Source organism: Macaca thibetana, chromosome 10 (assembly GCF_024542745.1).
Source record: "Macaca thibetana thibetana isolate TM-01 chromosome 10, ASM2454274v1, whole genome shotgun sequence".
NCBI classification, from domain to species: Eukaryota; Metazoa; Chordata; class Mammalia; order Primates; family Cercopithecidae; genus Macaca; species Macaca thibetana.
In genome coordinates this window covers 24,393,580-24,513,390 of record NC_065587.1, presented here as the reverse complement: position 1 = coordinate 24,513,390, position 119,811 = coordinate 24,393,580, and the positions used below count along the sequence as shown (strand labels likewise).

Sequence of the window (119,811 nt, the reverse complement as noted above, 5' to 3'; positions counted from 1 at the left end):
TGTCACTGGCAAGTTGGGTCCCTTTAAACCACCAGATGGCATCCTCAGCATGGGATTCTCAAGGAAGGCCTTGCGAATCCTACAGAAACGGAATCACACTTCTGTTTCCTCACAATGGTTATTTTCTTTGGACAAAGACATCTGATGAAATGGGTTCATTCCGGTAAAACAAAATATGATTTGGAGAATTAGCAGGCTGCCCTTCATTCTCAGCAGTAAAAGAAACCAGCATCATTGTTGCTCCTCTTTGCCCAGGCTGCGTGTTATGGATAAAAAATGGGGTGGCTTTGGACCCAGGGCTCATACGACGCTGCCCCCAACCAGTGAACCACGCAAAAGACTTTCAAACACTCTAACTTGTGCTGATGTTCTCCAGAAGGGACGGAGTGGGAAGTGTATGACCAGGCACATCACACAGAAAAACTTCTATAAAATCCTCGGTACCCATTTCTGTCCCCAAGAGTCTCACATTCCTGGGAACCTACTCAAATCTCTCTCCTTCCCCAAACTCAGGAATTCTCCCACACCCTACCCATCTGACTTTCTTCCACGTAGGGTTACCAAACGTACAAAATAAAAATACAAGATACCCAATTAAATTTGAAAGTTAAACAAACCTGTAGTATTAATAATAAAGTTCTGACTGTGGGACACCTGACCATGGTCCGGCCAATCAGAGGTTCCATGATTAGTGGAGAGATGGTCACATGAGCCAAGTTGGGCCAATGCGAAAGTGTAATATTTGGGACATATTTATACTTAAAAAAAAGAAAAGTGTTGTTTATCTGAAATTCAAATTTAACTGGGATCCTGAATTTTCTCTAGCAACCCTACCACCACACCCTTCTTATATAAAAATAATGCATAAGATGAACAAGTTCTCCAATGCTACATTGTACACTGAAAAATCTGTTCAGGGCCAGGTGCAGTGGCTCACACCAGTAATCCTAGCACTTTGGGAGGCCAAGGTCAGAGGATCGCTTGAGGTCAGGAGTTTGAGACCAGCCTGGGCAACATGGCAAGATCCCATCTTCACAAAAAGATTAAAAACTTAGCTGAGTGTGGTGGTACATGCTTGTAGTCCTAGCTACTAGAGAGGCTGAGGCAGCAGGATCCCTTGAGCCCAGGAGTTTGAAGTTACAGTAAGCTATTATCACACCACTGCATTCCAGCCTGGGTGACAAAGCGAGACTCTGTCTCAAAAAAAATTTTTTTTTAAATCTGTTAGAAGTTGAGATCTCATATTAAGTGTTCTTGCCAAAACCAATTTTTTAAAAAGAAAGAAAAATAAAATATGCTATTCATAGTGCATAATCAACGTAATCCCACCTGCAAGTACAGTATCATACAAAATGAACCATTTGATTTGCAAATTTTCTAACGTCATGAATCGCACAACTTTTGTGCCAGGTGAGACTGCTTGAGAGGACTTCCTTTACTAATAAAATCTCAGGCTGAATAAATTCATACATAGATACACACAAGAAAGGTCTCCCTTTTTGCTTCCCCATCCACCAACCTGCAGGACCCTCCTTGGTGTCCTTCCTTCTAAGAAGGCAGGAGTAGGGAGAAGTAGATTTCTGTAGAGTTTAATATTGAGAGACCGTTCACGAATACAATAATTTTTTTTCTTTTCATATTTTGTTTTATGGCATGTGAAATATATACATGCTTTAAAATGTCACATGTGGCCGGGCGTGGTGGCTCGTACCTGTAATCCCAACACTTTAAGAGGCTGAGGTGGGCAGATTGCTTAAGGGGCGTCAGGAGTTCAAGACTAGCCTGGCCAACATGGTGAAACCCCATCTCTACTAAAAATACAAAAATTAGCTGGGCATGGTGGTCCATGCCTTTAGTCCTAGCTACTCTACTCAGGAGGCTGAGGCAGGAGAATCACATGAACCTGGGAGGAGGAGGTTGCAGTGAGCCAAGATCACACCACTGCACTTCAGCGTCGGCAACAGAGTGAGACTCTGTTAAAAAAAAAAAAAAAAAAAGAAAGAAAGAAAAGAAAAGAAAGAAAAAGAAAAAAAAGTCACATGCGATTATAGGATTCAAGCAACACACAGGGCTAGTAAGCAAGCTAATAACCTTTCTCAACCCCTCTCATCCCACATCTTTGAAACATCGATGTTTCCAGTACTGTTTGGTGTAGTTCCTTCCACATCATTCTCTTTGCTCATAAAGATACATATGAAAGACTTTGTTTTCCTCAAAAGAAGTCATTATGCACTTTGCTCCCCCTGCTCCTGCCCTTGATATATCTATATCTTTATGTCTATCTCTCTCAACATAGATTCAGGAAGAAAGAACATATCTCGAATGGACATCTCTCCACGTCATTACACAGAGCTCTAAAGCTGAGTTATAGGCCACAGTGTGCTGTATCCTAATTTATTCCACGGATCCCACAGAAATGCTCAACACCTGGGGTCAGGATTTTTATACAGGGTTGTTTATCACAGCACAGTTTGTTCCATCGAAAGCTAAAAAGACTATGAAGGACAATCAGCAGGAGGATGAGCTTGTTTATCTCTGGAGCCTTTACTAGTGGCTCTAGAATTCATCTTTTCTCATCAGTCTGGACTTGACCTTCAATACTCCAGGAGCCCATCTGGAGGAAGATGACTTCCACCTGGCCCTCCTCTCCAATGACTATTTGAAGCCTCGCTCTGCTCTGCTTCCCCAGTTTCCCTCCTCATCGTCCTTCCTTCCTTTCTTTCAACTATTTTCTACTGGAGAATTTTCTGAGAGGTTATATAATCAAGAGGATTTCATCAAACGATGAAAGAGCAGCCATACACCATTGCCAAGCAATTGCATATCTCTCTAAAAAGACCCTGGTACATTTTGGCCTAGAGCTCAACATTTTCCAAAAGAAGGGTCCCTTTTTCGCTTCAGGGACTCCATATGTTGGTTATAATGGAAATCTAGGCCCTCTCCTCATGATAACAGGTCCTCAATTATTCCTTTGAGGAAAGAGACAGGGACTCTGGGGCTATGTGCTTAAGTAGAACTGATCCTCCCTCCTGACACCATGAGCACCTGACCGCAGCCTGGGCAATCAAAGATTCCATGATAGCTCAGAGAAAGTCACATGATCCAGACTGGCCAATGGGAAACTGACTCGCTCTTTTGGCAGGAGCTCCCAGGCCTCTAGGAGGTGTGCGTAGATCCACTGGGAGCCATTTTATTGCCACGCAGGGCAATCATGACTGCAAATGAAAACAAGAGAAAGTAAAAAGAGCCTAGAAAGAGAAAAAGACAGATCCCTGGTGATGTTGTTGGAGTTCCTAGATTCAGCTGAACTGCAAGTGAGACCTACCCACCTCTCACCTTTGCAATCATATGAACCAAACATTCTCTTTGGGATGAAGCCAATTTGAGTTGGGTTTCTGTCCCTTGAAATTAAAAGAGGTCTTGGTAATAGAAAACTATTTATATCTCAAGTAATGAAGAAAATACATCCTATCGGCCAGGCGCTGTGGCCCATGCCTGTAATCTTAGCACTTTGGAAAGCTAAGGCAGGAGGATCCCTTGAGTCTGGGAGTTTGAGACCAGCCTAGGCAACATAGGGAGACCCCATCTATATACATAATTTAAAAATTAGCCGAGTGTGGTGGTGTGCACCTGTGGTCCCAGCTACTTGGGAGGCTGAGGCAGGAGGAGCTCCTGAGCCCAGGAGGTCAAGGCTACAGTGAACCATGATCGTGCCACTGCACTTCAGCGTGGGCCACAGAGTAAGATCTTGTCTGAAAGAAAGAAAGAAAGAAAGAAAGAAAGAAAGAAAGAAAGAAAGAAAGAAAGAAAGAAAAAAAAAATACATCCTGTCTCCCCACTCCACCCCAACTTCACACATACAGAGAGCTATTAAGAATTCAGTCGTGGCCGGGCGCGGTGGCTCAAGCCTGTAATCCCAGCACTTTGGGAGGCCGAGACGGGCGGATCACAAGGTCAGGAGATCAAGACCATCCTGGCTGATACAGTGAAACCCCGTCTCTACTAAAAAATACAAAAAACTAGCCGGGCGACGAGGCGGGCGCCTGTAGTCCCAGCTACTTGGGAGGCTGAGGCAGGAGAATGGCCTAAACCCGGAGGCGGAGCTTGCCGTGAGCTGAGATCCAGCCACTGCACTCCAGCCTAGGCGACAGAGCCAGACTCCGTCTAAAAAAAACAAAACAAAAAAAATGAATTCAGTCATACTCACAAAACACCTATACTTCATCTGAAAAATTATCATATTGATGTAACATACAAGCAGTTTTCCTACCTCTAACAATGAGATCTGTAAGGATTCAAGACCCACAGGTAGGAATCAAATAGTCTATGTTGGTGGCTCATAAGGTATCTGGAACTGCCAGAGGGATATGCCTGGAAGCAGACCTCAGCTAAAGAGGGATGGGGTTGAGGGGTAAATACCCAGTTCCCCCTTTCCTTAGGAAGGACACCTTTGAGGCATGTTCTGCGCTGTCCCCAGAGTTCCCAGGGAGATCAGGGCCTCGGTTGTCCACGGCGCTCAGTAACATGCCTTTTATTGGCTTTCTTCCTTTCCGAGCCTCACTTCTTTGTGCCTTTTCTGGTGCATCCTGGTATCACCTCCAAATGAACCACTTCTAGAAGAATCCATGACTCAGGGTCTGCTTCCAGAGAACCAAACCAGGAAAGCTCTATCCAAACTCAGGAGACTCCCAACAAACCAGAGTCCACCCCCATCCTCAGACTAAAAATCCCTGTTCTAAAGGACTCCACACACCAAGCAAGCAGTGCTCACTGCAAAGCCACTTGATATGGTGAGTTAGTACCTTGTTAAAAAAAGAAACAAATTCTCAAGACTTGTAGCTCCTTATACCTGATATTCTAATTGCCATCAGTTTGTGAATTTTTGAACTCTTCTAATCCTCGTCTTCTCAGGACACAGGCAGGTTGTGCTTTTAGGGGCATGATTTATTGTTCCCTGCCAATTCTGCCCATCCTTCCACTGTGTTAAAAGCCCTATGTTTATGTGGAACAGCCTTCTTACTGTTTTAATTCAGCTCCCTGTGATCTCCCTGCCTACAAGAAGAATTCCTGAAGCAGATGCTCCTTCCCTACCTGCTGAGCCTCACTTTCTGTCTCCTGTCCCGTTTAGAAGAGCAATAGTGAGCCAGGAGCAGTGGCTCATGCCTGTAATCCCAGCACTTTGGGAGGCCGAGGCGGGTGGATCACCTGAGGTCAGGAGTTTGAGACCAGCCTGGCCAACACAGCAAAACCCCATCTCCACTAAAAATACAAAAAATTAGCCGAGCGTGGTGGCGGGCCCCTGTAATCCCAGCTACTTGGGAGGCTGAGGCGGGAGAATTGCTTGAGGCGGGAGAATTGCTTGAGCCTGGGAGACAGAGGTTGCAGTGAGCCAAGATCATGCCATTGCACTCCAGTGTAAGTGACAAAGAGAGACTCTGTGTCAAAAAACAAAAAGAAGAAGGAGGAGGAGGAGGAAGAGAAGGAAGAAGAGGAAGAGAAGAAGAGGAAGAAAAGGAAGAAGAAGAAGAGGAGGAGGAGGAGGAAGGGGGAGGGGGAGGGGGACAAGGAAGGAAGGAAGGAAGGAAGGAAGGAAGGAAGGAAGGAAGGAAGGAAGGAAGGAAGGAAGGAAGGAAGGGAGGGGAGCAATAGTGATGGGAATGGCCTAATGGCACAGTGAGAGATCTAGGCAGGCAGACCTGGCTCTATCACTTAGTATCCCTGGGACTTTAGCCAGAGGCATCAGTTTCCCAATCTGTAAAATGAATCTATAATAATGGTAACTACTCTGTATAGTTACTAGTGAGAACAAAATGAGATAATACAGGTAAAATGTTTAGCACGGTGCCTGGTACATGGAAAATGCTTGAGAAACGGAGGCCTTTGTTGCCACTCAAGTCTAGCAGTCTTAAATATTTTTTGAATCAATGAATGAAGTCAACAGAAGGCCAAGCTGTGGGCAGCGCCTTTGGCTAAATCCCAGAGGACCTGGGATCCTGCCTCTCTTAGCCACTGTCTCCTGATTCTCTGTCTCTTTGTCTTTCTGTCTCTTCTAGTTCCATACCTGCTTCTCTCTGTGTTTCTCTTCTCCTGTTCTCTCTTTTCTTATGTTCTATTTCTCTCTCTCTCTCTCTCTGTGTGTGTGTGTGTGTGTGCGTGTGTGTGTTTCTGTGTGGCTCTGTTTCTTTCTCTCTGTCTCTTTTTCTCACTTTCTGTTTCTCTCCTGGTCTCTGTCTGTATCCCACCCCCGCCACGTCACCCCCACACCAGCCTCCTCTTGCAGGGACCAAGTTGTCAGGCCACTCACGTCGTGGGCTGCCTTGAAACCTGCCACGCACATCCTCATAGCTAGATTTCTCCTGCATCCACCTCTGCTTAAAAAAAAAAAAAAAAATCTTTTGACCTTTGAGATTCAGATAAAAAGACCATAGAATGGCCTCAGGGAATAGCAGCGTCTGGAAAAAACAAACCTCATTCCTAAACTTTGTGATTATTTTTTCTTTTATTTCCGTCTCTGCTGCCTGAAGCAGAATAAACTTTGTGTTTTTGAAAGACACATAGCACAAGGGTATGGGAACCCCTGGAAGCCCTCCGTGGGAGTTGCCTCACAACCAATCCTCCAAGTGAAGTGCTGCCCACCACGAACACCAAAGTGCGTTGAGTTGATAACAATTTTGTTTTCTGGAATCTGTCAACATGTGCAGCGGATGTACCCAGCAGTTCTTCCTAATCCTGCTGAGCCATTAGCCACAGATTCCTCTTTTGTTACAATTTAGCTGTGAGCTTCAGAGAGTGACAAGAGTCAGGGGAAGGGAGAATAGGGTAAGGCTGTGAAAAGATCCTGAAGAGGTGTTAAGAGCTCAGCAGTTGAGCCAGACATCCCTGGGTTCAAGCCTGGCCAGAACACTTAAGGGCTGGCTAACCTTGGGCAGAGTGACAGCTAACAAGTGTTCAGTACTTGCAATGTGCTTGGCATTGTGATAAGCTCCGTAAAGATGATCTCATTTAATCTTCTCTGCAACCCTGTAAATGACAAACTGGCTGCGGCTCAGAGAGGCTGGCTAACTCATCCAATGTTACGCAGCTAAGTAAGTGGTCACTCTTTCAACAGTCCAATTCCTCGGCCCAATACCTGGAGACTTTGAGTGGGGGGAATGCTGGTTCCTGGTACTCCCCACCCCACCTCTGAGTGCCCTAACCACCATGGTCACTCCCAGTGGAACTGTCACCCATCATACAGCTGCCTCTGGAAGCTGTGTAACTGCCTTTTGTGCTGGCCCCTCACTGGAGTGGAGTCCATGCAGTCCTACAAATTCAAAGAACCAGAACACCCTGGTTGTCAAGGCAGATGGGTAAGTGAGTACAGGGCATTTTCAGCAAGCCTCGGTGGGGATCTGGGGGTCTGTTTCTTAAGCATCCAGAGCTCCAACCAGTAGCTTCCCAGTGCATGACTGTGGGGCACTGGAGAAGGGGCAGAAAGGTGTGGAGGGTTAACCAGGAAGCTGGGCACGGTGGCAGGTGCCTGTAGCCTGTAGTCCCAGCTATTGGGAGGCTGAAGTGGGAGAATCACTTGAAGCTAGGAATATGAGGCTGAATGTGTCATGATTGAGCCTGTGAATAGCCACTGCACTCTAGCCTGGGCAACACAGAGATCTCATCTCTTAAAAAAATAAAATAAAATAAATAGGGGGTGGAGGTAAACACTACTTAACTCTTCAGACAGACTCTTCTCCAGGGAAGGTGAGATGACCTCCAGTCCAGCAATCTAAGACAGTTTCTTTCCTTTCACATATGAACATTTCTGAAATTAGGATTTATCTTACAATTGATACTATTTTATAACTACTTGGCAGCACCGTCTTCAGCATATGTAAAAGAACAGTGAGTCCTACAAAGACGTACCTTCTATTCAATGATCTACGGTAGCTCAGAGGCTGGCTCTTATTGGCCCAACATGGATCACGTGCCTCTCCCTGGCCAATCAAGGCGTCTCTAGTTGTAATGCCTCAATCACGTGTACCTCTGGGGTTGGAAGTTGAGGTCAGCCTCATCTGAGCAGGTGGATCGACAAAGGATGAGTGATTTCTGTGAGGAAAATCAAAATGTCATTACCAGGAAAGAGCGCTGTGGATTCTAGGGAGGTAGAAGCAACCACTGCATCCTCTACCCAGAGTCCTTATGAGATTCCGTGAGAATATCGGTGTGAGACCATTGGCCCATAGAAAACGCTCAGTACTCTCACCTGCTAATATTATTAAAGATGCCAAGTTGACAAGTTTCACCTGAACCTATTCAAGCCTCTACACAAAACTTCTAGTTTGCAGGAAATGCGCAATTAGAAGTGGAGGGTATACACAGGAGGTGTTCCGTGTCCTTTTTTTTTTTTTTTTTTTTTTTAACTTTTCAATGTGTTTGGAACTTTTCAAAATAAAAACAAATAAGTAAGCAGATACTTAGGCTGGGTGTGACTGCTCATAACTATAATCCCAACAGTTTGAGAGGCCAAGGCAGGACAATTACTTGAGCCCAGGAGTTTGAGACAAGCCTGGGCAACATAGTGAGACCTTGTCCCTACCAAAAAAAAAAATAATAATAATTAATTAATGAAATTAGCAAGGTGTGGTGGTGCATGACTGTAATCCCAGCTACTTAGGAGGCTGAGGTGGAAGGATCACTTAAGCCCAGGAGTTTGAGGCTGCAGTGAGCTATGGTCATGTGCACTCCAGCCTAGGCGACAGAGCAAGACCCTGTCTATAAAAATAAAGAAAAAATATGCTTACCATCATTAATAATTAGAGAAATGCAAACAGAAACAGAGATTACCACTTCACACCCACTAGTATGCCATAATAAAATCAAAAACAGAAACAGAAGATGGCAAGTACTGGCAAAGATGGGGAGAAACTGCAATCTTTGTATAGCTGCTGTGGAAACAGTTGAGCGATTCTTCAAGAAGTTAATGGAATTGCCATGTGATGCTACAATTCCACTTTTAAGTATATTCTCAAAGGAATTTAAAAAACAGGTGCTCAAACAAATACTTGTACATGGATGTTCAAAGCAGGATTCTTCAGCCAAGAGGTGGAAACAACCCAAATGTCCATTAATGGATAAAAGAATAAATAAATTGTGGTCTATACAATGGAATATTATGCAGCCATAAAAAAGGATGAAATATTGATACATGCTGTAACACAGATGAACCTTGAAAACATTATCCTAAGTGAAAGAAGCCAGACACAAAAGATCATGTATCGTATGCTTCCATCAGTATGAAATATCCAGAACAGGCAAATCCATAGAGACAGGAAGCAGATTGGTGGTTGCCAGGGACTGGGGGCGGGGTGGGGGGGGCAGGGTAGGAAAGAAGGAGGAGTAACTGTTTAATGGGTATAGGGTATTCTTTTGAGGTAATGAAAATATTTTGGAATTAGAAGTGGGGTTGAACAACATTGCGCCTATACTAAATGTCATTGAACTGTTTACTTTGCAAAGGTTCATTTTATGTTATGTGAATTTCAACTCAATTAAAAAAAGTTGATGGGAAAATGAAATAACAATAAATACATAAGAAGCCCGCCCAGGAAATATTTGTAGGAAAGTAGGGAAATAAGACAGGCAAGAGTCAGTAAAAAAGTACATTGAGCAAGTTAGTCCTGTGGGCGACTGGAGTTCCATCCCTCTGGGGACCCCAGAGGGCCAATGGAGAATACACACTTTGGTCTTCCTGTTCCAAATGGTGAAGGAGTAGGAATATTTGTGTTCCAGCTCTCAGCAGTCATTGTATGAGGGCTGCTGTGAGAGGATGTTAATCCCAGATGCTTTCGGGCCTTTCCCCGGTGTCAACAAATGGAGAAAGCCCTCAAGGCAAGGGACACAGGTGCATATGAGTGGTCAAGACGAAGGGCGGATGTGGCATCTCCTGCAAGTTCTAAGATGAGAGCGTATGATGAGACAAATAAGAGTGCCTCTTCTGTGGTCAAATGGCTTGTAAAAGCACGAGAAAAAGAAATACAACAGTTTCTCCTTTTGCATTTGTGAGAGCAGCAAAGTGTTTTTGCCGAATCTTATTGAAAATTACACTTCTTTGCTTCTTTCCTTTCTTCCTTCTTTCCTTCCTTCCTCCCTCCTCCCTCCCTCATTCCCTCCCTCCCTCCCTTCCTCCCCCCCTTCCTTCCTTCCTTCCTTCCTTCCTTCCTTCCTTCCTTCTTTCTTTCCTTCCTTCCTCCTTTCTTTCCTTCCTTCCTCCCTCCCTCCCTTCCTTTGTTCCTTTTTCTTTCTTGAGACACAGTCTCACTCTGCTGCCCAGGCTGGAGTGCAGTGGCACAATCACAGCTCACTACAGCTTCGACCTCCTGGACTCAAAGGATCCTCCTGCCTCAGCCTCCCGAGTAGCTGGGACTACAAGCACACACCACCATGCCCAGTTTATTTATTTATTTATTTGTTTATTTATTTTTGAGATGGAGTCTCGCTTTGTCGCCAGGCTGGAGTGCAGTGTCACAATCTCGGCTCATTGCAGCCTCCACCTCCCAGGTTCAAGCGATTCTCCTGCCTCAGCCCCTAGAGTAGCTGGGACTATAGGTGTGCACCACCATGCCTGGCTAATTTTTTGTATTTTTTTACTAAAGATGGGGTTTCACCCGTGTTACCCAGGCTGATCTCAAACTCTTGAGCTTAGGCAATCCTCCCGCCTTGACCTCCCAAAATGCTAGGATTACAGGCATGAGCCACCGTGTCTGGACCCCTGTTGTTTTTTTTTTTTTTTTTTTTTTTTTTTTTTTTTTTTTTTTTTTTTTTTTTTTTGCAGAGACAAGGTTTTGCTATGCTGCCCAGGCTGGTCTCAAACTCCTGTATTCAAGCAATCCACTTGCCTCGGCCTCCCAAAGCACTGGGATTACAGGCATGAGCCCCCACACCCACCCTACATATATTTGTTCCCATAAAAACGTATTATTACCAGCTGATTAGGAAGCTGGAGTGGAAGGTCAGTACTGCTCCCCTGTTAATAGTGCTCCATGTAATTGGATTTTTGCAGGTGGGTCATGTCTCTATGGATCAGTCAGGAATGTCTCCCCAAATCCAGAAGAATCCCAGGGTTTGTGAAAAATGCATGCTCCTCTCTCCCCCACACATGCATATGTGAAAACCATGAATTCTTAAAGCAACTGCCCCAACCTGAAATTTACTAGTAAGAAAAGCTAGGGTTCCTGGGAATGAATCCCACAAGCAAGGAAATATCAGCCAATGGAAAAGTAGCCTCCCCTTGCCAGAGCCATCTCCCTAGCACTGTGATCACAAGATTCACACAGGCGTCAGTCACCGCATCTGCCCCACTGGTGGCTTAAAAGTGGGAGTGCTGAAGATGAATTGGAAGAATGAATTGGTGACGTAAAGAGGAACCAGTGTACAGGCTTGAAATGCTGGGGGGGAAGAATGACTTCATCTTCATCATTCTGCTTCTCTTCCTTTGGAAGGTCAAGTTGGGTGTGCCAGAGAAAGCCCCAGAACTGTGGGTATTTTGCCATTGACTTTAACCGATAGACTGACATGCACTCCCCATGGTAGCTCCTATGTGCTCAACCTGTCACCGCCTCTTCAAAACATTGTTGGTTTCCATGGAGACAAAAAAGCACTTGCTGGAAGAGCTGCTGGAAATTTCAAGTCAAGATGTCCAGAACTACCTTGCCATATATTTTCTAAGACCTGATGTGAAAGAGAAACAATAGCCCAACTTTGCAAAGAGGTCAAAGGAAAACAAACCATCACAAGAACGGCTTGACACTATTTCTAGATCCCAACATCCTGTCTGGATGTTTCTGTCCTTTTAAAACCAAGCTCTGGGCAGCTATCGGGTGAAGTAGACCTGCTGATCTGCAAGCTCCTGACTTCAGACATGATTTTATTATGGGCAAGAAACCAGTTCGCTCTTCTCAGAGTTTAAATTTTGACAGGTCAATGCAACAACATGACTGCGAATACGCTTACAGAATGAACCCAGCATCTCTCGCATGCCAATCTACCTCCCACTCTCAGGGCTAAAAAAGAGCTCCTCGACTTGTGTGATTATACAGTATATCTATTTTTTAAATCTATTCTGTAAGGCAGTAATGCAAAACGAAAGATAATAGCATCTTCTAACAGCTGTCAGATTAACATAAAACGAAATTTTAAAAGAGAGCTTCTAAAGAGGACACTCAATTTATTTTGAAAAAATAGATTCAAAAAAATAGAGAAACTAAAATTTTTGTTTCTCTGTTATGATATAAAAACTTCACTATTCTGACAAAGGTCCCATTCTGGCCTTTATTTTTCTGGTAAACTTCATTTGAGCCGTTAGAAAACTATGACCTTAACCTTTTGATTTTTATCCATGATTCCAGTAGTTAACGGAAAACATCTGACTTCTCCATTTCAGATGCTGGAATCACTATCCTTCCTCCAGTTACCCAAGGTAGAAAGCTGGGACTCAACCTGGATTCCTTCTTCTCCCTTAACCCCCACATCCATCAGTCGCCAAATTTTGTTTAACTCCTAAATGTTTCTCAAGTTCTCTTCCTCCTTTTCATTGCCATGATCATTGTCCCAGTTGAGATGCTTGCTAAGACTATTGCAGTGGCATCCTACCTAATCTCTCTGCTCCTGATCCTGCCCTCCTCAGATCCACCCTCCATGTAGTAGCCCTGTCTTCCAAAACTTGAGGCCGAATATTACAGTATGAAAGCTGGATATCATAAAAAGCCATAAAGTATAGCTAAGGAGCTCCAGGGGTGGACTTATCAGTCACAATTGATGCTCCCCCTCTTGGAAAGCCCAGACACCATTATTACAGCCAAAACCTCCACTGCCCCAGTGCTGACCTTCTTGCCTTCCCTGAGATAAGGCTGGGGTCAGGCACAATCTTCATTGCATTCACCATGGCAGGGGCCATAGCAGCTGGACACCCAAGTTCCTGACCACACCAGCCTCATGGAGACTTGACTTTGCTCATGATGTCTAGATTTAGATGAAGCACCATGCAACAGAGCCTGGGATCTGGCCTTCCCAGCAGCTCCCCAGAAATGCTAGTTTAAGTGTGGAGACTTAATGCTCCATGAAATAAACTTTAATTAATGAGAGTCAAGAGGAAACAAGGGAAAAATACATCTCTCTTCCTCTCTTTGATGAACTGTTCTGAGGCACGGTGTTTCTCTACAGCCTGCTCAGATATGTCCCATGTGACTGGGCAACTGGCTGTGACTCTTCGTGGAGCTGTGGCTTGCTCAGTACCCCACCTCTTTATGTTGGTTCCATCTCCATCTTTGGCTCATGCCTTGCCCTACAATCTTCACCTAACTTTTGCCCACCCCTTAAGACTTGGCCCAAATATCAACTTCCCCATCCTCTTACCATTTCCATCCCACAAAAAGGTCTAAGTCAGGTGCCCCTTCTCAGTACTCCACAGAAATCTGAATCCTTGCAACTATTAGCTTTATTGAATTATCTGCTCTTCCGTCCCTCTTCCCTATCAGGCTGTGAACTCCTCCGAGAGCAGGGACCATGATTTATTTATTTGTCTTCCCTAGTACCTAGCACTGTGCCTAAAATACTCAGTAAAGATTGGCTAAACCAAAGGGTTGATTTATAGGCACTTCATGAGGCTTCAAATAGTGAAAAAAGATCTTTACAGACACACAACACCAAAGGAAGGCATTCCTGGACATAGACACAGCCTGAGCAAATACCTGAAGCATGAAAATGTCAGTGTATAGGGGATATGCTTAGCCAGATAGGGGCTTTCTTGTGGAAGGTCTTGACAACCAGGCTGATGGGTTTGTATATCTTTTCCATGGATTAACTGATAGCCATTGAAACCAAGTTATTGATTTAGGAGGCTTAAACCATGAAGGATATGTAGGATGAATGGGGAAGAGGGTACAGATTGGGGAATTGTGCAGATTGGAATTACCATGGTAGCAAAGAGAATGGGAAAGAGATGCATGTGAGAAAGACAAGGGAGGCAGACTGCACGGGATGTAGCAAGGATTTATGAGTGAAAGGGATCAAAGTTGGCTTCTAATATTCAAAACAAGGGCTCTGGAGAATGGCAGGGTCAGTAACTGAAAAGGAAAAGATGGCAGGATTTCAGATTTAGGGCTGGAAGTAAGGACTGAAGAATCGTCAGAAGCATTTTAATAAAAGATGAGACTATTTACTGCAACATACATGCACAGATATGCATTATCATTATCACCACCACCACCACCGGCAATAGGTGCTAATCAAGTCAGTCCTAGCCTTCATTCTTCCACCACTGCTTTTATCATCAGTGACGGGCACAGGAGTAAAATAACATTTCCACAAATTCAGAGGGCAAGATCCATCTGTCCTGCCAACATATGCCTCTTTATTAATTTTTTTGACAGAGTTTTGCTCTGTCATCCAGGCTGGAATACAGCGGCATGATTATGGCTCACTGCAGCCTGAAACTCCCAGGCTTAATCGATCCTTGCACCTCAGTCTCTTAAGCAGCTGGGACTACAGGTGCACACCACCATGCCTGGCTAATTTTTCTATTTTTGGTACAGATGGGGTCTCCCTATGTTGCTCAGGCTGATCTTGAACTCCTGGGCTCAAGCAGTCCTCCCACCTCAGCTTCCCAAGGTGCTAGGACTATAGGCGTGAGCCACAATTTATGCTTTAAATGTAAGGTGAGTCAGCAACAGCAAAATTGTTAGCATCCCTTTTTGTTCATCCTGCAAAATCTCTCTGTGTTAACCTAGAAATCCATACTGTAAACATATTCTTAAGTCTACATGAATAATTTCCTTTAGAGCCAGAGAATGCTGAGGGGTTAGCAAAGAAAGCAAAAGAGTAGGGAAGAAAAAGTGAAAGTCACATAGCAATATAAAAATTCCTTTTTTGCCTGGCACAGTGACTCATGCCTGTAATTTCAGTACTTTGGGAGGCTGAAGTGGGAGGATAACTTCAGGCCAGGAGTTTGAAACCAGCCTGGGTGACACAGTGGGACCTCATCTCTACAAAAAATAAAACATTAGCCAGGCATTGTGGCATGTGCCTATAATCCCAGACACTTGGGAAGCTGAGGCGGAAGGATCACTTGAGCGCAGGTGAAGGCTGCAGGGAGCCATGATTGTGCCACTGCACTCCAGCCCGGGTGGAGACTCTGTCTCAAAAAAAGAGAAAAGGTAAATTCCTCTTTCCTTACTTCAAGTCATTGGTGTTATGGAAAGGGAGAAACTTGGAAGCTGTTATTTCCAACAAACTGTTATTATTAGTATTGCACTTGTCCTCATTTTGGTGTTTCAAGCTCCTACTCAGAGCCCTGCTGTGGCTGTTAATTGGTACAGGAGTTAAGAGCATTAAGCGAGCATCCTCTTGAACAGCTGGCACTAAGAGAAGATAGAACATAGAAGTTGCAATCTTCATTCTTTGAGGTTACTTGCTAAAATGAGCAATCCAAACACAAAGGATCATTTAGAAATAAGAGACTAGAGACTGTTAGATAATGGACACTAACGGGCTAAAAGTAAAAATAAATAAATAAATATTTTTATAATGTGAAAGCAAGTGGGGCATTTAGGAAGGAGTGTTTTGGGAGACTTGGAGCATCATTTTTGAATGGATTGTTTTGGAGAAATCTGTCTCTTCCTTTTCATCAAGTTATCCTGGGTGGCCTTCACCAAGGTGATCTATAAAGCTGTGAAGAGCTCTTAGATCGAGTGCCTGGAGGTTGCAAAGTGATTTGGAGATAAGTAGAGAGGAAAAGTCCATTCCAGAAGGGAGATATATTGTTGGGGGGAATCCATCCATTTCTATGAAGCAAGTATTTTTTTTGTTTTATTTTGTTTTGTTTGTTTGAGACAGAGTCTTGCTCTGTTGCCCAGGCTGGAGTGCAGTGGCGTGATCTTGGCTCACTGCAAGCTCTGCCTCCTGGGTTCATGCCATTATCCTGCTTCAGCCTCCCGAGTAGCTGGGACTACAGGTGCCCGTCACCATGCCCTGTTAATTTTTTGTATTTTTAGTAGAGACGGGGCTTCACTGTGTTAGCCAGGATGGTCTCGATCTCCTGACCTCGTGATCCGCCCACCTCGGCCTCCCAAAGTGCTGGGATTACAGGCATGAGCTACTGTGCCCGGTGAGGCAAGTATTTCTTAATGTGGTCCTCAAAACATCTGCATTCGAACTACCAGAGCAGCTGATAAATGCAGGCCTCCATGTTCCTGATTCAGATTCTGATTGAGTAGGTCAGGAGTTTCAACCCAACCACAGGTGAGTCTCAGGCAACTGAAGTTTGAGAAGCACTGCAAGTCCTTCTCCCAGGCGCTCTCATTCCCACCCACCTCTATAAGAGCTCTCCCGTCTGCAATCACTTACTTAAATACACTTACTGAAGGTTGGGCATGGTGGCTCCCGCCTGTAAGCCTAGCACTCTGGGAGGCCAAGGCAGGTGGATTGCTTGAGCCCAGGAGTTTAAGACCAGCCTGGGCAATGTGGTGAAACCCCAGCTCTACAAATATTAGCCCTGCTAATTTTTTTTATTAGCTGGGATGCCAAGTAGCCTTCCAGCTACTCAGGAGGCTGAGGTAAGAGGATCACTTGAGCCTAGGGAGGTAAAGGCTAGAGTAAGCAATCAGCGCACCACTGCACTCTAGCCTGGGTTACAGAGTGAAACCCTCTCTCAAAATAAATACATAAATAAACAAACAAATCTACTGTGTCTCAGCGCCAAGCTTTACTCTAGTCCCTGAAGATACAGGAGAGACCCAAAGAGACCACATCCCTGCCCTCATAGGGCTTATATGCTAGTGGATATGACAAACAGTAAACAAATAAGTGTATAATAAATATGCAATATGGCTGGGCGTGGTGACTCACACCTGTAATCCCAACAGTTTCGGAGGCCAAGGCGGGTGGATCACCTGAGGTCAGGAGTTTGAGACCAGCCTGGCCAATATGGCAAAACCCCATCGCTACTAAAAATACAAAAATAAGCCAGGCATGGTGGCGTGTGCCTATATCCCAGCTACTTGGGAGGCTGAGGCAGGAGAGTCACTTGAACCTAGGAGGCAGCAGTTGCCCTGAGCTGAGATCATGCCATTGCACTCCAGCCTGGATGACAGAGCAAGACTCTGTCTCAAGAAAAAATAAATAAATAATAAATATGCAATATGATAATAAGCACTGTGAGAAAGGCCTGATGGAGTACTGTTGCGCATGTCAAAGAATGCTTCTCTGATAAGGGGCATTTGAGCAGGAACCCAATTCTTCTAAGTCCCCTGAGACCACCAATGGTTTGCCCATTCACCAATCCTCCAAATGTATTCATTCACCAATATTAATTGAGGGCCTCTTGTGTGCCAGGCAAACCTGTCCAATATCCCCTGCATGGTCCCATTAGAGAGGCCTAAATTTCATTCCCTAGGATTCTCAGCAGTCCCACAGTTTTTCACAGCCCCTCTCCAGTCCCCTGAGTCCCTGGCATACCCTTACATTCCATGACCTCTGCCCACCCACCTCCTGCATTTCCAGCTCGTTGCTCTGAATCTACCACCTCCCAAATCAACATGCGCATCACACATCACACTCTTCATATGACACAACCTGGCAGAAGGTTTGGTGAGGGCACTGTGTTGCCTGGGTTAAGGGAGCTACAAGGAGTAATGGAAGCTGTGAATAACGATACAGTTCTTCATGTTCATGCTAACTCTTCTTGCAGTCAAGCAAGATCCTGGAGTCAGTAGCTTGAATAAAAATGGTTAAAATGGGTGTGCTCTGGTGGCTAAGGAGGCTGAGCACCGGAGGAAACTAAAATTGTTGGCTGCTCCCAAGTCAGACCATGTATAAGTGGTTTGCTTACATTATCTCATTTGATTGCTACGACGATACTGTGAGGTTGGTAATAAGCCGATTGTTACAGATGGACAACGGAGGCTCAGAGAGCTTCAGTAACCCGTGTCTAAGGCTGCATAGCCAGTGATGGGTAAAACAGGGATTCAAACCTACATTTGAGCCTAAAGCTCCTTGTTTTCTTCCACCAAGTGAAGTGAGAGTTTGTAAAGGCAAAAATTCCGAACAGTGCCTCTTGGGTTAACAGAAATCATGATGACTTTGCCAGCAAAAGACTCGGAGGAACATTGAGTACACAGCCTCTCAGTTCTAGGTAGGTCATGTGTGTCAGCCAGTAGGTTGAGTTTATAACAGTCACATCATGACCTGAACACCCTCCCACTCCACTGCTGACACAACTAGATAGAATCTGGCAGGGATGATACATAACTACCTTAGACAGGTGTAAGGGAGGAGAAAAATACAGACAAAAAGAGAACGAAAAGGAAGCTTGCAAGAAAAACAAACCAAAAAACTGAACTGACCCCTAATGCATCTGATTGAGGCTTCTGCAAAACTAGCAGATGCATTCAGATCAAACTAATTATTAAGAAATGCAAAGAATTGGATGCTGTCTTAGGCTGAAACAAAACAAACAAACAAAAAAGAAATGCAAAGAAAACTTAGCTCCATGGAGCTGTCCTAAATTCATTTATCATGCTTGAGCTTGTAACATTGATCCAGGTGACTCCCAGTTACGGCCTATTGGTGCTCACCTTTTCCCGCTAGGTATGTACCAGGTGATGAGGAGACGTACTGTCTGGGCTCTTCAGACAGGCTTCTTTCTCCCTGGAACCCAGAAAACTCGGACTACCTGCAGTGTGCAAAGGCAGCTGGCCAGGAAAGGATGCTGGCTTCAGGTCCTGGGGCCCCTCCCTGGAGGGAACAAATGCCTCTCGGATTGCAGCTGCAGAAAGCGAGAGGAGAATCGGGGAATGGGATGGTGTGCTGCAGAGGCAGTGGTTTGGACAGCGACTGGGTGACTCATGCCCCGGGCAGCTTTTTACAGGAGTTGCAAATTCCAGTAATAGCAGATGAGGAACATCTCTCGAGGGACACCCTACCAATCGAAGGTGCTTCTTGCACCATCTTGGCAGCCCTGAGTTGGCATCTGAATAGCTTCTCTATTCAGATCCTTTGCCAGATCCCAAAGGCTCTCCTTGCTTTGGCCCCTGGGCTTCCTGAAACCGGGAGGTTATTCTCCCCAGAAGTTGGAGGAATTGGATAATATTATCTACAGACACCACACCTGAATCTTATCCCTACTACTACAAATATGGATGCTATTTTCTTGTCCTGTGTCCTGGATGGTGAATAGAGTATCTCATGCCCTTCCAAAAGCCACTCTATGGCCACCTCCTCTCTGTCCTAGGTTCCTGGAGGCTAACTGTGTAGACCCCATCAATGAGTGCCTTCTCTCTGGCTTTCAGAGAGAGGTGTACCCTATAGGCAGTCCTGGCAGGAAATAAAAAGGTGGGAGGAGAGTGAGGTCATTTCTCCTGGCTTTCTCTTTGTGGAGTCATCACAAGCTGACTATGTGCTTTATGAGAATAATCCAGCCCTCTCTAAACAATATGGGTCTCTCCAGGTTCTGGTAGCCTTCCTTTGCCCATTCAGGCCCAAGGGGATAACATCTCCCCTGTTCCTAATCTTCCCCTGTTACTAGTCTGTTACTAGTCTGGGGTACCATATCCTCCTTGGAGTTTTCTTCAACCCTGCTCAATTCCTTTATTAAACTCTCTTCAGGCTGGGTGCGGTGGTTCACGCCTATAATCACAACACTTTGGGAGGACAGGCAGGAGGATCACTTGAGTCTAGGAGTTCAAGACCAGCCTGGGCAACATAGCAAGACTCCATTTCTACAAAAAAAATTTAAAAATTAGCCAGGTATGATAGCGCACACCTGTGGTCCCAGCTACTCAGGAGGCTGAGGCTGAAGAATCACTTGAGGCCAGGAGTTGAAGGCTGCAGTGGGCCATAATTGCACCACTGCATTCCAGCCTGGGTGGCAGAGCGAGACCTGATCTCTAAAAATAAATAAATAAGTGAATAAATAGCAAGCCCTCTTCAAAACACCCAATGTGGGAGCACACCATCTCCCCACTGCTGGACACCTGAGCGATACTAATAGTTTAGGTAGATGCAAACCTCACCTGCCTCTCCTCTCTCCTGCCATTGCTGTTACTGTAGCTACATGAAGTAACAAGATTCAAGCCTTGTTAAGGAGGGGTGAGCAGAATCTACGTCATGCCACTTAGAATAAAACCCAAGTTCCTTACCATGACTTAAAAGGTCTGAGTTGGCTCTCCAAATTCCTCTCCCTCCACGCTCCCTCTCATCTGTCCCAGCCACAACGGGCCTTTTGCCATGCTTGAAGCCAAGCTTATTCACACAGATAAGACTTTGTACTTGCAGTTTCTTCCTTCCCTCTGCCTGCTACTGGGTCCTGGGCGAGGGATTATTATAGGTTGTCAAGTTTAATCCTTTCTCCTGCAAACTGCAAACTCCCTGAGGCAGACTCTTTTTTTTTTTTTTTTTTTTTTTTTTGGCATCATGGTGTTCCAGGAGCTGCAAACTCAAGTGTCTTTGGAACATGACAGGTAACAGAAACAAGAGACGGGGCCAAGACTAATAAAAATCATTCTGCCCTCTTGGTCTGGCTTTTGTTTTTCCCCTTTTGACAGAGACGTGGAAGCAGAGAAATATTTCCTTACTATAAACATTCACACACACACACAAACACACACACACTCATACACGTACTCACATACACAGTGCAAAGAGGATGAGAATGGCAAGTGACAATTATCACTGAAGCTGGAGGGCAAGAGGGACTGGGTGAGTACTGCCGCAAACCACACACCAGCCAATTTGCTGTTTTGCAGAAATCTGACCCAGGGTGACCAGATATTGCTGTTTTCCAAGAGAAGCTGAAAATCTAGATTTTTATATGGTGTCTCCTAATTTTTGAATGTTGGCAATTTTTAAAACTCCGTGCAGGTCACACTAAGCATATCTTTGTGTTGGATTTAACGCAGAGGCTGCTGGTATACAATCACTGCCGTATGTTCAGTGGGCTTAGCATAGTATATGCTCAATAATTATGTGTTGAATAAATGAATAGCCTTCCAGTTGACTTCTCAGCATTTAGAAGTAGCTGACAGGTAGTTCACCTCCCCTCTGTTGGGAACATTTTTTAAAAGTAGATTCAGAACAGGAGGAAGCTTCTCCATTATAGCTGGAAGCTTTAAGGTATAGCTGCTCTTGGACTCAGACGCAACCCACCAGAAATTTCTTGAAGATTAGATTTCTGTATCACTCAGACTGGGGCTGGTGTATGAATCAGGAAGTAATGACATGGCCATGTCTGTTTTTTATAGCCAGCATCCGTTCTGATGGTTGGCACCATGGTGTACAGATTGTTAAGTAATCTTAATATCACCCCCAACTGGGTGCAGAAATGGAAACCTATTACTGGTCATAATCTGTTACCACCAAGAAAGGCTCATGGAGGTGGGAAATGACGTGTGTTGTCAAAACAAGATCTAGTTCACTTAGGTGTTGAATTCTATTCCAGGTTTTATAGAGGGTTGATTCTCTCAAATCTCTTATTGGAATCTGGCCACGCTTCTCCTTTCTGTTTTCCCATCTGGGAGACATACAGGCTCTCACACCTAGTTTCCATGCCTAGCCAAAGCTATTCCAAAGCTCCTAGAGAACATGGAATGACTGGAGGCATCCAGATAAAGGTCATGAGGTGGAACAAGTGCAGGGTGACCCAGTGGAAGGCAGTGGTGGAAACAGGTGATGGCTTTGGGAAGAGGTTCTAATTAATTCACTTTCCCCAGTGTATAAAAGCAAGCTTTTCCCCAGGCTTCACAAACAGCAGGCTCATGTCTAGCTCTACCTACTTGCTCCGTAAGCAGGAAGTTCATCGTCTGTTCAAATGCTAAATAGATGTTAGCAGCACTTTATTGGATCAGTTCAAGGTGATTTCAATTTGTTCTTGGAACACATTCATCATCTTCTAACACGTGTGTGTGGCTCTGCTTTCTGGACAGATAGAATTACTCATGTGTATGTGTCAACCAACCAAATTAAATCATCCAATGTGATAAACCCATTTGGAGGGCTATTCCCTTTAATTTATTCTAGGGAAATAATATTCTAGGCAAACTTATTCCCTAGAATTTGTGACTCAGGTTTAACTCCATATTTCCCGGAGCAAAACTTCCCAACTTTTATTTGGGGTAGCCTAGGGCAGTGGTTTACAAAGTTATTTTAGTCCTAGGATCTTTTATAATAGCTTCCAAATACAGAGGCCAATATATAAAGCTGGGAAAGGTCAAGCAGATCAGAGGGAAGAACTGGGAAACCTGGGCATTTTCTCTGCCCCTCTCTCGTTGCCCACGTCGGGGACTACCAGGAACCTCTCGAAACACACTTGAAGCAGCTGCACTTGCGAATCTCCAAGTAGCTCAAGCTGTATTGGAAACTCACAACTCAAACTTTCAAAAACAAAGGGTTACTTTTACTGTGTCAAATTGCCTTCTTATAATTTATAATCTCATATTTCAAACATTCCTAAAGAAAAGTAGAACAAATCTTTATGTACTCATCACTCAACTTTATCAGATCTTAACATTTTGCTTTGGTTATTTTTAAAGGAGTAAAATATTACAAATATTGTTAAAGCCCCTTCATGTGCTCCTCCCAAATCTCATTCTCCTTTCCTCCTTCCTTCCTCCTCAGAAATAACCACCACACTGAATTTGTATTGATCATCCCCATGAAAGATTTTTCCTATAAATATATATTAATATATACATTTTCCCCTAGTGGATTATACAGCCAGATGCAGTGGCTCATGCCTATAATCCCAACACTTTTGGAGGCAGAGGCAGGAGGATGGCTTGAGCCTAGGAGCTTAAAGCCAGTATGAGCAACACAGCAAAATCCCATCTCTACATAAGATCAAAAAATTAGCCAGGCATGGTAGCACGTGCCTATAGTTCCAGCTACTCAGGAGGCTGAGGTGAGCCCAGAAGGTTGAGGGTGCAATGAGCCAAGATCATGTCACTGCACTCCAGCCTAGGCAACAGAGCAAGACCCTATCACACACACACACAAAATATGATGTTACAAACATCAATCTGCAATTTGCTCTTCTAGCTCAACATTGTGTTTTGGAGATTTATCCATCTTGATGCATTTAACTCTGGCTCATACACTTTAACTACTACATCATATTGTGTTGTAGAAATTTTTTTTTTTTAAGACGGAGTTTCGCTCTTGTTGCCCATGCTGGGGTGCAATGACATGATCTCAGGTCACCGCAACCTCTGCCTCCGGTTCAAGCAGTTGTCCTGCCTCAGCCTCCTGAGTAGCTGGGATTACAGCCATGCGCCACCATGCCCGGCTAATTTTGTATTTTTAGTAGAGATGGGGTTTCTCCATGTTGGTCAGGCTGGTCTCGAACTCCTGACCTCAGACGATCTGCCCACCTCAGCTTCCCAAAGTGCTGGGATTACAGGCGTGAGCCACTGCACCCGGCCTGCTGTATGAATTTGTGTGTGCATTTTCCTTTTCACGAATGCTGCCTGAAATTTTTCACAAAATGTTGCAACGAACATTCTTGTGCATTTATCTACTCTGAAAACTTCTCTAGGACCCAGTGCAACACACACACACACACAAACACAAAGTAAAACAAAAGTTTCACAAAACAATTGTCTTACTACACTTTCAGAAACTTTCTCATAATGCATATCATAGTTTTTTTTATCAGGTTGTCATTTCCCTTCCATTCCTAGTTTGCTGAGAGTTGTTAATCATGAATGGGTGTTGAATTTTGTCAAATTCTTTTTTCACAAATAGGACTTTTTATTTCCCACTTATTATAAGTCCAAACTTTAAACAGATTCTTGGACTGGACTGGTGGTTCATATCCATCAGCTTGCTCATCTTTTAGCACCTATCTCGTCCCCAGTGGCTTTTCCAGAACTACTTCCTTCACCATGAAGCTCCATGAGTTTTCCCAATTCATATTTGGGCTTCTTCAGCATTTTTACTTTACTCTTTTTTTTTTTTTTTTTTTTTTTTTTTAGACAGAGTCTTGCTCTGTCACCAGGTTGCAGTTCAGTGGCACAATCTTGGCTGACTGCAACCTCTGCCTCCCGGGTTCAAGTAAGTCTCCTGCCTCAGCCTCCCGAGTAGCTGGGACTACAGGCATGTGCCACCATGCCTGGCTAATTTTTGTATTTTTAGTAGAGATGGTTTCACCATGTTGGCCAGGATGGTCTCGATCTCTTGACCCTCGTGATTCACCCGCCTCGGCCTCCCAAAGTGTTGAGATTACAGGCGTGAGCCACTGCGCCCAGCCAGCATTTTTACTTTTCTAATGAAAACATCATGGAGAGGATAAATGGATTGGCAAACCTTTTCTATGTCTTTTCTAATGCTGTCTGGAGTCAATTTATTGACCACTTCTTTCAGGTCATTTGTCTGCACCTCTCAGGCCATGATTTCTATGATCTTCCAGATTTAGTGGATCTGTTGATGCTAAGCATAAGAAATCTTCCATATTTGATTGTTGCATTTTTTAGTAAAACCAACACAGAACAGACAAAGCAAGTAACCATTGATAGTCTTGACATCAACATGAGCTTCAATCACTGTCTGCCATTTTTTCACCATGGAACATATTTTGTCACGGATAAGATCCATGCCATGGAAGTTAGTCAGGCAGCTTTTGCCCTGAACATCTTCTATAATCAGTTTGAATTTTCTAAATGCAACTTCACCGTTCTGCAAATCAGCAAAACTCACTTCAAACACGGGACCCTTGAGGCCATCGGATGCAATTTTGGTTCCTTGGGTCCTGGTGACTAGCGTCTTTCCTATATTTCTTATATTGAACATAGCAGGTGCTTTCTCACATTGTACAAATCTTCCTTAGAAAATAGATCAACCACTTTCTTCTTGGCTCCCTTTTTGCCACCTTTCATAAGGCACTTGTTCTTGCCAATCACCATGGTGCTGCTCAGAAAGCCAAAAGGGATCATAGGGGTTTTTGAAAGAAATTCTGTCAATAAGGTAAACTACAATAATTAATTTTCAAATGTTGAACCAACCTTGCATTCCTGAGATAAGCTCCACTTGGCCATAGGATGTTGCAATGAATGCCAAGCTGCAAATAAGAGGGCAGAGTTCTCCACAAGACTGCCCTCACTTCAGATACCAGCAGCAACTCTAGGGGTACCTAGGGCCATCCTCATTTCATACTAGCTGGTGACAAGTTTGAGCATCCCAGAAGACTTCCTCAGGTTTCATTCAGAAAAATGAGTCACAGAACTCAGGAAAGCAATATACTTACAATTACAGTTTTATTACAGCAAAGCATAAAAATTGGAACCAGCCAAAAGAAGACACACATAGAACAAAGTTTGAGAGGGCTTGAAACATAAAGGACACATTGATCTCTGGGCATCAAAGTGTGACAATACTCTAAAAGTATGGCCAACCAGGAAAGCTTACCCAAGCTTCAGTGTCCAGAATTTTTATTGTGGTTTCATTATGTAGATATGATTGACTGAATCACCAGCTATACCATTGAACTCAATCTGCAGTCCCCCTCCCTTCCCTGCAGATGATACCATTTAGCTCAAAGTCTCAACTCTCTAATCACATGATTGGTCTTTCTGGTGTGGCCAGCCCCCATCCTGAGTTATCTCATTAGCACAAACTATCAAGTAGGGCTTGAGGGGTCTACCACAAATGCACAAATAATAAAGACACACTTATTATTCAGGAAATTCTAAAGGTTTGGGGGTTTAGAACTGCGGATAAAGACAAGCTAAATTCTTCATTATACAGACATGTTATGTTTCCTAATGTTGCTTGACTTGATTAGTTATTATTTTGTTAATGATGCATGTGTCTATGCTTATGAAGAATATTAACCTGTAGCATGGTAGGTTTTGACAGATACCTTTTATCCAATTTTTTAAGTTTTCTTTCTTTTTCTTTCTTTCTTTCTTTTTTTATTGAGATGGAGTTTTGTTCTTGTTGCCCAGGCTGGAGTGCAATAGTGTGATCTGGGCTCACTGAAGCCTCTGCCACCCAGGTTCAAGCAATTCTCCTGCCTCAGCCTCCTGAGTAGCTGAGATTACAGGCACCCACCTCCATGCCCAATTAATTTTGTTGTTGTTGTTGTATTTTTAGTAGAAATGAGGTTTCACGATGTTGGCCAGGCTGGTCTCGAACTCCTGGCCTCAGGTGATCCACCCACCTCGGGCTCCCAAAGTGCTGGGATGACAGGTGTGAGCTACCGTGCCCAGCCTAAAGTTTTCTTATATCCCAGTTTTCTAGGAGTTTTAACATAAATGGATGTTCGACTTCTGTCAAATGCTTTTTCTGCATCTGTTGCAATCATGGTGTCATTCTTCTCCTTTACTTTGCTAATAGAATGAATTCTATTAAAATACTTTCTGGTGTTGAACATTCTACATTCTTGAAAAATAATATTTAATGTGAATAAAATTTTTCTTTTATTTAAAATTTTTTTTAAGACAAGCTCTTACTATGTTGCCCAGGGTGGTCTTGAAATTCTGGTCTCAAATAATCCTCCCACCTCATTCTCCCAAATAGCTGAGATTACAGGTGTGAGCCACCATGCCCGGCTTTAAAAACCATTTTAATATCACAAATAACATACTAATACTTATTTTTTAAAAGTTAAACTTACTCCTTAAAACTTAAAAGTTAAGCTATTTTCAAATATTTGCAAATGCAAATCGTATTCCTGAAAAGATGAATAAGAAATTTGTTATAATGGCTGTCTTAACTAAAGAAAACGAAGGGGTTGAGGGATAGGAGAGTGAAGCGGTCGTGGTAACTTTCTGCATATTGTTCCAGCAGTATTTAAACACCTTTGAAAATAATAAATTAAAACATCACAAAAAATGCTGAAGTTTCCCTTGCCTACTGCTCCCAATTCCTTGTTCCTTCTTGGTCCCCCCTGAAGTTACAACTCTTATGAATTTGGTATACTTCCTCTGAGGGATACTATTTGCATTTACAAACATGTAATTATTTTGCATTTTATACAGGAGAACATACCAGTGTGTTCTTCTAGTGCTTTCCCTGCTTTTATATAAATACATGTGTATACCCACATGTGTACATGTGCATACCCACATGTGTACATGTGCGTGTTATGTAGATAAAATTATACCACAATCCTAATTCTGCTTTTTTTTTTTTTTTTTTTTTGCCCTATTATTTGTCTAGGAGATTTATCCACATTGCTATATATACATCTAGCTCCTGCTTTTAATAGTTTCACAGTATTATGTAATATGAAAAAACAACTATTCTTTCATCCATCCCAGAATCCCTCTAGGTTAGCTATAGCATAGCAAAATTGTTGGTTTCAGTGTATACTCATTTGTTGTTGTTTTAAGGAATACTACCGAATTGCTCTCCAAAGTGACCATACCAGTTTCTTTAATGCACCAAGCAACCAAGCAAGCACATTTCCTTCCTTCCCTCCCTCCCTTCTTCCCTCCCTCCCTTCCTTCCCTCCCTCCCTCCCTTCCTTTCCTCCCTCCCTCCCTCCCTCTCTCTCTCTCTCTTTCTTTCTTCCTTCAGAGAGTTTTGCTCTGTCACCCAGGCTGGAATGCAGTAGTGCAATCTCAACTCACTGCAACCTCTGCCTCCTGGGTTCAAGCAATTCTCCTGCCTCAGCCTCCAGAGTAGCTGGGACTACAGGCGTGCACCACCACACCTGTAGTTAATTAATACAAAAATTAATACAAAAATTTTTGTACTTTTAGTAGAGACAGGGTTTCACCATGTTGATCAGGATGGTCTAGGACTTCTGACCTCAGGTGATCCACCGGCCTCGGCCTCCCAAAGTGCTGGGATTACAGGCGTTAGCCACCATGGCTGACCGCACGCATGTTTTCCACTGACTTGCTGCTACCTTAATTGAGCAAGGCATGTTTTCTCTCTGGGCTCCCATCTGTAGGAGGAGGGAGTTGGGTGGACCCCGTGAGTGTATGAGACGGTGTAATGATAGTCTCAGAGTGGGTAGGATGACTGCCCTAAAGAAGGCAGCGAGAGCAGGAGGATGCAGGTGCCAGCCAAGCTGAAGGCAGGCAATTCAGATGCCCTTGGTCCTCTTCTTAGCCCGTCCATGAGCACAGTGACAATTTATCTGCAGCTCTCACCCAATCCCCCTCTGAAAGGCATGGATACCCTTTTCTGCAGAATTCACCTACTAGGGTCTCCCAGGGGTTGACAGAGGCCCAGGTCATTTCCATTTATTGAGACTCCCAGCTAATTAAAAAGATGAAGAAATAGTAAGCGGGGATAACAAAACTGCGTGTATGGTAATGTTGCCAATGAACAAATAAATACTAACAAATGCAGAGCAGTGGTCTACAGATATCATATAATTGCACTGCTCAAGGACAATTATAGGATTAATAGACAATATTAATTCATAATACGGTACAGATAAGATGGTGCAGGAATGGAACACACATTTACATGTATAATATAAAAATATCTTCTTTTTTTTCCCCCAAATCTGCCAGGATAATGCTTTGACTGAATGTATGAGTGCCTTTGGAGAATTCTAAGTTTGAGCAACTTTCTGAATGTGAGATGAGTCAAATACCCCCCACCCCATTTTCTCCACCCCACCCAGGCTCAACCACTCTTAGGGTGACAGTGAAGACGGACATCCCATTTAATGTTTCTAAATTTGATGCCTGTGTTGATTATCCACACTTTGAGCAAATCTGTGCATATTATGGTTTCCCAATGTATGTGTTTCGGTTTATTTTAGTAGAATAAAAGAGAAAAAACATGCTTCCTCTTTTGGAGTTGAGAAAAGGGGAGAAATGACAGAGATGAAGTAGAGTCTAAGACATGGAAGACGTGCATTTTGGGACATGGGAGAGGTGTATTCTGGGACATGGAAGAAGTGGGTTCTTGGACATGACAAACTGGGTTCTGGAACAGGGAGGAGTAGATGCTAGGTTATCATAGTAGAGGCAGATTCTTAGGTCAGGGACCAGGTGGATTTTGGGACAGAGATGAGAGGTGGGTTCTGGGACATGGTGGAGATGGGTTCTGGGACAGGGAGGAGGTGGGTTCTGGGACAGGGTAGGACGTAGGTTCTGCAACATGGAGGAGGTGGGTCCTGGAACAGGGAGGAGGTGGGTCCTGGGACAGCATGGAGGTGGGTCTTGGGACAGGGAGCAGGTGGGTTCTGGGACAGGGAGAAGATGGGTTCTAGGACAGGGACGAGGTGGGTTCCGGGACAGGGTGGAGGTGGATTCCGGGACAGGGAGGAGGTGGGTTCTGGAACAGGGGGGAGGTGGGTTGTGGAACAGGGGGGAGGTGGGTTGTGGAACAGGGAGGAGGTGGGTTGTGGAACAGGGGGGAGGTGGGTTGTGGAACAGGGGGGAGGTGGGTTGTGGAACAGGGGGGAGGTGGGTTGTGGAACAGGGGGGAGGTGGGTTGTGGAACAGGGAGGAGGTGGGTTGTGGAACAGGGGGGAGGTGGGTTGTGGAACAGGGGGGAGGTGGGTTGTGGAACAGGGAGGAGGTGGGTTGTGGAACAGGGGGAGGTGGGTTGTGGAACAGGGGGGAGGTGGGTTGTGGAACAGGGGGTTGGTGGGTTGTGGAACGGGGGGAGGTGGGTTGTGGAACAGGGAGGAGGTGGGTTGTGGAACAGGGGGGAGGTGGGTTCTGAACAGGGAGGAGGTGGGTTGTGGGACAGGGAGGAGGTGGGTTGTGGGACAGGGAGGAGGTGGGTTGTGGAACAGGGAGGAGGTGGGTTGTGGAACAGGGGGGAGGTGGGTTGTGGAACAGGGGGGAGGTGGGTTGTGGAACGGGGGGAGGTGGGTTGTGGAACGGGAGGAGGTGGGTTGTGGGACAGGGAGGAGGTGGGTTCTGAACAGGGAGGAGGTGGGTTGTGGGACAGGGAGGAGGTGGGTTGTGGGACAGGGGGGAGGTGGGTTCTGAACAGGGGGGAGGTGGGTTCTGAACAGGGGGGAGGTGGGTTACGGGACAGGGGGGAGGTGGGTTGTGGGACAGGGGGGAGGTGGGTTCTGAACAGGGTGGAGGTGGGTTGTGGGACGGGGGGAGGTGGGTTCTGAACAGGGTGGAGGTGGGTTGTGGGACAGGGAGGGGTGGGTTCTGAACAGGGGGGAGGTGGGTTCTGAACAGGGTGGAGGTGGGTTGTGGGACGGGGGGAGGTGGGTTCTGAACAGGGTGGAGGTGGGTTGTGGGACAGGGAGGAGGTGGGTTCTGAACAGGGGGGAGGTGGGTTCTGAACAGGGTGGAGGTGGGTTCTGAACAGGGTGGAGGTGGGTTGTGGGACAGGGGGGAGGTGGGTTCTGAACAGGGGGGAGGTGGGTTCTGAACAGGGTGGAGGTGGGTTGTGGGACAGAGAGGAGGTGGGTTCTGGGACAGGGAGGAGGTGGGTTCTGGGACAGGGTGGAGGTGGGTCCTTGGATAGGGAGGAGGTGGGCTCTGGGACAGGTAGGATTTGGGTTCTGGAACAGGGTGGAGGTGGCTTCTGGAACAGGGAGGAGGTGGGTTCTGGGACAGGGTGGAGGTGGGTTCTGGGACAGGATGGAGATGGGTCCTGGTACAGGGAGGAGGTGGGTCCTGGGACAGGGTGGAGGTGGGTCCTGGTACAGGCAGGTGGTGGGTTCTGGAACAGGAAGTAGGTACGTTCTGGAACAGCGTGAAGGTGGCTTCTGGAACAGGGAGGAGGTGGGTTCTGAGACAGGCTGGAGGTGGGTTCTGGGACAGGGAGGAGGTGGGTTCTGGGTCAGGGACCAGGTGGGTTCTGGGATAAGGAGGAGAAATGAATTCTGGGACAGTCATGAGGTGGCTTCTGGGCCATGTTAGAGATAAATTCTGGGACACAGAAGAGGTGGGTCTGGGACAGAGACAGATGGATTGTGGGCGGGCCATCCCACTCTATGCTCCCAGAACCCACCCATGCAGTTTCCCTGGCGCCCCTAACACATCCCGTAGCCACTGTTAGCTTGTCTCCCCCAGGTCTTAGCTCAAACGTCACCTCCTCCAAGCAACCTCCTTGGGGCCTCCATTCGCAGCTCATCAGTCCCCTAGTCAGACAACCATCCTGCCTGTGCTTCCCCTCCTAAACCCTACCCGGGGGTGAGGGTTCCCTCCCGCTAGACGGTGGCTCACTGAGAGCAGGACCCGCTAGACGGTGGCTCACTGAGGGCAGGACGGGCCTGAGCGCTCACCGCGCACGCTCAGCGCAGCAGGCAGGGAAGGGGACCCAGGCTGGCCCATCATTACTGTACTGAGCGAATGAGTTTTCCATGAGACTAAGAATCTGGTTTGACTTGCGGTTTCATTCCAAGTGCCTGAGGGCCTCAGAAGTCCATGTTGAGTCCATCAATAAAGGAAAGAAGGCGTTAGGGCGAGAGGAAGTGAGGTCGCGGGGAAGTGAAAGAGAATGAAAAGGAGGAAATGGAGACGAGGGCGACTCAGAGAGGAACAGAAAGACAGAGGGAGGGAGAACAGAGAAAGAGCGAAAAACGAAAGAGCGGAGGAAGCGACGCGAGCCTTTCTTAATGAATGACTGCACACTTGTCGCCGCCTGCGCGCACCCTCGGGCTGGGCGGGCGCTGCGTCTCGGGGCGCAGTGCCAGGACCCTCCGGAGCGGCGGCGGGCCCGGCCTCGGGTCGTCTCCCGCAGGGCGAGCGCAGGTGCCGGGTGCAGGGGGGTCCCCCGCCCCGCCCCGCTGGCCCCGCCCCTCCGGCGCCCCCTCCCCCGCCGGCCAGCGCGCGAGGCATTGTGGGAGTTGTGGTCTTCGCGGCCCCGCGGAGCGCAGCGCGGCGTCTGCACCGGCGGGGGCACCGGCGCGGGCACCGGCGCGGCTTGGGCTCCGGCTGGTGCTCCGGCTCGGACTCCAGCGGCGTGGGCTGGGAAGCGGCCGGGCGGCGGCACCGGGCAGGGGGCGTCCGCAGGTCCGCGCCCTCGGGCGGCGGCGTCTCCTGGGTCCCGACAGCCGCCCGCGCGCCCGGGCGCAGGTAAGCTTCGTCTGCTGGGGCTGCTGGGGCGGGAGGGCGGCGCGGCCGGGCCGACCCCGGGACGGGGGTTGGAGGCGGGAGCCGGGCAGCTGCAGGCCCGCGGCCCTCCCTTCCCGGCGCCGCCGCCGCCGCCGCCCCCGCCGAGGATGCTCCGGGACCCGGGCGCCCGCATCCTGGCCCGGCCGAGGCCAGCGCTCTTACGTGCTGAGTGCAGCCGCCTCGGAGCCGAGCATCACCCTCCCTAGACCTCCTGCTTCTCCTCCTCCCTGCCCCATCGTGGTCTCTTCCTCCATTTGCCTTCTTCCCTGTGACCCCTCTTTCCTCACCTCCTGTCCCCCTCCCCCAGACCTCAGCATCACCCGCTTCCCATATTTCACGTGGTGACCCTCCTCCCCTGTCCCACGAATTATCAGGCGCCATAAACCTCCTTCCACAATCTTGAGCTGATCGCCCACTTTTCCTGGCAACACTCACCTTTCCATCGTCCCATCCCCCTCCTCTCCTGAACTCCTGGTGGTCACCATCTGTGTTAACCCATCTTCATCCCTCCCCTCTTTCCCACTCTCCAGGGCAGGTGGGTGCTGAGAAGCTGTCCAAGAAAGGGAAGATCCCCAGGTCTGCACCGGGAAGGGCTGGCCCCAGGGCATATCTCTGGCCCCTGAGTGGAGAGGGTGACATGCATCACACACCTTGCCCAGGGCTGTGCTGCTCACTGGGGGGCTTCCAGGGTGACTTGGCCTCATCCTGAGGGTGAGCAGACACTCTTTGGCATTGGGTAGCCTCTGGGAATGGACATCTGAAGTAGGTTGACCAGGTCAGGTCTGAGACCGGCTCTCCCAGGTGTTCATGGTGTCAGAAGTTGTCTTGGATTGGACTTGCTCTCCAACTGGCCATGGATTTGAAGTCAATTCCCCAGAGCCAACTGAGCTGGAAGGTCTGGGGTTGCATATTATTAAAGTGCAGAGCTGCGGTGAGATGTCCCCATCCCTGATGAGGACAGAAATAACACAGATGACAGTGAACAAATGCGTGAAGGAAGCTGGAAGCTACTGTGGTCACTGGGCAAGGAGCTGTCAGGGGAGTCTCTCCCCTCCCCACTGGGGAGATGGGGAGTTGTCACTGGGTAGCTGTGAGGATCAAACGTTTGAAGGAGTGCTTAATAAACTGCCAGTCACTCTACACATGTGTTTCTTTTATTGTCACAGTTCAGCTTTGAGCTTGTAAATCCACCTCTGGGTGCAGGGGCCTATAGGCATATTTTGACTAAAAGTGACTGACAGTTATGCAAAGTCCTCACTTGAGCTCTCAGTGCTATTTATGATCTCGGGAGGAGGGTCTGAAGCTGGGGTTCAGAATCTTTTACATTCTTTTGCTTACAGCTCGGCCTTGGGGAGGGCTCATGGCTGGGTCTGTACAGAAGGAGGCTTTCCTGAGAAGAGAGTAAGGGCTGGGGTGTCCAGTGGAGAGGTTTCTCCGTCATCCACCGTTTTCTGTGTCTGCATTTTGCTTGACTTAAGTGATTAGCAGGGCTGATGGGAACTCACACTTTACAGTTGCTTGTTAAATTGTCACCATCTCACTCTTAGAACATTTAAGATAAAAATCTCTCTTCCTGACAAACCCGGTTGAAAAGTTCCAGTTAGGGGTTTAGCTCAGTGGTGGGGGAAATCCTTTTAGTGAAAGTGCTTGGCGTCACATAGATGATCGTTTCACACTGAATTTCAGGAACTCCGGGGTTCTGTTTGGGAGGTGGCTTGCAAACAAAACATCTTTCATCTGGATTTTCTTTCGTTTTCCTAAAGAGGTAACAGCTGCCAGTTTATGGTCTAACAAGGAGAGAAACAGGGGGCTGAAGGGATTTCTTAACCTCTAGTGAGTCATAGCCTTTTCCTTGTCTCCTCAATCTGAGAAGAAATTGAGAACGTGTGGGAAAGAAAAAACAACAACAATTTAGCTTCTAACCTCCCCACTCTTGTATTTTTCCTAGAAACATAAAAAATTTCCATGAATATTCAGCATGTGTGTTTTTGACTTACTAAACATTATAGTCAAGTGATTATTCAACCGAAACTGGGAAGAAGCAAGTAGGCAGTTAATGAGCACCTAAGGCTTCCCTTTCATTTTTAGCTTAGCAAGTCTGGGGACAAAAAATCCACTTGACACATGGGGCAACAAGAGGATTTATCTTTAACTGTTGGAATTCTGAGTCTTGCGATAACTTTCTCCCATGCCCCACCTTTGGAATGCCGGCTACTCATTATGGGATGCCACCCATCCTAGCCGTCGCCTGCATATATTGGGTGCTCATTATGACTTGATCGTTGTCCATCCGCCATCATTCATCTTCATCCAGTGAGATGAACAGGAACCCCATTTCGCGGATAAAGAAACTGAGGCGGCCGGGCATGGTGGCTCATGCCTGTAATCCCAGCACTTTGGGAGGCCAAGGTGGATGGATCACCTGAGGTCAGGATTTCAAGACCAGCCTGACCAACATGGAGAAACCCCATCTCTACTAAAAATACAAAATTAGCTAGGTGTGGTGGTGCATGCCTGTAATCCCAGCTACTCGGGAGGCTGAGGCAGGAGAATCGCTTGAACCTGGGAGGCAGAGGTTGCAGTGAGCCGAGATTGTGCCATTGCACTCCAGCCTGGGCAATAAAAGTGAAACTCCGTCAAAAAAAAAAAGAAAGAAAGAAAAACTGAGGCTTAGGAGAAGTGATCTGCCCAAGGTTGGGATGAATCCTCAGCTGGGCCCATCTCTAATTTGGCTCCTCTCTGTTACGACGCTGCAAGAATTTTCAGGCCAAATTTAGTCCCCTGGGAAAAGGGAGGGGACAACTTTTCCATTTTTTAAGCTGCCTTCCCATATTTCTGAGAGAGAAGTGAGAGCGTAGAGTACAAAAGGAATATTCTACGTTGTGCTCCTTGAGTATCAGACTTGTAGAAGCAGAGACCTGGCTGTTCTCATTGTATCAGAAGAAGCAGGATGAACAAAAGGTTTTGGAGAATGCTGGGAAACACGGCTGGGGTTTTAGAGACTTAGGCAGCATGACATTCAGCCCCTCTTAGGTTATTAGGACCATGAGGGTTCCGGGCCCTGACCCTAACCCCCAGCTGGGTAAGTAGCAAAGCATTTCTGGCTGTTTTGGAGATGCTGTCGGCTGTGGGAAACTGAGGCAGAGACCTGGAAGGGCTTTTATTTTCATTCTACCTCCCTCGTTTTCCTTTCATGACCCTGTGGGTGAGGCCAGTAGGTAGTCTCCAAGTGGGTAGACAAAAAACGCCCTTTGTCTGCCGCAGGCATGACCTCAGAGTGCCCACTTCCTCTTCCAACTTGGTATTAGCCCAACCTCTGTCAGAAGGGCAGCAGAATGAAATAAGGATGATGAAATGCTTGCAAAGAGAAAGCGAAATGGAGAATATGCAGTTTTTAAGTCCCTTTGCCATTTTTAAGATGCTTTTGAATCCAGGATTCTTTGGAATTAAAGGTACAGCAATTACAGGAGTATACGCATTGATTAAATACCTATGATGAAATAGTGCAGCAAAATGGAGAGACATGGGCCTTGAAGTCGGATGGTGTTTGAGTCCCCGCCCTGGCTGTGTAACTCTTATGAGTTACGTTGCTTCTCTGGGCCTCAGTTTTCTCATCTGTAAAATGGGGATAATAGCACCCTCCTATGGAGAGCACAAAGCAGATGGGACCGCTGTAATTATAAGCAGTACTTGACGCAGATGAAATGCTACTGGCCTTTTGGGAAATGGGAGTGGCCGTAGAATGGGGAGGCAATACACACGATTGCAAAGTGTGACCCGCACTAACTGGGATCCTACAGAATGATCTAACACTTTACATTTCATTTGAGGACTTTTCCAGGTGTAAAATTTATGCTGATTTTTTTTTTTCCATCCCAGGTTTGGTTTTCCTAAACAAAGACTTTCACAGGGACCGACAGCACTTGATAATGTGACAAAAACCAGCCTCTTCCACCCCACTGCACTGACTTTTGCCAGAAGTGGAGCAGTGGGCGCGGCCGACCTTGTCGTTCATCAATGCTGCCCCTGGCAGGATCTGAGGATTGGTGGCAGCCATGCCTCCCCCTGCCCCAGTCGCTCCTTCCCCCCCACTCTAACCTGCATGGTGTGGGCGCCCTTGGGAGCCCCGAGGACTGATTGTCTGACCTTGCTTCACATCCCCAGTAAGGACTGCCCCAAGATGTCGCTCGAGTGGCTGGTGGCCTGGAGCTGGTCGCTGGATGGCCTGAGGGACTGCATCGCCACCGGCATCCAGTCCGTGCGGGACTGCGACACCACTGCTGTCATCACTGTGGCCTGCCTCCTGGTCCTGTTCGTGTGGTACTGTTATCACGTGGGCAGGGAGCAGCCCCGGCCCTACGTCTCCGTCAACTCCCTCATGCAGGCCGCCGATGCCAACGGGCTGCAGAATGGCTACGTGTACTGCCAGTCCCCCGAGTGCATGCGCTGCACCCACAACGAGGGCCTCAACCAGAAGCTGTACCACAACCTGCAGGAGTACGCCAAGCGCTACTCCTGGTCCGGCATGGGCCGCATCCACAAGGGCATCCGCGAGCAGGGCCGGTACCTCAACAGCCGGCCCTCCATCCAGAAGCCCGAGGTCTTCTTCCTACCCGACCTGCCCACCACGCCCTATTTCTCCCGGGATGCACAGAAACATGACGTGGAAGTGCTGGAACGGAACTTCCAGACCATCCTGTGCGAGTTTGAGACCCTCTACAAAGCTTTCTCAAACTGCAGCCTCCCGCAAGGATGGAAAATGAACAGCACCCCCAGCGGGGAGTGGTTCACCTTTTACTTGGTCAATCAGGGGGTTTGTGTTCCCAGGAACTGTAGGAAGTGTCCACGGACGTACCGCTTGCTGGGAAGCCTTCGGACCTGTATTGGGAACAATGTTTTTGGGAACGCGTGCATCTCTGTCCTGAGCCCTGGGACTGTGATAACGGAGCACTATGGACCCACCAACATCCGCATCCGATGCCATTTAGGTATGTTGCAGGGACGGGGGTCTCCCGGCATGCACATTTGCAAGCTCAGCCTCTCTCACTCATGGCAATCAAAACATCGCGAAAGCTCAAATGGTCAGAATTGTGCCTTTTCGCATTGTTCATTTTGAGCAAAAACTGATGAATTGCATGTAAACAATTTTGACAGCAGAGATTGAGTCAAAAAGAAATCTTGTGATTGGTGCAAACCTAATTTCTGACAGCAGCTCTGTGCAAAGAACTTTCTGCAGTGACAGAAATGTTCTCCACCTTCATTGTCCAAAATGGTAGCCACTAGACACATGTGACTAACTGAGTGCTTGAAATGTGGCTCCTGTAACTGAGGAACTAAATTTTAATTTAAATAGCAGTGACACATATGGCTAGTGGCTACCGTATGGGGACAATGTCGTTCTAGAGCCAAAGACTTGTTAAAATGATTACCGAGGTTCATAATGCTGTCCAGGAGGCTGTGAAAGATACTTAAGCCCCTTTGCAGTCATCAAGGATGAAATGGTCCTTAGTGCTAAGCTTCTTTTACTCTGATTCTGAGAAAATTGGTCGTGTGTGTACTGTGTGTGTGACTGTGGTTTTGCAAACAAAGTCTGGAGTTAGATGGCCTTTGCATCTTGGCCCCACCACGAGCTGTGCTATTTTAGGCAAGTCACTTCACCTCTCTGAGCCTCAATTTCATCATTTGGGAAGTGGAGGTAAAAAGATCTGAGGATGAAATCAGATAACGTGTATTGTAAAGTATGTATGTATGCACACAGAGCCTAAAATAGAGCAAGTATTCAATAAAAGTAGGCTTAAAACAACTTGGTCATGGAGATATTAGTTCCACAGAATGCCTTATTCCTGGTGAGTGGCAATAAAAAGCTGGTCTGTGGGATGGTGGCATCATGGTTAGCATCCCAGACTAGAGTGTGCAGAGAGCCTCAGCAGCGTCCAGCTTTAGAAAGTTCGCAACGCTGCCTCAGCTTCAGAAGGGAGGAAGGAAGAGCAGCGGAGGAACCTGGTGCATGGGTTGGAGCAGGAGTTTCATAACCATATTCTGCAGAGGAGCCTCAGGGTTGCCTGGGAAGGAGCCGGAGCTGGAGGCCCCGAGCCCTCTTCACCCTTACCAGCTCTGCTTCTCCTGCTGTCTGTGTGGAGATTCTGAGTAAGATGTGGTTTGGATGGAGGATGTCACTGCGTTAAAAAAAAAAAAAAAGAAGGAAAGAAAGAAAAGAAAGAAATATAACTAGATTTGAGCAATTGACATGGTAGGAATTTCAAGAGTAAAGGGTGGACTGGGTGGAGGCTCTGGGGGAGTGGGCCTGAATTCCCGGTCAGCGGTCAGCCATGAGACTTCGAGCAGGACACTGAGTCTCTCTCTGCCTCAGTTCTTCCTCTGTAAAATGGGGAGATGTTACTTACTTCACAGGATTGTTGAGAGGATTCAATGAGTGGCATCTTACATGGCCCCTTGGCAGGGTGCCTGGCACATGACAGCATTTGATGAATGGGAGCTAGTAGCTGTTATCAAGGACTGTGTTGGACCGTGTGAAAAATGATCCCTAAGACATGGACCCTACCCCCAGGAAACAGTGGGAAAGGAACAGGCTCTGGAAGCAAACAGATCTGGACTCAGGTCCTGGCCTCGCCCCGTTTGCTGAGTGACCTTGGGCAGGACTCTGAACTTCCTTCAGCCTTCATTTTCTTCTAAAACAGAGATCACGATTCCCACTTGCGGGCTGTTTTGAGGAGTGGGAAGTAATATGCGTAAAATGTGTGGCAGGTAGAGGGCAGTGGACAGTAAACTAATCTAAGTGATGGGATGATAATCCAGGTGATGGTCACTAGCAAAACTGCCGTGCGAGGGGTGTCCTGGGGAGGTGGGTCTGATGCTGGAGGATCCCCACACAGGAATCAGGTGCCACCAGGGTGGAGCGAGGGAGTGGAGTCGTCCCCTGGGGCTAGGGGAAGCCGGGTCTAGGCTTGCTGGGGAGGCCAGTAGTGTGGGCTGAGGTTGGACAGGTCAGGTGGGAGCAAACTTCAGAGGCCCTTGATGCCAGGCTAGAGAATGGAGGCCGTGGGCAATGGGGAGTGATGCTCTTCTTTTGAAAGGTTTGCCTTTATGTACTGTTTTAAAACTTCAGAATGACATCAGGGAAGGGCATTTGGGGACTGATGTGGTAGAATTTCAAACAGGTGTGAGTAGGAAGCGATGGTAGCAAGGAAAATCTGGGGTCTGCTTCCTGTAGATTAATGTTTGTTGTTTATCTGTACAGTATGCATGCATGAGAGTGTGTGTGTGTGTGTGTGTGTGTGTGTGTGTGTGTGTAAAACATGATGCCCACACTGGCTCACACTGTGGCCTGTGGCCGGTCATTTCCTTCTCAGCCCAGCTAGGTACTTGCCAGAAAAAGTAGGCCCTCCATGTTCCCGTAGATGGCAGGAAACCTTCTTAGAAGACGTCCCACTGTGGTGTGGCTTGTTCTCCATGGCCAAGGCGAGCTCCCTGGTTGGGTTTTCTCAGCGTTTCCTTCTTTACACTGTCTTGCCCACATTAATATCCACCCAGGAGGGAAACAAAGGTGTGTCGGATTTACATGACCGTGTGTGTTGACAGAGAGGGAGTCCAGAGAATGAGGTCAGAAGCAGGATAAGCCTGGTGCGTACCTGGTGGCCACACCTCTGCTGGTTACCTGGCTGAAGGTGGAGGCACCTGCGGTTCCAGAACTGTGCTCTTGAAACACCAGTGCTTTCTCCTCTTCTGCCTTCTGCCTGAGCTGTGACTGATGGAATTGTCCCTGCGAAACACTGAAGCCCCAGCCACTGCTCCTCACTAACACAGCCCATTTGTTCGAGACATATTTGCTGAGCTCTGCTGTGAGCTACTTCTAGAGGTGGCATCACCCGGTCCTGACTTCATATGGGACCACAGGACAGCTTCAGGCCCACCCCCCACTCAGCATCATACACAATGCTGGGCTATTCCAACTGCACTGCCACCAACTTCCAGAAAACCGCCTCTGAAACTCCTCTGAAACTCACCAGGCAGATGTTACCAGGGAGGCAGACACTTCATGAAAATGCATGAGTATGTTCAGCAAATTCTAGCTAAAGAAGCACAATTAGACTCTTGTGTTTCTTTTCTGCATGTCATCAGATTTCTAGGTGGTCTAGCTGGCTGGTAACAGTAGATCAACTCCTGTTCCCCTTGCCCACCCTGAGTGCCCGGTTGCCGGCCGCCTGAAGAGTGGGGGCCGCCGGTGGACAGAGCCCTTTCTCTAACCTCCTTCCTGCCTCCTGCAGGGCTCGCTAGGGACAGAGCAGCAAACACGGAGCATAGAAGAGCATATGGTACTATCTGAGGCCATGTGTGGGGCCTGTCACTGTCCCCAAGAGCCACTGGAATGATCTGTTTAGGGAAGAATTGAGCTCTTCTGCCAACTAAGCTGGTTTGTGGGCAACAGGCAGGAATGGGGGCAGGAGCAGAATGAAGGGGAGGCGGAGAACAAGAAGCAGGGGGGTGTCGAGCCAGCAGGCCAGGCCATTTTTCTATTGCACCATGGCGTGTGGTGATGAATCATTTCATGGCCCAGAGAAAGGGGAGCTTCCTTCTGAAACCCCGGGGTGGCTGTCCCTGCAGAGAATTGCCCATTCCTAAAGGCCTTCGCCACCTGAACCAGTCAGTAGGGGCACACACAAAAGGAAAACGTAGCCTGTGAGGCCCTCCATCTGGGCGTCTTTACAGCCCTAACTCCTCCAGCTGCTGTTAACCGTAGCGGGAAATCATGGCTTCTGTCAGGATGAGCAGTCTCAGCTGATTTAATGAAAGGTGCATTGAGAGTTGAAACATATTAGGGTCCTCTTAGAGGGACAGAACTAATAGGATATATACACACACATACACATACACATAATATATATAATATATACACATATCACATATATACAGATATACACATATATATGTATATGTATATATGTATATATTATGTGTGTGTATATATGTATCCTATTAGTTCTGTCCCTTTAAGAGGACCCTAATATGTTTCAACTCTCAATAGTGTATATATGTGTGTGTATATATGTATATTATATATGTGTATATATGGGATATATATAAATATATATTATGTATATTATATATATATATGTAAAGGGGAGTTTATTAAGTTTTTTTGTTTTTTTTTTTTTTTTTTGAGACGGAGTCTCGCTCTGTCGCCCAGGCTGGAGTGCAGTGGCCGGATCTCAGCTCACTGCAAGCTCCGCCTCCCGGGTTCGGGCCATTCTCCTGTCTCAGCCTCCTGAGTAGCTGGGACTACAGGCGCCCGCCACCTCGCCCGGCTAGTTTTTTGTATTTTTTAGTAGAGACGGGGTTTCACCGTGTTAGCCAGGATGGTCTCGATCTCCTGACCTAGTGATCCGCCCGTCTCGGCCTCCCAAAGTGCTGGGATTACAGGCTTGAGCCACCGCGCCCGGCCTATTAAGTATTAACTCACACGATCACAAAGTTCCACAATAGGCTGTTTGCAAGCTGAGGAGCAAGGAGAGCCAGTCCGAGTCCCAAAACTGAAGAACTTGCAGTCTGATGTTTGAGGACAGGAAGCTTCGAGCACTGGAGAAAGATATAGGCTGGGAGGCTAGGCCAGTCTCACTTTTTTATGTTTTTCTGCCTGCTTTATGTTTGCTGGAAGCTGATTAGATGGTGCCTACCAGATTAAGGGTGGATCTGCCTTCCCCAGCCCACTGACTCAGTTGTTAATCTCTTTTGGCAACACCCACATAGACGCACCCAGGATTAATACTTTGTATCCTTCAATCCGATCAAGTTGCCACTCAGTATTAACCATCACACATATTAACTACAAGAAAATCAGTCCAGGCACAGTGGCTAAAGCCTGTAATCCCAGCACTTTGGGAGGCCGAGTCAGGTGGATCTCTTGAGGCCAGAAGTTCGAGACCAGCCTGGCCAGTATGGTGAAACCCCATCTCTACTAAAAATACAAAAATTAGCGGGGCACGGTAGTGCACACTTGTAATCCCAGCTACTCGGGAGGCTGAGGCAGGAGAATCGCTTGAACCTGAGAGGCAGAGGCTGCAGTGAGCTGAGATCATGCCACTGCACTCCAGCCTGGGTGACAGAGCGAGACTCCATCTCAAAAAAGAGTAATAATAAAGAAAAATCCACAATCACTTTAATTCTTCTGTTAATAGTATAACAACTAGCATTTATATCATCATGTCCAGTTTTATAACAGCCTGTTCTTTGGAGCCAGACTGACTCAGCAACACTAAATGATAACTTTTTAGCAGGTCATTTAACTTCTCAGTTACCCCATCTGGAAAGTGGGTGAAGCGATGCCTGTAAAGTGTGTATTTAGCACAAAGCTGAGTAGGAAGACACAGTAGGTCTTCAGTTATTGGTAACAAGGATAAAATCCCATAGCAGCCCTGGAAGGTTCAGTATGCTAATGTCCCCTCTTTACAGATGAAGAGGGTATGGCTCAGAGAGGCTGAGTGACTTGCCCAAAGTCACACAGCACATAAGGGTCGCAATCATTCATCTGTCCCCAAGTCCTCTGTCCTTCTCTCTCCGCCATGTGGCCTCTTTATTTGAATTATTACTCTGAACGTACTTCCTGGAACCATTATTTCTGGTTCAAAGAATACATTAAAATACTCTGGCTGCTGGAAGGAAAGCTATTTCATTTTTGTGCTAAAGGACATTCAGTCAGGGGAATGCCAACTTGCCCAGGGTCATTGTGGTCACAGTGAGTCACTGAAGACAGACGAGACCACCACCCATCCCAGCTCCTCTTCCAGGACTCTGCTTCCCCCTGGGTAGGCCTTCCTCAGAGCTGTCGGGCTGACCGGACCCATTCTGAAATCACCAGACAGCCACGATGGCCCCTTCTTTTCTGGACATCAAGGTAGCGATGGGGGCCAAGTGCTTCTGCAGACCCTTGTGTTGGAAAGTGTGACTGAGGGTCACACATGGCAGTGTTCCAACCAGACCCCACTGGCCTTGGAAGCATACAGCTTCTTTTTAATTTTTTTTTTATTTTTGAGACAGAGTCTCACTCTGTTGCCCAGGCTGGAGTGCAGTGGTGCGATTCGCCCAGGCTGAGGGCGGTGGCGCAATCTCAGCTCACTGCAACCTTTGCCTCCTGGGTGCAAGCAATTCTCATGCCTCAGTCTCCCAAGTAGCTGGGATTACAGGCGTCTGCCACCACACCCGGCTCATTTTGGATTATTAGTAGAGAGACGGTTTCACCATGTTTGAGACCAGACTGGTCTCGAACTCCTGGCCTCAGGTGATCTGCCTGCCCCTCAGTCTCCCAAAGTGCTGGGATTACAGGTGTGAGCCACCATGCCTGGCCGAACATATGACTTCTTACAAATGTTCCAGTCTGTTTCCTCTTGAACCTCAGCCATTACCTTAGAAGTGTCCTCCAGTTTCCCAGAATGAGGGCAGACAAAGAGCACGCCATCCTCCAGCCTCAAAATGGATTAAAAGGCTAGAACCCAAAGAGGAGAACACTGTGTGAGCCTTTGATTCTTTAATCATAACTGAGATAGTCCTAGAGGTGAGACTACAGTAAACACAGTTACTGGGTAAGGCAGGGTTCTAAATGCAACCTCCCTCGATTTCTGGGGGTCCCCTGGTTGGGCTTCAAAGTGTAGTACAAATGTCAGTCTGTGACTTTCATCAAAGGAAGCCATGACCCAGAATAGATGAAGCCAACGAAGGAATGAATTTTTGCCAAGAGCGCAGTGAGGATCTAGATGGTGGCTTATAAACAACAGAAATGTAGAACTCACAGTTCTGAGGCTGGAAGCCCAAGATCAAGGTGCCAGCAGATTTGGTGTCTGGTGAGGGCCTGCTTCTGGTTCAGAAATGACACCTTCTCACCGTGACTTCACCTGGTGCAAGGAGATGGCCAGGAGCAGTGGCTCTTGCCTGTAATCCCAACACTTTGGTGGGAGGATAGCTTGAGGCCAGGTGTTCAAGACCAGCCTGGACAACATAACAAACCCCATCTTTACAAAAAAAAAATTTAAATTAATTGGGCATGATGGTGCACACCTATAGTCTCAGCTACTCAAAAGGGTGAGGCTGGAGGATCTCTAGAGCCTAGGAGGTGGAGGCTGCAGTGAACTATGGTGGAACCATTGCATTTTAGCCTGGGCAACAGAACAAGACCTTGTATCTAAAAAAAAAAAAAAAAAAAAAAAAAGATGTCAGGCCGGGTGCTGTGGCTCATGCCTGTAATTCCAGCACTTTGAGAGACCGAGGCAGGTGAATCACTTGAAGTCAGGAGTTCGAGGCCAGCCTGGCCAACATGGTGAAACCCCATTTCTATTTAAAATACAAAAACTTGGCAGGGCGCAGTGGCTTATGCCTGTAATCCCAGCACTTTGGGAGGGCGAGGCGGGTGGATCACAAGGTCAGGAGTTCAAGACCAGCCTGACCAAGATGGTGAAACCCCGACTCTACTAAAACTACAAAAATTAGCCTGGCACAGTGGCAGGTGCCTGTAATCCCAGCTACTCGGGAGGCTGAGGCAGGAGAATCGCTTGAACCCGGGCGGCAGAGGTTCCAGTGAGCCAGGATCACACCACTGCACTCCAGACAGTTTGAGACTCTGTCTCAAACAAAACAAAACAAAACAAACAAAAAAAATTAGCCGGGTGAGGTGGCGGGTGCCTGTAAGCTAATCCAGTGCCTCCCAGCTACTCCGGAGGCTGAGGCAGGAGAATCGCTTGAACCCGGGAGACGGAGGTTGCAGTGAGCCGAGATCACACCACTGCACTCCAGCCTGGGCAACAGAGACTCCATCTCAAAAAAAAAAAAAAAAAAAAAAAAGATGTGAAAGGAGGTAAAGAAGCTCCCTGGGGCCTGTTTTATAAGGGTGCTACTCCCATTTATTACGCCCCCGCCTTCGTGATCTGATCACTTTCCAAAGGCCCCACCTCCTAACACCATCACCTCGGGGGTCAGGTTTCAACATAGGAATTTTGCGGGACACAAGCCTTCAGACCATAGCACGGGCTCCAGAGGGGCTGAGGCAGGTCAGGTGCTTTAGAAGTCAAAAACTCTCACTAAGGCAAATCACCCCCTGCCTCCTGGCCTTCCCTGAATCTTGCCTGCCTTCACTTTCCTTTCTCTGGTTTTCCTACAAGGTCTGAAAACTCCAAATGGCTGTGAGCTGGTGGTGGGGGGAGAGCCCCAGTGCTGGGCAGAAGGGCGCTGCCTTCTGTTTGATGACTCTTTCCTGCATGCTGCGTTCCACGAAGGTGAGTGGCTGCCTTTCCCGCTTCCTTATTATTTTGTTTTTCAATGAATAGACTTTATTTTTTAAAGAAGTTTTATGTTTCCAGAAAAATCAGGCAGAAAGTACCAAGGAGGCCCCTTCGTATCACCCCGTAACACATACACACACACAGTATTGACGCATTGTTATTACCTAAAGTTCATCGTTGACATTAAGGTTCACTCTTGGTGTTGTCCATTCATTCTGTGGGTTTTGACAAATGGATGATGACACGGACCTGCCCTGACAGTATCATACACAAGAGTTTCATTGTCCTAAAAATTCCCACATAAAGATCCCTCCAGCTCCCCATTTCCTTTTGTCCACCTTGCTCAGAAGCCCACGAAGCCAGGTTTATGTTCTCAGTGAGAGAGGAGGTGATCCGATCCGAGCCGAGGGACAGGATGGGTCCCTGCCCCAAAGCTGAGCACGTAGGGTCCAGCCCTGCCTGGACCCTGGGTCCTGGCTCCAGGGTGGTTTGAACCTCTCCTCTCACCCCTCCTTCCCCCCAGGTTCAGCAGAGGATGGCCCTCGGGTGGTTTTCATGGTGGATTTGTGGCATCCAAACGTCGCAGCGGCCGAACGGCAGGCCCTTGATTTCATCTTTGCTCCAGGACGATGAGAGCATTACCCGTGCTGGAGTCGGCAAGAGGGGCCGAGGTGGGGTCTGGGCAGACTGTGGTCCAGTCCAGTCCCTACCGGTGTGATGATTCCATGCTCAGAAACCTGCCTCAGCGGAGAGCTCTTCTTTGGGATTTTATATCATGTCGGGTCCCTCTTTCCTTTGGTTATTGTAAATGGAAATTTTCAGCTTGTATTTCCTTAGATTTTTTTTTTTTTCCTTCCAATCATTTGCTTCAGAGATTCCTTTTCTGGCCTAACAGCGCATTCCTTTGATTCTGTGACCAGAGACTTAGAGCCCTTGTAAGTCTGTCTTCTGTTCCTACTTGTTTTTTTTCAGTGCTCCGAAATAAGAGTAACTAAATGGTTATTTGTCTGAATGTAATAATGTAAAACTTCTTGTGGTCATCTTAAAAAAAACAAAAAGACAAAAAAACTAAACTAAAAACTGCAAACCAGAGAGCTGGAGAACTTGGCCTCTGATGCTGGCACACAGGGGGCCCTTCAGCCACCCGAGGGCAGAGGGACAGTCTGCAGCTCCCGTACCTGACTGGCTTCATGGCTGGGTGGAGAGGCTGCCAGACACGGTCAGGATGGGCGCACAGCGTCCAGCCCAGGGATACTGTCACCATCGCTCACCTCACCCTAAACCTTGTCAGGTCCCTGATGGCAAAAGCATTGGGCCGGCAGGACTGGAGGCTACTCTTTAAACACGGCTTTCCTGCAAAGCTGAAGCTGGTGTCCCCCAGTGCCAAGCTTCGGCTCACACAGATCAGCCACGGAACGTGTGATCCACTTACCTCACTGCCTACAGAAGCCCTACTGCCAAACTGGGCCTGGAAAATTCCCAGTTTTAGCTGTTTTGAGTCCACGATGATGAACGTTAAGGCCACCAGGTTGGCTGATAGGAGCTGTAGGGGGATAAGACCTCATTCACCCAGTGACATTCGGGGAAAGCCTTTCTCTGGCAAAACTGGAATAATAGATCTGACCAAAGTTTCTGTTTTGCTTTGGAGTTCTGTTGCCTATGGTTTTTTGTTTTGTTTTTGTCTGTACATAAATGTTCAAACACTAGACTCAGAGAGAGTGGAAGAGTTGGCCCTGTGTCTTTGTCACAACACAAAGGTGTGCACTGCATGATGACGGCCCAAGCCAGTGTGTGCTAGTGAGGAGACAGGGAAGACCTACACGCCCAGAGGACCCGTGGCCATCGTGCTGGTTTTCTGGTCTCCTGTGAAGAACATGTGGATCTCTTCCTGAAGGAAAAGGTCCCAGGAGACCAGTTTGAAGCACTCAGTCTAGAAATAGCCTGTGTTAGCTGATGTGTGAAAGCATAGCCAGCCAGCCACACTAGAGATGCCTTTTCTGAATAATATATTATGGGCAGTGTCAGATTTATAAAGCCGAGGAGTGATTTGGAATATACAGCTGGTCGCAGGTGCAGGTCCAGTGTTTAGACCCAAATGGAAAACAACAGCTTCTAAGAGGTACAACCATCCAAAGAAAACACAATTGAAATGCACCAGGCAGGTACTAGGAAGTGTGCAAAGAGCACATGTCTACATTTGAGTAAAATGTCTACACAGATATTTGTCAGGGACGAGAATGCAGGAAAAGGCAGACATTTCAAACACACCTGAAGTTTTTTTACTCATTAAGTATCTTGTTAAAGAATCACTGAGGTGCATGATTTATACACATCCTGACTACTCTGCTCTGCGTTTACAAAACCAACAGCCCGCGCAGGTACCTAGCTACCTGCATTCATGTGATGTGGTTGAGGAACAGAAGATAAATAAAGGATCTTGCTGAAAACCAGAGTGAAGTGATGAGGTCATCTGTTGTAAAGAAAGACAGGCCAGGCTCGGTGGCTCACGCCTGTAATCCTAGCACTTTGGGAAGCTGAGCGGGGAGGATCGCTTGAGCCGAGGAGTTTGAGACCAGCCTGAGTAACATAGTGAGGCATTGTCTCTACCAAACAAAGAAGCTAGCTGAGTGTGGTGGTGCACACCTGTAGTCCAAGCTACTTGAGAGGCTGAGGTGGGAGGATCACTTGAACCTGGGAGGCGGGGGCTGCAGTGAGCCTAGATCGCGCCAGTGCACTCCAGCCAACATGACAGAACAAGACACTGTCCAAAAAAAAAAAAAAAAGCAAAACAAAAAACAAAGACTTGCCAGGCAGAAGAGGGCAAGTGACTTTGAGGCTTTTGTGTTTTGAGTCATGTCACAGAGACAGGTGGGTCAATAGAACTGATTGTGGATAGTGAATGAAGCAAAATGTCCCAAAGTAATGGGACTAGCGGGGTGGGGACAACAAGAGCACATCTAGGGTATGTTAATGAGCAATAGATGTCAAACTGGGCAAAGAACGAGGACTCTGGCTTCCGAGAAGCTGAGGATCTAGGACTCCGTGCCAGGAGTTTGTACCCTCGGGATCTTGAGCAAGTCCCTCAGCCTCTTGCAGCCTCAGTTTCTCCTCTGTGGCTATGTGCAGTACCTGGCATATAAAGGGCACCCAACAACACTGTTTCCCTTTCTGCCACAGCGGAGTAGAGAAACAGGTGAAGAGGAAGGTTGCCAGGCGGAAGAGATGGGAAAATACATCGGGACAGCAGTGGGTGTGGCCAGAGAAGCCAGTGGCTACTTTCAATTGCCTGTGTCTAATCACAGGGGAAGAAACATGGCCCTCAGTAGCTACGTTTTTCATGTTTTTCCCTTTAGAAGAGAGGGAGACAGGGGGTCTCCCAGCCAGGAGCCCTAGAAGCAGCCAGGCTGTCGCGTGTTTTCGCCTGCAAGCGGGGTTCCAGCCAGCAGTCCTGGCCAGGCTGCCACAGCGAGCGGAAGGGAAGAGCACCACTCACCTGGGATTGCGATGTTTCTCACCCTCCCCAAGTGTGCATTGCCAACTAGGCAATTGCTAAACTAATTTACATCTTGTAGCTCTGGAGGCTCAAGGTGAGAAAGGGTAGCCAGCTGGTTGCAAACGGGAAATCCTGACTTCCACTGGAGACAGCCTGGATTGGCCTCAAGCTCCCTCTGTTCCCGTGTACTCGAGGCCAGACCAATTACTATTTGTACAAGGTCACACCCCGGGTCTTCTGATCCCAAACCATTTCTCCCAGGCACTTGCTCATCAGCCCCTAGAGTCACCCAGATAGTCTGGGTTCTGTCCTTGGTGACAGCCACTGAACTTCTAACATTGAGTGCTCTGTAGCATGCTGTAGGGTAGAGGAGTGATCCTGGTGTGCTGGTCCTTGACTGTGGCTGCACGATGCAGTCACCTGGGAACTTGTGGGAAACCCCAAAGTCCACACCCCACTCCCAAAGCATCTTTTTTCATTGTTCTGAGAGTGGGGTCCAGGCATGGGTCTTTGTTTTAAACTCACTTCTGGTTATGATTATAATGTGTAGTTCGGGCTGAGGGTCGCTGCTGTGAGTAGTAAGAAGGGTAAGGCCTTTGAAACCACGCAGCCTGGAGGTTAAAGTCTGAGCTATGCCCCTGTGTAACACCGGGCAGGCCACCTAACCTTGGTCTCTAGAGGACAGCCACTGTTTTTTGTTGACTGTTTTTGTGCTTTTGAGATAGAGTCTCACTCTGTTGCCCAGGCTGGAGTGCAGTGGCACAATCTCGGCTCACTGCAACCTCCACCTTCTGGTGATTCTCCTGCCTCAGCCTTGCGACTAGCTGGACTTACAGGCGCCTGCTTCCATGCCTGGCTAGTTTTTGTATTTTTAATAGAGACAGAGTTTTACCATGTTGGCCAGGCTGATCTCGAACTCGTGACCTCAAGTGATCAGCCCACCTCTGCCCCCCAAAGTGCTGGGATTGCCGGCATGAGCCACCATGCCTGGCCGGCAGCCACTCCTTTTAACCCTGTCCTGCCAACAGTATAAGCCTCTTGCAAGACCATAACATCCCCAGGCTTAGTCCTTGGGTCTCCAGAGCTGGGCCCATGATCCAGATCCGACCAATCAGTCTTCCAAACTCTCCGCTACTGAGAGATTGGGTCAGGGCTGGGCACGTGATCCAAGTTCTTTTTCTGGGACCACTGCGAAAGAAAGGCCACTTTTTATTGGGTGGGTGGGGTGAAGGGAAAGAAGCCAAGAGAGAAACCCACAGAGGCAAGTGGGGCCTGCGCTGTGGAGATCACGTGAGTCCTCAACACAGCTCTGCTGGAAACCAGCTCTACCTCTGGACTTTTCTGTTACATGAGCCAATAAACATGCTTTTTATTCGTAAGCCAAGTTTGAGTTGTGGTTTCTATCCCTTGCCACCAAAAGTCCTAATCCACTCTGTGAGTGTCAAGTGAGGTTTTGGTCAGATGCTATTATGTCGTGGTCTGGGTGGATGGGAGAGGTACTCCATATACATTGTCAGGATATAAATATGAGTAGCAGAGGCTAAGCACAAGATGAGGTGTTTTTTTTGTTTTTTTTTTGTTTTTTTTTTTTTTTTTTGAGACGGAGTCTCGCTCTGTCACCCAGGCTGGAGTGCAGTGGCGCAATCTTGGTTCACTGCAAGCTCCGCCTCCTGGGTTCACGCCATTCTCCTGCCTCAGCCTCCCTGAGTAGCTGGGACTACAGGCGCCCGCCGCCACGCCTGGCTAATTTTTTGTATTTTTAGTAGAGATGGGGTTTCACCGTGTTAGCCAGGATGGTCTCGATCTCCTGACCTTGTGATCTGCCTGCCTTGGCCTCCCAAAGTGTTGGGATTACAGGCGTGAGCCACCGCGCCCAGCAAAATGAGGTTTTTAAGGACCATCATGCCTGCTGCCAGCAACCTTCCATAACATTTAACTCCCCAGCCGAGTCTTGCTAACCAGATGTAAACACAGGGAACAGGACAGAATCAGGCCACATTTTTAGAACTGCTGACAGATGGCAGGGAAAATACTCAAGCAGATTGCAGCTTTAGGAGGCAGGAGGCAGCACACACAGGGATTGGTTTACTCTCCGCCTCTTTCCCAGGCACACACATTGCTTCTCACTTCTGGGTACCTGCCCTTCCCCATCTCTCCCCGCTTCCCACACATTAGCCACCCCCAAGTTCAAGGTGAGGGCACCTGCTTCTTTGAGCATGGAGAGTATTGTGCACCCTGTGAGGTTCCTTCCCCTATCTTATCCTTGTCAACTGCACATTTAATACATGAGAAAACAGGCTCAGAGCAGGCAGTTGACATGAACAAGGTCACGCGGCCAGCTGGAGGGTGAGCGGGAATTGGAAGCTGAGTATCCAGGCCCACAGCACAGCGCATCTTCTGTAGTCTGGACACACATCCAGGCCTCACTTCCTCAGCATGCAGAAGGACCACACCCCTCCGGCCCCCAGGTCCTTCTCCCTGTCCTAGGAGGCCACGTGCCTTCTCAGAACACTCAACAGGGCCCTCCATTTGCTGAGGGCCCATGATAGGCCAAGTCCTTACATACATTTCCTTTTCCTGTTTTAAAGAAGAGGACACTGAGGCTCAGAGACAGAAAAGCAACTTGCCCTGATGTCCAGCAATAAGTTGCAGAGCTGCAATTTGAACCCACCTGTCTGACACCAAAGCCCATGTGCTCCTGCCACAGCCATAGGAGCCGGCCCAGCCTGGGTGGGGAGGAAGGATGAACAAGGTGCCTTTTAGCAGCACACTTGGCAGAGGACTTGTCTCCCTCTCCTCCCCATGGGTTCGGTGGCCAGGGCCCCAAGGCCTTTCCTTGGGGTGCTTGGCCCAGCCAATAGCGAGGCAGGGCAGGGGAGAAGGGTTCCAACTCTCAGCTTGGACCTCAGCATATACAGGCAATCATAAAACACCTCCCAGCTCTTGACAGGATTCCAAAGCACTCTCTGGGTTTTATTCTCAGGGGAAGTACAGCTAATTTCAGGTTTGGACATTTAAATCCTGGATCAACAGAAAAGGTGTCCTATTTTCACCTTGAAGCCCTTAGAATCTTCACTGTAAGCTTCCCAAACTCAACAAATATGTTGAAGAAAGAAAGATCTAGAGTAGGTTTTATTTCTAAGCTAGGATGCCGAGCGTAGGTCTGACACCTGCCCTCCCCCGTCTCCTCACAGAGAGCTGGGTGGCAGCAGAATCAAGAAGCAAAGCAGGGGACAAGTGCTTTCCCACACCCACTGCCCTTTTCCCAGGAGCAGCGGTGGGTTCAGGGGTTGGGACAGGCGTGTGTGTGTCGGGAACACAGGCTGAGTATTAGTGTGGGTTTCCTGCCACTCCCTCCGCCAGCTCCTTCAGGGCAGGAATCTATCTCCTTGGCTGCCTTCTCCACTGGAGCTGTCCCTCCCTGCCCCAAACCTAATCTGTGCCCATGTGTGTCTGCCCATTATCTGGCCTCCTCTCTGCTTCAGCCATTCCCCTTCCCACCTGGACGACCACAGCCTCCTGGTGGTCTCCACTCTTGCCCAGTTTATCCCCTACTCAGGAGCTAGTGACCTTCCTCACAAGAATCAGCTCAAGTCAGTCCCCTGCATTTTTCTTCCTTTTCTTTGAGGGGGGTCAGAGCCTCACTGTCGCCCAGGTTGGAGTGCAATGAATCTCAGCTCAGCTCACTGCAACCTCCACCTCCTAGGTTCAAGCGATTCTCCTGCTTCAGCCTCCCGAGTAGCTGGGATTACAGGCATGCGCCACCACACCTGGCTAATTTTTGTATTTTTAATAGAGAGGGGATTTCGTCGTGTTGGCCAGCCTGGCCTTGAACTCCTGAGTTCAAGTGATCCACCCGCTCTGGCCTCCCAAAATGCTGGAATTATACAGGCGTGACACCGCGCCCGTCCCACTCCCCTGCTTAAAGGCTCCCCTGTGCCCCGCACCACGGCAACCTCGTGTGGGGCCCCAGCTCTTCTCATGCCCTACCCGTGCTCTGTGGCTTGGCGCTACTGAGAGGGAGGGAACTGGGCATCACAAGGAGAAGGCGAGTTTGCAGGAGGATGGATTTGTTTCCTGTGGCTGCTGTAACAAATGACCACACACCCGGAGGCTTACAACACAAACCCATGCTCTCACGGTTCTGGAGGCCAAAGTCCGAAATCAGTTTCACGGGACTGAATTCAGCATGTTGACAGTCACAGGCCCTCTGCACACTCTACGGCGGAATCCACTTCTTGCCTTTTCTGGCACCGGGTGGCTGCTGGCATTCCTTGACTGGCGGCCGCATCACTCCAGCCTTTGCCATCTTCACACGGCCTTCTTCTCTGTGTGAGTAACCTCCCCTTGCCCCTCTCCTAAAAGCACACTTGTGAGGGTATTTAGAGGCCACGGGGTAAGCCAGGATCATCTCTTCGTCTCAAGATCCTTCACTCAACCACACCTGCAAACATCTGATCCAACAAGGCAACATTCACAGGTTCTGGGGATTGGGACCTGATCTTCGGGGGCCACCATTCAGCTCACGGCACACACAGGGAAGTGGCCTGTGGCAGGCAGGCCCACACCAGAGAAAGCCCTGCTGCTGCTACTCACCCACTCAGAGCAGGGCGGGGTGTTAAGAGCGCAGTAACTGGGCAGCATGGGAAGTACATCTTAGCCACATTGGAAAGGACCACCAAGGGGGTTAAATATGCAAGGCAGACACCATGGAAGGCGACTCCAACAAAGCCCCTGGGCTCCACTTGCTACCACCCTCTATCTGTGGAAGTGACAAGGGCCCAGAAGTCTAGCTGCTTCCCTCCAGGGGAGGAGACAGTTTGATTAGCTCAAACGTCCCCTCTGGGGGTCCTTTCCCAGGAGGAATCTGACTGCCACTTGATATGGTTTGGCTGTGTCCCCACCCAAATTTCATCTTGTAGTTCTCATAATCCCCACATGTCATGGGAGGGACTTGGTGGGAGGTAACTGAAGCACGGGGGTGGTTACTTCCATGCTGTTCTTGTGATAGTGAGTTCTCACGAGATCTGACGGTTTTGTAAGGAGCTTTTCCCCTACTTCACTTTGCACTTCTCCTTGCTGCCACCATGCGAAGAAGGATGTGTTTGGTTCCCCTTCTGCCGTGATCGTAAGTTTCCCAAGGTCTCTCCAGCCCTGCGGAACTGTGAGTCAGTTACACCTCTTTCCTTTATAAATGACCCAGTCTCGGGTATGTCTTTATTAGCAGTGTGAGAACGGACTAATACACCACTATTAATCACTCATGGGACCTTTATCCTTCCAGTTCACAGGTGGCAGATGGATGGCACAGACGGAGCCAAAACAGAGGCTTTTCTGCCCTGAAGAGCCACTAGAATCTGTGGTCCTGGATGACTGACAGTGGCACTCGGTGTCAAGTAGGAGTCCAGGGTGGGCAGGCTGTCCTGCAAACACTGCCTTCCCCTGGGAAACGTGGCCATAGGAGGTTGTGGTGCCCACTCCAGCAAGAACATGCTGCTTGGCCATCCGTCGCTGGGCCTGCACTCTGGGAGCACTAATTTTGAGGGGATGGGCCTGGGGCTGTGGGATAAACGGTGTCCTAAGCGACCCCCTGAAACCTCTGAAATATGAGAACAGGAAAACAGCGGGCTAAGTGTTTCTTTTCTGCAGCCTCTGGGCCACAGTTACCAAGCTTTAGAGATGACAGCTGCAGCTGCCAGTGCCCTGGGGCTCTGAGCAGAACCTCCACTGCAGAAACTAAGCAAGATCAGAGGAGGAAAGAAAGGGGCTCACCTGCAAAGTCAAGTTTCAGGACTTTACTTTTTCTGAGTTAATCCAGGTGGATGAGACTTTTCCATATACAGGAATAGGCTTTGTATGGTTCCATTTTGGGTCAGTGGAAGAATTTTCACAACACAAATGGCATTATAAAGTTGTCTTCTCTGGCCGGGTACTGGGGACCACTGGTCAAAGATAAGGCAAGACATTGCGGGGGCTTCCTGGAGCTGCAGCAACCACAGCAGAGAACCTGCAATGAATTTTTTTCTGGGAGAACATAGTAGAGGAGTAAGACAACATTTATCCTAGCTTCAGATAGGATCCTCTTCCATCTAGGCAGATGGGATCCAAGAGACAGGAGGGATCCTGGAGAGAGGTGACAGAAGAGGGTGACACAGGCTTGGTGTATTGGATCAGCTGCAGCTGCTGCTCCCTGGAGCGGCAGGCAGCAGCCTGGTACCCCTGCAAACAGACGGTCCTTACCCAGCCACACTGAACTCAGGGAAGGGAAAGAGGGATGTGCCCACGTTACACACACACACACACACACAATCTTAACCCTTACCTTTGCCACAAAAAATGCTGCCACTTAATTACGCAGAACTCAATAGTGTTTTTTGGCTATTTTATTTTTAGTCCTTGGAAGCTTGTTTCAAGAAAAAGACACCATATCATAAACATCAGATATCAGTTCACTGACATGAAATTATTAACCATACAACTTTCAAATGGAATCTCAAGTACTTCCAGTAAACATTCAGTTAAGATTTTGACAAGTATTTTCATCCTGCAATCTGTCTCATACTATCAAAAAAAAGTCTGACTATAATGTAATAGAACTGAGGTTTTAAGTACCACACAAGTCCAGGAACACACAAATGAATGTCATTCCCTTTCACGCAGCCACCACTGAAAAGCACAGTTGCTTTTACCCTCAGACATCTTGTAAACTCCTATTTAGGGACACTCGCTCAAGAGGAACCAGCCGCGCAGGCCACTTGTAGTCAAAGGCAGCGCGGGTTGGTCCTGCTGTCGCTGAATTCTCAGGGCTCAGCCCCCAGAGCTTTTATAAAGGGATCTCAAAAGCCCAAACTCCCTTCCGTATTATTAAGGCTTGCCCCCATTGTGGGTCCAAAGAAGACACCCTCTACTAGATTTGAGTAGAGTTCCAACAGAATTCAACCAGGCGGTCTCCGTGTGCTGTTGCTTCCCTGCAGGAATGATCTGGACCTCCCAGCAGGACCGCACTGGAGAAACCTACCTGTGACGTGGGCGTGGAGTCTGCCTGCTCACAGATCCGGCTCCTCACTGTGCAGTCACACCGCCTACCACCCACCTGGTGTCGGGGTTGAACACACACTCTGGGCTAGTGGACGATCAGGTTCTAGAAAAAATGCCAACCCGGAATCTTGTGGCACCAGTTCAAGCTGGGATGGAACAGGAGCAGGAGATATGAAATACCTCAGGCTCAGTGTGGCAGAGAGGGAGCCAAGCCCATCCCGGCCCCAAGGCCACCGATGAAATACAGTTCTTTATCAAGTGCTCTAGGTCTCCTGACCTAAAGAACTAACCCCTGCCCGCAAACACATCCCTATCTGCAAAAGGAGTAACAAAAACTCAAATATCATTACGTTCCTAAAAAACGGAATGTTTTCAAGAAAAATAAAATAGAGGGGCCTTTTCGATTATAAAAGGCAGAACTTCCTTTGCTGGTTTTCTCCTTCCCAGTCACCTCCTGGGCGCAGCTCAGAGCAAGTTCACCCCATGCTTCAGCAACTTCTGCTTGGCTTTGCCAGAGAGGTTGAAGGCGCCATCCTGAGGGTTTGGGAAGCCAGAGCTCCGTGCTGCAGGTGCCAGCTGCTGGAAATACGTCTCCTGGATGGGGTTGCAACAGGCGTACACGGCCGTGGAGGCGTTTCTGTTGGAAGAAGAAAGAAGACTATGGTCCGATGCTGCTGGTGCTGATAGACCACACAGAGACCTCGGTGAGGTTCTTGTCACGGAGGACCCAGGACGCCCAATGTGGCATGTGCAGCTGTCATGGAACGGGATTCTATTTATTCAGCGGAGTTTCAGGCTTCAGTGCCAATACCATCTTTCCTTCCTTTCAGCTCACTAGATGCTGGAAGAGTCCGTGGTGGGACCATCCACGGTGGCAGCAGCCACAGAGACGGGAGTCATAAGTGCTGCATAAAGCAACTGTGGAGTGCCGGCTTGTTGATACACTGAGCTATGCAATGTGCTCTGCATACAGTCTCTGCTTTGCCCCTCACATAAGCTCTGCAGCGGTGGTTTAGTCCCATTTCACAGACAAGGACCCTGAGGCTCAAAGTGAGTAGCTGGGGCTGCCCTGCCTCTATGACAAGGCAATGGCAGTGTCTGAGAAAGGAGTCTAGTCTGCTCTCCACACTGGGGGCAGCTGGATAGACTGAGGGGGAGTGAAGGACAGGAGTGGGATGTGACATGAAGTGACAGGAAGCCTGTGGACACAGAGGGAGGGATGAGGGCACCACACAGAGGCAGAGCCACCTGGGAGGAGCCAACTTCAGGCCAAGGTAAACCCCCTGGTTTCTGGATCCTGCCTCTCCAACTATCCTATGAGCCTCAGTTTCCCCCAAATCTAGTGAAAAAGGGTGGAGTCAGGGACTACTAAGGCTCCCCTCACTCAATTCTCTCCTTCCTTGTAAGAAGGGAGAAAAATCCCACCCTATTCCAAGCTTCAGTGTCTCTAGTGGGTGCACCCACTGGCCCAGCAGGAAAATCTCTTCTCATAGCCCTGTGGGAGGGCTCCGAGGCCAGGTGGTAATGAGCATGGATATGGAGTCACACACTCAGGTGCTGATCCCAGCCCTGTTACTTCCTAGGGTGTGTCCTGGGCTACTAGTCAACATTTCTGAGTCCCAGCTTTTTCATCTGTACAGTGGATTTGTAACAGTATGTGCCCTCAGGGAAGTTGTGTGTGTATGTTTTTTTTTTTTTTTAAGAATGAGATTAAGTGAGTGCTTAACACATGGTGAGTGGTTAAGAAATGGTAGCTGTTGTTTCTATTACTATTATTAAAATAATCTCTCAACAAATGCCTTGGGCTACATATCTCAACACTAAACCCCTCTCAGCTCCAAGAAAGGTGACATACTGCAGAGCCACAAGGTGGTTGGTGTAGCAGATGCTGACATTTTGTTTCCACCTCCCACAAAACAGACACACACCCCCCAACACAGCCAGTTCCCAAACCAGTGACTGTAGATGCAAGTCACCTCTGGGTGACCAGCCTGGGGCAGCTGTGAATTAAAGCCAGAGAAGACACATTTCTGACAGAAAGATCTATTGAGATATTGGCTGGAAACAGTGTGAGGCAGCAGAACACCTGCCACTCAAGTGTGGCGGGTGACAGGGCATCGGAACCATCCTAATCACCCACCCGGCTCCCTGTCAGTCCACCGTGACCCATGCCCCTCGCACTGGACCACACTGCCGTGACACTGAAACCTGTGTGGAAAGGTCATACCTGTGCTTGAACAGTTGGAGAACATGCTTCAAATCCTGGCCCTGCCACTTAAGAAGAATACAACCCTGAGCAAGCTGCTTATCCTATTTGTGCTTCAATTTTCTCATCTGTAAAATGAGAATTTAAAAAATGCCCTTGAAGCTGGGCGCAGTGGCTCACACCTGTAATCCCAGCACTTTGGAAGGGCGAGGTGGGCGGATCATGAGGTCAAAAGATCAAGACTATCCTGGCCAACATGGTGAAACCCTATCCCTACTAAAAATACAAAAATTAGCTGGGCATGGTGACGGGCGCCTGTAGTCCCAGCTACTTAGGAGGCTGAGGCAGGAGACTCGTCTCAAACCGGGAGGCAGAGGTTGCAATGAGCCGAGATTGAGCCACTGCACTCCAGCCTGGCGACAGAGTGAGACTGTCTCAAAATAAATAAATAAAAAATAATGCCCTTGACCATATGGTTCCAAGGGCTACGTGGACTAATATACACATTGCCAGCACTGCCCTTGACCTGCTACCTTGCTTTATTTTCTGTTACCAGTTGTCAACCAAATTCTCAGGTCCCAGCCTCCCAGGGATTTTATAAAGTGATCTCTAAAGCCCAAACTCCCTTTCCAGTTTCATAAGAGAAGCATGTAGAAAGAAAAAAACAAATTCGGTTGGTTAAATACTGTAAATTACAATAATCATCAATAGATCTATATTTCTCCTGGCATGGAGATGTTCAAGCTATGCCATAATGTGAAAAAAGACAACTGTAAAATTGTACATTAGTAGGATCCTATTTTCTAGAAAACTTAAAATAATTAAAAATACAATTAATCTATATGTACAAAAAATAAAAACCAAAAACCAATAAAACCTCGAGCAATACATGCCAAACTGTAAAATGTGGTTATTTCTTGGTGTGTGATGGGGTGAGGGGAGAGGAAAATGTTTTACGTGATAGATTTCCAAGCATTCTGCATGACTGTATCATCAGCATGTATTACTTTTTTTTTTTTTTTTTGAGATGCAGTCTCACTCTGTCACCCAGGCTGGAGTGCAATGGTATTATCTTGGCTCACTGTAACCTCTGCCCCCTGGGTTCAAGTGATTCTCCCGCCTCAGCTTCCTGAGTAGCTGGGATTACAGGCACCCACCACCCTGCCCAGCTAATTTTTTGTATTTTTAGTAGAGACAGGGTTTCACCAGATTGACCAGGTTGGTCTTGAACCCTGACCTCAAGTGATCCGCCTGCCTCCCAAAGTGCTGAGATTACAGGTGTGAGCCACTGTGCCCAGCCATATGACTTTTTAATTAGAAAGACGACAATATTTCAACATTGTTTCTGGCAAGGAGATGGAGCCGCCATCCCTAGTAATGGATGTAGCTCCATGATGGCGAGGACCTCAGGTTCCTTCACTGCTGGACCCCAAGCGTCTAAAGTAGGAAGGGAAGCAGAAAGTCCATGGCACGTGACCGCACAACAGTGGATAATGGCGGCAATAGGAACAAAGGAAGGCTTTAAGGAGAGTAACTAGAAAGTTCTTCATCTACTTAGGAATAAGGCGCTGCCTGGGCCCCACAGGTGGTTCCCGTGAGCAGGACCGTGGAGAGTAGTAGGGGATCGACTCAGGGAGGCTCACCTGACGGTCATTTCATAAAGCGCGGGCAGCTGGGCAAACTCACTATGCATCAGGCTGACGGCCTGGAGGAAGCGGCGATCCTGCGGGGTGGTCACCTGCGGCAGGTTTGCTTCCAGAAGAGGACACAGAGTTGTGAAGAGCAGACAGTTACCCTCCGCCCTCCCACCCCCTGAAGCCTGGTACTGAACACGGGGACTGAGCACGGCTCAAGGCTATGAGTGTGGCTGCCCGGGGCAGAGACAAAGGCCTGGGGCGCTGGGCTTCTGCTGCTGCCGCCATGCTATGCAGCACCTGGTTTCTGCGTGTGGATCTCAACATTCTGAGACAAACCTATCACAGTTATGTGAACATGAACTTCTCTCAAAACACTGGGAAACACCAGAAACAGACACATGAGCAGACAAGCGTCTGCCCAGTGAACGCCACACTCAGTGGGAGTGGGCTCCCGGTGAGAGAGAGCCCTGAATGCAGGTCCGACAACTCTGTGCACAGCCGTGTCATCACGATGCTGGGGCTCGAGTTCTCACCTCCACCCGTCTCTAGAATCTGGCATCCCCATCGCCCTGGGCCCCTTGCCTGGTTCTTACCCATCAGCAAGCTCTGAATGCGGTCGTAATGTGTGAAGTTGTAGGTGCTGCTCGTGGAGGCTGTCTCACCCCTGGGCAGCGTCTCTTTTAGGTGGACTTCCAGCCCATTCAGTGACGCCAGGCTGCTGTGGTACTGCAAATGGGGAGAGGGTCATGGGCTTGTAGGGCTGACCTCAGCAAGCCTTCTGAGGGCTAGTTAACCACAGACTTAGTTAAAAAATAATCCTCCAGCCAGGTATGGTGGCTCACACCTGTAATCCCAGTGCTTTGCGAGACCAAAGCGGGAGGATCACTTGAGCCAGGAGTTCAAGGCTGCAGTGAGCCGAGACCGTACCACTGCACTCCAGCCTGGGTGACAGAGTGAGACTCTGTCTCAAAAAACAAAACAAACAAAAAAAATAAATCATTCATGGAGTATCTTACTGCTTACTTGATCCAGCAAAATGGACTCTCACCAACATTTTTCTTTCACCCTTATGTTCTAATGTTTTTTTAATTAATGATTATATTGTAGGAGACAGAAAAGAGATGAGTAAAAAATAAACTAATAAGAAAAATTACTCATCTTTTCACCATCCAGTAATAGCTACTGTTCCCACTGTGGTGTATCTTATTTTAACCATGGCTTTCCTCCCCAGGCTGCATGATTTCACATTACAAATAGCCTGGGACCATCCAGTGTTTCTCACTGGCCCCAGGTAGAGAAGTCCCTCACCGGATGTAACAAGGTAACTTCTCTCTGCAACATCTAGCACTGATAGCCTAGTCCTGGCTTTCTTAGAAGGACTAAGTGTCAGTCAAACAGCTTTCTGCACTTGATGGTTCAGAGGAGGTACACAGTTGAGGATGACTGTCAAGGAGGTGGGTTCAAGTACCTGTATTTTTACAAACCTCCAAGGAGATGAAGTTTAAGTACAATTGAAAACACTGGACTATATTGTTTTGTGTAACTCTTTTTCTGTAAAGTAAAAACGAGATCAAATCATAAATAATGACTGATAGTTTTTTAACCTAACAACAAAGCACGAACTGCTTTTCTCATCTTTAAATATTCTATCCTATAATTCTTCAATGGCTGTGCGGCGTTCTTCAAGCTCCACTGAGGGCTTGACTTAGTACGCCAGGCCCATCGTAATGGGCTTGGTCTGAAACGGGGTTTCCTGGGCCTGCTTCAGCCACAAGAAAGAAAGCGACTGTCCCCCAGCATTTGCAGTTCCCAGGTAAAAAACATCCCAAGTTCAGCCTCTTTTTAGTCAAATGACCAGGAGCAAGTTACCAAATTTTCTGTGCCTCATTTTTCTATTCATCTGCAAAATGGGAACAGTACAGGACTGCCAAGTGACTTAAATGAAATGACACATCCAAAAGTCCTTCATAAACTCTAAAGTGCTATCCTGAGGCAGGGCCTTTTTACAGAGTCCAGGAAATGAAAATAATCATACAAAAGAAATGGTATCTCTTTAGAGATCACAGATAATTTGTGGACTATTTCTCAACAGCTATGTAAGAAAAAAAGTGCACATAAAAAGTATAGAGATGCAAACAGAATGCTTCTGAAGAAAATGTCATGAAGCTTACATGTTATTTTGGGGTGTTAAATCAGTTTTCCTGTACGAATGTCTCAGAAATGATATTTCAAGTCCATAGGTGTGACATATAAAGTTATTTTCTACTATGCGCTCAGTTTTGTATCCTCAGTGCTTAGTAGACTGCCTGCCTCCTAGTAGGTGCTCAGTAAATGAATCCACTAAATGAATGACTAAATGAACACATATAATGCCAAGCACTGCCAACTTATGAGCTATTTGGTTTAAATCAAGGGTGCAGAGTTATGTAAAAAGATAGGTACTCAGGAAAGACAAGCATAGTATCTCATGTTCAGATCACTGAGACAGCCTGACCAACACTGAGTTTAACACAGAGCCTCTTATTTGAACAGATGTGTGTGTGTGTGCATGCACCGACACGCGCATGGGCACGCACAAGCATTCACCATGAAGTCAAACCACAGCCTCACTGAAAGTTTTTGGACCTCGAGAACCTGCTAACAGTCATCCCTTCCATGCTGAGCTGGTGTCCAGAGGAAGAAACAACAGGAACAGAGAGTGAGCCGTGCCGAAAACTGTTTCCCCACAGGCACTGAGCTCTGCTTCCAGAATCTTCTGCCTAACTTGCACTCAAGATAGGATCACTTAACAAGAAACACACAGTTAATCACAAGATGCTATGTCAGATGACATGTGAATAATTTTTTACTGATAGCCAAGTGCCTTCACATAATACCAGGGGTCGGCAAACTCCCCCCTATAAACTAAATCCAATCTGTTGCCTGTTTTTGTACAGCCTGAGACTTAATGGTTTTTATATTTTTTACATGGTTGGAGAAAAAAGTCAAAAGAATAATATTGTAACATGCACAAATTATATGAGGTTCCAATGCCATGTCCATAAATAATTACCAGAATACAGCCATACCATTTATATACTGTCTATGGCTGTTTTTGTACTACAACAGCAGAGCTGAAAAGCTGTGCAAAGCTGAAAATATTTGCTTTCTGGTCCTTTACATAAAACGTTTGCCAGCCCCCGATATATACTGCTACATAATGTGATCCTCACAACGGCCCTAGGCGAAGCAGAGCTGAGGCTAATTCCTGGGTCCTCTAACTTCTACTGCACACGAAAGCAAGTGGCACAAATGTCAGCGTGTGACACAGCGTGCAGGAGTAATATGTGGCACACACGTTCCCTTAGAGGTACCGGTTTCCTACTTGGGGGAAGGTGTTTTCTCATAAAATGTTTTATGGCAACACTCTCACACTAACTTCAAGCCTCATCTACTGTACATAGAAGCTCAATGTCCTACTGTAGTAATAAATAATTAATCTGATCACTGTTTGAAGGTCAATGAGATTATCTTGGGTTTTGAGTAATGAACTATCATCGGCTCTATGCTGCCCCCTGGTGTGAGCCTATTTCGCTCCCTCTGAGGGAATTCCAGCCCCAATGCCAACTCTCCTGGCTGCTCCACCCACAGCTCCTTCCACCATCCCAAGCCCTATTGCCCCTCACCCCACCCCTACTTCCTGTGGAAGTTGATCCAGCCAAAGACAAGACAGCCAAATGACACGAGGGCAGCTAGGGAGTATGTAACATCATTAAGGAGCCCTTGCAAAAGGGGTGTGCTCAACATAACTGGGGGTATTTGGTTTTTCTAGACAGTAGCAGAGGGGCTACAGGGAAATCAGGTAAAGTATTTTCAAGGCTCGTCTGGAAAGGCAATCAAACACCTCTCTTGATTATAAAACAGAAATCCTCTGGGTCTGATTAACAAACCCACTCTCAAACCAGTGGGCTGATCAAAGTTAGTCACTCCATACTAGAAAAGATTAGCTTTTCAGGGCTGGGCGCAATCATGCCTATAATCCCAGCACTTTGGGAGGCTGAGGCGGGCAAATTACCTGAGGTCAGGAGTTTGAGACCAGCCTGACCAACCTGGAGAAACCCCGTCTCTACTAAAAATACTAAATTAGCTGGGCCTGGTGGCACATGCCTGTAATCCCAGCTACTCAGGAGGCTGAGGTAGAAGAATCACTTGAACCCGGGAGGTGGAGGTTGCAGTGAGCTGAGATCATGCCACTGCACTCCAGCCTGGGCAACAAGAGCGAAACTCTATCTCAAAAAAAAAAAAGAAAAGAAAAGATTAGCTTTTCTTCTTCCATAAAACTGCAGTCTATTTCCTGGGGCCTAGCCAGCACCAAACCCTGCTTTCCACGGAAGCCCATGGAGGCTGATGTCATAACAGCATGGATAGACTTTGACAAACCAGGAGATAATGCCACAGAGCACGAGCCACAGAAGGCAGGACACTGACCCTCTTTCTTCAGCTTCCCAGCTATCACAGCAAGGGCAGAGCAGTGGGGGGACAGAGAGGCTGGGGCAGGGAACCAGAAACCAGCAAGAACTCTGGACCTGCCACTTGCATGAGGTCTTTACATCTCAATGAGGCTGTTTTCTTACTGGCAAAGGGGAGTTACAATGCCTACCTCCCAGAACTGTTCTAAGGCTTGGCTAAAATAAGAGATGCAAAGTATTTCGCATATAGTTGGTGCAGAATACATCTCCTCAAAGAGCAGCCTGTGCTATTTTTTCCTTTCTGTGGGGAAGGTAAAAAGAAAGGTATTATATCCACTTTATTGCATTCAAACACTGGGCCCTTCAAAATGACATTTCTAAGGCTCAACACTGTGCAGAATAGAGCATGAAAACCAAGGCATCGGCAGGGAGATGAGGCGTGTAACACTGCAGCCAGAACTCCCTGCACTGTTATAAGAAGGAGGTGGATAGTCACTCACAGCTATGGTGAATGGGGATACAGGAAGCAAATGAGCTGTAACTCAGTGATCCAGTGTCTGTGGAAAGGGGATAGAGAAGCCTGACAGCTCCAGAGAGCACTCTCTTGCTAGGAGTTCTGTGCAAGGAAGCTGCTGTGCAGTCTTATCTCTTCTTCTGTGTTCCAAGGTGACTAGCTTATTTATGGAGGGTCACAAGCCCTGCATGCTACTAAGATGAGCTTAGAATAATATACGTTTTAAGAATAAAAACAAGGAAAGCCCCAAGACACCATTTGCCCTCCAGCAATTTCAACCTGCTGTTCTTGTTGCTACCACTTTCCTTGCCTACTAAAGCAAGGCTGTTACTATAGCAACCGAATCTCCAGCGTGGGCCCCGGGGAAGGTCAGTTTACCACTCTAAGCCTCTAAGCGAGGAAGGGGCTGGAATAGTTTAAGAGCCCTCCAGAGCCAGTTAGGATTTCAGATGTCCCAGCCTTCTAGGAGGGAGTTTCAGATCAGGTACGATGCTGGGGCTATGGAGGGAAACACAGGGTTTCCAGGGAACTTCCAACCCAGGCTGTGACATACTGCAGAGGAGTTTCCAGCAGACATGGAACCTAGAGCTGTCCATGCTAGGAAATGAAGCCATGAGTAGGGGTGGCACACCAGTGACTGTGCATGTGTGCGTGCAGCCTCTGCCTGCATTATCTCACTGCATCTGGAACAGGAGGATCTACCACCACCCCTGTATGACTGAGGAGTTAGCCGAGGCTCAGGGGGACAAAGGTCTGTGGGCGAGTTCACACAGCTAGAGGACAAGAGCCAGGATTCCATCTCAGGCCTTCCCTTCCTCCAAGGCCTGCACTCTGCAAAACTAGAAGCAGTGCAAGAAGAGAACCAATACCTGTTGGATGCCAATATGCCACCAGTGCTATGTGCTTGACTCACTCTTACCCCCAACAAAAACCCACAGAGGCAGGTGCTACCTCCATTTTCTAAACAAGAACGTTTTGCCCAGGGTCACACAACTGAGGGCTGAGCCTTTATCCCTTCCCTGGGTGTTGGCACAGTGCTGTGAGGGAAGCACAGGAGATCAGCAGAGGCCGCAGAGGGGCAGGGGAAAGTCTGAGGACACTCACCACTTCCTCTACGGCTGCGCTGTCTCCCAGCAGCGGCTCCTCGGCCAGCAGGGACAGCACCAGCCCTTTGACGCAGTGAGTGTAGAGGTTCATCCTCACGAGCTCCACGCAGGACTCTGCTGGTGTCAGCCTGGAGTTGATTCCATCTGCAGAGGGGCCAGCACCCTGACGGTTTGCTGAGCCTGAACTGCATTCCAGACCGGGGGCTGCGTGGCTTTCACAGAACCCATCAACATCTTGATCCAGGCCTTGTTCTCCTGTGGAAAGCTTGTTTCCTCTCTGCCCCGGATCTAAGCGAGGCAGTGACAAGCGCCTGCGGGTCCTTCTGGGGAGAGCGTCTGCTCTGGGAATGGGGACTTGGCTGCTATAGCCAGGACGGTCTTCGAGCTGCTCTTGGGCTCCAGGCTGGGTGAGCATCTCAGGAGCGGAGGGAGAGTGCAGGCTGCTGATGGCTATGTCCTCAGGAGGCGTGGGATTCAGGCTGCTGGAGGCGCTGAGAGATGCCTTGCAGTTAGGAGCCCTGCCATCTGGGACAGGCACATGTAGGAAGGCAAAATGACCTGAGGACGTGTCTACTTCCTGAGCCTCTAGAATGTGTATTTCAGACAAGTCAAGTTCCTCTTGGAGAAAGACTAGTTCCTTCCCCAGGGAGCAGCTAAGGCCAAGAACCTCGTCCCTAGCAGTGCTGTGCAGTCCTGTGGGCCTGATGCTCTCCAGATCATGGCCAGACAAGCATCCGTTCTCCTTCCTGCCATCTGGACAAGCTTCGTCAGGGGATGCGGGCTCTTGGGTGGTCGAGGCCATGGATTCCACATGGCCGGTGGCGTTTTCTTTCAGGGCAGATGTACTCCCACCCTTTGGATGGTGCTGGGCTGAACCATCCTGGAATCCTGCTGGAGATGCTGGAGACCTGGCAAATGAGAGATGTGAGGAAGGGGCACGTCGACAGACTGAAGAGCAAGTGCCCTTCCATAGTGAGGACTAAAGCACAGGCATCAAGGACAAGGTAGTGCCTGAGGCCACAGAGCCTAAGAGGCCACTGGAGTTAAATCACAGGAGTAAAAATACAGAAACATCTGGTCCTCCGGGCTTCACGCAGTGACACCAGGCTCACCTACTGAAAATGGCAGAGCCCACTGAATAAGACTGACCCACATTTGGAAGGTCTCCTATGCATCAGGCCCTATACTAGGTGCTGTACATATACTATTTTCTTTTTTTTTTTTTTTTTTTTTTTTTTTTTTTGAGACGGAGTCTGGCTCTGTCGCCCAGGCTGGAGTGCAGTGGCCAGATCTCAGCTCACTGTAAGCTCCGCCTCCTGGGTTCATGCCATTCTCCTGCCCCAGCCTCCGGAGTAGCTGGGACTACAGGCACCCGCCACCACGCCCGGCTAGTTTTTTGTATTTTTTAGTAGAGACGGGGTTTCACCGTGTTAGCCAGGATGGTCTCGATCTCCTGACCTAGTGATCTGCCCGTCTCGGCCTCCCAAAGGGCTGGGATTACAGGCTTGAGCCACCGCGCCCAGCCGTGTACATATACTATTTTCAACTGTCACGATGAACTCACGAAAGGGATACTATTGTGTCTACCTTTCAGATGAAAAAACTGAGGCTCAGGCAGGGAATGGACTTGCCCAAGGTCCCATAGCTGGTAAGTAAGAGATCTGGGATGTGAAAGCCACTATCATCTCACTATGCCACTCTGTTTCTTAACGAACTCAAGATCCAGATGCTCCCTTACAAGACAGGGCGTGGGGGAGATGGAATTAAGGAAGCGTGGGATGTATCAGAGGTTTGTTTTTTAACAAATCATGCAATGGGGTCCCTCAGGTGTGGTGTAAGGATAACCCTCTGTGCACTCTCTTACCTTGTCATCTGTTCCACCGGGAACTCATGGAGACTAACGGCTTCCTCTTTGGTCACAAAAACAGGGATAATCTGGACATTCGGGGGCAATGATGCTCCTGGAATTGCAAAGCAACGTGAACAGGGCTTTCCCCCGAGGCGAGAGGGCAGAGGGGCAATGATTGCACTGGCGTGATGCATCTAACGCACACACCAGCTCCGAGATGCCTCCGACCCACGCACCGGCTCCGAGATGCCTCCGACCCACGCACCGGCTCCGAGATGCCTCCGACCCACGCACCGGCTCCGAGATGCCTCCGACCCACGCACCGGCTCCGAGATGCATCCGACCCACGCACCGCCTCGAGATGCACCCGACCCACACACTGGCTCTGAGATGCATCCAACCCACACACCAGTTCTGAAAGGGGTGCTGTGAAGGCATTCCACAGCCCAGGACACAGGTTGCCAAACTGTAGCTCAAATTCCTGGGCCCAATAAGTAAAGAGTCCCTGCAGGCAACATGACTCCCAGCTTTGGAGAAGGAAGATGTTCAGGAGAGAAAGGTTGAAAAGCACTTTTAAAGAAGATATAAGCTAAGAAAGGGATCTGCTCCAACTTAGGCTTCAGAATAAATTGAAGTAACTCTCCTGAGGATGCCTCCACATCCTGCAAAAGGTCTTTCTGTCAGTCGCTGTTTATCTTTACCCTCTCCCAACCACAATCCCCTGGCACTTGACCGAGCAGTCTCACAATATGAAGTTAAGGAGGGTCTGAAAGCAGGAATTTGACAGGCATGCCTAAAATCATAGCTTTACTGTTAGGGTTCTGGTTCTGGCGGGTAACTCGATTCTTGAAGCTCTGTTACGTCCATTTTCCTAATCTTATGAGCAGAGGAAACAAACATGCGGATGGCTCGGCCCATCACATAACTTGTAAGGGACAGGTAGTATAAAAGACCGCTGTTCTCAAGAGGCAACCATGTGCCTCACTACTTACCATGTTCCTGCGGGGCATCCCCTCCCATACGGAGTCTCTGAAAACAAACACACACAGAAGTTGGCGCTGGGCACCACATTCTCCTCTTGACCTAACCATCAGGAATTTGCTGTGCCATCTGTTCATAAAACTTAGCCAGGCCCAGAAAGCTTGTCCCAACCACATGCTAAGAGCCAAGCAGATGGAACAGAAGCTCCCCCAAGCTGCTGGCTCCCACTATGGCTGGGATGAAGCAAGAACCTAGGCCCGCACAGGCTTCAAGGCAGCAGCTCCACCCAAACTCACGTCACACTCTATGTTCTGATTTTCTCAGACTCTCCCTTCTGGGAATAAAATTGAAGATTCGTGTTCTCTTTCACACCTCTGGGGAACTCATTCTAGAATACAGTCACATCTGCCACAGCCCCAATGTAGAATTCACATAAATTCCATTATAATAAAAACGTCAAAGTACTGTGACTCTCACTATAAAGATGTGACCTAAACAAAATGCTATACCAGATCTCTCGTTTGTTCTGGTTCACAATCGAGGCCTGAAACCTGATGATTTTTCTCAAAAATGAAAACATCTCTCATCTCAATCTGAGGGTTCCAAAAGAACCCACCAAAACCAAACCAAACCAAACAAGAACTGCTCTGCTAGCCAAAATGACTTTCAATCTTAGAATTATATGGTGTTCTTTTTCTCGTGATTTTTTAAAAAATCATGCTTTAGATTACTAAGCCTAACCTCAGTTTACTCTAGACAAAGCGTTGAAACAAAAAAAAAATCACATACCCCCAAGCTAGTACGATTAATATTGGGTATTTTTTCCTTAAGCCTATGCATTTTTTATACTTTTGAGACCACAATATATAAAATACCATATTTCTGCTTAAAACAGTAACATGCAATTCCTGCCATTAAAACATCTTTGGCCATTTTAAGCAGCTGATTAAAATTTTATGAAGGTTTAAGTGATATGAGTAAATTAATCATTTACCTACCTTACACCAGTAATTAGTAAACTTTCTGTGTAAAAGACAACACAGTAAATATTTTTGGCTTTGCAGGGCATATGGGCTCTGTCCCACCTACTCAGCGCTGCTATTATAGCTCAAAAGCAGCCAAAATAAAACTTCAACTGTAGGCAGGTGGCCCACAGGCCATAGTTTGCCAACTCCTACCTTAAGCATTCAAGTTTTGTCTGATTTTTCACTTTCATAAAGCTTGTTGTGATCAAGTTTTTAGTATAAATGTTTTTCAGCAATTACATTATTTCCTTGATATATTCCTAGAAGTCAAATTATTAGGAAAAAATAAAAGGCATCCTTAACGTTCTCATTATCAAAGTGTTTCCCAGAAAGGCTGCTCAAATTGACACCTACAGCAACAGTGGATAAGGAGGCTGACTAGAGCCCCACCAGCATTTCACAGGCCTGCTCATCTAATAAGTGTAAAAAGAGAGCCTCACGATACACTGGAAACCACAGCTTCATACACAAAAGAAAAAAAGGACTGGAAGGAAATATGCCAGACGCTGGCAGTGGTTATCCCCGTACAGTTCAATGATGGGCAATTTTATTCTCAATGAGCATGCATGACTTTTTTTTTCAATATAAAAACAATTAAATAAATATAAAATGGAAGTATTTTAGAAGAGTTTGTTTTCCTTATTTTTTTTATTTTTATTTTTTGAGAGAGTCTCACTCTTGCTACCCAGGCTGGAGTGCAGTGGTAAGATCTTGGCTTACCTCAACCTCCGCCTGCCGGGTTCAAGCCATTCTCCTGCCTCAGCCTCCCGAGTAGCTGGGATTACAGGTGTGCACCACCACACCCAGCTAATTTTTGTATTTTAAATAGAGATGAGGTTTTATCATGTTGGCCAGGCTGGTCTTGAACTCCTGACCTCAAGTGATCTTCCCGCCTCAGCCACCCAAAGTGCTGGGATTATAGGCGTGAGCCACTGTGCCCGGCCCCCTAACTCTTTCTAAAGACACACCCTTTACAGTCTGTCTCTGAAAAGTCTTAACATCTCCCTGACATAAAGAGATATCAAATTCTTATGGAAAGTTGAATTCTCACAGATTTACTTGGTTTGAAGGAAAAAAAACTACCCAAGCCTAGCTTGTGGAAGAAAACATTTTCTTTCAGCCTCGCCAATGGCTTCATTATTGAGGAGGACTCGGGGTCCTGACAAGCCCGAGAGAAACAACTGCTCTGCGGCCTCTGCTCCTGATCCCTCCAGCCTCAGGCTCAGTGACCGGTGCTCTGGGGGATGCCATCCAGTCAGGTGGGTGGACTTTACAATACCTGCTCCTGAGGTGCTGTTCGGTGAAGCAGAACCTTGGCAGTGAGGGAGGGCGGGAGCTGAGTGCTGACAATCCTAGGAGGTCACACACAGAACAAGAACACCATGAGAAGAAATACACCAAAACACTGAATTTTAAAGGTGCCTAACAGCCTGTGTTGACGAGGATCTTGGGGACTTGGCTGGTGGGAGTTTCAACTGGTAAAACCCTTACAGAGGGCACTCTGGTAGTTCCTGCCAACATTTAAAATATCCAAACACTTTGACTCAGCTTGTACCAAGATGTATGTGTAAGAATATTCATTACACGGAGAATGGCAAAAACAATTAAAAAATGAGTAAACCACCAGAATGTTCATCAACAAGAGAGTAAAGCACAACACAGCCAGAATCCCAAAAAGTGTGCAGCCCGCATAAGAATGAGGTGGACCCATATGAACTGGTAAATAAATCTTCACTATATGCATTGAGAAACCATGTGATCCTATTTAAGGAGATAGCAAAAATAAACAAAATCAACATATGCAGACATGTACTGGTAGGCACAAACACACACAAAGAGCAAGATGCCCACCAAACTGCCAATGATGACGACAGGTTAAGAGTGAGGGAGAGGCTGGGCACAGTGGCTTACTCCTGTAATCACAGCACTTTGGGAGCCTGAGGTCAGAGAATAACTTAAGCTTAGGAGTTTGAGACCTCCACGAGCAACATAGTGAGACCCCATCTCTACAAAAAAAAAAAAAGTAAAAAAAATTAACCAGGTGTGGTAGCATGTGCTTGTTGCCCCAGGCTGAGGTGGGAGGATCACTTGAGTCCAAGAAGTCGAGGCTGCAGTTAGCTGTGTTTATGCCACTGCACTACAGCCTGGGTAGCAGAGCAAAACTGTGTTTCAAAAACAAACAAACAAACAAAAAAACAGTGAGGAAGAAAAAGGGGGGGGTTTAAATTGTGCTCTGTGTGTTCCTCTATTGATTGATTTGTTTACAGTGAAAATGTATTCATGTATTAGCTATATAATTTAAATACAGGCTGGGTGCAGTGGCTCATGCCTATAATCCAAGCACTTTGGGAAGCTGAGGATCGCTTGAAGCCAGGCGTTTGAGACCAGCCTGGGCAACACAGCAAGACCTCATCCCTACAAAAAAGAGAAGACAAATATATATATTTAAGAAACGCAAAATGAGAAAAGGGGAAAAAATACTCTCTTTGGTGGGTATGTCGCTGACGAACTTGGAAGTCCCACAGCTGATTCCGAACCATCATGATAAGAACCAGAGCAAGGAAGAAGAGTGCAAAGTGCACCAGGGTCTATGCTCGGTTCTTCCGCATCTGTCATCTTATTTCATTCTTCACAAGGGATGTCTATTTCCCAGAAGAGAAAATTGAGGCTAAGCAACTTGCCCAAGGCCACATGGCTGGCAAAAGAAGGCAGGACCTAGGGACCAGCCTTGCTGGCCCAAGGGCCCCTGCAAGAGCCCGAGTGCTTCTCCAGTTACACAGCAGTCGCCTGCTCCTCAGGAAGCTCTGGGCACAGCACAATGGCCCTGCCTGCTCTGGGCTGTGAGAACAAACCCTCCATGAGGAGAGAGGCCTTAGATGACCTAGAGTGGCTCTTGGGCACTCAGACTCATGAAGAGGCCCTCCAACTACATGAAGAAGTGCAGTGAATTCTCAGAGGCCAACCAAGACACAGGCCCAGCCAAGAGGCTGGAAGGCAGCTGCATAAGGGCCTGTAAGGCTGCTTTGCAGAGCTGAGCCGAGGTAAGCACACCAGGGCCTCTGGGCAGCGGGAGGAGGGCCACAGCAGGAGGAGGGCCACACCAAGCCCCTTCCATGCCTCTTGACTTACAGTGCTGGCTGCTGGCAAAGCTGGGGACTCTGCATCAGCATTTTGCAGACTGACAACTATTCCAGCATGTCCTATACTGAGAATTATAGGGATTCCTTGTATATTCTCAACTCTTTTCTGAACACAACTATTTCCAATTTCTCAGCTTTGCTCAAAGACCAGTACACACCTGTCTTTCTAAACTACCCGATATTAGACAAAACCAGCCCATTTGGAACTGGCCAGAGACTGAGCTCCCCACCATGATCTAGAGGTGGCTGATGGTCAGTTGTGCAGCAGGGGAATGGGGCTGGAGGAGAGGGGTCTGGAGTTACTCACAGTCCTTTATAGAGGATACAGCCAGCGAGAATGTGAGGCGAGCGCTGGCAGGTCTGCAGAATGCGGGCTGCCTTCAGCAACAACAGGGGCTCCACCTGTGCAGGGCAAGAGGCATCATGCCCACCCATCAGCATGCTCACAATCAGGAAGGGAGAAAAGGGGAAAGGGTTGTACAGAACAGCTGGACAGGGTGTAGCTCAAAGCCTGGAAAAGGAGAATGCGTCACACAGTAAAACCTGTGCCATGGCTTGGGACTATTCTACCTCTCTATACCCAGAACTGCTGACACCACTAAATGCCAAATTCTTACAACAAGGAGGCCTGTCCAGAAGCTAGAAGGTGCAGCAAATATGGCATATGTACTATATGCATTCAGAAACCATGTCATCCTATTTAAGGAGATAGCAAAAATAAACAAAATCAATATATGCATATATGTACCGGTGGGCACAAACACACAGAAAGAGCAAGATGCCCACCAAACTGCCAAAGGGGTCAGAGTAGATGGCCTGGGAGACCCTGACTATCTACACTGACAATGCTAAGACCTGATGGCAGCAGCAGAAGAGGGTGTATCCTATAAATACACGTCATGGTACCAGGCGAAACCCATCTACCCTATCCTCCACCTTCCTTCTGAAGCACAATCCCCATGGCGATACAGGTGGCCTGATGTCTGACTAGGTTCCATGACTCTATTCCATCACAAAAAATGAAAACATCATGCTCTTTCACTCGGGGAAATACGCCTCAGTTCCACATTCCTTGTATGGAGTCAGTGGCCTAGAAGTCCCCAAAAATATAAGAAAAGCATCTGGACCTGGTCAGGAAGAGCCAGCAATAGCCAGCAGCCTCCTCAGACTTCCACCTGCCAGCTAGAACCAGCAAGTATCCACCAGCTGTTAGAATTGGTGTTAATGGAGCCTCCGGAGCTGCTGACACATTAAGAAATTTATTCTTCCTAGCCTCAAGACTGTGCTCCGTCCCAGCCAGCCATTCTATAAAGTTTTGGGGCCAGCTGCAGGAAGTTTTCCAGACTGGAGCAGGGAAAACCCTTCCCCATGTCTGGTGGAGTCATGCTCTGTGAAGGCTGAATCACAGCACTACACCCCTGCTACAGGGACACTATTTACTATTGCAGTGAGACACAGGAAAGGGTTGTGAGTCAGGGCCCAGGTAGCTGCCTCCTAATGGGGCAGCACAGGTGGTCAGGCCAGCCACACAAGCAGCCTCGGGTTCACTGAGTGTTAACTGCAAACGGAGTGGCTCAGAGATACAAAAATAGTTCCCAACCACTATCTCTCAAAGACAGCAACCATGTGTTTGAAATGTTCATGCTGGGCATTTTTGATGCTGAGAATAACTAGATCATATGATAAGAATATCAAGAGAGAAGAGAGAAGGCCTTCAGATTACTGAGTTCAACACTTCTGAGGCATGAACAAAACAGTAATTCCCTTTACTGAGCATTTACTTGGTGTCATTTGAGGTACGGTTTCACTTGACCATCAAAACAGTTCTAGAAGGCAGGTATGCTGACACCATTCTCTGGAAAAGGGAAATGAGGCTGAGAAGTGACATGCCTTGTCATGGCCCTGCCTGAGAAGTGACATTCTACTCACTTTTCCAGATACAGTTCACTTTGGGAATATTAAAAAGTATCCAGAAGTCCTAATCTTACATATAAAATGAATAAGGAGGATGAAAATGTTACTTTAGTTTGGTCCAAGTTCCAGAGGGAATTGAAAATCTTATGCAGATCACTGGTGTTTTTCAGAATTTGTTCAATGAAGCTGTCCCACTCCGTGCTCAGTTCTTCCTGAGAACAGTTCTAAAACAGAAAGAGCCTCAGGTCAATATCTGAGATTTTGAGGGACAGACTCTTTGGCCAGAGTCCCAGCTACCTCAAAAATTGTTCCTCACACAGGAAACTGACCAGAAGGGAGGACCTGTTTTAAACCTACCCAATCACGGATCCACCTGCCAGGTGGGGGTGGCAAGCAGGGCCTGTGCTTTCTAAACATCCCAGAGACGAGAAGGGGATAAACATTTGGAATAAATGTGACCTATGCCACTAGGCCCAAAGGCATATGAGGGGGCTCCGAGAGCCCCTGACCTTGTCCCCAGACACAATGTGTTTATAGGAAGTATAACAGACCCCAGAGTAAGTGCTGCATTCTGGCAATATCGGTTTTTATAAAGAGGCCCAATATAAGACTCCTCAACCCCATACTCGTACCTCATAAGCTAGCGAAACAGGTCCATTGTAAAAATTAAAGAATCCAATTAGCTGATCCAGAAACCTCTTGCAGCTGACATCAGGGAGCTCCACAGCACAGCCCAGCACCTGTAAAGAGAGAAACCAGAAGACAACCATTTTCCTTCTCTTTGAGTCCAAGCCCAGAATCCTGGCATCCAGGGCTCTCAATTACCTGACTTCACTGGCCCATTGAAATTGATCTTCTATTATGCCTGAGTCCACATCCTCCATTCTGGCCAAGTTAATCTCCACAGACAAATAAGTTCTGTACCTCAATTCTTGTTGCGCAATCTCAAATGTCCTCTTCCTTATTGTTCATTTCCCCAGAACTTACTCATAACCTTCAGTGCCCACCACAGATTTCAGTATCTCCATGAAGTCTGTTCTATTAACTCGAGCCAATAACGCTGACCTTTCTTCTGACCCTTGCATTGTTAGGACTGTTATTTGGACAGTGGATGTTTAATCTGGATTCCATTACAAACAATGGACAGGACTCAAACTCCTTCTTGAATGGCCATCATGTCTCTCCAGCTGGATGGAGTGCTTTAAGAGCAAGAACTGGCTGCAATCTTCCCAGCTCTAGATCTCCAAAATGCTGAGTGTAGTGGTTAGTTCTACAGGAGATAAATACTTGGCCGGGTGCGGTGGCTCATGCCTGTAATCCCAGTACTTTGGGAGGTTGAGGCAGGTGGATCACAAGGTCAAGAGATCTAGACTGTCCTGGCCAACATGGTGAAACCCCGTCTCTACTAAAAATACTGGGCGTGGTGGTGTGCGCCTGTAGTCCCAGCTACTCGGGAGGCTGAGGCAGAAGAATCGCTTGAACCTGGGAGGCGGAGGTTGCAGTGAGCTGAGATGGCACCACTGCACAGCCTGGCAACAGAGCAAGACTCCGTCTCAAAAAAAAAAAAAAAAAAAGTGCTTGCTGAGTTAGAAAGTAATCTGGTCATACGTTTAAAGAGTCTGAAAAAAAGTTCCTATTACTTGATGTAATAATTCTACCTCTAGGAATCTGTCCTAAGGGAATCATCAGATATTTAAACTAATAAACCCTGACAGAAAACAAATAAACAAAAATTTCCTCTGAATTTAAGCTACAGTAGCACAAGGATCTTTGCTTTGTTCCCAGATGTAATCCAAGACCTTACAACAGTCTGGCATGTAAGAAGTGTTCAATTCTTACAATTGATAAACAGACTGAATGCAATTCCAATCATAATCCCACCAGCTTTTCTTCAGAAACCGACAAACTGATTGTACAATGAAAACACAAAGAACCTGAAATATCCAAAGCTATCTTGAGAAAATAAGAAGGTTGGAGGACTTATACTATCTGGTTTCGAGACTTACTATAAAGCTATAGAAGTCAAGACAGTGTGGTACTCACACATAACCTTCAAACAGATCTGTGGAAAAGCCAAAGAGAGTCCAGAAATAGACCCACACTTAAATGGTCATCTGATCTCTGGTAAAGGAACCAAAGGGAAATCCAACAGGGAAAGGAAAATGTTTTCAACAATGATGCTGGAAGAACTGGTTATCCAGGTGGGAAAAAAAAAAAAAAAGATCCTTGACCTCTACTCACACCATTCACAAATATTAACCCAAAGTGGATTACAGATCTAAATTTAAAAGCTAAAACTATAAAATTCTTACAAAAATAAAAAAGGGAGACTATCTCCTCCAATGGAGTAGGCAGTGGTTTTTTCAGGCAGGACACAGAAAGCAATAACCATAAAAAGATAAAATTGGTAAGTTAGACTTCATTAAAATGCAAAATTTCTGCTCATCAAAAGACATCAAGAAAATTAACAGGCATGCCACAAACTGGGAGAAATTATTTTAAAAAGATGTATCCGACAAAGAACTGGTATCTAGGATATAAAAAGAACTACAATTAAAAAAATAAAACCTAATTTAAAAAATGGGCAGGGCTTTGGACACTTCACAAATTCAAGTGGTCATTAAGCACATGAAAAGGCCTCAGTATCATTAGTCATTAGGGAAGTGAAGATTAAAACCACAATAACATACCACTGCACATCCAGCGGAATGGCTAAGATGAACAGACTGTCAATCTCAATGCTGACGAGGATGTGGAGTAACTGGAATTCTCATACACTGTTGGTAGGAATGTAAAATGGTACAACCACTAAAGGAAAAGGTCTAACAGTTTCCTATAAAATCCAACATACACCTACTCTATGACCCAGCAATTCCAGGACTGGATATTCACCCAGGAGAGATGAAAACATGTGTTCACCAAAATACTTGTATAGGAATGCTCCTAGAAGCCTTATCCTTAATGTCCCCAACAGGACACAGTTCAGATGTCCATCAAAAGAAGACCAGATTGTGATTTATTCAGACAACAGAATACTGTTTAATAAAATGGAATGAACACTGACAGATGCAACAACATGAACGAATTTCACAAATGTTAAGCAGCAAGACAGATGCCTGTAAAGCATGTAACCACAAACAAACATTAATTTTTTTTTTTTTTGAAATGGAGTTTCACTCTTGTTGCCCAGGCTGGAGTGCAGTGGTGCAATCATGGCTCACTGCAACCTCTGCCTCCCAGGTTCAAGCGAGTCTCCTGCCTCAGCCTCCCGAGTAGCTGGGATTACAGGCATGCGCCACCATGCCTGGCTAATTTTGTATTTTTAGTAGAGACAGGGTTTCTCCACGTTGGTCAGGTTGGTCTTGAACTCCTGACCTCAGGTGATCCGCCCGCCTCAGCCTCCCAAAGTGCTGGGATTACAGGCATGAGCCATAGCGCTCGGCCCCAAACACTATATTTTAGTTGATGATATGCATGATAGAGTATCTGTGTGGAGAGTACACTAATGTGTGCAACTTACTTAGAAAATTGTAACAAAATAATTTGGGGCTGGGTTACAGTGTCTTGCGCCTGTAATTCCAGCACTTTGGGAGGCCAAGGTGGGAGGATTCCTTGAGCTCAGGAGTTCAAGACCAGCCTGGGCAACATGGTGAAACCCTGCCTCCAGAAAAAATTTAAAAAATTAGCTGGGCGGCCGGGAGCAGTGGCTCAAGCCTGTAATCCCAGCACTTTGGGAGGCCGAAATGGACGGATCACGAGGTCAGGAGATCGAGACCATCCTGGCTAACACGGTGAAACCCCGTCTCTACTAAAAAATACAAAAAACTAGCCGGGCGAGGTGGCGGGCGCTACTCGGGAGGCTGAGGCAGGAGAATGGCGTAAACCCGGGAGGCGGAGCTTGCAGTGAGTTGAGATCCGGCCACTGCACTCCAGCCTGGGTGACAGGGCGAGACTCTGTCTCAAAAAATAATAATAATAAAAAAATAAAAAATAAAAAATAAAAAAATTAGCTGGGCATGGTGGTGCATGCCTGTGGTCCTAGCAACTCAGGAGGCTGAGGTGGGAGGATCATTTGAGTCTGGGAGGCGGAGGCTGCAGTAAAACAAGGTTGCACCTCAGCACTCCAGCCTGGACAACAGATTGAGACCCTGTCTCAACAATATAAAATAAAAATAATTTGAATTAATGGGAGGGTTAAGGAATGAATAGATAGGTAATAAAACAACTATACTAAAATGCTAATTGTAGAATTAAGGAGGTATATGAGTATTCACTGTAAAATTCAACTGTTCAGTATGTTAAAAAATTTTCATAACAAAATGTTGGAAATAATACCTACAAAGTTGAATACAGCATCCCACACTTAAGCATCCCTTTACCTGAGGAAGCCTTAAAATAAATGTAGCCATGAGAAACAGCACTTTAGATTATATGCTACTATTAGAATGTAAAGGAATGATTTTTATTTATTTATTTTTTTTAAGACAGGGTCTCACTCTGTTGCCTAGGCTAGAGTGCATGGCAATCATGGCTCACTGCAGCCTGAAACTCCTAAGCTCAAGCAATCCTCTCCACAGCCTCCTGAGTAGCTAAGACCACAGGCATGAGCCATCACACCTTGTTAATTTTTAAATTTTTTTGGTAAAGTGCGGTCTTACTATGTTGCTCAGGCTGATACTGAACTCCTGGACTCAAGCAATACTCTCTTTTATTTTTTTAAATGGGTTCTCTGAAACCTAACACATATCTATCAGTGTTTTTTCTGGGTCACTTACCCAGTAAGTGTAGAGAGTATGGAGAAGAAAAGATGACGATAAAAACTCAATTTACAACACAGAGTAAAAAGAATTTCCACAAGTTGGCCTAAGTCTTTGAAAGGAAAGGAGAAACCAGCCATGTGCATTGCAGGATATGTTAGAAATGTTTTGGAGAGCACTCAACAATAATGGGCAGATGCAGAGAGTACCACAGGAAGTGAGGGTGATTACTAAACACGGTACACGGATGCGGTGGTTGGGGGGATAATTCTAAATTCAAGACTCAGAAACAGCATAACTTCCTAAACTTATCATTGCAACACTTCTGCACTGATTCTGTCTATTCAACTTACCCAAAGGTAATCTCCATCAACTTTTATGGCAAACTTCAGTTTTCTCAGACGAACAAGAGTAGGAGGAGAGTCAGAAATGTCAGAAACACAGCGGACGACTCCAGCAATCTGTCCACAAAGCAACTCCTGTTGGTCAAGCAGGGTCTGTGGGAAAGGAGCACATTCCAGATAGGAAGCTGAAATTCTTGAACTCTTGCATCATTTCTTACAGCATACTGAAGTCTGCAAGCCAAATCCAGTCTGTTGCCTGTTTTCCCATGGCCTGTAAGCTAAGAATGGTTCTTAAACTTTTTAAAGGTTACAACAAAGAAGAATATGTGATTGAGACCTTACGTGCCTTGCAAAGCCTAAAATATTTACTGTCTGGCCCTTTACAAAGTTTGCCAACCCCTGCCTGAGATGACTGAACCCTAAGAGAACACCCAGCAGGAACACATGAGATGACTGCACAGAACTGCATCTCTGTTGCTAGGATTATAGGCATATGCTTAGCAGAAGCATGAGCCTTTCACTCCTCCTCAAATCCCCTACACAGAGTGGCCAGAGTGACCCAGATTAACCCCAACTATCTATGTCAGAGCACGGTCACAGGAGGGAAAATACAGAATCTCCTAATCAACCTTAGTCTTAACCAAAGCACAGGACAGCCAGACAGTATGGGATGCACAGGAAATGTACACAGCACCCATGAAGAATTCTTACCTAGAAAACTGAGCTTGAACCTAACCAAGGCTCTAGATCTTACTACTAATGTAAAGGAAATACAGTGGATAGGAGACATTAAATGACACCACCATGAGAAACAGAGCAGCCAAATCTAGAGTGTGGGACATTCTAACACTCTACTACACGTATGACCTGGTTTCTTCAATAATTCAATGGCATGGAGGAGGGGAGAAAAGATGAGTGGCTGGGTGAGGACTGTTATTAAAAGGACTTAAAATACAAAATAACCAAATAGAATATGTGGATGCTGTTTGGATCCTTATTAGGAAAAAGAGAAAGAGATGGAAGGATGGAAGGATACGTGGATGGAAGGAAGGAAGAGCAGAGTAAGTAACATCCAAGACAATATATTAGGCAAAATCTGAATATAGTCTGGGTATCAGGTAATATGAAGGAATTACTGTTGCTAATTACTGTAACTTTTGTTAGGTATGGTAATGTTTAAAATAATGTCCTTTTTAGTTAGAGATGTTGCTTGATACTGGTGAGATGATGCAACACCTAGAATTTGCTCCAGGAAAAAAAAAAAAAGAGAGAGAAGAGGAGGTTAAGATAGGTCATATAAAATGGGCAAAGTATTGCCAAGCGCGGTGGCTCAAGCCTTTAATCCCAGCACTTTGGGAGGCTGAAGCGGGTGGATCACGAGGTCAGGAGACTGAGACCATCCTGGTTAACATGGTGAAATCCTGTCTCTACTAAAAATTCAAAAATTAGCCGGGCGTGGTGGCAGGCGCCTATAGTCCCAGCTACTCAGAAGGCTGAGGCAGGAGAATGCTGTGAACCCGGGATGTGGAGCATGCAGTGAGCTGAGATCGTGCCACTGCACTCCAGCCTGGGCAACAGAGTGAGACTCGTCTTAAAAAAAAAAAAAGGCAAAGTATTGATAATTGTTGAAGTTACTAATGGCACATGAGGGTTCATGATACTTGCCTCTCTGTTTTTGTATGTTTGAATACAAACTTTTTTTTTTTTTTGAGATGGAGTTTCACTCTTGTTGCCCAGGCTGGAGTACAATGGTGCGGTCTCTGCTCACTCCAACCTCTGCCTCCCGGATTCAAGTGATTCTCGTGCCTCAGCCTCCCAAGTGGTTGGGATTACAGGAGCACACCACCACACCCGGCTAATTTTTGGATTTTTAGTAGAGACAGGGTTTCACCATGCTGGCCAGGCTGGTCTCGAACTCCTGACCTCAGGTGATCCACCCACCTCAGCCTCCCAAAGAGCTGGGATTGCAGATATATGCCACCGTGCCCAGCTGAATACTAACTTTTAAAAACTGAGCTGATCCAAAAATTGGGGGTAGAGGGAGGCAGACAAAAATCATGATGGAAATAGAAAGCTAAAGACAATGAAAGTGCTGAGCTGCCTGGAAATTTTAAGACCAGAACAACAAGAAATAGTACAACTAAGAATAAGACAGTAGAAATGTCATTGTCTGGATTAGCCAAACTGTCCTAATGTAAACCCTATACTTTTGAAAAGTTATCACTTGGAGGCACTGGGATCCCCACTGAACAATAAAATGCTGTGTGGCTTACCTGGGAAGGATAAAAATAACAAATGCCAGCTCTTGTTGGATCGCCTTCTTCCTTTACCTTGGAACCATCATAAAGAAAAAAATAATTCCACCTGGCAAGAGAACAGAATGGAGCCATGTTTCCTTTCATCCAGTGATCACGACATTTAAAACATAGCTTCCTATTTCCCAGCCTGAGGAGGGCTCATTACTGTGTTTGAAAGCCTTCAGGTGGCCCCAGAGAAGAAAGAACCCCAGTAGCTACAAATTAGATAAAAACGTTCTGTAAGCGCAGGAAATTCAAACTAAAAATATGCCTCTATCCAGCCGTTAGACCATCTGCCAGAGAAGACATAAGCAGCTAGAAAAAAAATGAGGCGCCCACAATGACTGCTCTTATTTGAAACACTGAACCTTAACTATACAACCACATGGTCTGATACACTGTCTTTTAAGGCTCTGATAACAAAATAAGTTAGGGATGTATTAGATGCACTCCTCGTAAGTGCTGAGCATAAAGATTTCCAGAAACAGCCCTTCTACCAGGAATTCATGCATTCACTTAAACACCGACTGAGGGCCCACAGTGAGTTTGGTGGTTGCTGAGCAAATACGCAGTTTCAATGCAGGATAGTGAGTCCATAAGTCCGTAACAGGGAGAAAACGGGGCCTGTGAATTTACAGAGAAACTGTGAACTCCTCTCTACCATGCCAAACCTCACCAAGTATCACTCAAGCACACTTCCTCATTAACCGTCTCCTGATTCCCTCGGCCCAGAGATAATCTCTTTCTTCTGAATTTCCATGACCCTCTGTTCTTCCTCAAAGACTCTTACAGACTACACTGCAGTATATTACTTAATGTTATTATCTGATTACCTCTTTAAGACCATAAAACAAACACCTCAAAGGCTGGGCCTCAATTTTGTTTTGTTTTTACAGGGTCTCACTTTGTAGCCCCGTAAGCTGGAGTGCAGTGGTGCGATTGTGGTTCAGTGCTCGACCTCCCAGACTCAAGCCATCCTACCGCCTCAGCCTCCCAAGTAGCTGGGACTACAGGAGTGTGCCACTATGCTCAGCTACTTTTAAAAAAAATTTTTGTAGAAATGACTCTCACTATATTGCCCAGGCTGGTCTCAAATTCCTGGACTCAAACAATCCTGCCTTGGCCTCTCAGAGTGCTGGAATTACACGTGTGAGCCACCGCGCCTGGCTGGACCTGTTTTATTTCTAAGTTTCTGAGAACACATTTATGAGACTGTAACATAAAGAAGCAATGGGACCAATCTGTCATCTGCTCTCTTCTCCCCTGGATCTATGCCCTCTCTGAGGCCTCCCTCCATGGCTCCCACCTTGCCTTCCTGATGAAAAAGCACCAACTTGGCTGGGCACAGTGGCTCACACCTATAATCCCAGCACTTTGAGAGGCCTAGGCAGGAGGATTGCTTGAGCTCAGGAGTTCGAGATTAGCCTGGACAACACGGTGAAACCCCATCTCCACAAAAAATAGACAAAATTAGCCAGGCATGGTGGGGTGAGCCTGTGGTCCCAGTTATTTGGTACGCTGAGGTAGGAGGATCACTTGAGCCTGGGGTTTGAGGCTACAGTGACCTGAGATCACGCCACTGCACTCTGGCCTGGACGACAGAGCAAGACTCTGTCTCAAAAATAAATAAATAAATAAAGCACCAAGTTGGTCTCTGGCACTGTCCACTTTCCCAATACCTAGGGCTGGATGTACAATTGGCTGCAGAGTAAGCTCAGATCAAAAGGCCTCAAAAAAGTTTCAAAGCCAACTCAGAAACTCCATGTGCACCCCATCCTCCCCTGTCCCCACGTTCTCTGGGTGAAAGCATCCCTGCTTGTGTGGGCACACAAAAGAAAACTTGAGTGTCATCTTGAACTGCACCATCTTTTTGACTTCCACATAAATAATCAGTCACTAAATCCTACTAATTCTAGTTAAACCTGCTTTTCACCTTCATCTCCTCCACAACTGATGTTTGCTAAACTTAATTATGGGAAAGGATTAACGCATTTAGGGTTGAGAAGGGAACTGGGTTTCAGACAGACATTGAGTAATACCCTTCAATACCCAATCTGGCCAAACCTTTCCACACGGTGTAATTCTCAACTGCAACCATACCTCATCTCTGCAAATTAAAGCCTACAATACCCACATTATCATCAAAGCTGGCTGCACGATCAGGCTGTGGCTTATCTTTTCTACAATCTCCCAGCAATGCCAGACTCATTCAAACACTGGGAGAGGCTTGCAAGGTTAGAACACGTTAGCTTCGGAGAGAAATGGCTCATGTGCTTGATTCAGCTGCTCTGAGGAAAGTGGTATTTTGTTATGTTAACCCCAAAAATCTATCTAACAGCCCAGCGAAAGCTATGCCATGGCAGGCCCTGCTACTCACCACGAGGCTGACTTTGTCTCTGTGGAGGTGGAGGCGGCCATCTACTTTGCAGTCATCCTCATCCTCTTCATTTAGGTTTTCTTTTCCAGTATCAGTTCTTTCTCCCCAGCTGTTACCGTTCCTTTATCTCCCAATCCAGCGAATCTGGATGTGGCAGGTTTCAGTGTTTTCAGTCACCACTGCCACTTGGTTAGTTTTCACTCAGCATGGAAAGTACCACTTCCCTTCCTCGCAGGTTCTTCAGTTTCTTGTATATATCTATGCCTCTTATAACTCAGGGAGAAACTATAACAAAGAGAGTCCTAGCAGAAAAGTCAAATTCATTCATTTGTGTTTCCTGAGTTTCACTGAGTGTCACTGTGGCTGAGTGTCCTGAGTGTCACTGTGGCTGTCTACAGAACCATCACTTCAAGCTCCTCTCTAGGAAAGCCAAACGTGGGAGATGCATGCTAGAGCTGGGGTTCTAAAGAAATTTCTAGCTTGTTCAGCTCAAACCCATCGTGAAGATTCTATTAAAAGTTTTGAAGTTTCCAGTTCAAACATCAGTGCCTTGGCTCTGAAATAAACACAAGGAATAGATATTTCAGAAACTCGTGAGAGAGCATGTGACCTAGCAGGATTTAACGAACGGTATATAGCAAAAGAGCTTTCTGTAAGGGTGACAATGATACTTCAAAATCAAAGAGGCAGGGCTGCAGAGACTTCAGAGTAAGGGCTTTAGTCTCTTGAACAGTTAAGGGAAACACACCACAAGCTTCACAGAAGATAAAATCAAACGATAGGGTGAAAATGCTCCAGGTGTGGACAGCTATACAAATAAACCAGTTGCTGTGCTAATAATGGAACCCAAATTAAGGAACTATCATCTTGACAGTCCAAAAGTAAACTGAACATGCAGAATTCCAGAGCGGGGCAAGTTTCTAAAAAATGAAGAGAACTTTATCAAATGGCTTTCAAACTTCCACGAGAGAAAGACAGCTCAGTGTATCATGGAATTTCAGAGTCGGAAGGAACCCTGGCATCATTTACTCTACTCTCCTGCACTCTTTTCCAAAAATTACCTTGGCTGTCTCTGCTTTACATCCTCCCGAAATACGTGGTTCTCTACGTTACATTTCTCCTTCCAACAAACTGAAATCAGTGTTCTATATTTTACACCTGCCTCCCACTCGCTACCCTGGATAACACTCCGCAGGAAAACACAAAACAAGGTCTAATTCTTCCATGTGACAACCTCTTGGTCACTTCAAAACTACTGTCTCATTCCTACTGTCACTTTATCTAAGCTTAATGCCCTAGCAACATGGTCTCAAATGCTTGCTCACCATTCTGCAATCTATGGGTACACAAATACAGTCTGTTAAAGTCTTGAATATTTGACGGCCTGTAAAATCTCTCTCTCTTCTCATCTCTAGATATTTTGGATTGGGCCTCCATAGGACTATACTCTTTGTACTCTATGGAGCATATTTGGGTGCCTGTGGAAGGGGTATCTCTGTTCCTGGAACCAAGACAGCAGCCTAAAACTCCCCATCCCTTCTTTCCAGAGGACTGGGCCCTCCACTACCGAGGTCCTCTCTTATCTCTGAAAGGTCCAGAAGAGACCACTAATGGCCCTGGCGTAGGGACAGACGTCGGAATGTAAGCATAAAAGGCTCTGGTAGCCTGGGAAGTGATAGTAACAACCTGGGGGAGGGGCTGGTGATAGTGCTGTGGGAAGGGGCCTCAGTGGAGCAGCAGGGCTGGAAAACGGACGCTAATGGCTGGAGAAGGGCCAGGAAGCTGCTGGCCACAGCACCCGGGGCGCAGGCAGCGATGGGTAACAGCACGGGGGCTGTGCGGCGTCTGGCCCCACCTCCAGGGGACTGGGAAATGGTGGGCGAAGGCCTAAAGATCAGGCGGGGTCGGGTCACGCTCTAGACTGGGGGCCCGCCCCTCTGTATCCCCGCGCCTCCGAGTGCCGCCCACCCACCGGAGTAGCCAGGCATCCCAGTGCTCGGGGTTCGGGACTCTGGAACAGAAATGTGGGCGGCAGCTGGACACCTGCGACTCCGGCCCCGTACCTGCGCGCGCGGCAGAGAGGCCTTAGGTCATGCGCCGCCCCGCCTACCGCCTCCTCCTGCTCCTGGCGAGCCGGCGCGCGGTGATGACGTGCCGAGTGAGCCGCGCGCCGCTGACGTCAGGGACCAATGGCTGCGGCCACAGCTACCGCGCTGGAATCCTGGCAGGCCGCGGCTCCGCGGAAGAGGCGCTCGGCGGCTCGACGGCCGCGGCGGAGGGAGGCGGCGCCCCGGAGTCCCAAGGCGGAGTTCGAGTCTGACAGCGGAGTCGTGCTTCGTCGCATCTGGGAGGCTGAGTGAGTGCGGGGTGGGCCCTGATGGAATCTTTGCGCCCGTGGACAATTCTGAGCCACAGTCTCCCCATCTGTAGAATGGCGATATAAGCCACACCCTTTAAGGAGTTATTGTGAAGATTTAACGTAGGTAACGAGCTCATTAAAGATCTGGATTATAGTAAGCGCTCAGTTAAAGGTTGCCTTCCCTGTTATTACGGTTACAGTTGCGTGAACTTAGACAATTTGTAATCTCTGTGCCTCAGTTTTCTCATCTGTGAGATGGGGATGAAAATAGTACATACGTAGGTTTGTTTTGAGGGTTCAATGAATTAGTAAACGGAAACCATTTTCTGGTACGTGATAAGCACTGTGCCAATGTTTGCTATTAATATTATGCCGATGTTGGTATTATTGGTGGTGGCAACATAAGGGAAGCAACACGAACACGTGATTGCTATCATCAGGCAACTGCTATGTGCCTGACACTAGCTTAATCATTCTGCACACTTCATGTTAAACATTGCAGGCACGCTAGGACCCTGGTAGCTCAGTGATTCTCAGAGAGACAAAGAAAATGTGTGGAACCAGATTTCAAACCCAGGTCTTTGTGACAAAAACCAGTGCTTCCAGCTCTCCATTATGCTGGTTGCTTATCCCAGCTCAGATTCTCACATACCTTGCTCCATACCTTAGAAAGTACACAGAGAGTGCCTAATGCAGAGGAAGCACTCCACAAATGTTACCTATTAATGTTATTTGGTATTATTACCTTTATTTGCAGTTCTTTTTAGGCTCAATACATAACAGCTTTAGTTAGCACTTAAGATCAGCATCTGAAGGGCCATCACAAGGGCAGATATTAGATTAATTTTGTGTGCTCCTCTCCACTAGAATTAGGGTCAAGAGGCAGCAATGTCCCAGAGTTTACCTCCGAAGAGAAAGTTGTTGACCATTTGGCTCAGCCTGAATAAAAAGCACCTGCGATTCTTTTTAAGCTCTCAGAGGGTGCCAGTAAGAGTGAATGTGGCTGGGGGCTTGGAGAACTCAAGGCATTTTTCATATCCCTTGACATCGTCACGATTTCCTCAACTGCTTCAGTATTCCCCAGGAGCTCCCTGCTTCTCCCAACACCTAGGTGTGGTGCAATCACCATCGCTCTGAGATTGGGCCAGCATTTTACGCGTTTATCTATGTATGCATTTACCAGTTCATAAAACATTCCTGCGTACGTCAGAACCCTCTCCTTTACCCTCTGTGAGAAACGTGCAGCGGCCTCAGGGCCGACTTCCAATTCTCTGTACCCCTTTCTGAACCCATAATCACTGTCTCTGGCTGTGGCTTGTCAGTTCAAATCCAGTTCATTTTAATTCACTGTTGACTTTGTTTTGCTCTGGGTCTGTAAAACCAGTTGACTTGAATAAAGAAAGCTCAGACACTTGATTTTGTCTCTTTACTTTCCCCTTAGAACTATTTATAATAACAAATACCATTTGTTGAGCACCTGCTGTGTGTCAGACACTGTGCTAAGAATGTTAACCCATTTTATGCTTCTAAACTCCTCTGTGGCGGGAATGATTTTTATCCCCATTTTAGAGATGAGGAAACTAAAGCTCAGAAAGGCTAATTCTGAGCATTTAACAACCATTTATGGAGCTGCAATTCTATACTAGGCTCTGTTGTAGAGCGAGAATAAACCCAGACCTCTCTCTGGGAATCAGGGACCTCCTCCAGCATCCTCTCTCCTGCAGTCTCTGAGCCCCAGCAGTATGTGCTCTGGCTCTGGACATATTCAACATATATTCCCCTCTTATCACTTGGTAAGGGTGGGCCCTGCATTGCAGGGCACCTCATTCTCTATGCATTCAGGTCATGATCAGGAAAGTTACTGTTGGGGCAGCCCTGAAATGGATGGGACATGACTGTGCCATTTTTTTTTTCTCAACAGGAAGGACCTGTTTATCTCTGATTTCTGGAGTTCAGCACTAGGTGGGTATGACCTGGCCAAGGGTAGGGATTATGGGGCAGAAAAGAGGATCTGTCCTCATTTGAGGACATTTTGCTTCACAGAGGGATAACTTGCTGGGTTCTAAATCCCCCCACCCTGCCGCTTCTATCTGTGTGTCTTTTGGCACTTAATTCTGACCCTCAGTTTCTTTATCTGTGAAATGGGGATAATGTGTATATCCTGTAGTTTTGGGAATTGAAGCTGTTTAGTTAAATGCTTGCCTGCTGTATACAAGGCAATAAATATTGTCATTATTATTGCTGAAATTTATATTTATCCTGTTCCTTTTCCGTGATATTACAATGTAGCCTTTTCCTCATGCAGTGATAATCTCTTCCTAAACATAGTGTGTGGGTGGCCACATAATATTTATGCATGGAGTGGACATACCATAGATAACATTTTTATTGTGGGACATTGAGTTTTCTTCCTTTGGTTTTCAGTTATTATTTTAGGACAGGGTCTTACTCTTCACCCAGACTGGACTACAATGGTGCAATCATAGTTCACTGCAGCCTCTAACTCCTGAGCTCAAGTGATCCTCCCACCTATAGCTTCCCAAAGCACTGGGATTATAGGCATGAGCCACCACAACCAGCCTTTTTAAGTTATTATACATAATTTTGCAATGAGCGATTTTATGCATACAGCTTTTACCAAACTTAGGGTGATCTTCTTAGGATATATTCCCAGAAGTGGAATTAAATGAAAGATGGTGACCAACTTGATATCTATTGTCAGGTTATCCAAAAAGTTTTCACCAATTCTTTTATCAAAACTGACCTGAAGAGCCTGTTTTTCCTGGCCTGGGGTCCTTGCTTGCTTTCTTTTTTTTTTTTTTCTTTGAGACAGTGTATCACTGTGTCACCAGGCTGGTAGTGCAGGAGTGTGATCTCAGCTCATGCACTTCTCCACCTCCTGGGTTTCAGACAATCCTACTGCCTCAGCCTCTGCGTAACTGGGACTACAGGTGTACGCACTTACCACCTGGCTTATTTAAAGATATCTTTGCTGCTTGCTTGCTTTCTTTTTTTTTTTTTTTTTGAGACAGAGTCTCACTGTGTCACCCAGGCTGGAGAGCAGGAGTGTGATCTCAGCTCACTGCAATCTCCACCTCCTGGGTTCAGACAATCCTACTGCCTCAGCCTCCTGAGTAACTGGGACTACAGGTGTACGCCACTACCCCTGGCTAATTTTTATATTTTTGTAGAGATGGGGTTTCACCATATTGGCCAGACTGGTCTTGAACTCCTGATCTCAAGTGATCTGCCCACCTCGGCTTCCCAAGGTGCTGGGATTATAGGTGTGAGCCACTATGCCCGACCCTTTGCTGGTTTCTTAAGTGAAAAATTGGTATCTTATTGTTGGAATGCATGGCTTTTTTTTGTTTTGCTAAATTCAGTACCAGTACAATAAAAGGAGAGACAAGAGAACCTACCTCTACATGAGAAGACTTAAACAGAGTATAACTTTATTTTTTTGAGATGGAGTCTTCCTCTGTTGCCCAGGCTGGAATGCAGCCGTGTGATCTTGGCTCACTGCCATCTCCACCTCCCTGGTTCAAGCGATTCTTCTGCCTCAGCCTCCCAAGTAGCTGGGACTACGGGCATGCGCCAGTACGCCCGACTAATTTTTTGTATTTTTAGTAGAGACGGGGTTTTACCATGTTGGCCGGGCTGCTCTTTCAATTCCTGACGTCAGGTGATCCACCCACCTCGGCCTCCCAAAGTGGTAGGATTACAGGCATGAGCCATCGCACCTGGTCTGTTACAACTTTAAAAGTACGCATTTCAGAGCATAGTCTACATTTACTAGGAGCCTCTTGTTAAATTAGAATGAGTTCACATTATAGTTTTAGATGGAAACTGCCCTTGAGTGAAACCTAATTTCTGCTTGCAACATGCTCTTTGGTTTTGGACCATGGGAGTCCAGGGGCCAGGACAGCCTGTCAGTTGGTGACTGTGACTATATGTCCAGGCATGTTTGGGAATGAGACCGGCAGCTTCTCTCTCTGAAGAATTGAAACCTTTTACTGCCCTGATCTCTTTCTCCCCAAATCTGTGAACTTCTTTTGCGGATGATTTGGTTCACAGGGTCAGAGCATGCCCTCTAACTGCATTTGGGGGCCTGCTCTTTCAGAAACCATCAATAGATGTCTCACAAAACATCTGGAACAGCTGAAGGCCCCTGTGGGGTCTCTTTCTGACATCTTTGGAAACCTGCATCTTGACTCATTGCCAGATGAGTCAGATGTGGCCCCTGATTCTATCCCAAGAGAGACCCTGGTCACAGGAACGTGCCATTTGAAGTGTGTGTGTTACGGCATTGGGAACTTTGCCACCTGCATCATAGCTAGAAACCAGCTAACGTTTTTGCTGCTTTTGTTGGAAAAGTGCCAGGTACATTTTTGGATTCATTTTCATCTCCTCCTCCTCTGGTCTTATACATGGGTGCACACAGATGTTTGGGTTGAAGTAAACAACTCATTCTTCCCTTCTAGATTCCCAGAAGTCACTGTTGGGTATATGACCCTCTGTTTAGCCAACTTGAAATTGAAGTACTGAACACCCTTGGTGTGACTGTTCTCAGTGAGAATGAGGTAAGTGGTTTAAAGGGGAGCAGACAGGAGTATAAAAATCCTGACCAGACTCACCCCAGGCTCTGCCTGTGAACACCAGCATTCTTTGCAGTGGCAGCCATTCCTCTCTTACTGCCTGCTCACTTTTGTAGTGCCTGAACGATGTAACCAGCCAATCAGTTACCTAAATTTTGGCTTGTGTTGTGCCCATCAGAAAAAAATTACACAGATGGCATGAACCAGAACACGTTAGGTCTGAACCACTTTTGTGAGAATTATTTGTCTGGAAATTATGCTAACTTGGTATTTGCTGTTGCTATTGAAAAATAAAAATCTAGGTGCCTCAAGCGACGTCTTTCTGGTTGGATTTTACCCTGTCCCAGGGAGGTAATAAAAGGGGTTGCAGCATTCCTCTTTGATGCTATAACCCAGTCAAACCCATAGCACCTGGCTGTGAGTTGTGGATTAATTCTCTGCTCACATTTGCACGCCCCAATATAGCTGGGATTTGACATTTCTGAGACCTGTGGAATAAAGAAATGCATCTCTCAAGCACAGGGCCAAAGCCAGTATGAGCAAATCCTTCCGATTTCGGTTTTATATTGTCTTGGGGTTAGACTCATTTGATTCCTGTGTGTGTCCTGAAACTGCCATCTTATTGCTTATGTGAAAATTTGGCTCAGTTGAGAGAAGAGTCATTCCCTGATATTGGCAAGGTCCTAAAACACTGTCACTCAGTTCAGATCATCTTTCTGGGTGCCTGCTCTGTGCTAGGCAGGAAGCTTTGGGGAGACCAAAAAAAATGGGAGCCAGTCCCAGTGTTCAGGGAGCCCGTGGTCACATCAGGGCATGTGACCTGTAAACAAGTGAATGAGGAGTGAAATAGTGAGGCAGAACCTTGTACTAGGAGCTGAGACAAGAGAGGTGTTTGGAGGGATGGAGGAAGGATTCCTGGGTCTGAGCTGGGCTTTGAAGGTCTACCAGGAGTTTGCTAGTGGGACAGAACCAGGATTGCAGGTAGCTGTGCAGTGCTGGCTGTTCAGGAAACCACTGCCAGTTTGTTATTAACACAAGCGAAGCTGCAAGAAGAGGAGAGGCAGGCCAGAGGTGGGCAAGGGTCAAAGGCCCTTATGTTCCCTGCTAGAATTTGGCCGTAGAGTAGTGGTTCTCAGGAGGGGTGATTGTGCCTCAGGGACATTGGAAGAGGACTTAGTTATATAGATCTGCAGGAAGTGACACGGGAAGTGTGGATTACCGAACATGGGGGAAATACATGGGGTAAGTAACATCACTATCCCTCCTGTCCTTGCCATCATAGACCCAGGAAGCCCCTCTGTTAGTGTTCATGAGACTTTGTGTTCATGAGACACACATTTGTTAAGTAAACGTGAGTTCTTTCGGGACATCATGATTTCCTGACTCTAGTTCTGTAACTGTATAGATTTCATATTCGAGTGTAACTGTTCCACAAAATGAGCTTTTTTCCATTTGATCCTTTAGTTTGTCTCATGATTAACCCCATCCTTACCTCTCCCTCACCTTACTGTAAATAATAGGTTGTGAGCATGTTGACACCTGTGAATATCGTATCCCCAGGAAGGGAAACGGAGTATTCGCGGGGAACCTACCATCTTTTACATGCTCCATTGTGGGACGGCCTTGTACAACAATCTTTTATGGAGTAATTGGTCAGTAGATGCCCTTTCTAAGATGGTCATCATTGGGAACAGTTTCAAAGGACTTGAGGAGAGGTAAGTCTGAGAATGCTGAGATTCTGTCAGGCCCTGAGGTGAAGCCCATACCTCCGATTGACCTATACACAGAAAACGTTTCCTTGATGATTCCATACTGGGGAAATGCTTTTCCATAGGGAACGGGATGAAGGCTTAAATACAGGAGATGTCAAACCCTGATTCGGCCGGGCGCGATGGCTCACGCCTGTAATCCCAGCACTTTGGGAGGCCGGGACGGGTGGATCACGAGGTCAGGAGATCGAGACCATCCTGGCTAACACGGTGAAACCTCATCTCCACTAAAAAATACAAAAAAAAAAAAAAAAAAAAAAAACTAGCCAGGCGAGGTGGCGGATGCCTGTAGTCCCAGCTACTCAGGAGGCTGAGGCAGGAGAATGGCGTGAACCCGGGAGGCGGAGCTTGCAGTGAGCTGAGATCCGGCCACTGCGCTCCAGCCTGGGCGACAGAGCAAGACTCCGTCTCAAAAAAAAACAAAAAACAAAAAACAAAACCCTGATTCAAGCTATGAAGCAAGTTAAGGAGTCTTTTTGCCACGAATTCCTCCCTTCCATTGTGATACACAGAAATGGTTTTGAAAACAGGGAAAAGCTATTTGATTCCTCTGCCTACAGCTCCACATCCTCATTCTGTTTCACAGTGCTTAGGAGTCTGCTCAGTCATTTCTCTTGATGAAATGGGCACAATTACTGGAGTATTTGCTTTTTTTTTTTTTTTCTTTTGAGATGGAGTCTTACTCTGTCCCCCAGGCTGGAGTACAGTGGTGTGATCTCAGCTCACTGCAACCTCGGTCTCCTGGGTTCAAGCGATTCTCCTGCCTCAGCCTAATGAGTAGCTGGGATTACAGATGTGCACCAGGACACCCGGCTAATTTTTATATTTTTAGTAGAGATGGGGTTTTACCATGTTGACCAGGCTGGTCTTGAACTCCTGACTCCAAATGATCCGCCCCGCCTCAGTCTCCCAAAGTGCTGGGATTACCCGCGCCTGGCCCGCATTTTCAACTATTTAACTGGTTTACTCCACATCTCGAGTTTTTTCCTGAATTCTTCCTATACTTCAATCGTCTTGCCCTTCTGTGTCTTAAGTTGAATGAAACTATCCTCATACCTCCGAATCATGTTTTTTGTTTTTTTTTTTTTTTTTTTTTAAATTTCTAGGCTGTTGGCAAGGATTCTGCAGAAAAATTATCCCTACATTGCAAAGGTATCTATCTGAATAAAGGGGCTGGGATGGAAAAGGGTGTGGAACTGTGAAGAATTCTATCTTTACAGGCGTAGGAGGAAACTCAGGGGCTAAGTGGCGCTAGTGTACTGTCAGCTCTCTCCATGGGTCTGTGTTCCAGAAAGCTATGACTCTTTAATGCATCTCTTAGTTTTTTCCTTATTTCCTTTATTTTTATTCTCAGTATCACAGTCCATGATACCCACTGTCCTTGGGGTGCCCAATTCATTGTGCAAAAGCATTTAAACTGAAATATCCTATTTGTTATTTTTTTAAAAAGGAAAGTGGGGATGACAAGTAAAATGGAAATTTCTCCCAGAAGAGTGGGGATTACTGTGACTAGCTAAAGTTTTCACACTTGAATTTTTCTGCTCAGATTTTAAAAGGACTGGAGGAGCTTGAGTTTCCTCAGACTTCACAATACATGGACATATTTAATGACACCTCTGTCCACTGGTTCCCCATGCAAAAGCTAGAACAGCTCTCCACAGATATTTGGGAGTTTCGGGAAGAACCAGATTATCAGGACTGTGAGGACCTTGAAATCATCAGGAACAAGACAGAAGATCCTTCCACTACTGACTGAACTCACTGTGAGGTACTCAGTGTTGGCTGAGGTAGAAGCTGCCACCGGAGACTAAAGGGAAGGCTGCCATGGAGGAACTACAGAGAACTCCTTTGCCAGGAAAGAACATCAACTTGGCTGTCTTGTTTTGAGGACGATACCCCCCATGAGGACTTGGTATAAAGATTCCTGCACTGCTAAGTGGCATTGTCCCGCTTTACATGCTTCCCTCGTGACCTGGCCCAATGTGGAGTAGCTCCCGAGTAAAGAAGTTACGCTTTTGAAGGTGATCTAAAATACCGTTTATTCACAACACATCCCTCTCAGGGGCAAGTCTCTGGCTGGCTCTGGGCCTGCCACAGTTCACTTGGCCATGTCGATCAGGCTCTGCAGTGAGGTGGGCACCCATGTCTTCTCGCCCTGGACAAAGACCACTCCCCGGTCGATGTAGATCACAATGCGGCCAAAGGTGTAGAGCTGCTTCCCTTCGTGTCGCTTCCCAATGACGGGCATGAAGACAATGTTGTGCTCCTCAGCCTTGGTCTCAATGAGGTCCTTAAAGTTCATGGGCACAGAGCTGGCGGCCACGCCAATGCCCCTCTGGGCCATGTTCTCAGCCTCCCGCCTCTCCTGCATGGCCTCGTACTGGAAGTCCTTCCTCCGCTCCGTGTGGGTGAGATAGGCAATGTTCTCCCGCGCGCCTGGCTGCATGTAGGCACCTGAGAGATACAGGAGGACAGGGCAGTGAGGAGAGGTGTTTCCAGGTGTATGGAAGTTGACGCTGACTTGGCCCAGGTCTGGGTGTGCCAGAGTGCTTGTGACTCACTGAAGGGCAGTTCTGCCTCAAAGATACAACTTTGGAGGAAGTTTAGACAACTGGCCAGTATCACATAAAAACTGTTCAGAAGGTTTCTGGCTAGTATCTAGTAACCAAAGAGATTATTAAATATTCAACATTTAAAAATGAAGTATCTGCAAGGGATTTCTTCTTTCAGAGCTGGAAACAGCAGAGTCCTCAGCCACTCTCCTGTTTCCACCTTGCCCTGTAGAGTTTCCACTTCATACCACCAAAGAGGCAGCTTTTAGTACCTTGAAAATATAGGCCCACACTGGCTTTATTTTTAACCTACCCACACAGGCCCCACATCCTGAAAGGAGTTCACGTATATTTGAGGAGCTGAAATTGGTGTTTAAGGATAATACAAGACCATAAATGCTAAGTGCTCACTGAGGGGTATATACAGGGAAGAGTTTTGGAAACATGAGGCCAGGGGTAGCTAAGGAAGAGTTTTTAGAAAGAACTTGATAATTACGGAGAAGTATATTTGCCTTATTACTTAATCTCTGTTTTCACAGAATAGGCTATTTTTTCTTTTTTTCTTTTCTTTTCTTTTTTTTTTTTTTTGAGACCGAGTCTCTCTCTTGTCGCCTAGGCTGGAATGCAGTGCTTGTGATCTCCACCACTCACTACAACCTCCGCCTCCCAGGTTCAAGTGATTCTTCTGCCTCAGCCTCCTGAGTAGGTGGTGTTACAGGCATGTGCCACCACGCCCGGCTAATTTCTGCATTTTTAGTACAGATGGGGTTTCACCATGTTGTTCAGGCTGGTCTCGAACTCCTGACCTCGTGATTGACCCGCCTCGGCCTCCCATAGTGTTGGGATTAGAGGCATGAGCCACGGCGCCTGGCCTAGGCTAACTATTAAATAACAAGAATTAAAGACTCAGGAAATAGAAATTCTAGTTCTAACTGCCACCCTTTAACTATGTGACCTTGAACAGGCTCTTAGCCTCACTGGGCTTATCTGTGAAACAGACTAGATGATCCCATTTCAATGCTGTGAATCGGCTAATGAGCAACACTGGAGCACACGACTGGTTGAAATAGGCTCCCAAATGTAGAAACATAAACATACTTTCATTTACTTATGATCTAGGCAGAATGACTTGCCTAGAACTTGGGAATAGATATAGTACATGAAGAGTGAACTGCCGGTTTTTGACAACACAGACACTACCTATTGAAGGCTGCAAACAAGCATGAACTCAATCCCCCTTTTAGCCTATGAAGTAGATCTTACTGTTTAACAGGTCAAATGGGGCTGATGAAGGCTGAGCAATCACCAAGTGTAAGACCGTGTAGCCAACTCCACACTGTAAGATGTGTGACCTGGGCAGCGGGTTCAGGGCTGAATGAGCCTTAAAAGGCCACACAGCACAGTGGTTAAGAGGGCGGGGCCTGGGGTTAGACTGACATCTGAATCCAGCTTAAGTCAGTCTCCTTAGGGAAGATGCCCCTCTCAGTCATGGTAGACCTGGGCAGTGGGTGCCAGCTGACCATGTACCCCAATCAGCAGGGTGAGAGTCTGTTGCTATGGGCAAAAGTGCGACCTAAGGTTTAGGCTGCCTACAGGAACCAGAAAACTCTGATTCTGTGTCATTTACATGTGTAAAATCTGAAACTCAGGGCCAGGACATCCAAAATGGGAATCCTCACTTACCAACGTTGGAGGACACCGCCCGGTTCATGATATCAAGTGCCTCGTTAAATTTGTCCTTGACAGATGGATGTGCCAGCACTTGGTCTGAGAACATAGACTTCCAACCCAGGTACCACTTGGTGATCTCCTCATAATTTGGGCTGTTACTGAGCCAAGAGCACAGCACCTGCCAAAAAGAAAAATTACTTGCATCCATGGCGGCAACAAATGAAGGCAAGATTTCCGAAGGGGCCATTTGTTTTGTTTTGATCCTGGTCCTGCAGGCTAGTGACACCACTTTACAGGGATTTATAGTAGCTAAACAGTCTAGGACTTACGAATATGGATTTTGGAGTCAGCCTGGTAGCTAAAGTGCCCTTGCATGTAAACTCTCTGAGCTCCGCTTCCATGTCTACACGACAGGGATACCATAGCCCCTACCCCATAGGGTTGCTGCGAGGAGCTGAGATAAAGCAAATAAAGTGCTTGGAACAGCTTCTGATACGTAGCAAATGTCCAATAAATGGTGGCCACTATTAAGATGACCTAACTCATTCCTACCCTACCATGTAATTCATTTTTATTATGGAATTGTACCTACAGTCAGGCCTCGGCAGAAAATTAACTTAATCCCCACCCAGTTTCCTCCCCCAGAAAGCCAAGCAAAACAGTGTACCTGAAGCCACTTGGGGAAGAAGTGCTTTTCAAGAAGTCCCACCAGACTAGAGACAGAGATCATCCCTTCCCAGTCGATCACCCAATAGAATGCATCCATGTGCTGCTGGTGGGGGTTAATGACTAGCTCACCAAGACACATCCCTGGAAGAGAAACCCGGTCTATAAGGCACAGCTTTAGTACTGGCAAAGCCACAGAAGCACAAAGAGCAAAGATAATGTCCGTTTTCCTCTCAGGTCACAACAACCTCCACCTCCTGGGTTCAAGTGACTCTTGTGCCTCAGCCTCCTAAGTAGCTGGGAGTACAGGTGTGCACCACCGCGGCCGGCTAATTTTTGTGTTTTTATTAGAGACAGGGTTTTGCCATGTTGCCCAGGCTGGTCTCAAACTCCTGATCTCAGGTGATCTGCCACCTCAGCCTCCCAAAGTGCTGGGATTACAGGCATGAGTCACGGCTCCTGGCGGTTGTTTTTTTTTTTTTTTTTTGAGACAGGGTCTCACCGTTGCCCAGGCTGGAGTGCAATGGCAGATCTCAGCTCACTGCAACCTCTGCCTCCCAGGTTCAAGCCATCCTCCCTAGTAGCTGGGACCACAGGCACATGCCACCACACCTGGCTAGTTTTTGTATTTTTGGCAGAGATGGGGTTTAACCATGTTGCTCAGGCTTTAATCTGCTTTAAAGGTCAAATTTAAGCTCCTGACATAGCAATTCTTAAAAAAAAATATATATATATATATATATATATATATATATATTTTTTTTTTTTTTTTTTTGCTAAACCAGAAATAACTCCCTAATAATTTAGAATAAAATACCACAAAAATTTCAGAACTCCAATGGCTGTCCTGTTACCAGAAGCCAAAGCCAATCAGGAAAACCACAAGGCACAGAGTCCGATGTTGTTACTGTCAACTATTAGTCGCTGTTGTAAACAAACAGCGGAAAGGACCCAAGTTACATTTATGTTCAGCCTCTGAACAGCAAGGAATATTGTGTACTAAGCACTTTCATGAATACAAAGGCTATGCTTTAAATCACCACTGACCACAGAAACCAGGGCACCAAAGCTGCTGGGCTTGGACTGCATTTTCCCCATATCCTTACCCAGCTTGGGCACTATGTTTTTGACCATGAATGCTTCCCAGGAGCCAGGAGTGAAGACATCCTTCCAGGGCTGGAGGATAAGCTTGGCAGAGGAGTCACTGGGGTGCCACTTCTGCAGGGCACTGGACAGCTTGCTACGGATGGGGGAATAGAGCGGCTCCAGCCGTGCCTGCATAAGGGGCAACCATGGGTGGATCCAAGAGTGGATGGGAACAGTGTCTGTGAGCGGGTTCCAGTTTTCCACCTGCAACGTGGGGAGAAGAAACAGAAGAAACAGTTCATGTCGCCTATTGGGCAGTCACATAACACCCGTGTGGTTAAAGGCAAGAGCTGCCCCTGGAGGAGGCCCCATGCTCTCCAAGGCCCATGGTCCTTTGTACATCGCCAAACAAATATGCCCATTCATTTGATTACCTCTCAGAAATAGCATACTTCTAATTTTAGTGAAGAAATCAAGAAAATGAATTCCCTCCTGAGGGTGGCTTGGGGGGAAAAGTGCTGAGAAAAAGGCTGGAATTAACACTCTAGGTCAACAGTTGTGTTGACAAATTCTGTTAATTCCAGGCGTTTTAACAGCACTGAGATAATGAAGACATAGACTGAACAAGTCCCTGTGGTTAGTGATGACAGTTGTTCCTGTGACTCTCACCCCACCTCCTTTTGCAGCTTGGGGAAGATGAGTTGGTCCAGTATGTTATCTAAGATCCACACAGGAATGATGTGCACCCAACTATCCAAAAAGTCCACCATCGGGTCACAGTTCCTTGGCTGCCACTGAGTGACAATATTTCGAACAAAAGGCATCCAGACTTCCCATATCAACCTATGGGAGAAAGGCAGAGGACAGGCTGGTTAATTACACTGATTGGTTTCAAAGAACACCACCACCGCCCACCTCTCTAGAATCAGAAATAAAAATGCAACAGCATGGAAATCCGATCAGAGGAAACCATCAGGCCAGTCACCATGCTGGCCAGACCTGAGCCTGCTTCTTCCTTGTTCTCGTGACTCTCCTCTCGAACTGAGGCCTTGGTCTCGTAGGCAGTGCCCGCCCACCTGGCAGAGCTGCTTTAGGGTCACAAGGGTCTCTTCCTAGGTATCAAGTGCTTTCCCACCTATAGGCTTCTATTCATGAGCTGACATCTCTCACCCTCTGATCACAGTTTCAATGTCACCTCCTCTAAGACCTCTGTCCTAACCCCCATTCCAAGGAGGTCGCTCCTGCAGTTTTCTATCGCTGTACCTGGTGTGCATCCTGCCTTTATTTGTTCACTACCTTATTTCCCATCTGCCTTTTCTGCTGTACTAAAGACAGAGGCTGTCTGCTGTACTAGGGTAAGCCCAGCACCTAGCACAAGCATGATATTCAACAGACATTTGACAAGTGTCAGCTGAATTCATGGCCAAATGTAATTGTACAACCACTATGGAAAACAGTGTGGAGATTCCTTAGAAAACTAAAAGTACAACCACCATTTGATCCAGCAATCCCACTACTGGGTATCTACCCAGAAGAAAAGAAGTCATGGCTGGGTGCGGTGGCTCACGCCTGTAAACCCAGCACTTTGGGAGGCCAAGGCAGACGGATCATGAGGTCAAGAGATTGAGACTATCCTGGCCATCATGGTGAAACCCTGTGTCTACTAAAAATACAAAAGTTAGCTGGGCGTGGTGGTGCATGCCCGTAGTCCCAGCTACTTGGGAGGCTGAGGCAGGAGAATTGCTTGAACCCCGGAGGCAGAGGTTGCAGTGAGCCAAGATCACGCCACTGTACTCCAGCCTGGCGACAAAGCAAGACTTCATCTCAAAAAAAAAAAACACAAAAGAAGTCATTTTATGAAAAAGATATTTGCTCACACAAGTTTACAGTAGCACAATTCACAACTGCAAAAATGTGGAACCAACCCAAATGCCCACCAATCAACAAGTAGATAAAGAAACTGGTACATATATATATAATGGAATAGGACTCAGCCATAAAAAGGAATGAATTAATGGCATTCGCAGCAACCTGGTTGGAATTGGAGACTACTATTCTAAGTGAAGTAACTCAAGAATGGAAAACCAAACATCTTGTGTTTTCACTCATAAGCGGAAGCTAAGCTATGAGGATGCAAAGGCGTAAGAATGACACAATGGACTTTGGGGACTTGGGGAAAGGGTGAACGGGGTGAGGGATAAAAGACTACAAATTAAGCCAGGCACGGTGGCTCACGCCTGTAATCCCAGCACTTTGGGAGGCCAAGGCGGGTGGATCACGAGATCAGGGGATGGAGATCATCCTGGCCAACATGGTGAAACCCTGTCTCTACTAAAAATACAAACATTAGCTGGGTGTGGTGGTGCGTGCCTGTGATCCCAGCTACTCGGGAGGCTGAGGCAGAATTGTTTGAACCAGGCAGCTGGAGGTTGCAGTGAGCTGAGATCACACCACTGCACTCTAGCGTGGCGAAAGAGTAAAACTCCGTCTCACAAAAAAAAGACTACAAATTGGGTTCAATGTATACTGCTCAGGAGATGGGTACACCAAAATCTCACGAATCACCACCAAAGAACTTACTCATGTAACCAAATACTACTTGTTCCCCAAAACCCTGTGGAAATAAAACATTTCAAAAAAAATAAAATAAAAAATAAAATAAATTCATGGCCAAATGAATTTAAATTCCTAAAGCAGTGTCAGCATGAGCAGAGAATTAATCAAGGCTAGCACTGCTGCCTTCCCCCACCTTCAGCAGTCCTTCCCAACCCCCCAGGAGAAAGGAGCTGGAGCACAGAGCCCTGCCCTGTGGTACCTGTGAAAGGCATCTGCCGAGAGGTCCTGTCCGCCGTGAGACAAGAGCTGGTCATTCTCCAGGAGGCTTTTCCACTTGGAGATTATCTCGGTGCCGTAAGTGCAGTCCTGAGGAGAAAGGCAGAGCAGCTGAGGGGCAGCAGGCTTTCCGGCCCTCCCTGCCCACTGGACCAACTCATCAAGCAAGGGTAAGCCCAACCAAGAGGCAGGGATAAGTTGATTTTCCCAACAACTCACTTTGAGGGGATCCCACTCCTTGAAGTACTCCTTCATGAGTGGATAGACGATGGCCACGGCGAGGTCCACACGGTCGGACATCCTGTACTCCTCATAGTACTTGTCCTGCAGGGTTTCGAAGATGCGGGCACACTCGTCCAGGGTGAGGGGGTTGCTGCAGTCGGGCTGCATCCGCCGCTCGCACTCCTCCACCATCTCCAGGACCTTGCTGAGGTTGGAGATGACCCGCTCCTCATGGTCCAGGACCTCGGTCATCTTCTCCAGCTCGTGGAAGAGGTTGACCACCATGTCCCGCTCATACTGTAGCTGCCGGTCATTCTGGATGATCTCCTGCTCCGTGAGGTCAATGAGCAGCTGCAGGTTGTGCTCCAGCTCGGGCAGCGCAAAGCCCGGGGCCTTGGCCTCTTTGCCAGACTGTGGCAGCTGTTGGGACTGCAGCGGCAGCCCATCATCGGGAACGTTGTGCTTGTGGCTGATCTGACTGTAGCTGTAGTAGACCTTTTGCTCCCGGCCTGTCATGTCTATGACCTTGGAAAACGTAGAAGGACGAAGGTTAACACCACTGCGGCACTGTTAAACACACAGCTAAGCCCAGGGGAAGGCCCCATGACAGGGAAGTGTGTAGAAACCACATTATTCAACAGAGCTGGAGAAGGGCAGTGTTGTAAAGTGGGATCCGCACTGTCCTAGCCTAAAGGAGACTCCAGGGACAAAATCAGATGCAGCAAGCAGTTCTAGGTTGGATCACTTTGAGCAAGCCAGATGGAGAAGACTTTTTAGGGAAACATGAAATTTAAATAGGGACTGAGTATTAGTAGATGTGAAAATTTATTTTAATGGAAAGGTAGAAGCTGTACTGATCAAAGAAGGTAACACAATCAGAATATCACATTTTGATTTAAAAAATGCACATAAGCATAGAAAAAGATCTAGGATGTATAACAAGATGTTAACATTTGGTAATCTTGGAAGGATGGAAAATATTTCCTATATTTCTCCCCATTTCCTAACTTTCTAAAATGTACTACACACTGCTATTATAATAACAGTTGTTTTTTTAATTTAATTTTTTAAACTTTTTTATTTTTTGAGATGCAGTCTTGCTCTGGTGCCCAGGCTGGAGTACAGTGGCACGATCTCAGCTCACTGCAAGCTCCGCCTCCCGGGTTCATGCCATTCTTCTGCCTCAGCCTCCCGAATAGCTGGGACTACAGGTGCCCGCCACCACGCCCGGCTAATTTTTTGTATTTTTAGTAGAGACGGGGTTTCACCGTGTTAGCCAGGAAGGTCTCGATCTCCTGACCTCCTGATCCATCCACCTTGGCCTCCCAAAGTGCTGGAATTACAGGTGTGAGCCACCGCGCCCAGGCTTTTAATTTTAAAACAAAATAAAACATACAAAAGGCTAATTGAACAAAGGCAACCTAGGCAATGAGCTAATTCCAATATTTTAGGAAAACAGGAAATGTGAATATGGACTGCACTTCTGAAGCAGAATGATTCATCACCACTTTTTAAGTAAGTGTGTGATCCATGAACCACCAGCATTAGAATCACTGGAGGAGAAAAAAAAAAAAAAGTCTTGAGGTTCAGTTTAGACTCAAAATTCCTGGGAGGCACCTAGACGCCCGTATTTCTTATCAGGTCGTCCAGATAATATAACAGCACACGTTTGAGAACCCCACTAAAGGCTTTGAGGTCTATGACACACTATATATCCTACAGCAAATGACAACAGGCAACTGTCACCATTGTTCTTTGACTACTTGGAAAAGTAATGGAAAACATAATACACTATATGCACGTAACAGTGAGTGAAAATTTAATGTATCTTAAAAAAAGAAAATACTCAATGCTGACTAAGGAGCCCTGGGAACTCTCTCCTGCCCTCCTGGTCAGACAGAGTTAATACAACCTTCTGAGTATTTGAATGCCTTAAGTACTTTTGTATTTAACATGGTGATTGCACATGTACATCTCTATCCTTAAAAAAATGTCTCAAACAAAGACGAAGTTTTATATACAAACTAACCAGTCAAAAATCCAAACTAAACCAGATAAAAGCTAAATGCCTAACAACGGAGGTAGGATCAAGCAATATAGGACAGCCACCCTCTGGAATTCTGCACTCATCATAAATCTTCACAGTGAGTTTTTAATAATAAGAATGTTACTGAATTCACTGATGTAAGCTCCAGAAACACAGGAACATCATTTGGTTTACCAGTGTAGTGCCGTGAAGAGTGCCTGGCAGAGAAGGAACTTGGTAACTATTACTAAATATGGGAGTGTAATGAATAGGAACATGATATTAATAGTATTCATTACACTCCTATAAAATAAGTGAGAAAAGCAAGGTATAAGAAAAAAAAAAAAAAGCCTAGCTAGAAGATCCAAAAAACCCTAGAACATGTTCAGTGATTAATTCTGGGGTGTGGCTCCTGTACCAGGTGTCCAAAGGTCCCCATACCTTGACTTGAGAAAGCTCCTTCTGGGGAGCAGTGAGCTTCTTGCTAATCCTGCCCTTGGCCTTCAACTCTTCCACGGTCTTGTAAGAGTATTTGGGCTTCTTCTTGCTTCCACTTGGGTCTTTCCTCCACTGGCTCAGCTCCTTCTGAAACTCCTGAACCAGAAGGATACAGTCAGATGCAGCAAACCACTTTTTACAACAGGTGAGACAGCTAAGACCATTAACAGATGTCACCATTCACTGTCTTAGATTTATTTCCAGGTTCTATATGAAGGAAGGAAAGGATGCACCTGCATGACACCAAAACTATCTAATGATAACTCCTTGACCCCATTTACCCTCTTACAAATAATGAGGTTCAGAAGGCAGGTGCACCAGACGGGAGGGAGAAACAAAAATAAAGGAAACAACATGTATTGAGCATCTACTATGGGCAGGCACTATACTAGTTTAAATGTACCTCATGTAAAACTTAGAAATGCAATGTAAATGATTTTTTAAGTACACAAAATCTTGTTTCTCACTTTAAAATGAAGATAAATAAGCAGGTCCTAACTCTCAAAGCAAAGGTATCTCTTATAATCAGGGTCTGCAAAATGTACCTGCCGTAGCTACAGGAGGAGCTACGGCAAGTTTGTCCAACCCGCAGCCCAGGACGGCTTTGAATGCGGCCCAACGCAAATTTGTAAACTTTCTTAGCGTGATGGTAGTAGAATCCAGCCCACAGAAGTTGGTTTTGGAGTTGTCATTATGTTTTTCTCATACTGGTTAAGACTTGTCATTTTTTTCTCTAAAAGTATCTACACATCTGGCTACTTTGGGAAAATCAGAGGATCAGGCAATACTAAGCCCACATCCTCATAAGCAACAATCACCTAGAGCTGAATAAAGATTTACCTTCTAGACAGGCTAAGGCCTCACCTCTGTGCCACAGTCCCCACCACTCTTTATTGTCTAGCATCTGGCTCATCTTACTTGCTTCTGTGGTGTGCCTGGCACCTGTAGGCTTCTAAGTCTGAGAACCCCTGACTCACAGTGGTCAATCCCACATTATCAAATGACTGTGTCATCAAAAGGTCAGTGACAAGAAGAGTAACGTGTTTCTTTGCAGCATCCTGCTTTCCCCCATAAATTCAAATGGGAAAAGACTAATACTTCAATCAACAAAGCTGGCCCCTTCTATCACTGGGGAAAAGGGACACACAGCTGCCAGCAGATGGCTCCCTGCTGCACTTGGGATGAAACCCAAGCACCTAAAAATGGCTGTCAAGGCCCATCTTGTGGCCCGCCCACCCCTCTGAATGCACTTCCTTCCCCTCTGCTTTGTGTACCACCCTCCCACCACAACGGCTTCCTTTATGGTTTCTTAACCGGCAAGCTCAGAGCCTCTCAGTGTCCTCAGGCTTCTCAGCTCACCCTTCTGCCAAGTCTCAACTGAAATGTTTCCTTTCCTCAAAGGTTTCCCTGACCAGCCTATTTATAAAAGTAGGTCAACACCACCTCCCAACCCCCAACCTTATTTTCTGTCTAGGCAGGTCCTAGCACCTTCTGCCATTTCAACTGCCACTTCCACACCATAGCTGCTTGTTTACTCTCTGTCCACCGTGCGCCCTCTCATCATGGTGCACCTAGCCTTCAGCCCAGCACCTGGCATATGGTACGTGTACAATAAACATCTGAGGACTAACAGAATGAAGGGATAAATGAACAGCCATTAGAAATGGACAGGACACCACCCACCCATGTCTCCTGACTTCCAGTTACCTCTTCAGCTTCTTCCTCTGAGTCAACCACAGGGAAGTCTTGCATTGACTGCGTGGTGCGCTCGGATCCATAAGCCCCCACAGCACCTTTTCCCTTTCTCTGCTTGGCTTCGATTGGGTTAATGATACCTGAGGAATTTCAGCAAAAGATTAAAAAAAGACAGTCTTATGATCACAGCAATTCATGTATGTGAATCAGCCACTCAGTGAAATGACAGTTTCTTGCTCCTTCCACAAAATAACACGCTACTCAAGGAGAGCTATTCTCTGCCCTCAGAACACTACTCTTGTCCCTTGTGATTTGAAACTTATGAGCATTTATGCTACCACAGAACAGTCTGCTGACTGGTTTATTTATATCCCAAATAGATTTCCATTTCTACTTGGATTGTTTCAGTGGACAAGAAAACAGAACACTACATTTATAACCGAGAACTCCAGCATACTAAATTCTACACTTCACTTCTTTGGAAGCCTCTATTAGGGAAAATGCAATAATTCAGATACTATATTGACTCTGACTGAAGTGAAGCTGTAATTTAATATAAGACTCCTCATGTATTTTACTTAGGAGTTCCTATCTCCTATGTTTAACTTTTTTATAACAAGTTTAAGCCCTACAAATAAATGTTGCTTTTCTCATAAAAGAGTTTACGAATAGGACCACAACATTTCAATGAAGATGTTGCCCCCCCCTCCAAATTTTCCATCCCTGCCTCCCTTCCATTTAGTACAGTTGAAGTCTCAAATAAGAGCTATCCCTGGGCCAGGCATGGTGGCTCATGCTTGTAATCCTAGCACTTTGGGAGGCCAAAGTCTTGAACCAGCCTGGGCAACATAGTAAGACCCCATCTACAAAAAAAGAAAAAATTAGCCAGGCATAGCAGAGTGTGCCTGTCGTCCCAGCTACTCGGCAGGCTTGAGCCCAGGAGGTTGAGACTGCAGTAGGCTATGATCATGCCATGCCACTGCACTCCACCCTAGGTAACAGAGTGAGACCTTGTATCAAAAAAAGGAAAAAAGCTGTCCCCTCATTCTCATTCAGCGTATCCTTGCTTAAGTTCATGTATTTTTCATGTACCTAATGTTTTCAACACATAACCTGGATTTCACTTTAATAATTATTTAGAGGCCGGGCGCAGTGGCTCACACCTATAATCCCAGCACTTTGGGAAGCCAAGGAGGGTGGATCACTTGAGGTCAGGAGTTCGAGACCAGCCTGGCCAACATGGTAAAACCCCGTCTCTACCAAAAATACAAAAATTAGCTGGGTGTGGTGGCGGCTGCCTGTAATCCCTGCTACTCGGGAGGCTGAGGCAGGAAAATCGCTTGAACTAGGAGGCGGCGGTTGCAGGTGAGTCAAGATCGTGCCATAGAACTCCAGTCTGAGCGACAAGAGTGAAACTGTGTCTCAAAAAATAATATTATTATTATTTAGAGACTCAAATTTGAATATGGAGGACACATTTGATTATCTACTTGGCAATCATGCATAGGATATAGCTCAAGAAGAAGGGGAAATGTTCTTGTAGGAAGAATCCAAGTGTTTGGTTTGAGAGGCTTTGGTCTCAAGAAGATAAGAGTGTGACAGGGGCTGTGTCTCAGTGAGGCTGGCCATGAGAAGACAGGAGGAGACTGGGCTACTAGACGAAGATGGAAGTAACCAATGAAGGATTTGCTCAGCCAATTTTACAGCCATATGGCTCTAATTATTAAAAAAGCTACACACAATGTTTTACTGATATTCCTGAAGGACAAATAACCGTTTCTGCAAAACTAAAACCCTTGTGAGTAGGGATGGCAAACTCAAATGACTTCGGGACCAAGAAAAGTTCCTGTGGGTTGGGGTGGAAGACAACAGGGGGCCGTGGAGACTGCCTCCAAGAGAAGACCATGTCCATTGTCCCAGGAGCAGCTCTCACTTGCCTCAACTAACTACTGCCAGGCAAAATCTAGAATTTTAGGTGAAATTGTCTGTTTTTTAAATATTAGCAACTAATTCATTTTTGTCTTTATTTATTCTATTTATTTATTTATTTATTTAGAGACTGAGTCTCACTCTATTGCCCAGGCTGGAGTGCAGTGGTGTGATCTCGGCTCACCGCAACCCCCACCTCCTGGGTTCAAGCGATTCTCCTGCCTCAGCCTCCTGAGTAGCTGGTCAGGACCAGAAAAAAAGCCTGTCTCCAACCTGTTTGCAGCCTATTTTACACCCTAACCCTTTTCTTCTTGTTGAAACAATTACTTATTTAACTTGAGCTTTGATAAAGCAAGGTAGCTTAGGAGTGCAAATGTCTTGTGCTGGCAAACCAGGCTAGAGAGAGAAAGTGCTTTTAAAAGGGAAACGCAAACCTCCTCTCCCAATGCCCCTCTCCTTTCCTCTGCCTGCCCTCCATCACGCAAGACGACAAAAGTGCAATACCTTGTGCATTCTTCCCGAGGCCCCGTCCAGGGACGTAGCCCATCTTCTGAAGAAGCTTCTGTCCAATTCCTTTTGTGTGTCTTTCCCAGCTGCCGAAGTCCATGAAAGATTTGGTTCCTCCTGCAAAACCTTTCTGGCTGGGCTTAAAATTGCCACCCTGCAAAGAAGAAAAATCAAAGCTTAGTTAATGGAAAAACAAAAAGAAGAAAAATCTAAGAAAGCTTGGCCAACAGGAAAATGGTCTAAGTTACACAGCACTATGAAAAGGGTCACAAGAACCAAAAATGTGTGTGATACGTGTCAGGAAGGAAGAGACTACACTACGCACTTCACAACTCACAGAAGCCTGCCACCAAAAGGAGATACTCACAAAATGCATTCCAGATAAGTTTCTCCCTGGCTAGAAAATGCTTGGGCCACAATGACATTTGAAGGATATTACTGGAGTCACAATCCTGCAATAAAGACTCTACCGTTTTTAACTTCCTTGGTCCAAAATCCTTAGGAAAGTCGTCCTGCTTAACAGGTCTCTCTTCATCATCAGAATCTTCCAACTCTGCCTCCTCCGCTGCCCCTTTCTTGAGTCCTGCACTGATGAAGTTGACCGGCGCAGAGTAGTCACGGGCCCTGCAGGCACAGAAACAAAGCCCCACGGGGTTGGTAAATAACTCTTCTCTCTGCAGCAATCCCTTTGCAGAAACTACGTGCTTGAAAACTCCTTAGAATGAACTTCATGGAAGGTTTTTTAAAAAAGTAACACATTTTTTAATGTGTCAAAATATCTAAAGGACCCCAGATTTGGCTTCCTGTAGTCACATTTAACATTTTATCTGACATATTCCTCTACAGCTGAAGAGTTATCACATCAATGTAGGGTTGATTATAAATCCAAAATATAATGTGATAATACAGTTTTCCTACATTTTAAAAAATTAATTTATCATAAAAAGCATTTGTTTTGAAAACTATTGCAAGTACAAAAATCCAACAGGAGCAGAGAGAAATTTTGATGGATAATCATAAATAAATAAAACCCACTGAAAGATTATACGAACGTAAAGCATATAACAATTATATTAATCAAACTCAGAAAAAGCTCCTATCCATTAAATTTATTGAATGTGAAAATTTCCAGCCAGGGCAACATACTAAGGCTTTGTCTCTATAAAAAAATAAATAAAAATTAGCCAGGCATGGTTGTGCAAGCCTTTGGTCCCAACTACATGGGAAGCTGAGATGGGAGGATTGCTTGAGCCCAGGAAGTTGAAGCTGCAGTGAGCTATAATCATGTCACTGTGCCCCAGCCTGGGCAAAAGAGTAAGACCATGTCTCAAAAGAAAAGAAAAAAAGAAAATTACACTAAAGTCCCTTAAGAAATAAGAAATTAACTCTGTAAAATGAAATATATTGATTTAAACTCTGACTGCTTCAAGCATTTACATTAAGCCATTAACCTCAGATCCTTTTTGTATAAAATAAAATTGATATATTTGTACTGTGTGGTTTAAAAAAGAAAAAATTACAACAAAAAACCCTGGAGCTGGGTACAGTGGCTCACACCTGGAATCTCAGCAGTTTGGGAGGCTTGAGGCCAGGAGTTCAAGACCGGCCTGGCCAACATGGCAAAATCCCATCTCTAATAAAAATACAAAAAATTAGCTGGGTGTGGTGGCGCACGCCTGTAATCCCAAGCTACTCGGGAGGCTGAGGCATGAGAAACACTTGAACCCAGGACACAAAGGTTGTAGTGAGCTGAGGTCATGCCACTGTACACTCCAGCTTGGGTGACAGAGACTGTGTTTTGAAGAAAAAAAAAACCACCTGGGAATACAGCAAATAAAGTGATGCCTTGTAAAATGACCAACCTAGTAATTCAACATCCTCATGGCAACAACAGAATTTAGGGACTTTATTCCTAAAAATGTAACATAACTTAGTGATTCAGATCCCCAACTCTAGAGTCAGATAGGTCCAGGTTCCAATTCTAGCTTAGCCTCTGCCTAGCTGTATGACCATTAGCCTCAGTCACTTAATCTGTAAAACAGGAATAATAATGGTACCTTTCTCATAAGGAAAATTAATCTAGGCTTGTGAAATAGCCAGAACAAGTAAGCAGCCAAGAGATGTTAGCTGCTATTATTATGATTATGCAATTTTTGATCCCTGATCTATTTGTCATCCACTTTCAGACACCCTTGTGGATGAGCAGTTTGAACTAATCTCTATACTCTTTCTCCCCCAGCCTCCTTTGAAAAAGGCACATTCTCAGCTGGGTGTGGTGGCTCATGCCTGTAATCCCAGCACTTTCGGAGGCTGAGGCAGGTGGATCATGAAGTCAAGAGATCAAGACCATCCTGGCCAACATGGTGAAACCCCGTTTCTCCTAAAAATACAAAAATTAGCTGGGTATGATGGCGGGCGCCTGTAGTCCCAGCTACTCAGGAGGCTGAGGCAGGAGAATCGCTTGAACTCAGGAGGCGGAGGTTGCAGTGAGCCGAGATCGCACCACTGTACACCAGCCTGGCGAAACAGCGAGACTCCATCTCAAAAAAAAAAAAAGAAAAAGAAAAAGGCACACTCTCAATAGGATGGAGCCTAGAGGCCACAGGTGGGGCCATTCATCGGAGGAAAAAAACCCCAACCTGGCACACCCTGGTCGAGTGAGGTTCAGCCAGGGCACATATAACCTTGTGCTGGGGAGGAGACACACAGCCTGAATCCACATCGCCCACCACTATCCTAGACCAGTACCTCCACTACTCCACTACCTGCGCAGGGACCACTGGCTTGGCCTCCTCAGTCTTCCACTGTGGCTCCATGCCTATTGAGCACACCAGCAAAAGGGTCTTCTCAAAACGTAACCCAGCCCCACATCACACCCTCTCTATCACACACACTATGCTACCCTTCCCCCTCTCTGCTCCAGCCCCCAAGCCTTTCATATCCTTGTGGATACCATGATGCTTCCCATCAAAGGCCTTTGCATATTAAGACCTCTTCTACCACCCTAGTTACCTTCTACTGTCAGTCATATCAGCTTGCTTAAGCGTCAATTTTCTCCATAGAAATCTTCCTTGACCTCTCAGAATAGGTGAAATGCCCTAAAATGTGTTCTCCCTCATGTCCTCATGTCCCTCGTGTCCTATATCACAGTTACAAGTTTCAAATGCCTATTTCCATCTTCTACAGTCTGGGCTCCAGGAAGGCAAGAATGGGTCTACAGCACAGGCCTAATACATAGTAATCACTCAATAAACACTGATAATTAAATCAGTGAGGCCAGGCATGGTGGCTCACGCCTGTAATCCCAGCACTTTGGGAGGCTGAGGCGGGTGGGTCACTTGAGGTCAGCAGTTCAAGACCAGCCCGGCTAACAAGGCAAAACCCCGTCTCTACTAATAATACAAAAATTAGCTGGAGGTGGTTGCGTGTGCCAATAATTCCAGCTACTCGGGAGGCTGAGGCATGAGAATCACTTGAATCCGGAAGGTGGAGGTTGCAGCGAGCCAAGATTATGTCACTGCACTCCAGCCTGGGCAACAGAGTGAAACAGTGTCTCAAATAAATAAATAAATAAATAAATAGAATAAAATAAAATAAAATAAAATAAATAAAAAAGTGAAAGAGCAGCACTCTAGCCTAAAGAGGAAACCAGACCTCTCGAGATGATGTCACAGCTAACAGTCTCAACAAGGCCAGGAGACAAGTATAGTTATCAGGGTATCTCCTCCACTCCCTGCCCATCTTCCCCCTCTTCCCTAAAGCAAGGTGAAGCAGCCCCCATGCCAGGCAGTACCGTTTGCCTCCAAAGCTGGGCCTCTCATCATCCGAGTCTCGCTCTGCCCACACCCCGTAGGTGGCTTCTTCCTTGGTCTGCCAGTGGCGCTGTCGGTTGGGGTTGAACTCATTCTGGAGATCCCAGTCAGTGATCTCAAAGTTCTCCCGCTCGTCATCATCATCATCAATGCGGCCTTCCCCATCCCGGTACAAGTGGGACAATGACATGGCCAGTCACTAAAGAAAGAGACAAAAAGGGCACAGGCCATAAATTCTGGGGGCAGCAGTAGGAGGATTCCTTGTGAGTCTCTATTCCTTGCTGCCTTCAGAACTTTCTCTGAATTCAAAGTCCATAAAATTGGCATTACTATTCAATAAAGAAAATATTAAAAACCTACTTTTAGAAAACAATCAGTACTAAAACAGGTGAACAAAATACTAGTCCCAACCATCTATGATTCTTTAAAAGTATATATTTCCTTGTCCTAGCCAATATCATAAATATCACACATATTCACACATACACAAACCACACAAAAATAACTAAATAGGTTATTTTGTACACTATTGCCTTAGAAAATGAGTGGCTATCTTCTTAGATCCCAGATTCTTTTTTCTATTACTGAGGAAAGAATTATATCTGGATCCTTGGTGGTCCTAGGAGTGATTTTTTTTAGAACATGCTTTTTGAAATACATTACTTGATGAAACAACATTTTCAGTTTTCCTCACATGAATTTCTTCTGATGAGCTGAAAGACTGTAGTAATTATGAACACTATTTTAATAGTCAGATGGCCAGGGATTGATATAGAGAATCTACCTCATGGTAGCTGGGTGAGCAAATTCAGCTGTATTTCTTAAATTGGGATAAACTACTATACCAACCTTAGAGAATGCTTATAAGGCAAATTCAATGAGTTCAAAATAAGTGCTCAAGAAACGACAGCTTCTACTTTAGTCCCATGATTAGGTTAATCATTGTATTAGGGTTTTCTAGAGGAAGAGAACTAATGGAATAGACATATATATATATAAAGGGGAGCTTATTAAGTATTAACTCACACTATCACAAGGTGTCACAATAGGCTGTCTGCAGGCTGAGGAGCAAGGAGAGCCAGTCAAGTTCCAAAGCTGAAGAACTTGGAGTCCAATGTTGGAAGGCAGGAAGCATCCAGCATGGAGAAAGATGTAGGTTGGGAGGCTAGACCAGTCTCTCCTTTCACATTTTTCTGCCTGCTTATATTCCTGCCGTGCTGGCAGCTGATTAGATTATGCCCACACAGATTGAGGGTGGGTCTGCCTTTCCCCACCCACGGACTCAAATGTTAATCTCCTTTGGCAACACCCACATAGTCACACCCAGGATCAATACTTCCTATCCTTTAATCCAATCAAGTTAACACTCAGTATTAACCATCACAATCATCATTACTATTATGGCACTAGGGTGTAAACTTAGCAAAGTGATTCTAAAATCTGGCACGCTAAAATCGAAGCCTGAGTTCAAATTCAACTCTATCAGATACTCAGTGTATGAGAATTAAATGCACGCGAAGCGCCAAGCATGGTGCACTACACAATAATACATTCAACAGGTGAGAGCATTTGTGATTCTTGTCTTGCTGAAAGCGGCCTTAAGGCACACGGAGTTCACTACTTCCACAGGCAGTGTCCAACTCTGGTCACCTCTGGCAAAACGTTATCTCTGCCCTCTTCTACTCACTGGCGCACTGTTTGGATGCAGCTGGTCCCAACCTCTTCCAGGAGTGTTTAGGACAGAAGGGTTTTCAGAAAAGGTGGGGACTCTCAACTACATAAGGTTAAATAATACCACTGCCTCCGTGGGCATAGTAGGTGGTAATAAGCCCTGAGTGAGTAGTCACAAGTTATGAAGCCCTCATCAGTAGATGCTAGGTACATGCTGGTCGCTTGAGACCGATTATCAACTGTCCGCATCAAGACACTTCTGCAAAGTAGGTACCGTTAGTTTTCATGTTTCAGATAAGAAAAAGGAGATTCAGAGAAGTTAGTCACTTACCTTAGGCTCCACTGCTCATAGGGCTCAAACTCAGGAGAGCTAGAAGTCAGGCCTCGGGCTTGTCTCTCTCTTGCTGTCTAGGTTTGGCGAAGGAGGCTCAGGTTCTTAACTGAACCCAAGCCCTAAATTCCAGTAGACCCCAAGCAGCACCGCCCCTCTCCGTGCCTCGGCAGAGCTGTCTACGAAATGGATTCCCCTCCCCACACCCCAACGGCTTGGACCGCAGCTCGCCTTCCCCGAACCTTCGCCCCTACTCCCACTGGCGCTGAGTCCCCTCGTAGCCAGCCTCGCTCACCTCTCCGAGGGTCCAGCGTACCAAAACTCAGCTTCACAATCCGCGCGAGAAGACCGCCGCTCCTACGCCAGAACCCGGATGCAGCGTGGCTGGCGCGCCGGAAATGACGTTAGTCGACAGCGGATGTCCTACTGGCTGCCGCGGCAGCGTGGAACGCTACGGCGGGTATGGCTGTAGAGCAGCCGGCTGGGATCTTAGAGAGGAGGGATGGATTTGCAAGGTCTAGAATGGCTGGGGAGTGGTTTTCCCGTGGAGTCGGCCTCGCTGCCGTGCCTGCTTTGTAGTCCGACGCTCAGCCTGTGATGACTGATGTGGAATCCGCTGAGCCACCTTGGCCTAAGGAGACTTTGCCACTGAGAGTGTAAATCTGTAAAATAAGAGATGTAGGATTAGCCCATAGGGTAGTTGTGGTAAATACTGTGAGACAATAAGGGGCCTGGGACACAACATTCAAATGGGAATAATGAAGGTCAAGACTGTGACTCCTGTGTCTCTGACGCTCTCGTGGGCACAGGGCAGTGGCCTTTATGAAGGAGTTTAAGAGGGAATGAAGGAATGAATGGGCAAACTCTAGAGTTCCCAAGTATTCTCTCCAGGAGATGTTTCCATTCTCTTCGTTTCCAGCAGGCTGGTAAATTCATTCATGTATTCACTGATCGAATTAAAATATAGTGAGTGCCCCTCACCTGTGCTGCTAGGCCAATGTGATACAATGAGCAGAACAGTCATGGGCCCTCCCTGGGAAGCCCTCACTAGCCCAGGGACTCCGTGTAGACATTTAAGTGTCCACAGGCTCTGGAGTTCCAACCTTGACTCTGCAATTTAGCAGCTGTGGACCTTGGGCAAGTCATTACGTCTAAGCCTGTTTTCTCTTCGGCAAAATGGTTAAGGATTCAATAAGATAAAACTGTAGGCAATGAAAACCGTACCTAGTAACAGTAGGTGCTCAAAAAGTGTTAGCTGTTAATTTTTGCTTAATTTTTCTCTCTCTGCTCTATGTGATGAAAAGATCCAAGAGGCAATTGTTGGAATGTAAAAAGAGCACGGGACTTGGAGTCATATACTTAAGTCTACCGTCAAGTAGTTGTTAAGAATTAAAACAACGATTTTTGTGTACCCAGTTAAATGTGGGCTGCTTAGGAATGGTGTCTATGTCTTAATGATCTCTGTATTCCTAGTGACATGTAGAATCGTTGTGCCTGACACATAGTATATACTCAGGAAAGAAACAGAAAAAGAAAGATATGTGGTTTTAGCATTTAAGGCCAGGAGAGAGGGTCTAACAGACTACGAGGCCCGCCAGGAGCAGAGTAAGGGAAACAAAGGGGGAAAAAAGTGTTTTTAGCCTGTGCCTGAATGTATAAATCTGTTTGTGGCTCAAAAGTCAAAAGCATATATAAGCTTGGCTTTTCTGTAGCTATGTTTATGGCTTTACAGCAGATTTTATGGAGCTGCAATTACTTTGATCATGAGGGACTGATGCTAGTGGATTTATGTCACCAAGTGGAACTCACTCTGTGGCTTCTGAAGAAGGGAACGTTGTGGACTTTCATGGGGTAGTTAAGAGTGCAGGCTCTGATTTAGTGATCAGAGTCATGAGGTAATCATGAGGTGGATGTAATCATGAGGATACATTAGACAAACCCGCATAAAGAGACATGCTTTATACAAAACTGTAATCTTAGAAAGTGCCAAGGTCAAGTGATTCTCATGCCTCAGCCTCACGAGTAGCTAGCATTACAGGCGCAGCTGTAGTGATTCTCATGCCTCAGCCTCACGAGTAGCTGGCATTACAGGTGCAGCTGTAGTGATTCTCATGCCTCACCTCAGCCTCTCGAGTAGCTGGCGTTATGCCACCACACCCAGCTAATATTTGTTTTTTTATTTGTTTTATTTTTTTTCCCCCCAGAGTCTCACTGTGTCACCCAGGCTGGAGTGCAGTGGCATGATCTCAGCTCGCTGCAACATATGCCTCCTGGGTTCAAGCAATTCTCTTGCCTCAGCCTCCCGAGTAGCTGGAATTACAGGTGTGCACCACCATGCCTTGCTACTTTTTGTATTTTTATTAGAGATGGGTTTTCAACATGTTGGCCAGGCTGGTTTCGAACTCCTGACCTCGTGATCTGCCTGCCTTGGCCTCCCAAAGTGCTGGGATTACAGGCGTGAGCCACTGCGCCAGCCTTCATTTTTAAAAACCCAATGTCATACCCCTTTCAGTCTCAAAAATTCATGGTTTTTCAGGATTTCTGGGATCAAATGCCCACACTTTGAAAAACAAGGAAAAGTTTTACAAGGCAGCCAGAGCTTTAGGTTCAAGGTCTCATATCTATCGTGATCCCATGTCATTTCCCAGGGGGGAAAAAACAAAAACATTGCTTTGAGATTTGGGAACATCCACACTCATTTTTGCATTCCCAATGAGGTGCTCAGACATGTGGCCTTCGCAGAAGGGGTTACCAAGCAACAAGGCTCCTTGGGCAGGAGGAGTCTGGCAGGGCTCTGCAACACTCATGGGTCTATACCTCTCCTTTCACAGCTGAGGCGGTGGGGGAGGCCCTGGCAGAGGGGAGGTGCCAGCACCACACAGTGAGTTTAAGGACAGGGCCAGGCCTGAAACCCAGGAGCTCAAACACCCAGGCAGGTGCTTTCTTTGCAAAAGCATGCATAGGGTCACACATCATGATTCCTGTGTGTTCAGGGCCACAGAGCCAAACTCTTCAGACATCATCGCTTTGATTCATCAACCTTGTAAGGTAGTTTGTTATAACCCCAGAGTCCACATTCCTATCCTCTTATTTCTACAGCCTATGCCATACAGCACACTTTCCATATTGCCTACAAAAGATTTGGGGAAAAAAAATCCTCGCTCAGTTACGACTTTAAATAGGTTGGTACCATAGAAACAATCCATAAGTGGCATTTCAAAGCTGATATATTTAAAGACTAGCACATGTACTTTTTCTAGGACAGTGACATTATACAGTTGCACATGGCTTATTCTTATTTTGCATCTTGTCCCAAAATATATATATGGTGTCCTGAACTTGGCAGAATTGAGAACCCAGATCAGCTGAGATTAGCAATTTGGTTTCCCTCTAAATGTTTCTTACAGATGGTTTCTACCCTATTTATCTTTCAAGAATTCGTGAAGACTATCCTTATATAGAAAGCTGGAACATGAGGTTCCATAGGCTTGGGGTGTTATCTGTAAATCACATATCCGCAAAACACAGTAAGGGGAGAAACCACAGCCTTCATCAGTCATTTATTCATTTAGTCATGAACAAATATTTAATGAGTACCTATGTGTTATCTATTGCAGTGTAACAGTTACCTCCAAATGTAGCGGCTTGCAACACCAGTAAACATTATCTCACATAATCTCTTTTGGTAGGAACTTGAGAGTGGTTTAGCTGGGTGGTTCTGACTCAGGGTCGTTCATGGGGTTGCAGTCATCTGAAGGCTTGACCAGGGCTCAATGACTAACTTCCAAGGTGCTTCTCTCACATAGCTGGCAAACTGGTGCTGGTTGTTGGCAGGTTTCAGTTTCTTGCCATGTGAGCCTCTACATATGGCTACCAAGTGTCCTTATGACATAGTGGCTAGCTTCCCTCAAAATAAGCAAAGCAAGAGAGAACAAGGCAGAAGCCACAGGGTCTTTTATGGCCTAGTTTTGGAGTCACACTGTCATTCCTGCATTTTTTTTTTTTTTTTTTTAGACTGAGTTTTGCTTTGTCACTAAGGCTGGAATGATCTCGGCTCACTGCAACTTCTGCCTCCCAGGTTCAGGCAATTCTTCTGTCTCAGCCTCCTGAGTAGCTGGGACTACAGGCACATGCCACTTTATTAGAGACGGGGTTTCACCATATTGGTCAGGCTGCTCTCGAACTCCTGACCTCAGGCGATCCACCTGCCTCAGCCTCCCAAAGTGCTGGGATCACAGGCATGGGGCATCACGCCTGGCCCATTTCTTTTTTTTATTTCAGACGGAGTCTCGCTTTGTCACTGGGCTGGAGTGCAGTGGCACAATCTCAGCTCACTGCAACCTCCACCTCCCGGGTTCAAGCAGTTCTCCTGTCTCAGCCTCCCGAGTAGCTGGGACTACAGGTGTGCGTCACCATGCCCAGCTAATTTTTATATTTTTAGTAGAGATGGGGTCTCACCATGTTGGCCAGGATGGTCTCGATCTCTTGACCTCGTGATCCACCCGCCTCGGCCTCCCAAAGTACTGGGATTACAGGCGTGAGCCACTGCACCTGGCTGCGCCTGGCCCATTTTTGCAATATCTTATTGGTTACACATTCAGCCCTATATAGGGTTGCCAGATGTAGTAAATAAAAATATAGGATGCCCAATTAAACTTGAAGTTTAGATAAAACAATGAATAACAGTATTTGTATGTATCGTAAAATATTGCAAAATACTAAAAAATTATCTGAAATTCAAATTTAACTACCATCCTGTATTTAATCTGGAACCCTAACCCTATTCAGTGCACAAAGGAAAAACATGCCAAAGTGGGGGTGAATACCAGGAGGCCAGGTTCACTGGGGGCCATCTTGGAAGCTGGCTTCTACAACCTTAACATGCTGGGCATGGTAGACTGGGAATAAATGGTAAACAATGAAAAACAATGATTCCTGCACTCATGCAGTTTGTAGCCTGTTGAATAAAATCAATTTGAATCAACCCAGCAGGAAAATAAATACAAAACCTTAACAATGATAAAAGTACTTCAGAGAGAAATAGTTGATGCTTGGGACAGGGATGGGGTCCTCATCAAAATGGCCCTTTTGTTTTGTTTTGTTTTGTTTTTTGGTGCAGGGATGGGGTCCTCATTAAAATACCCACTTTTTTGCTGGGGGAGAGGG

General features: G+C 46.5%; 4 protein-coding genes and 1 pseudogene across 6 annotated transcripts; 2 read left to right on the top strand and 3 right to left on the bottom strand.

Annotated features, from left to right (window-relative positions):
* Positions 1-24,447: 24,447 nt before the first annotated feature.
* LOC126929537 (40S ribosomal protein S3a-like) lies at positions 24,448-25,035 on the bottom strand (annotated as a pseudogene).
* A 6,710-nt stretch (positions 25,036-31,745) lies between these two features.
* ASPHD2 (aspartate beta-hydroxylase domain containing 2) lies at positions 31,746-47,750 on the top strand. The gene is made up of 4 exons (XM_050745949.1): positions 31,746-31,976; positions 35,895-37,003; positions 45,179-45,292; positions 45,822-47,750. The coding sequence occupies exons 2-4, from the start codon at positions 36,118-36,120 to the stop codon at positions 45,929-45,931; spliced, it is 1,110 nt and encodes a 369-aa protein (XP_050601906.1). The 5' UTR covers positions 31,746-31,976; positions 35,895-36,117; the 3' UTR covers positions 45,932-47,750.
* A 7,387-nt stretch (positions 47,751-55,137) lies between these two features.
* On the bottom strand, positions 55,138-84,750 carry HPS4 (HPS4 biogenesis of lysosomal organelles complex 3 subunit 2). Of its 3 annotated transcripts, none has more exons than XM_050745909.1 (13): positions 84,425-84,750; positions 82,024-82,114; positions 79,760-79,903; positions 75,282-75,389; positions 74,757-74,873; positions 73,043-73,137; positions 70,875-70,947; positions 68,582-68,618; positions 67,605-67,701; positions 65,739-66,648; positions 60,266-60,398; positions 59,679-59,787; positions 55,138-56,466 (listed from the first exon to the last, which is right to left on the bottom strand). In XM_050745909.1, the coding sequence occupies exons 1-13, from the start codon at positions 84,463-84,465 to the stop codon at positions 56,295-56,297; spliced, it is 2,127 nt and encodes a 708-aa protein (XP_050601866.1). In that variant the 5' UTR covers positions 84,466-84,750; the 3' UTR covers positions 55,138-56,294. The 3 variants fall into 3 exon arrangements, with proteins under 3 accessions (XP_050601866.1, XP_050601867.1, XP_050601868.1); XM_050745911.1 differs by lacking the exon at positions 55,138-56,466 and adding an exon at positions 56,473-57,028; XM_050745910.1 differs by lacking the exons at positions 59,679-59,787; positions 60,266-60,398.
* A 1,845-nt stretch (positions 84,751-86,595) lies between these two features.
* Positions 86,596-95,172, top strand: SRRD (SRR1 domain containing). The gene is made up of 7 exons (XM_050745951.1): positions 86,596-86,780; positions 88,705-88,745; positions 90,904-91,163; positions 91,265-91,363; positions 92,939-93,093; positions 94,254-94,299; positions 94,694-95,172. The coding sequence occupies exons 1-7, from the start codon at positions 86,614-86,616 to the stop codon at positions 94,901-94,903; spliced, it is 978 nt and encodes a 325-aa protein (XP_050601908.1). The 5' UTR covers positions 86,596-86,613; the 3' UTR covers positions 94,904-95,172.
* Positions 95,161-115,012, bottom strand: TFIP11 (tuftelin interacting protein 11). The gene is made up of 14 exons (XM_050745908.1): positions 114,941-115,012; positions 114,646-114,722; positions 112,625-112,842; positions 109,302-109,455; positions 108,829-108,985; positions 106,408-106,535; positions 104,644-104,796; positions 102,174-102,701; positions 101,938-102,044; positions 99,797-99,965; positions 99,143-99,386; positions 98,038-98,180; positions 97,383-97,548; positions 95,161-95,601 (listed from the first exon to the last, which is right to left on the bottom strand). Exons 3-14 carry the CDS (start codon positions 112,831-112,833, stop codon positions 95,246-95,248), a joined length of 2,514 nt encoding a protein of 837 aa, XP_050601865.1. The 5' UTR covers positions 112,834-112,842; positions 114,646-114,722; positions 114,941-115,012; the 3' UTR covers positions 95,161-95,245.
* Between the last annotated feature and the right edge of the window lie 4,799 nt (positions 115,013-119,811).

Excerpts from the sequence above, each read along its gene's own strand:
- ASPHD2 (XM_050745949.1), top strand. The coding sequence starts at position 36,118 with ATGGTGTGGGCGCCCTTGGGAGCCCCGAGGACTGATTGTCTGACCTTG. Across the intron at positions 37,004-45,178 it reads CCGCATCCGATGCCATTTAG|GTCTGAAAACTCCAAATGGC; the intron begins GTATGTTGCAGG and ends TTTTCCTACAAG. Across the intron at positions 45,293-45,821 it reads GCATGCTGCGTTCCACGAAG|GTTCAGCAGAGGATGGCCCT; the intron begins GTGAGTGGCTGC and ends CCTTCCCCCCAG.
- HPS4 (XM_050745909.1), bottom strand. The coding sequence starts at position 84,465 with ATGGCCGCCTCCACCTCCACAGAGACAAAGTCAGCCTCGTG. Across the intron at positions 75,390-79,759 it reads TTGATGGAGATTACCTTTGG|GTGCTGGGCTGTGCTGTGGA; the intron begins GTAAGTTGAATA and ends CTCTCTTTACAG. Across the intron at positions 66,649-67,604 it reads CCGGTGGAACAGATGACAAG|GTCTCCAGCATCTCCAGCAG; the intron begins GTAAGAGAGTGC and ends CTCATTTGCCAG.
- SRRD (XM_050745951.1), top strand. The coding sequence starts at position 86,614 with ATGGCTGCGGCCACAGCTACCGCGCTGGAATCCTGGCAGGCCGCGGCT. Across the intron at positions 91,364-92,938 it reads CTGTTCTCAGTGAGAATGAG|GAAGGGAAACGGAGTATTCG; the intron begins GTAAGTGGTTTA and ends TCGTATCCCCAG. Across the intron at positions 94,300-94,693 it reads ATTATCCCTACATTGCAAAG|ATTTTAAAAGGACTGGAGGA; the intron begins GTATCTATCTGA and ends TTTTCTGCTCAG.
- TFIP11 (XM_050745908.1), bottom strand. The coding sequence starts at position 112,833 with ATGTCATTGTCCCACTTGTACCGGGATGGGGAAGGCCGCATTGATGAT. Across the intron at positions 109,456-112,624 it reads CCCAGCTTTGGAGGCAAACG|GGCCCGTGACTACTCTGCGC; the intron begins GTACTGCCTGGC and ends CTGTGCCTGCAG. Across the intron at positions 98,181-99,142 it reads AAACATAGTGCCCAAGCTGG|GGATGTGTCTTGGTGAGCTA; the intron begins GTAAGGATATGG and ends TTTCTCTTCCAG.